General features: G+C 55.4%; 3 protein-coding genes across 7 annotated transcripts; 1 reads left to right on the forward strand and 2 right to left on the reverse strand.

The window, feature by feature from the left end:
- The first annotated feature begins 41,991 nt into the window (after positions 1 to 41,991).
- On the forward strand, positions 41,992 to 54,581 carry MED9 (mediator complex subunit 9). Its single transcript, XM_059668351.1, has 2 exons — positions 41,992 to 42,260; positions 53,875 to 54,581. Exons 1-2 carry the CDS (start codon positions 42,061 to 42,063, stop codon positions 54,089 to 54,091), a joined length of 417 nt encoding a protein of 138 aa, XP_059524334.1. The 5' UTR covers positions 41,992 to 42,060; the 3' UTR covers positions 54,092 to 54,581.
- A 2,174-nt stretch (positions 54,582 to 56,755) lies between these two features.
- On the reverse strand, positions 56,756 to 58,564 carry RASD1 (ras related dexamethasone induced 1). The gene is made up of 2 exons (XM_059668350.1): positions 58,161 to 58,564; positions 56,756 to 57,911 (listed from the first exon to the last, which is right to left on the reverse strand). Exons 1-2 carry the CDS (start codon positions 58,444 to 58,446, stop codon positions 57,379 to 57,381), a joined length of 819 nt encoding a protein of 272 aa, XP_059524333.1. The 5' UTR covers positions 58,447 to 58,564; the 3' UTR covers positions 56,756 to 57,378.
- Positions 58,565 to 63,058: 4,494 nt separating this feature from the next.
- PEMT (phosphatidylethanolamine N-methyltransferase) lies at positions 63,059 to 120,925 on the reverse strand. Of its 5 annotated transcripts, none has more exons than XM_059668360.1 (7): positions 120,734 to 120,925; positions 106,195 to 106,302; positions 73,480 to 73,595; positions 66,225 to 66,370; positions 64,740 to 64,851; positions 63,671 to 63,745; positions 63,059 to 63,325 (listed from the first exon to the last, which is right to left on the reverse strand). In XM_059668360.1, the coding sequence occupies exons 2-7, from the start codon at positions 106,285 to 106,287 to the stop codon at positions 63,268 to 63,270; spliced, it is 600 nt and encodes a 199-aa protein (XP_059524343.1). In that variant the 5' UTR covers positions 106,288 to 106,302; positions 120,734 to 120,925; the 3' UTR covers positions 63,059 to 63,267. The 5 variants fall into 5 exon arrangements, with proteins under 5 accessions (XP_059524343.1, XP_059524344.1, XP_059524342.1 ...); XM_059668361.1 differs by lacking the exon at positions 120,734 to 120,925 and adding an exon at positions 120,616 to 120,639; XM_059668359.1 differs by lacking the exon at positions 120,734 to 120,925 and adding an exon at positions 120,331 to 120,559.
- Positions 120,926 to 141,170: the final 20,245 nt, after the last annotated feature.

Genomic DNA, 141,170 nt, shown 5'->3' on the forward strand with positions numbered 1-141,170 from the left:
TATTTGAAGAAATAATGACAGAAAACTTTCCCTACCTGGTGAAAGAAATAGACTTACAGGTCCAGGAAGCGCAGAGAACCCCAAACAAAAGGAATCCAAAGAGGACCACACCAAGACACATCATAATTAAAATGCCAAGAGCAAAAGACAAAGAGAGAATCTTAAAAGCAGCAAGAGAAAGAAACTCAGTTACCTACAAGGGAATACCCATATGACTGTCAGCTGATTTCTCAACAGAAACTTTGCAGGCCAGAAGGGAATGGCAAGAAATATTCAAAGTGATGAATAGCAAGAACCTACAACCAAGATTACTTTATCCAGCAAAGATATCATTCAGAACTGAAGGTCAGATAAAGAGCTTCACAGATAAGGAAAAGCTAAAGGAGTTCATCACCACCAAACAAGTATTATATGAAATGCTGAAAGGTATCCTTTAAGAAGAGGAAGAAGAAGAAAAAGGTAAAGATACAAATTATGAACAACAAACATGCATCTATCAACAAGTGAATCTAAGAATCAAGTGAATAAATAATCTGGTGATCATAATAGAATCAGGGACATGGAAAGGGAATGGACTGACTATTCTTGGGGGGGAAAGGGGTGTGGGAGATGCGGGAAGAGACTGTACAAAAATCGTGCACCTATGGATGAGGACAGTGGGTGGGGAGTGAGGGCGGAGGGTGGGGCGGGAACTGGGAGGAGGGGAGATATGGGGGGAAAAAGAGGAACAAATGTAATAATCTGAACAATAAAGATTTAATTAAAAAAAGAAAAAAAAAGAAATCAGTTGCATTTTTGTTGTTGTTGCTAATCCTCACCTGAGTATATTTTCCCATCAATTTTTAGAGAGAGTAGAATGGAGGGGGAGAGACAGAGAGAGAGAAACATCCATGTGAGAGAGACATGTTGATTGGTTGCCTTCTGCATGTCCCCGGACCAGGACTGGAGCTTGAGCCTGCAACCGAGGTATGTGCCCTTGGCTGGAGTTGAAACTGTGCCCTTCAGTCTGGGTGCTGATGCTATAGCCACTGAGCCAAACCAGCTAGGACTCGGTTGCATTTTTTACACCAACTAGAGGCCCGGTGCACGAATTTGTGCGTGGGTGGGGTCCCTCGGGGTGGCCTGCGGGGATCGGGCTGAAACCCGCAGTCCAACACCGCCTGCTGCTCCTTCCTGCTGCTAGGGACACGATCGGCTGCGGTGCCCAAGGCCAATTTCCAGGAGGCTGGCGGAGCTGTCGGGATCGTGCAGGTGGCACTGGTCCTTCAGTGCCTGGCCCGTTCTCCAGAGATTGGACCTGCAGGACTACAGAGGGAGGGAGTGGCTGCTGCCCGGCTAGTGAGCCACCATGATGGAGAAATCACCTGTGGGTAGGCTGCATCAAGCCTTAATTACTCTAAATTTTTTCACTTGTGATGCTGATGGAAAGACACCTATGGAGCTACATTGGTGTCAGAATAAAACAAAAGAAAATGGAGAGAACCAAGATGGCGGCATAGGTTAACACCGGAGTTTGCTGCTTTGAACAACTACTTCAAAAGTGAAACCAAAAAACGGAAGGGACATCACCCAGAACCACAGGAACGCTGGCTGAGTGGAAGTCCTACAACTAGGAGGAAAGAGAAACGCATACGGACACTCAGAGGAGGCGCAGTGCTGAAGTCAAATTCTGAGGTGCGGAGTGCGTGGAGCGGGCTGGCGACGGAGGGCGCGGTTGTTGTTTTCAATCGGGAGGGAGTCGCAGACTCTGAGCACCAGATCCGGGCGAGTCTTTAGGGACCCAGACTCAAACGGGAGAAGCGGGACTGTCTGGCTTCGGTCAGAGCGAGTGCAGCTTTCTCTCCCAGCTTTGCAGCGGGTGCTGGGACTCAGAGAGGCAGAGCCCCTTGGGACAGGACTGAGAGCCGCCATAACTGCTCTCTCCGGCCCACCCTGTTGATCCTGTGCCACCCGCCCTACCCAAGCCCTGCACAGAGGCATTTGCCGGATAGCCTCAGGCAAAGGCATTTGCCGGATAGCCTCAGGCAAAGGCTAGATTAGCACCTCCCTAGAGGACAGAAGTTCTCTCACTGCTGACACAGCTGATTCTCATAGCCACTTGGCCTGGAGGTCAAACCCTCCCTGGAATTAGCTACAACAATCAAGATTTATCTATAAGACTGCGAACAAAGACCACTAGGGGGTGCACCAAGGAAGCATAAAAAATGCGGAGACAAAGAAACAGGACAAAATTGTCAATGGAAGATATAGAGTTCAGAACCACACTTTTAAGGTCTCTCAAGAACTGTTTAGAAGCTGCCGATAAACTTAATGAGATCTACACGAAAACTAATAAGACCTTCGATCTTATATTGGGGAACCAACTAGAAATTAAGCACACACAGACTGAAATAACGAATATTATACAGACTCCCGACAGCAGACCAGAGGAGCGCAAGAATCAAGTCAATGATTTGAAATGCGAGGAAGCAAAAAACATCCAACCGGAAAAGCAAAATGAAAAAAGAATCCAAAAATGCGAGGATAGTGTAAGGAGCCTCTGGGACAGCGTCAAGCGTACCAACATCCGAATTATAGGGGTGCCAGAAGATGAGAGAGACCAAGATATTGAAAACCTATTTGAAGAAATAATGACAGAAAACTTCCCCCACCTGGTGAAAGAAATGGACTTACAGGTCCAAGAAGCTCGGAGAACCCCAAACAAAAGGAATCCAAAGAGGACCACACCAAGACACATCATCATTAAAATGCCAAGAGCAAAAGATAAAGAGAGAATCTTAAAAGCAGCAAGAGAAAGAAACTCAGTTACCTACAAGGGAATACCCATACGACTGTCAGCTGACTTCTCAACAGAAACTTTGCAGGCCAGAAGGGAGTGGCAAGAAATATTCAAAGTGATGAATGCCAAGAACCTACAACCAAGATTACTTTATCCAGCAAAGCTATCATTCAGAATTGAAGATCAGATAAAGAGCTTCACAGATAAGGAAAAGCTAAAGGAGTTCATCACCACCAAACCAGGATTATATGAAATGCTGAAAGGTATCCTTTAAGAAGAGGAAGAGGAAGAAAAAGGTAAAGATACAAATTATGAACAACAAATATGCATCTATCAACAAGTGAATCTAAGAATCAAGTGAATAAATAATCTGATGAACAGAATGAACTGGTGATTATAATAGAATCAGGGACATAGAAAGGGAATGGACTGACTATTCTTGGGGGGGAAAGGGGTGTGGGAGATGTGGGAAGAGACTGGACAAAAATCGTGCACCTATGGATGAGGACAGTGGGTGGGGAGTGAGGGCGGAGGGTGGGGCGGGAACTGGGAGGAGGGGAGTTATGGGGGGGGAAAAAAAAGGAACAAATGTAATAATCTGAACAATAAAGATTTAATTTAAAAAAAAAATAAATAAAACAAAAGAAAATGGTCTAGTTAAATGGAAGGATCCCGAATCTGGTTTATGGAAGGGACCTGACCCATTATTAACCTTTGGCAGAGTGTACACTTGTATATTCCCAGAGTATTTTTCCAAACCCGTATGGATTCCTGCTAGAAATATTAAACTGCATCAGGAATCTAGCCAGGCTGAAGATCTTGGGCCTGGAGCCATAACATGTAGCTGTAAACAATCAACTACCTCAGCCACAGAGAGCAGCGACTCCAAGCAGTCCACTGAAGATGAGGAACAGGAGGAAGACAAACCAGACAACCAACAGCCCAGAGACCACCTGGGGCACGGTAAAGTGAAGTATGGTAACAATTAATTCAGGTAAAAACTATAAGTTTCATATGTCTTAGAAGGCACATTTTTCCTTTACCTGGGAAGGAAAGCATAGCTATTCCAAAGTCATAAGGATCCAGTTAGCATGTCAACTCAGTGCTCTGGAGACCCAGAACTGTAATTTGGATAGCCTACTGTCTCTGCTTCTGTAAATTTCTCTTTTTTTTTGAAAACTAGGTTCCTCATTCCAAACCTTGAGTTTAAAATTAAGTTGTCATGACCTAGAACAAAGAATATTCTTACATGGTATTATTCTACAAGTTTTATTAATAATTTTTGATGCTTTACAACAGTATATTGTGCATTTATCCCAAACAAATTTACAAATGAATTTGAATGCTTTACATGAAGGGATTTATCCCTTTCCACTGTGTGGAGGGCCTCCTGGGGAAGGCACTTAAGCATTCTGTATTGACCTATCTTGACTTTTTTTGCCAAGAGGAAGTCCTTCGGGACTTGCCGCCTGGTCCCCCAATATTGTAAAATTATCTCGTGTCTTTTTCTCTCATTTGTTGTGCGGCTCCTCTTTCAGATACTGAACCCTACTCCACGCGAGTCGTGGAAGGAAACACTCAACACCACCAGAACGGGTCGGTCAGCTGAGCAGCACTCCCACTGGGGGGAGTGCACTGACCACGAGGGGGCAGCTCCTGCACTGAGCATCTGCCCCCTGGTGGTCAGTGCATGTCATAGTGACTGGTCATTCAGTTGTCTAGGTAGATATATATATATATATATATATATATATAGAGAGAGAGAGAGAGAGAGAGAGAGAGAGAGAGAGAGAGAAAGAGAGAGAGAGAGAGAGAGAGAGAGAGAGCCTGGTGTACGAAATTCATGCACATTAAAAGGGAATTAATTGCCCTAACCAGTTTGGCTCAGTAGATAGAGCATCGGCCTGCGGACTCAAGGGTCCCAGGTTCAATTCTGGTCAAGGGCATGTACCTTGGTTGCGGGCACATCCCCAGTGGGGAGTGTGTAGGAGGCAGCTGATCGATGTTTCTCTCTCGATGTTTCTAACTCTCTATCCCTCTCCCTTCCTCTCTGTAAAAAATCAATATAATATATTTTTTTAAAAAGGGAATTAATTAGCAGAGATATTTTAATATTGCTAATTGCCCTTTCTCTATAATAGAAGTGTGAGAGATGAAAGGAAATTAGTAAAACGCATATGAAAATCATATATAAATTTATTAATAAATAAACAATAACAAAAGGATATAACAACAATAGAGGCATGATATAAAAATGACAAAAACATAATATGAAAACAACAAAAACATGATATGAAAACAACAAAAACATGATGTGAAAACAACAAAAACATGATATACAAACAACAATGATGCAAACAATGACTGATAAAGTGATTAAACTTATTCTAACATCTCCCTGTACACTACATTAAGAGTGAAAACACTTTCAGAGTACTTGTCCCTTGTGATGAAGTATTTACAACTTTAACTGTAACATCACATGCTCTTCTAACTCAAGAGAAAGCAACATATAACTGACCATGTGCCAAAACGGGTTCAGGTAGGAATATTCCTACTCTGTCTAGAGTTTGTCCTTGTGATTTATTAATAGTCATCACAAATGCTGGCATCATGGGAAACTGTTGTTGAATGAATTTAAATGGGAGGCCAGTGTCAGATGGGGACAAATTAATTCTTGGAATCAGAACAGCCTCTCCCTCTGAAGATCCTGTTAATACTTCAGCTTCAGTAATGTTAGGTTGTAATCTTTTGATAATAAATCTGGTACCATTACAAAGACCCCATTTACTATTGAGATTTCTCAATAGCATGATGATTGCACCCACTTTCAATTTTAATTTATGACATGGAATTCCCGAAGGAGTAATACTATTAATAAATTCGATGGGAAAATTTTCCTTTTCAGCATCATCTGTGGGATCAATGGAATCATCACTCAAATATGTGTGAAAGTCTCCATTGAGTATATCCAAATTTTCTTCATTTAATTTTTGAACATGCTCATTTTTTTGAAGAATTGCACGTTTAGATATATTTTTAATATTATCTATAGCAGTGGTTCTCAACCTTGGCTGCACATTAGAATCACCTGGGAATCTTTTTAAAATCCTGATTCCTGGGCCTCATCCTCCGGAAATTGTTTCTTTGTTATGGGGTGGGGCCACAACATTAGTAACAAAGAAACAGAATTAAAACTTTATTGTGGGGAGCCGCTACAGTGTTTTGGACAGGTTCAAGACTTGGACTGATGAGAGGTCACAGTCCTCTCATTGCCACGTGCAAGTCCCAGCTTGGAGGGCAGGGCCCTCCCAGCACAATTATAGCCAACAGCTGTAGTTGTAAGCTTGAACCTATGGTCCGAACACGTGGCCCCACGTGCCTGAGTGATGTAGGCTTGATAGAGTTCAGGTGCATGTAGTTGAGTAGGATTGAAACCCAGGAGAATGCTGTAAACATCTTGGTCACGCCCTTACTTTGCCTCGTGGCATCTGCTATAAAATAAAGGCATGGCAGTGGGCGTGGTCACTGTCTCTCAGAGAAGCAGCATCCCACCGAGACCCAGCTTTCATTCTCTTGTCTGTCTTTTCTAAGTTTTTCAGCCGCCCCACTCAGGTTCACCCCATGCTGGCGCGGCACACTTTAGAAAGATCTGCCTCCACGCTCCCAGGGCGGGTTCCTGCCTCAAACCCCATCCTTACAGGAAACAGCTTGGGGGAGGGTGCAGCCGTTGCCAAGACAACCCCTGCAGGACTGACTTCCTCCTGCTTGGTCATGGCGGTTCTTCTGGATGTGATGAACACCACCCATGGTTTTTATATAAGTAGATATCTCCAACTATCAGATGAGAAATTAAGAAAAAAATCCCATTTACAATTGCATTTTTAAAATACCCATGAATAAATTTAACCAAGGAGATAAAAGACCTCTACTCAAGAAAATATAAGATACTGAAGAAGATACATATAAATGGAAGTTTATACTGTGTTCATGGGTAGGAAGAATTAACATATTTAAATGTCCATACTACCCAAAGCAATCTATAGATTCAATACAATCCCTATCAAAATACCATGATAGTTGTCACAGAACTAGAACAAAAAATTTAAAATTTATATGGAACCACAAGAGCCCTCCAAAAGCAGGTACCACTGGTATAAACACAGATCAGAGGGACAGGATAGAGCCCAGAAATAAATCCATACCTCTACAGTCAATTAAGCTATGACAAAGGAGGCAGGAATATACAAGGAGGTAAAGACAGTCTCTTCAATAAATGGCTCTGGGAATACTAGATAGGTACATGCAAAAAGTGAAACTAGACCACTTTCTTACACCATATACAAGAATAAACTCAAATGGATTAAAGACTTAACTATAAGACTCAAAACCATAAAATTCCTGGGAGAAAACATAAGTAGTAAATTCTTTGGCATTTCTCTTAATAGCATTTTTTGGGATATGTCTTCTCAGGCAGAAGAAACAAAAGAAAAAATAAACAAATGGGACTACATCAAACTAAAAAGCTTTTTTTTTTTTTTAAATATATTTTATTGATTTTTTACAGAGAGGAAGGGAGAGAGATAGAGAGTTAGAAACATCGATGAGAGAGAAACATCGATCAGCTGCCTCCTGCACATCTCCCACCGGGGATGTGCCCACAACCCAGGTACATGCCCTTGGCCGGAATTGAACCTGGGACCCTTCAGTCTGCAGGCCGACGCTCTATGCACTGAGCCAAACCGGTTTCGGCCAAACTAAAAAGCTTTTGCACAGTAAATGAAACCATCAACAAAATTAAAAGGGAGCCCACTGAATGGAGAACATATTCACCAATGATAAATCTGATAAGATGTTAATATCCAAAAATACATAAAGAATTTATACAACCAACACCCCCCAAAAAAATCCAATTAAAAAATAGGCAAAGGATCAGAATAGACACTTCTCCAAAGAGGACACACACATGCCAAGAGACATATAAAAAGATGCTTAATGCCTCTAATGATCAGAGAAATTAAAATTAAAACAACATTGAGCCCTGGCCAGGTGGCTCAGTTGTTTGGAGCACTCTCCCGTACACCAATAGTTTGCTGGTTTGGTTCCCTGTTAGGGTATATAAGGGAGGCAACTGATCAATGTCTCTCTCTCTCTCTCTCTCTCTCTCTCTCTCTCTCTCTCTCTCTCTCTCTCTCTCTCTCTCTCCCCCTCTTCCTCTTTCCCTAAAATCAGTTAAAAACCATATCCTCAGATGAGGATTAAAAAGAAAAAAACTACACTGACATATCACCTTACACCAGTCAGAATGGCTATCATTAAATCAAGACACAAGTGTTGACAAGATAGTGGAGAAAAGGGAATCCTTCATATATAAGTGAGATCATATAATATTTGTCTTTGTCGGTCTGACTTATTTCACTGAGCATAATGCCCTCCAGGTCTATCCATGCTGTTGCTAATGGTAAGATATCATTCTTTTTTAAGGCTGAGTAATATTTCATTGTATATATGTAGCACAACTTTTTTATCCACTTGTCTATTTTCTTCAGATAAACACCCCAGAATTTGAATTGCTGGGTCATAAGGTAGTTCTATTTTTAATTTTCCACGTTGTTTTCTACAGTGGCTACACCAATTTGTAATTTCACATGCAATGCATAAGAGTCCCTTTCTCTTGTCTTTTTTTTTAAAAAAATTGACTTCATAGAGGAAGAGAGAGAGAGAGAGATCAATGTGAGAGAGAATCATAGACTGGCTGCCTCCTACATGCCCCACACTGGGGATTGAGCCTGCAACCTGGGCATGTGCCCTGACCAGGAACCGAACTGTGACCTCCTGTTTCATAGGTCTACGCTCCAGTGGGCCATGCCAGCTGGAGAGAGTCCCTTTTCTCGTGTGAAAAATGGCTTTGGGTTATTCCATTGGGTCCCTAGAATGCCTCAAAGATTTGTTCTCTCTCTCTCGCTCGCTCTCTCTAATAAATTTTAAACAAATTAGGCATATTTGGTATACTAAAATTATATGGGAAGCTTTGTCAAATGAAGAAATAATTTATTGTCCTAGCCCTGTGGTCGGCAAACTGCGGCTTGTGAGCCATATGCGGCTCTTTGGCCCCTTGAGTGTGGCTCTTCCACAAAATACCACGTGCAGGCGCGCATGTACAGTGCGATTGAAACTTCGTGGCCTAGGCGCAGAAGTAGGTATTCTGTGAAAGAGCCACACTCAAGGAGCCAAAGAGTCGCATGTGGCTCGCGAGCCGCAGTTTGCCGAGCCGCAGTTTGCCAACCACTGCCCTAGCCAATTTGGCTCAGTGGATAGAGCATGGGCCTGCTGACTGAAGGGTCCTGGGTTCAATTCCAGTTATGGCCACTTGCCCAGGTTGCAGGCTCAATCCCCAGTGTGGGGTGTGCAGGAGGCAGCTGATCAATGATTCTCTCTCATCATTGATGTTTCTATCTCTCTCTCCCTCTCCCTTCCTCTCTGAAATCAATAAAAATGTGTTTTTAAAAAAGAAATAATTTATTGTATTTGCTTGCATAAATTCTTATTACTAAATGAATGTTCTAAAGATTATAATCTTCAAAAGTATACAATGCCCTGATATAGTTATTCCACTTGCTATCTTAAAAGGTCATGTCAGAGATAAAAGCAAATCTCTTTTCAAGTGCGTTGTCGTCAGGTCTATAGTCGTGCCATCTGATGTGTTGGTCACTCACAGCAGTGCATGCGGCTCACTCCACACTGCTCATGCCTGTGCTCCCAGCAGGACGGCTGCCTGTGCTCCCAGCAGGACGGCTGCCTGTGCTTCCAGCAGGACGGCTGCCTGTGCTCCCACCGGGACGGCTGCCTGTGCTCCCAGCGGGAACGCTGCCTGTGCTCCCAGCGGGAACGCTGCCTGTGCTCCCAGCGGGACGGCTGCCTGTGCTCCCACCGGGACGGCTGCCTGTGCTCCCAGCGGGACGGCTGCCTGTGCTCCCAGCAGGACGGTGTGCCTGTGCTCCCAGCAGGACGGTGTGCCTGTGCTCCCACCGGGACGGCTGCCTGTGCTCCCAGCGGGACGGCTGCCTGTGGTCCCAGCAGGACGGTGTGCCTGTGCTCCCAGCAGGACGGCTGCCTGTGCTCCCAGCAGGACGGTGTGCCTGTGCTCCCAGCAGGACGGCTGCCTGTGCTCCCAGCGGGAACGCTGCCTGTGCTCCCACCAGGATGGCTGCCTGTGCTCCCACCAGGACGGCTGCCTGTGCTCCCAGCAGGACGGCTGCCTGTGCTCCCAGTGGGACGGCTGCCTGTGCTCCCAGCGGGACGGCTGCCTGTGCTCCCAGCAGGACAGCGTGCCTGTGCTCCCAGCAGGACGGCTGCCTGTGCTCCCAGTGGGACGGCTGCCTGTGCTCCCAGCGGGAACGCTGCCTGTGCTCCCACCAGGACGGCTGCCTGTGCTCCCACCGGGACGGCTGCCTGTGCTCCCAGCGGGACGGCTGCCTGTGCTCCCAGCAGGACAGCGTGCCTGTGCTCCCAGCGGGACGGCTGCCTGTGCTCCCACCGGGACGGCTGCCTGTGCTCCCAGCGGGACGGCTGCCTGTGCTCCCAGCAGGACGGTGTGCCTGTGCTCCCAGCAGGACGGCTGCCTGTGCTCCCAGCAGGACGGCTGCCTGTGCTCCCAGCAGGACGGCTGCCTGTGCTCCCACCAGGACGGCTGCCTGTGCTCCCAGCGGGACGGCTGCCTGTGCTCCCAGCGGGACGGCTGCCTGTGCTCCCAGCAGGACAGCGTGCCTGTGCTCCCAGCGGGACGGCTGCCTGTGCTCCCACCGGGACGGCTGCCTGTGCTCCCAGCGGGACGGCTGCCTGTGCTCCCAGCAGGACGGTGTGCCTGTGCTCCCAGCAGGACGGCTGCCTGTGCTCCCAGCAGGACGGCTGCCTGTGCTCCCACCAGGACGGCTGCCTGTGCTCCCAGCAGGACGGTGTGCCTGTGCTCCCAGCAGGACGGCTGCCTGTGCTCCCAGCAGGACGGCTGCCTGTGCTCCCAGCAGGACGGCTGCCTGTGCTCCCAGCAGGACAGCGTGCCTGCTGAGGGGCCTCTCCAAGCGGCAGGTATTATTAGAGATTTGGTTTTGCTAAAATCTTGGGGGAAAAAACACTGTGATGATCAGCTTGAGCTCAAATGGATGAAGCCCTACCAGGTTCTTTTAATAACCCATCCCTTTGTTAAATCGATCCAGTTCTTTGTGTGTGTTAATCCTCACTTGAGGATATCTCTTCCATTGATTTTGAGAGAGAGAGAGAGAGAGAGAGAGAGAGAAAGAGAAAGAGTGGAGGAGATAGAGAGAGACATTGATGTGAGAAACATCAATTGGTTGCCTACTGCACGTGCCCAGACCGGGCCAGGGATGGAGCCTGCAAACAAGGTACGTGGCCTTGTCCACAGAATCGAACCCGCAACCCTTCAGTCCACAGGCCGACGTTCTAACCATTGAGCATCACCAGCCAGGGGCTGATCCAGTTCTTCTTAAGAACTCCCAGGATGTTCTCACATTTCCGTTCCAGAAATCAAAAGGATGTTCCTGTTCTGGCCACAGACACGCCCCAGCAGTCACACTCATCAACCCCTCACAGATCTCGTTACAGTTTAGGCGACAAAGCATAAGCCACGCACAGCTCACCTCTGAGCGCCTTCCCTTTACCTGCCGCATTTCCAACACCGCACCTGCCTTCGACCACCTCCTCCGCACCTACACAATTCAATTCGCTTCCTCTGCGTTTATTTAACCAACCGAAGGGGTGTCCCCAGGATCGGCCTGGCTGCCTGGCTGTCAGGAAGAGGTTTGGCCAGTGTTTGTCTCCCTGGTGGGGAATGGGAGCCTCTACTTCGCACAGGTGGGCGGAGGCTCGTGCGAGGCAGTTAGAAAAGCACCCTGGCCAGGATCTCAGACCAAGAGCGCTAGCTAGGCGCTCCCGCAAGCCTTGCTCCCTCTGCACCCCCCCCCCACTCCGCCCCCGCAGCGGCACACGTGGGTGGGTAGGGAGAATGCCATTGCACTTGTAATTAGAGGAGAGACCCTCAAGAAGAGAGGAATTCACCCAAATCTGTCGGTATTGCAGCTAAATCTGATGGCGAATAGGTGGCTGGCTTCTTAGCCGTGAGAGGCTGTTTAAAGTTTAATCTGAAAATTCTTTAGGAGAACTCTAGCTAAGCAGATTTAAAGGGGCCTGTGTGTGTAATCACTGTTCTTGCTGGACTTATACATATAAGCCGGCCAAGCTATTGACACCAGATGCTGCAAATGAATTAGCTTTACTTTGGCCATCTTAGTACAGACGGGATGATTTTAGAGACACGACGACGTTTCAATAGGAGCTATAACACTCCGTTTGGAGAGTAGATTCTAGACTGCCCATTGTCTTTTGAGTTTTCTTTTATTTTCTGCTTGAAAACTGGACTGGATTCTGAATTCTTCTAGTGACTTGGAATCACTGAGAACTAAAAATTACCTTTTCCTGAACCTTGAAATTGCAAACTGCAGAGAGCTGACCTGATGCACATTTCAGAGAAATTGCCACAACGGCTCGTGCTTGAACAACCTGCGACTGAAGCTGCAAAGCCACAGCTCCGCTGAGCGCTGAGCACACACCGGGGACGTTTCAGGTTGCAAAGGGTGCTTCCGGTCTCCACACCCGGACACTGGCTCCTCGTTTTCTCTGATCATTAACTTCCTTTTCTTTCGTTGTCATAAATCTTTTCAAATATTGGTGGCATGGCATCTCACCGGCACAGACAGGTGTGTGGCCGTTCTGTGCTCACGCGCTCAGGCGGCAGCAGACCCCCGAGCGTCTGTGGCCTGGGGGTCCTTGGACGTAGGGCTGCTTCCCACCGCTTGTTAGCTGAGCAAGGAAATGGCTTGGGTCCTCGGGACATAACAAAGGCTCTTCATTCTCTGTCTCGTTTGAGCCACAGGTGCGCTGGCCTGCGGCTACCCCTCCTTGCAGACGTCTCTGCTGCAAAGTTCAACACCCAAAGTGCCCGCTCTGAGGCTCAGGGACCATCGTGAAGAGCCACATCAGAGGAGCACAAACACAAATCCAGCTCCATCTTAAAGCGAACCCTCCTCTTAATTGCACCTGGACCCGGTTGGCTATTTCCCTCAAGACTGAGGCGTGAACAACAAAAGGGGGAACTAGCAGCAGAATCAGCTCCATATGGGCCTGACCTGTTTGACCAGGTGCTGAGTGATTTCTCAGAGATGACAGACCACACCACAAGCCATGCAGCCGAAGGTTGAGCCAAAGGTTGCAGATGAGAGAATTCTGGCCACCAGCGGCCCCAGAGCCAAAGCTGCCCCCCTCCCCCGCCCCCCGCAGGTGCACACAGAACAAAGGGCCCCGCAGTTACACACACGGGACCCTGGAACCAGGAGCCGGGACCCTGGAACCCTTGCAGAAGCCAAGGGCCCGCTGTTCAGGAAGAGCTGGTGTTGGCACCCCTTCACCATCAGTGACCAAGCTCCGAGGGGCAATACCTCGCCAGCACTTCCGCATGACTGCTCCTTCCTGCCCCTCAAAACCCTCGGCCTGGCCCAGCCGGCAAGACAGGTTTGAGGCATCACCAGGTCTCCCTCCTGTTGGTTGTCACCGTTTTGGTTAATAAGCCTTTCCTTGCTCCACTCCCCGAGGCCGAGTTCTGGCCTTTGGAGGCGTCCGGCACGTGGCTCCGACCCAGCAACAGGAGGTCAGTGTGCCCCGCTGTGGGGTGCTGATCCGGCCACTTGGTTAGTGGGGTCTGTTCGGTTCCTTCATTGGACTTATTTTTTTTCCTTTATGATTAATAAACATTTGGGAGGAGATACTTTGCAACTGCACAAATCTTGTTTCTCCTTAAACACTGCCCCCGATAGATGGCGAGAGGGGCTGAGTGGCACATCCGTACAATGGAATGTCACCCCGTCTCACACAGGAAGGGAGTCCTGGCACATGCTCCCGCGGGGTGGGTCTTGAGGCCATCACAAGCGAAATGAGCCAGTCACGGAAGAACAAATACTGTGTGATTGCACCTAGATGAGGTGCTGACAGCGGTCAGTCACAGACAGCAGGGAGAATGGTGTTGCCGGGGCTGGGGGTGGGGAGAACGGGAGTTAGTGTTTCATAGAGTAGACTCTAAGTTCTGCCAGATGAACACTGTTCTAGGGGTGATGGCAGCATGACAATGTTCTATATTCAATGCCACTGAACTGTACACATAAAAATGGTTAAAAGGATAAATTTTGTTAGGCAAATTTTACCACAATCAAAAATTAAATCTGTTTCTAAAATTAGCCAGGTATTCTAACTGCCGCGTTGTTTTGGTGCTGCTTTATGGAGTGTTCAATGCGGGACCATCGTGACCAGACGATTAATCTCACTGGGTTTAAGGCAGAATCCTGGCCAGTTTCGTCTTGTCCACAGGCCTAGGTCCACCTGCTGGCAGGAGACCCTCATTGCAAGCCAAGTGCACGGCTTTCTTCTGCTCCGGGGGCCAGAGAGCGCTGGCCAGTGCCTCACCTAGGCGCTTGGCACACGCTGCCAGCTTCTTGGCAGGCACCACGGGGCCAGTGAGGTGAAGGCGGTCCTTTGCTTTGACGCAGCTCAATTCCACCTCTTCCTCCCCGCCCCCCCCGCAAAGGAACGGGACTGGAAGGGCCAGAGAGACGTGCTCCCCGTGCCCACCGCCAGCACGTCTCTCTCTGCCTCTGCCTGGGGGAACAGAGCAAACAGAGGTTCAGGGAGACACACAAAAGAGGAGGAGGCTGGTGGGTGCCAACCTGCTGCTCACCTCGCTGCTGGCAGGAGGCTGCTGGGAGCTGAAGTCCTCCCCGTGCAGCTGTGCGCAGCCCGGATCACAGGCGCCTGGGCCAGGCTCCCAGGAGGCTCCTGACGGCCCCCCAGCTTTTCGCACAGAAAACAGCTGGACCGCACCCGCGGCCCTCGGGCTTCCCGGGGCAACGCGCTCGGCTGGGCTCCGCTCGGCTCGGGAGGGCGTGAGGCTGGCGCTCCGACAACACTGCGACAACAGGGCGGCGGCCCCTGTCAGTGCTCAAGGCGAGGCCAGGGTGGGACCCGTGGTTTGGGGCCTCGGCCTTGCCTGTGAAATGAGGCTGACGATGGACACTCCCTCTTCCTGGGACGGACCAGAAGTCGCAGGTGCAGCCGGCCGGCTGGCCGGAGGCTCAGAGCTCAGCGGGGACTCACTGCTTTCAGGTGCTAATTTGTGCATGTCCCACGGAAGCAGCTGAGGAGGGACCAGCCCCCCCGCCCCCCCAGCCCTCCAGGCCGAGGCACTCAGGCAGCCAGGAGGACCAGGAGGCAGCGGGCCTCCCTGTCATGATGGGCGGTTTGAATCAAGGAAGTTGCATCAAGAGGTCAATCCTGCCCTGGCCGGTGTGGCACAGTGGATAGAGCGTTGACCCGAGGACTGAAGGGTCCCAGGTTTGATTCTGGTCAAGGGGCACGTACCTCCGTTGCAGGCTGGATCCCTGCCTCTGCTCAGGTGCCTGCAGGAGGCAACCAATCAATGTCACTCTCACATCCATGTTTCTCTCTGTGTCTCTTCCTCTCCCTTCCACTCTCTCTCTCTCAAAAAAAAAAACCACACAAAAAAAACCAAAAAAAAAAAAGATAGATAAATAAATAATGAAAAAAAATATCCTTGGGTGAGGATTAACAAAAAAAGGAAAGAGAGGCCGATCCTGAGCAGACTCTTCAAATGCCCCCTCCATGGAGATCACCTAAATCTCCGGGCACTGCCCACCTGTCTGCATCTGGCTCTCCACAGTCCCTGCTTTTCAGATGAGTTTCCCTAGCACCCCTACAAATCCTCAACCACTTTGAGTCCTCAGCTGGTGGGGGGGGGGGCGGGGGGGCGGTGAGGGCACGTAATAAGAACAGAGCCACAGCTGCTGTTAGAGAAGACCAGAGAAAACCCTAGCAACCTTAGAGAAATGGAGTTACACAGCTTTTTGACGCCAGCGGACTCAGGGAAGGTTGCCTCTCAAGTTCTGAGTAAACCAATATGGTGGAAGCCCCTCTTTTATCCTCTTTTGGTGTCTTTGTCCCCCAAATATGGGTTATACTTCCGGACCTTTCGCAGGCTTTGCAAAAAGCCCCAGGCGTTGGGGGTCTTGAGACCATACCTAAGGGCCTGGCCTGGCACCAGCGCCGATAACCCCTTGGGGGCCGTGTCATGGTTGATGGTCTCTGTGAAAGGTGAGCATTCAGGTTACAGGCCTTGCAAGACCAGTTTGTGGAGAAAGGGGCAGTGACTTAATTGTAGGTGACCAAGAATGTGCACTGGGCTTGCGGCACGGTTCAGATTGCTGCCCCCCAGGCATCAGGGTTACATTGGGATTAGCCTTTTAGCATTCTCACTGCTAACAGTTGAGCACCTCACTAACAATTACAGATGAGACGCTTCCCCACGGACCCTGGGCCCCGCGGCTGAGCGGCTGTCACAGATAAGACGCCTCGCTGGGTCCAGACTCAGGAAGGAAATGCATGTCGAGAACAGACCAGGGCAGGGCACGCTGTGACTCGGTGGCTGTGCCGGACCCTGGCCCCCTCGGAGTTTCTCTCAGGGACGCTGACCATCCTCCGGGCCCAGGCGGCTGAGCTGTGTGTCCCATCACAGGTCAGCCCCCTTGTTAGGGGCTCTGAGCTCCTGAAGGCCGGCCACAGACCCTCCCTCCCCTTTCCCTGTCACACTCGCAGCTGCATGTGGCTGTCTCTCCAGCGAGTCTGTAACCAGCCAGCTGTGAGGGGGTCAGAGCAGGACTCCCCATGCTGCCGGCAGGATTGGGATAAACGCTCAGATGGGATCCAACCCTGTCTCTGCTGAATTTGGCTCAAGCAGGGGCAGGCGACCTCGGACCCACCGTGTCTGCTTCACAACCATTTTCTGTCCAACGCCTGGGCCCTCCCCAGGGAGCCTCCTGCAGGCACATCTCCATCCTGGGCAGTCACGGCGTGTCCTTTCCACCCGAGGATCCGCCCCAGGATCCATCCAGTCGCCAGGCGCTCTTCCGGGAAGCTTCCCCAAGGACGCCATCTCCCCTCTCTCCCACGGCCCAGTCCAGTAACGGAGAGAAACGCTGTGCATGTCAGTGCTGGGCACACCAGCAGCACTCCGCACGTCTCAGGAAACCCCACGCACACAGGCTTTTGTGACTGGCTGGCTTGGGCTCAGCTCATGTCCTCAGGACTCCCTCCATCTTCTAGTCCTTCCGGCTGTTTGCCTGGGCCTGTGGAGCCCAGCCGTCCTGGGAGGTGCGGCAGGGCAACGTGACCATGTGGGCAGGAGAGCACATTCCTGAAAGGGGGTGCTAGGACGATGCGTGGAAACAGCAACAGTCCACTCCCATCACCTCACTGCCAGACCCACCTCTCCCTCCGGGGCAGTCCTGGACTCCTCAGGGTCAGGGTCCGCTTCTCTGCTCTGACAGCAGAGAGTAAGCAGAAATGATGGCCTCATCCTGCCTCTACTTGCATACCTTCTGTGACAAGGCGCTCATTACCCCCGGACATGATTCCTTCTGCGGACATGGTCTCCCTCTGACTGTCACTCACTGGGCCAGTCCTGCCTAATATCAAAGAACACTGATCACCCGTCGCCATGTTTCTCCTCCCTCCCTCCCTCCCTCCCTTTGGCCCCCAGTCAGCACCGGCCAGGGCTGGCTGTGCAGGGCCATGGCCCAGGGGAGTGCTGGGTCCCGTCTTTTGGCCTGAGAACCTTAACCAGACGCGCTGCCTTTGCAGACGGCCTCTGTTTTCCCTTGCCTAAAATAGCACTTCCTTCTGGGGGCGCAGGGTGGTGAGAAGCCAAGAAAGGGGTGTGGCCAGACACCCAGAGGCAGCCTGGCTTGGAAACATTCCCGGAGGGTCAGTGCTGACGTCAGCCACACCTCAGGCAAGGAAGGCCCTTCCCGCCACTGACCCAGCACGAGCAGAGCGGTGAGGAGAGCCAGACGGGTGGGCGGGCGGGCGGACTGGAACAAGGCCCGGAGAATGAATGCCTGCGGACCCGGCTTTCTTCTCAAAGAATTTGTTGTTGTTTTGCAGATAAGGCTGATGCCTGCTATCCCTTTTCACGTCAGAATGAGGTGGCAGACAGCAGGCACTGTTGGGTCATATTAAATGAGATACATAGCTCTTGTAAGATGATAAATTGTTTCCTCTCACAGTTGCATGAGCAATCTCAAACTTCAAAGACAAGTTTGGAGGTGTCCACCCTCGCTTTCAGTTCTGGCCCTGGTCTCCTGGCCAGGCTAGCTCCTGTCTGGGGAGTCATCTTCCAGGCGCCCCTCCCCCGTCCTCCCCTGCATCTGTGGGAGCCGGCCTTGCCTTTTCCATAAACAAGGGTTTCATTGCATCCAGAGTTGCATTCAGATCAGCCCCTCCCAGGCGCTCCCTACCCGCCCGCCCCCCCCCCCCCCCCCCGCAGGGTTGACGCAGCACGGGAGCCCCTCTCCCAGGCTCTGCTGTGCTCTTCAGGGGCTGTCCACCAAGAAGGACAATTGCACAGCTGAGGAAATTACATGGGGCTCCAGGAGCAGACAGTCCCTTCCCAGTTCTCGATGGTCTCACCCCCTGCGCTGGTCACTGGTCGCCTTGCTGTTCCCAGACTGGAGGGAGCTGTGCTCTGGGCCCTCACCCGGCCTGGCCCACCGTGTGGGGGAAGAGGCAGCATGGGCTGGGCAGGGTGCGGGAAGGGGGTGTGGGCTCCTCTGAATAGGGGAGTGTGAACTTCATCCCAGAGAGGGGCTTGGGGGCAGGGTTGGAGGAGGAAGGGTGCAGGGAAGGTCATTGGCTCTATTGGAATTCTTTTTCTTTAAATTAAATCTTGATTGCTGAAAGTATTACATATGTCCCCTTCCCCCCCCTGCCCCTCCCATGGACCCCTTCTAGCCCCCCCTACCCCTCAATCGGAATTCTTTTTTTTTTTTAATTAAATCTTTATTGTTCAGATTATTACATTTGTTCCTTTTTTCCCCCCCATAACTCCCCTCCTCCCAGTTCCCGCCCCACCCTCCGCCCTCACTCCCCACCCACTGTCCTCATCCATAGGTGCACGATTTTTGTCCAGTCTCTTCCCACATCTCCCACATCCCTTTCCCCCCCAAGAATAGTCAGTCCATTCCCTTTCTATGTCCCTGATTCTATTATAATCACCAGTTCATTCTGTTCATCAGATTATTTATTCACTTGATTCTTAGATTCACTTGTTGATAGATGCATATTTGTTGTTCATAATTTGTATCTTTACCTTTTTCTTCCTCTTCCTCTTCTTAAAGGATACCTTTCAGCATTTCATATAATCCTGGTTTGGTGGTGATGAACTCCTTTAGCTTTTCCTTATCTGTGAAGCTCTTTATCTGACCTTCAATTCTGAATGATAGCTTTGCTGGATAAAGTAATCTTGGTTGTAGGTTCTTGGTATTCATCACTTTGAATATTTCTTGCCACTCCCTTCTGGCCTGCAAAGTTTCTGTTGAGAAATCAGCTGACAGTCGTATGGGTATTCCCTTGTAGGTAACTGAGTTTCTTTCTCTTGCTGTTTTTAAGATTCTCTCTTTATCTTTTGCTCTTGGCATTTTAATGATGATGTGTCTTGGTGTGGTCCTCTTTGGATTCCTTTTGTTTGGGGTTCTCCGAGCTTCTTGGACCTGTAAGTCCATTTCTTTCACCAGGTGGGGGAAGTTTTCTGTCATTATTTCTTCAAATAGGTTTTCAATATCTTGGTCTCTCTCATCTTCTGGCACCCCTATAATTCGGATGTTGGTACGCTTGACGCTGTCCCAGAGGCTCCTTACACTATCCTCGCATTTTTGGATTCTTTTTTCATTTTGCTTTTCCGATTGGATGTTTTTTGCTTCCTCGCATTTCAAATCATTGACTTGATTCTTGCGCTCCTCTGGTCTGCTGTCGGGAGTCTGTATAATATTCGTTATTTCAGTCTGTGTGTGCTTAATTTCTAGTTGGTTCCCCAATATAAGATCGAGGGTCTTATTAGTTTTCGTGTAGATCTCATTAAGTTTATCGGCAGCTTCTAAACAGTTCTTGAGAGACCTTAAAAGTGTGGTTCTGAACTCTATTTCTTCCATTGACAATTTTGTCCTGTTTCTTTGTCTCCGCATTTTGTTATGCTTCCTTGGTGCACCCCCTAGTGGTCTTTGTTCGCAGTCTTATAGATAAATCTTGATTGTTGTAGCTAATTCCAGGGAGGGTTTGACCTCCAGGCCAAGTGGCTATGAGAATCAGCTGTGTCAGCAGTGAGAGAACTTCTGTCCTCTAGGGAGGTGCTAATCTAGCCTTTGCCTGAGGCTATCCGGCAAATGCCTCTGTGCAGGGCTTGGGCGGGGCAGGGCAGGTCGCACAGGATCAACAGGGTGGGCCGGAGAGAGCAGTTATGGCGGCTCTCAGTCCTGTCCCAAGGGGCTCTGCCTCTCTGAGTCCCAGCACCCGCTGCAAAGCTCGGAGAGAAAGCTGCACTCGCTCTGACCGAAGCCAGACAGTCCCGCCTCTCCGGTCTGAGTCTGGGTCCCTAAAGACTCACCCGGATCTGGAGCTCAGAGTCTGCGACTCCCTCCCGATTGAAAACGCCAACCGCGTCCTCTGCCGCCAGCCCGCTCCACGCACTCCGCACCTCAGAATTTGATTTCAGCACTGCGCCTCCTCTGAGTGTCCGTATGCGTTTCTCTTTCCTCCTAGTTGTAGGACTTCCACTCAGCCAGCGTTCCTGTGGTTCTGGGTGATGTCCCTTCCGTTTTTTGGTTTCACTTTTGAAGTAGTTGTTCAAAGCAGCAAACTCCAGCGTTAACCTATGCCGCCATCTTGGTTCTCCTCTCAATCGGAATTCTTAACAAAGCAGGAGTGCCCTTCAGCCCCAGGACTCCAGTGGCGCTCCTGCAGGAGCCGCCTGGGCCCAGCGCTGGTCTCAGTCCGGGCCTTGCTCCTGAGCACGGAGGAGGGGCTGCCCGGGTTCTGAGACCCGCCCCGAGGCTGCCTGCTTCGCCCGCCCAGGAGAGATAGGGTCTCCGGACCAGGACTGCTGGGGTGGGCCGGGTGTTTCTCATGCTCACTAGAGCCCTGGTGCTGAGTGTGGGCCTGGGCCAGCGTGTGGCCGCGTGTGGCCACCACCTGAGACTTGCTAGAAATGCAAACTGTCAGGCCCCACTAAACCTACTCAACTGGAATCTGCATATTAATGTCCCCTGACCCCTCTCCAACCCAGGAGAGGCAGAGCTCAGGAGCACCGGAGACCATCCCGAGAACCCCGGGGGCAATGAACATGCTCAGCTATTAGATCATGGAGTCTGGAGATATAGGCAGAGGCTTTATTTATTATTTTTTAGAGAGAGATAGAGAGAGCGCTGTTGCTCTATTTATTCATGCATCCATTGGTTGATTCTTATATGTGCGCTGATTAGAGATTGAACCCACAACCTTGACGTATCAGGAGAACACTCTAACCAACTGAGCTCTCTGGCCAGGGCTGGCACACCAGGCTTTAGTTAAACGTTTCCATGGCTTCGGTGTTCATGTAGCTGATCGTCAGAGATTTCAAAAGCCTGTGAGTCATGTTCCAAAGGCCTGCGGGTAAAGCAAGTTCCGGGAGAAGCCCTGTGAGCACACTTTGCTTGAGAAATAGAAAAGTATTGCTAGTCAAGTGCCAAGCAACAGCTTAAACAATAACAGAGGTCGCAAGAGGCCTCATTTCTGCTTTGCTTTAAAGATAACGTCACTAACACACAATTATGAGATCTTTTACAGAATCTTCAACCCAGCACCCCTCGTTTTCACAATTCAGTTATGAGTTGTCAACGTGGTGGCTCTGTGAAGCGGGGGGAGGTCACTTCAGGGTCTCGAGAATTTATGAGTTTGTTTTGCAGAAGGAAAGATGTCTCCAAGGCCAGCTGCTGACGCCCAGGAGCCTGTGACTGAAGAATCGCAGGCTCCTCGCTCAGTTCTCCTCGCTCAGTTCTCCTCGCTCAGTTCTCTGAAGCCCCCACCCCGCTCTCGGCTGCATGAAACTCCCGGCTTCTGCTTCAGGGGGAAGATGGCCTGGAGGCACCATCGGGTCTCCCGCCTTCTTGGTTTGCACCTTCTCAACCAATAAACCTCTCCTTATGCTCCCAACGGTGACGTCTAGCCTCTGGAAGCAGCAGGCACAGAGCTTTGGTGGCGCCTGGAAGCTGCTATGCTGGAATCCAGGCTCGGGCAAAGCTACTGTTCTATTCAGAACCCTGAACCCAGCCAGGTCCCCTGTGCACCTGAGCTAGGATGGTGTCGTGGGCAGAACTGTCCGGGCATCTGTGCCGCCCCAGAGCCTGGGAGATGACCTTCTTAGGAAATAGGGTTTTTGCAGATGTAATGACCACCTTTGGGGTGAGATCTTCATGGGTGGTCTGGGGGGCCCTCCCTCCACCGGCAGCGCCCTCACAAGAGACAGAAGAGGAGACCCCGACATCGAGGAAGGCGCATGGAGACCAGGCAGGGGTCAGAGTGATGAGCCACAAACCAAGGGCCGCCCGGAGTCCCTGGAGCTGGAGGAGGTGAGGGAGGGCCCTCCCCCAGAGCTCAGAGCCCCCGCGGCCCTGCCCACACCTTGACCTCTGACTCTGGCCTCCAGGGCTGTGAGAGAACAAATCTGTGTCATTGTCAGTCACCCAGTTTGTGACAATTTGTTACGATGGCCTTTTCCAACCATGAAAGAGAAGGGTGGCCGAAGGAACTCAGGAAAGAAGCCATGGCCTGGTCAAACCCAAGTTACAGCAATCTTAGCTTTGTTCCCAGGATGAACCGCCTTTCCCCCTCAGTTCCTTATTTCCTTTTAATGCTCCATGAAACCCACGTACAGCTGAGAGCAGGGTGCGTGGGCTCGCGTGGCTGGCTGGTCAGCAGACCATCGAGGCCTCCAGGAGAGCTCCTTCCGCTTCCAGGCAGAGCCATTTTATCTGTACTAACTCCTTGTTGGAAATTACTGCTTAAAGCAGCTGAGACAATGGAATGGAGTCATACATTAACTGCTTTTTAAAAAATATATATATTTTATTGATTTTTTACAGAGAGGAAGGGAGAGGGATAGAGAGTTAGAAACATCGATGAGAGAGAAACATCAACCAGCTCCCAAGGTACATGCCCTTGACCGGAACCGAACCTGGGACCTTTCAGTCCACAGGCCGACGCTCTATCCACTGAGCCAAACCGGTCAGGGCAATGCATTAACTGCTTAAGTGCCACTTAAAAACAGGCTTTATTTAGCAAGCAACCCCATCAGGACTGAGTTTGCTGAGCTTAGATGACATGCATTAGATTAATATAAAGCAGCTATCTTAGTACTAGATTTGAAGGGACAGAAACTCTAACGCAGGGGTCCTCAAACTTTTTAAACAGGGGGCCAGTTCACTGTCCCTCAGACCGTTGGAGGGCCGGACTATAGTTTAAAAAAAAAACTATGAACAAATTCCTATGCACACTGCACAGATCTTATTTTGAAGTAAAAAAACAAAACGGGAACAAATACGATATTTGTATTTGCATGTGGCCCGCGGGCCGTAGTTTGAGGACCCCTGCACTAACAGCTTTGGAGCGTCTGGATAATTTCATTGTTTCTTTTTAAAAGGTTTTCAGGATTCAAAGACAAAGATTCAGGGCAGCAGTTATCAGCTCGGGCTCACTGGGGATCACTAGGGGGAGCTGAGAAATAGCGCAGTGTTCCAGCCTCTACCAGAGGAACCAGAATTTCCCGGAGCCTCTAGGAAATACCCACCTTGTCTGGCAGAGCCTACGCCCTGTGCCCGACCCTGCTCCCAGCCGCCCATGTAGCCAGGGCGCAGGCGTGGGCCCAGGGCTGGCCAAGCAGGCACACCTGGCCTCTGTGTCGGGCCTGTGAGGCAGGGAGGGCACCAGGGTCCGTCCTGCGGTGAGGACGCATGTCGGGTGCATCCAGCGTTGCCTTGGTGGTTGCACCGCTGAGAGCAGAGGCTCGGGAGGTCTAGGGACTGGTCTAGGGTCCCAGGACTAAAGACCAGCAGAGGGACTCACCAGGCCTCCAGCTCGGGGCGCCACACGCCCTCCCTGGACCTGCTCGGAGCCGAGTTCCACACAGTGTTCTGGACGATACGGCTCCCAGACCCAGCCTCTGACCTTCTTTAGTGCCCCTTCCCACTCTTTTTATTTTATTTATTTTTTTAAAAGATATATTTTTATTGATTTCAGAGAGGGAGAGGGAAAAGGAGAGAGCTAGAAACATCCATGATGAGAGAGAATTATTGATCGGCTGCCTCCTGCATGCCCCCCACTGGGGATGGAGCCGCAACCTGGGCATGTGCCCTGACCAGGAATCAAACTGTGACCTGGTTCACAGGTCGCCGCTCAACCACTGAGCCACGCCGGCCAGGCTGTCATTTTCCATTTCTGGCCTCGTTGATGATGCAGAATTCCACTGAAGAGGGGAGGGAGGCAGAGTCACGGAGGCACATTCGTGGCTCATAGATGGTGGTGCTGCTCGGGCGCGAAGGCCACAGGAATCCCCTCTTCTGGCTCCTGCCGCCCCACCCCAGCCCTCCCAAGAGAAGGCCTTGTGTGTGTGTGTGGCGGGGTGGGGGGGGGGGCAGTTTGATGGCGCAGCTGATCAGAGTCCAGGGCGCACCTGGCGGTCATCGACCCTCCTGTTCTCAGTAGAGTCTTTCTGACCCGCAATACCCTCCCGCCCTGGGCGATTATTGTAGCTGTCCTTTCAAAGGCTCTCTTCTCCTCTCCTCTGCTCCTCCTGCATGAACCTCAGGGAAGGTTGTGCTGATGGGATTAAGGCCAAGGTGAATGATCACTGAGAGAGAATAGATTCTGGTTTTGGAGGGAGTTTAAAAAACAAGCCTCCCAATTCCTGTTGGACCCTCACAGATGGAGTGCAGGCTGCGCTGGGCCTGAGCAGCCTGTCCTCCCAAAACAATCGCAGAACTAGGCACGGTGGACACCGCTCCCTGTGCAAGAAGTTGTCCTCAGTGTTAAAATCCTAAATTTTTTTCTCATAAAAGAGCTTTGAAAAGACGATGGGCCTCAACGTGAGTCCGTTTGAATCCACTTCAGACACGGCCTGCGGGTGCTTTCCATTCGCTGCTCAGAGCTTCCTTGGAACACGTCCGTCTGTCCGTCCGCCCGTCAGGGCAGCTCAGGCTTTCTTAGCCGGACTGGCATCCCTAAAGTGGTTTCCTGGGGGCTATTGGGAGGGTTAGGTTGGTGAGAATGAGATAGAGAAAACCCAAAGGAAAAATTTTAAACTCGTTTTAAAGTCATAAAATGAAGGCACCACCCAAGTCCTGCTTCCCCTGGTCAGGAGCGGGTCTGCTGGGCTGCGCAGAGCACGTGTCTGCGTGTCCAGCTCCACAGGCGGGCCAGGCTGGTAGCAGGGCAGGCCCTCCACACGGCACAGAGCTGGGGGCGGTCGGCAGAGGGGCCGCGGGAGCCAGGCCCACCCGGTGGAAGGGCGGGAGTGGACTTGATGGGGCTAGAAAGGGCAGATCTGTGTCCCCCAGAGGTGACAGGAAGCTGCTGAGCCGGGTGCCGCCGTGCCTGCTCCCAGGGAGAGGCTGGAGAGCGGCGCCTCCACCATGCATGTCCCTCTTCGCTTCTCTGAGCCCCAGCCGCTGCCATGTGACGCCTCACACGTTAATGGCAATCACCTGACTGTGGCCACGTCGTCGGTCCTCCTACCAGTATGAAGCTCCCTGGGCTTCCAAGGGCCTCACAACTTCTGGTGTGGGTGCTCAGGGACGCCAGGTGACCCAGGGACTGTGCCACAGCACCTGCTCCAGCTACTTAGGCAACGCTGCGCGCACTCATCTGTCAGCCAATCACTTTCTTCCTTGCTCCCCAACTGGACTCCCCAGTGACCATTCATTCAACATATTGTTCTGAGGTGGGTCTCTTGTAGACAGCATACAGTTGGGTCATGTTTTTTAATCCATTCAGCTACCCTATGTCAGAGCACTTAATCCATTTACATTTAAGATTATTATTGATAGGTACTTATTTATTGCCATTTTAATTCTGTATGGCTAGGTTTCTCTCTCTATTTCTTCTTCTCATTACAGCTGTCCCTTTAGCATTTCTTGTAATGCGGGTTTGGTGGTGATAAATCCCTTTAGCCTTTTTCTGTCTGGGAAGCTCTTCGGCCTTGCTGGATATAGTAATCTTGGTTTCAGATTCTTGCTTTTTAGTACTTTGAATACTTTATGCCATTCCCTTCTGGCCTGAAAAATCAGTGACAGCCTTATGGGAGCTCCTTTATAGGTAACAAATTGCCTTTCTCTTGCTGCCTTTAAGATTCTCTCTTTGTCTTTAATTTTTGGCATTTTAATGATGATGTGTCTGGGTATAGGCCTGTTTGGGTTCTTCTTGCTTGGGACTCTCTGTGCCTCCTGAACTTGTGTGACTTTTTCCTTCACCAGATTAGGGGAGTTTTCTGCCATTATTTCTTCAAACACATTCTCTAGCCCTTGCTCACTTTCTTCTCCTTCTGGCAGTCCAATTATGTGAATATTGTTACATTTCATGTTGTCCCACAGCTCCCTTAAACTGTCCTGTTTTTAATTGTTTTTTCTTTCTGGTTCTCTGATTGAACGCATTTTTCTACCCTGTCTTCTAATTCACTGTTCTGATCCCCAGCTTCCCCTAATTTGCTGTGTATTCCTTCCAATGTGGTCTTTATTTGTGCTGTGTCATTCTTTATTTCCGACTGTCTTTTTCATGTTTATCAGGGTCTCTCCAGCTAGTCTTCAATTGGTTTTTCAGGGTTGGTTCTTCTGTATTTCCAGTTTGGTCCTTGGAGAATGTCAGTGTAGCTTCCACTTACTCTGCCACCGTTTTTTCAACATATGGTTTTTAATCCCTCATTCTCACAGTCAAGTCAGTGAAAAAGGATTGAGGACTCCTGTGCAAGCTTCCTGCTAAAAACACAAAATTGTGATTCTGGGTTACAGGTTTGATTCCCTGATCCTGGTTGGATATGTGGGAGGTAATCAATCGATGTGTCTCTCATATTGATGTTTCTCTCTCTCTCCCTTACACTTCCTCTAAAAATCAGTGCAAAAAATATTCTCAGGTGAAGATTAACAAAAAAACAAAAGTGAATCATACTCGAAAAAAATTTTCTCAAGTAGATATGTTTTTGGCCCTGGCAGGTGTGTGGCTCAGGTAGTTGAGCATCATCCCATGCACCAAGAAGTCACCATTTGATTCCAGTCAGGGCAGGCTTGATCCCCAGTAGGGGGCAGGCATGCAGGAGGCAGCCGATTAATGTTCTGCTCTCATTGATGTTTCTAGCTCTCTCTCCCTCTCCCTTCCTCTCTAAAATCAGTAAAAACAGTTTTTAAATAAAATATGTGTTTTTGTTAATATATTTAAAATGAATTAATATTATTTTTATGTTAAAAACTATGTAAGGAAATTATCATTAAGAATGTACTTGAGGGCTAGTAACAGAACTTCTTTTTCCCACCTAATAAGAAGCCTGGAGGTTGGCCTGTGCAACTGATTAATAAACCATCAGAGACCCAAGCTCCTTCTCTATTTGTGTTCTGCCATTTTTTCACATTAAGGCCTCATGATCTCAATATGGCCACAATCTCCAGGCAAGCCAACAATGGTTGCCAGATGCACAATACCGCCTACTCTGGAGCTGGGCTCAAACCCTCTCCTGTTACCAGCCCCGACTACTTCCGAGGCTGGGAAAACCTCAACAATGTGCATTTTCTGTGAATTTAAAACCAATTAAGGTTCTGGGGAGGCAGCATAAATAAGCTGGAAACTCCTGATCACTGGGAGCTAGCTCCTCTTTGGCTCCTGATTTCTTCCTGCTGTCAATTTCAGTTCTCCTTTTCCCAAGGCCCAGTTCTCCCAACGGTGCACGACCTTAAGCACGTCATTCAGCCTCCCTGGGCGCCAGCATCTCATCTGCAAAATGAGGGAGTCATACGAGGCAGTCAGTTGGAGCACCAGGGCGTCTCTCCCATTGGCCAGGGTGGGACCAGGGAGGTTCTTACACTGAAGGGCCGAAAGGTAGGAAGATGAGTGGATAGAGAAAAAGGCCTCGCCTCCCTCCCCTGATAGGGACGGTGGGCTTGAGCAGGAAGAGAGATGGCCTTTGACCTTGGACTCTGCCATTCTCAGTCTCCCAGGCTGTGTGGCTCCTAAATCAAACCTCTTTCCTTTTGCACCAGCACCTGCCTCACGAGTTCGGCTTTCGTGACAGCAGGCAGCTGAATCTCGGTTTTTTGTTTGGTTACAGGTTTTTTGTTTGTTGGTTTAGTTGAATTTTGTGTGTGTGTGTTTTTCAAAATATATATACTTTTTATTGATTTCAGAGAGGAAGGGAGAGATAGAAACATCAATGATGAGAGAATCATTGGCTGGCTGTCTCCTGGGATACCCCCTACTGGGGATTGAGCCCGCAACCTGGACATGTGCCCTGACCAGGAATCAAACCATGACCTCCTGGTTCATAGGTCGATGCTCAACCACTGACCCACACTGGCCAGGCCCGTTACAGTTTTTGGCAATTCCACCAGGACAGCATGGAGCTCAGCAAGTCCTGGAGGGCTCTGATGGGTCCCAGCGGCCTGGGGCAGGCTGGCCCAGGGGCAGTGGGGACTTCCCGGCAGCTGCCAAGAGCTTGTCCTGGGGAATTTGCCTGCACTCCTTCTCTAGGTGTCAGCCACCTGAAATGCTTGGCTGGTGAAAGGAAACGGCCTATGTACACTTTATACTATGAGGGAAAAATAGGTTCCCTAAATTACTACTCCTTCATACAGTTGGAATTGTTTTGCCAATGGTCAGGGAAATAGGATGAAATCCCTTATGTCCAGGTGTCCATGTTTTTATAGGATACGGATTGGGCAAAGAAAGGGAACAACTTAATGATCCAGAGAAGGGAACTGGCTCCAAAACCCCCTCCAATGGAAAGACACAGAAGAAAAGGAGAATGAGGAAATGAGTCTCTAACGCCCAGCCACCGAGGGACCCAGGGTTAGCAGCAGGAGGACTCCCCCACCATCACCCCGCTGCTGATGCCCCTGAGACAGGGCCAGAGGGGGGGCAGCCCCACCCCGTATGATGAAGGAATGGTCTCCCCTCAATGACCTGGCAGGGCACCCAATTTGGCCCGAGAGCATCCCTACCCGGAGCAGGACAATTCCCTTTGAGGCAACACCATATAAGCAGAATAAACCAGAAAGGCCCGTCTGCTGGCTTCCTTTAGGCCCACACTCCATTTCTACCTCAGATTTGCTGAATTGGGAGAATTCCAACCCCTCATCTAGGGAGAATCTGATAGTGGGGAAGGGCATGTAATGAGAAGAGAGCCCAGGTCTTTAATGATCACGCACCTCACTAACTACAGATGAGAAGCTTCCCCACAGACCCTGGGCCCCGGCGGCTGAGTGGCTGTAACAGGTAAGACGCCTCGCTGGGTCCAGACTCAGGAAGGAAATGCATGTCGAGAACAGACCAGGGCAGGGCACGCTGTGACTCGGTGGCTGTGCCGGACCCTGGCCCCCTCGGAGTTTCTCTCAGGGACGCTGACCATCCTCCGGGCCCAGGCGGCTGAGCTGTGTGTCCCATCACAGGTCAGCCCCCTTGTTCGGGGCTCTGAGCTCCTGAAGGCCGGCCGCAGACCCTCCCTCCCCTTTCCCTGTCACACTCGCAGCTGCATGTGGCTGTCTCTCCCGCGTGTGTGTAACCAGCCAGCTGTGAGGGGGTCAGAGCAGGACTTCAGGGTGACTGCCTGCTCCCCATGCTGCTGGCAGGATTGGGATAAACGCTCAGATGGGATCCAACCCTGTCTCTGCTGAATTTGGCTCAAGCAGGGGCAGGCGACCTCGGACCCACCGTGTCTGGTTTCAAATCCTCAGAAAATGGCAGATCTTATCTCCTCCATTTCTGCCACTCACATCTGACCTGGGCAGAGGGACAGGCTCTCCTGGACACACCGCTAACAGCAGATGAATAGCAGCTACTTCCGTGACTCAGCACAGGACCCTGCAGCTGTCCACACAGTCCTCTCCCTAGAGCCCCCAACCCCATGCAGCTCTCGTCCACTCTGCCCTCCCTCTGCCAGAGCCCGAGGTGAGTGGCCACAAATGAAATTTTGTGCATTGGCCCTTTAAGAGGGTGCCTGTGTTTCTAGCCATCTCCCCCGAGTGGGCAGAAACCACGCGGCTCTTCACAGCCAGATGCTTGTGGGCACCTTTCCCCGTTCTGGTGCTCTGGGCCAGGAGCCTGGCTTGGGCGTTAGACCCCAGACTTCTCAGGGGAACCCCCACAGTGAAGATGGAATATGAAAGGAGAGGGGAATATGAAAGGAGCGGGGCGCCAATCAATGTGCCTGTTGCAAAGAGGAAGGCCACTGGAGAAAGGACTGCCCAGAACTAAAAAAGAAAAAGGATAGAAACACTCACCAAGAAATGGGCTCCCCTAGACACCTCCTGCTATCAAACAGGCAAAAGAGGTTTTAAAATTGCTCGAGGCAGGGAATCTACCGCACCAGGTTGCATATGCCCTGCCCAGGACACCGAGGGCAGTTCTGGGAACCCAACCTGTTGGGACTTAAACCCCATTTCACAGAAGGAGATGAGGAAGGGGCCATGAGTGGAGATTCTCTGACACGGACCAGATTCCATGGAAGATCAGCCCTCAGGGTACGATCTGACTCCCAGAAGCTCCAGTTTATCCCATCCCAGACACCAACATGCAGGGGCGCACTACGGAAAAGATGCTTTAGTGGCCTCACTGGGCCACATTTGTACAACATCCAGGGCAAACACTAACAACTTTGCACAAGTTGGCTCAGTGCGGGTCTATCTACCCATATGGCGAGCCCTTATACCCATTCCAGCGGGGAGTCTTACTAAAAACCTGAAAGACTCGTCCTGAACAGCAGTTAGCAGAGCAATGGGCCAGTCCCTGTGATAATCCTGCTGACAACACACTCTTCCCTAAAGCTCCCGGGAATCAAGCCTTGGATCCACCCCTCACGGGTAAAGCAGGTGCTGCCTGGAGAGGACTCAGATGTGGCTGCTGCTGCTGATACTGCAAGGGAAAGCTGGGCCTGCAATCCTGAAAGAGATTTAAAATTCCGCTTTCAGGGAGGAACAGCGCCTCCCAAAGCTAAGTGACAATATTACTTTTCCTTTTACTATTTTTTTTACAATTGCTCTACTCTATGCCCAGGCTTAGACTGATGACACCTTTGCATTTCCCAGAAAGTGGCTTCCTTGGCAAACCTACCCTGCTGTTGGGTGTGCCACCCAAAGCCCCACTCCGGATTAGATCATGCCGACCCCTTAGTCTCGCCAGTCTCTGATTTCACAACAATTCCCCTGCACGACTAGGCATACCCCTCACTGAGCACTTGATCGTTTGTCTGCCCAACAGGTCTCACTTTGGAAGCCCATCGGCAACACTGGCTCTTGAAACATAGAGCAGAAAACCAGCTTCTTGTGCACGGTGCCGTCCTCTGCACTGTGCATACTGCCTTCAGACAGCAATCTCCCTCAAGTACAGGCTTCCCTCCACTCTCGACTCTCCCTTCCTTAGTAGATAGTAAGAACCTCTGGACAGGAGGATAGTGAGGCTACCCCTTTGAGAGCAGGAAGAAACTACAGAAGAGGAGGTCTTCATCCATTTACTCCTGTAAGATTACAAGGATCCAGAGTGTTGAAGGGGAATTATTACCTTAGACCAGTGGTCGGCAAACTGCGGCTCGCGAGCCACATGCGGCTCTTTGGCTCCTTGAGTGTGGCTCTTCCACAAAATACCACGTGCGGGCACGCACATACAGTGTGATTGAAACTTCGTGGCCCATGCGCAGAAGTCAGTATTTTGTGGAAGAGCCACACTCAAGGGGCCAAAGAGCCGCATGTGGCTCACGAGCCACAGTTTGCCAACCACTGCCTTAGACAGACAGACGGAGCACTGAGGAGCCTCTCCCATTGACCAAGACGGTGCAGGGGGAGTTCTTGCATGGAGCACACCAAAAGCTACAGGACGAATGGATAGGGCTCTGAGCACGACAAAAGAGAGCCAGGTAATTGAGTAGAAAATAGTCTTCCCTATCCCTCTAAGAAAGGAAGAGAGATTATCTTTGAGATGGGAGTCATGTGGCACCTGAATAAGACTTCTTTCCTTTTGCACCAGCGCCTGCTTCACCTCTGTTTTTCATTGGGTTACAGTAAGAGACAAGCACCAGGACCTCTGGTTCGCAAACAACGCTATTCTCCTGTGGTTTGGCCGAGAGCTCCCCTCCTCTCCCCCTGGGACAGCTCTAGACACAAAGCTGGTGCCCAAAGCATGGTGTGTGGACCGGCCAGGGAATCTCCTCATAGCTCTTAGGGTCACATAGTTTGTTTGAGCCAAAGAATTGCCAGGAAACAGTAAGGCTCACAGAACCACATGTTCAAAGCCAGGCGATAAGGAGAAGATGCAGGACAGTGGGACAGAGGCCACCGTCCCCTCCATGCCTCTTCCGCGTTTCAGCGGGAGCTTGGCTTCCACAGCTTTGGACGTGGGTGTCCGTGTTACAGGCTGTCTCCTCCCCTCCCCAGAGGTCTGAACACCCAGCCTTGGACCCAGCACACCGTTCGCAGCAGCATGTGTCCTGCCCTCTTTAGCACTCCAGCTGTACAATCATCCTATCTAATAATAGACAAAGATGCAAATTGACTGTACCCCCGCTACACCCACCATTGGCTAATCAGAGTGATATGCAAATTAATCACCAGCAAATATGGTAGCTAATTTGCATATACAAGCTGGGAGCAAAGACTGAAGACACCGTAGAAGGAAGCCAAGCAACAGAGCTGAGGTAGCGGAGACGGGTGGGTAGGGGTGGCAGAGGAGGGCGGGGTAGGAGGGGCAGAGACAAGATATATTTTATTGATTTTTTACAGAGAGCAAGAGAGAGGGATAGAGAGTTAGAAACATCGATGAGAGAGAAATATCGATCAGCTGCCTCCTGCACACTCTCCACTGGGGAAGTGCCCGCAACCCAGGTACATGCCCTTGACCGGAATCGAACCTGGGACCTTTCAGTCCGCAGGCTGATGCTCTATCCACTGAGCCAAACTGGTTTCGGCGAAGCCCTATTCTTGCAGGAATCTTCCTGCAACGGGCTTCTCATTTTTAACTATAACTTCACAACTGGAGTTGGTAGTCAAGAGTCAGAAGTCTTACAATAAATCCAATAAGGGGAACAGAGTAACATCTGGAAAGGGGAAGAATGAAGAATGAGGAAACCAAAAAGGCCATCATGAAAAAAAGGGTTTTTTGTTTGTTTGTTTGTTTGTTTGTTTGTTTAAGGATTAGCAGAAGGTGTTAAAGTTCAGGCTACTAGACAGAAAAAATCCTGGCTAAATTATAATTTGAATGAAAATGACTCAGTAAAGAGATCAGAAAGAATATGGTATCAGAACAATAATGAACCCATTTTAGACAAAAACTAGGTCCTAGAATGTAGTGCTTCCACTGTAACAAAAGCTGGTGGAGGTCTGGTTAAAAAAAATAATAATAATGGGAGAACCTAAGGGGAAAATTCTGAGCCTGAAAGAAATATAGGCCAATCTGTATGCTGAAATGCTGCAAAATGAGTGCTTCTGAGAAATAAAACCACTAAAAGCATTGAGAAATTTGGCATAATGGGCTCTCTTAGAGTAAGGAGAGCATAGTTGAAAGGAATAAAAAGAAAAAAAATCAAAGTTCAGCAAGGGAGGGCGATGCACGGGTGGGGCTGAGGAGAAAGAAGGCTTTTGTCTCGAGGTGTAACAGTGAATTGCAGCTGGAGTGAGCCCGCTCCTGCTGTGGCTGGGACTGCATTTGGCCTCACAGATTGCAGCCTACGTGTTTTTTTTAGCTCACAAGGATCAAAGAAGCATGTGGCTTTTCCATCCTGCCTGAAGCTCCAGGCAATCAAAGAAAAGGATGAATCCTAGTAAAACTATAGCTTTGATGAAAACGCCCCGATCATCCAATGACATGATCAGTAACAGTTCTCATGATGACTGCAATAGCAATGACGTTTTGGACTCCGCATCGTAGCAGAAATGTGTCACAAGCATATGCACAGGTCTTTGCAGCAGCACCACTCAGCGTATCTGCAAGTTCAACTCTCGGATGCAGGCTGGGCTTTGTATTTGTTCTTGTAACGGTTTCTTTCATAAGGAATAATTATGAGGGGTTTTTGAGAAATTAAAAAATCCAGCAGTAGGAGCTGAAGTTCAAATAGTGCTTACTCTACGGCAGGTATGGTTTGAAGCCATGAACTCCTGTAACCGTTACAGCTTCCTTAGTAGGTTCCACCTTGCAGATGAGGAAACTGAGGCAGGAAGGTTAAATGACTTGTTCACGGTTACACGGCCAGGGAGGAGCACAGCCTGGATGCGGAGGTACCCAGCTCTCATGTGCTCATTTACTGGCAATTGTCCACATTTTTTCTATTTGCTTTTTAAGTCCACGTACCTATAATATATAAGAACTAGAGGCCTGGTGCATGAAATTCATGCATGGATGCGGTACCTAGGCCTGGCCAGCGATCAGAGTACAAGTGTCTGGCATGGAAGGGCAGGTGACTGCTGGGCCCTGGGCAGCACCTGGGCCCCTGGGCCCCTGCACACCCCTCTCCGCCTGAGTCATGGTGCCCAAGTCCCCATGTGGAGATGTGGTGAGTGCAGCCAGCTGCCCTGCGGGCTGGGGTGCAGCGTGGGCCTCTGGGCTGCCCAGCAGCGCCATACGGAAGCTGGGCAGGCAGCACACTCTCTCTCAGCTGGCCTCACAGACCGGCTCCTGAGCTAACCCATGGGGAGCCCGCAGGGTAGCAGGGGAGTGAGAGCAAGCTTAGTGGACCTCGCACCTCCATCCCCATCACCCCCCCCCCCCGGGTACCAGCGAGAGGTCACAGTGCCCGGGAGGTTGGTTGTCCTGGAGGTTGGTCGCTGCCACCCACCCCCAGTACCCAGTCCCAGCTCGGGGGCTGGCTAGTTTGGGCGATCAGGGCCTGTGGGCTGCCCTCTGTGGGGTGATCGGTCATGCCTCAGTGCCTGGGAGCTAGGCGATGGCCCCACTCCACGCCGCCACCACTGATCATTGTCTGTGGGATGTTCAGTGGGGCGCGATTGGGACCTGCCTGCACCCCCCTTAGCCTGGCGCTGCCTGCTCACCTGCTCCACCATCCTGCCGTGGTCCTGCTCTTGTCAGGGCTCATTGGGGCCAGCAGCACCTCCACTGCCAGCGCTGCATCGCTGATGCCTGCCATGTTCCACGTTGCCCCCTGGCAGTCAGTGCATGTCATAGAGAACGGTGGAACTCCCGGTTAACAATTTGCATATTAGTCTTTTATTATATATTTTAAAATATAACACTACACGGAAAGTTGCAATGCCTGTTATAGTCTCATCACCTGTCCATGAATGTGTTTTGTATCTGTCTCAGCTTATTGATAGTGACGTATCGCTATCGCTGGGAAGGCCTGGGGCACTCACCTGGGCCCATGCCTCTGGGGCAGTCTCCACAGAACCTATGCGGCTGGACTTCCTTTGTAATTCTTGAAACCAAGGGTCTTTGTGATGTTGATTAATTTAGTTTTAAGTCCTAGCTCTAGAAATAGATATATTTCCCTCATAGACCTAGCTTTCCCCCCAATAATCAGTGACAATGAGGCAGCAGAAGACAACAGCCGGAGACCTCTGAGGCTGCACCACCGTCCTGTGGCCGCAGCCACGTCTGGTCCTGAGCACTAGAACATGGCTGTCTGAATCGATATGTGCTGTAAGTATAAAACACACGCTGGACTTCTAAGACAGTATGAAAAACAGTAAAACGCCTCGAATAATTGATTAGGTTGTAGTGGATTAAATATATATTAAAATCAATTGTGCCTGTGTGTGCTCTTCATGTAGCTACTAGAAAATCGAAACCAACATATGTGGTGATGTGTGGCTTCCACGATCTGTCCGCCAGAGAGCTCTGATCTAGACCCTTCCTTTAACTGCTGGCAGCTGGGTTTTGCTAATTGGTGAAGGAGCAAGCCCTAAATCTGAAACATCAGAACACTTACTGTTCACAGATACTTCCTAAGGGGTTTGTGTGGAACCACCCGTTCAGCCTCAGGGAGGTTGCAGGGCTGCACTGGAGGCTGAGGTCGCGCTCCTTCCAGCAGGATGAGCTGGGCCCCCGGCCTGACCTTGGAACTGCCTACTGCACTGGAAGGGCGCTTTGAGAATCTGCCTCAGACAGCAACGGCCAAGTAGCTTCATGTGGTGGCGTCTCTAGCGACGTACAGCCCTTACGTGTCAACAGGGTATCTGTTTTCTTAACTTCTAATGGAAGTTATGAACAGACACATTTGTTGTGGCAAGTTTAGCTTGAATGAAACCAGTAGGTTTGACACCCACTTACGATGTTATGAAGCCAGCTTTACTCTTTGCCACTAATTAATTATATTAACTACTTTTAGGGCAAATTGTCAATGCAACATACTCTTTCATGTTTCCTATGTTTTCAATTTGTTTTCTTTAGTCGTGTCTATTTATACCGAAATCATTTTTCCGCTGTTATATAAAAGAGAGGTCCTCATTATTCTGCCAACATTAAAATTGAGGCTTGTGATTAAGTTATAAAACACACTGGGCCCTGGCCAGGTAGCTCAGGTGGTTGGAGCATGCTCCGTGCACCAAAAAGGTTTCCAGTTAGATTCTCAGTCAGGACACATACCTGGGTTGTGGTTCAATCCCCAGATCAGTGTTTCTCTCTCACATCAATGTTTCTCTCTCACTCAAAAAAAAAAAAAATCAATAAACATATCCTCAGATGAGGATTAACAAAAAACATACAAAATACAAATAAAATATAAAAAAACCAAAAAAAAAAAAAAAACAAAGAAAAAAAGAAAAAACACACACACACACACACAATGGGGGTGGGGGTGGGGGTGGGGTAGGAAGAGATTAACCAAAGAACTTGTATGCGTAGTAGAGGCCCGGTGCACTGGGGACCCTCGGCCTGGCCTGCGGGGATCGGGCTGAAACTGGTCTCTGATGCCCCCCGAGGGGTCCCGGATTGCGAGAGGGCCTTCTCGGGTGACGCATCGGAATCAGGCTCCCTCCTCTCTTCTTCCAATATTATGTCACTCTGTCTTGCTTCATTCATCTCACTTTACCCTAAGTTTGGCAGTAACGACTTGTGGGCATTTAGCTGCAAAATGTAATTATTTAGCAAACAGGGTTTACTTAGCCTGGAATCTAATGGGCCCAGGACAGGACCCTGCTCAGTGCCAGGCTCCCGTCCAGAGAGTCCTGTGGTGCTGGAGCCTCTCCTTCCCACCTGAGCTGGTCCTTGCCTCCTCCCCTTCCAGAGGTTGCCCGCAGGCACTACTGTCCGCCTGGGAGGAGGGAAGCCACTGCCGGTTTCCCAGCTGAGTGTGGTGGGAAAATTGGCTGCCTCCACTGGAAATCAATTTTAAGCGGATAGGCCGGCGCAGGCGCTGGACAGTATAGGTCCTGCATGTCTCATCATTTTGCTAATTGAGTGGAAGTTTCTGTAAGGGCCAGACCCACAACCTCTGCAATGGGCTAGAGGCCTGGTGGGGAGCCAGACCCGAAGTGGGGAGCCAATGGGCTAGAGGCCCGGTGCACGGATTCATGCACCGGTGGGGTCCCTCGGCCTGGCCTACGGGGATCAGGCCCAAACCAGCTCTCCAACATCCCCCGAAGGGTCCTGGATTGCGAGAGGGCAGTTCTCAGGTGATGCACCCCAGAATCAGGCTTCGTCCTCTCTGGTTCCAGGTGTGTCACCTGAGAACTGCAGCTGCCAAGTCACCCCAGCTTGGCAGCTCCTGCATTGAGCGTCTGCCCCCTGGTGGTCAGTGTACGTTATAGCTACTGGTTGGATGGTTGCTAAGCTTTTATATATATATAGATAAGCATAAACCATGGACGTAGAAAATAGTACGGTGAAGGCCTGGGCGGGGGGCAGGAGTGAGGTGGAGGAGGTTAGTGGGGTTAAAAAAAGAGAGGACATCTATAATACTTTCAACAATAAAGATAAACACACACACACACACACACACACACGAGGAGAGAAAAGATGGTGCACGATTGCCATGGGGATATTATTGATGAACTAGAGGCCTGGTGCACGAAATTCTTGCACTGGGGGCGGGGGAAGGGGTCCCTCAGCCCAGCCTGTGCTCTCTCACAGTCCAGGAGCCCTGCCATTGATCACCCCAAAGAGGTAGGCCTTGCCCACACAGCTAGGGCTCCGTGATGGATCGCCCCCACAGAAGCCCCACCCACTCGCCGCAGCACTGCTGCTGGTAGCCTGGACCTCCCTCTTTGGGGCAAATTTGGAGCCCCTCAATTGATCGATCACCCTGCTGGCCGATGGCCTGGGCCTCCCTCTGAAGGGTGATCATGGGGTGATGGCCAGCCCCCGACCAATTGCATCGCACCCGCCTTGGCTGGCCTGGCACCAGTGGGTGTCAGTGTGGTCTGGAAGGTCATCCAGAAGGACGTCTGGAAGGTCGTCTGGTTGTCTGGTCTAATTAGCATATTACACTTTTATTATTATAGATGTTAGATTGCTTTTTGAACTCTGAATAAAGCTTTCACTTTAACATTTCAAATCATAAAGTTACAGAACTGGTAGGGATCTAAGGTCTCCTATGTGTTGGTTAAGACCATAAGCTTGGTGTCAGGCAAAAGCTGTGTGACCCTGGGCCAATATCTCAACCATTGTAAACCTCCCTTTCCTCACCTATAAATGGGGAAACTGACATCCACCTTCTAGAGCTCTTTTGTGGATTAAATGCGATAATGATTGTGACTCTGTTCCTTATACCTACTTTTATTCCATGGTAGTTGTGATCATGACTATTATTATTAATACTACTAGAGGCCCGGTGCACAAAAATTTGTGCACTTGGGGGGGAGAGGGGGTCCCTCAGCCCAGCCTGTGCCCTCTCACAGTCTGGGACCCCTCGGGAGATAACGACCTGCTGGCTTAGGCCTGCTCCCAGGTGGCAGAGGGCAGGCCCAATCCCTAGATGCAGCCCCTGGTCGGGCTCAGAGCAGGGCCAATTGGGGAGTTGGGGCGCCACCCCCTGTCATGCACAGAGCGGGGCGGATCTGGTGGTTGCGATGCCACCCCTAGTCACGCTCAGGGTACGGCCGATTGGGGGGTTGGGGCACTGCCCCCTGTCACACTCAAGGCAGGGTAGATAGGGAAGTTGCGGCGCCACCCCTTGTCACGCACAGAGCAGGGCAGATCAGGGGGTTGGGGCGCTGCCCCCTGTCATGCACAGAGCAGGGCCCATCAGGGGGGTTGGGGCTCCATACCATGTCACACACAGAGCAGGGTTGATCAGGGGGTTGGGGAGCTCCCCCTGTCATGCACAGAGCAGGGCCGATCAGGGGGTTGAGGAGCTCCCCCCTGTCATGCACAGAGTAGGGCCAATAGGGGAGTTGGGGCACCGCCCCCTGTCACACACAGAGCAGGGCGGATCAGGGGGTTGGGGCGCCACCTTCTATCACCCATAGAGCAGGGCCGATCAGGGGGTTGGGGCGCCGCCACTGTCACACTCAGGGCAGGGCCGATGGAGAGGTTATGGCTCTACCCCATCACACACAGAGCAGGGCCCATGGGGGGGGGGGGTTGGGGCGCCACCCTCTATTACCCACAGAGCAGGGCCGATCAGGGGGTTGGGCCGCTGCCCCCTGTCACGCTGATCCCGGTGCCGGTAGGCCTTGTGGCTCCGCTGATCCCGGTGCCGGGAGGTGTATTACCCTTTTACTATATAGAATAGAGGCCTGGTGCACAGGTGGGGGCTGGCTGGTTTGCCCTGAAGGGTGTCCTGGATCAGGGTGGTAGTCCCCACTGGGGTGCCTGGCCAGCCTGGGTGAGGGGATGATGGCTGTTTGCAGCTGGTCACACACCCTTCAGGGTGGGGGTCCCCACTGGGGTGCCTGGCCAGTCTGGGTGAGGGGCTGAGGGCCGTTTTCAGGTTGACGGGTGACTGAAGCTCCCAACTGCTCCTTTTTTTCTTTTTTATTCTGGGTCAGCTTTAGCTCTGAGGCCTCGGCTGCTGAAAACAGGTTTCTGGCCTTTGTTTACTGTCTGTATTTGATACAATGTTGCAGTCAGGCTGGCTGAAGCCCGGCTGAGTAAAGCAGGTTTCTGGGGTTTTTTTAGCTTCTATATTTGCAACATAGTTGCTTAGAGTTGCAGCTGAGAGGCCAGCAAGTCAGGCGGGGAACGCTGGAGTCCTCCATCACTGAAGCAAGCAAGCCTCCCTGTTCGCATCAGCTGCCTGGCTGCCGGCCGCCATCTTGGCTGGCAGTTAATTTGCATATTTCCCTGATTAGCCAATGGGAAGGGTAGCGGTCGTACGCCAATTACCATCTTTCTCTTTTATTAGATAGGATTGTACTAGCATTGCTTCCCCAGATGACTCGGCAGGTATACAGTCTCTTCAGCAACCTGGTCCGACCCCAACAGCACTTTCTCCTCCCTCTGGACCAGACTCTCGAACTCTTCCCTTAGTGGAGAGGCCCCTGGTTAGCGGGAAGGAGGCCTCAGCCTCAGCTCTGCGAGCTCCCCAACTGGTACCTGAGCAGTGGCAGCTGACAGCTGCGCTGAGGGCATTGCTGGTGAGCCTCCAGCACAGCCTCCAGCATCTCTAGTTCCTTCTGCAAACTCAAGTCCCAGGATCTGCCTCCATCAACTGCTCCTGATGTGCCTGAAAATGTTAGCATTAATGCTTGCCTTGGGGTCGGCCGCGGGCTCTGGAGCGTCCCTGCCCGTGTTGCTGCCTGAATGTGGACTCCTGGCTGTTATGCCCAGAATTCAAGATCCCCAAGATACCACGCCAGGGAGCCAGTCCGATGCAAAAGCAGAAGGTCCTTTATTGAGTTAGCTAACCCGACCCGGGCCTCCAGTCGACGCAGCGACCGGAAAACCGAGTGATATCCATGGGAAAATCAGGGCTTTAATAGTGAGGGGAGGGGGCTAGCTGTGGGCCCTTCGGATTGGCCAGGCGCCAAGTCGGGTCTTGTTGCACAGGATGTGGTCATCTCTATGGCGCGAACATCCCTTGCTTGTCATTGGCTAGTTCAAAGAAATCCCGGGCGTGGCCAGCAGGGGCCTGGGCTTCCGGGAAGAAGGCACTCTTCTGAGCACATGGTCTCTGTCCCAACATGGAGGATCCAGGGTAGGATGGAGGGCATAGCCCTCGCCCTTTCACTGGCCTCTCTTTAGGGCCCAGGATGGCCACCTGAGGAAGGACGAGCTGCCTGGCTCCTATCTTCTCCCCCCAGCGGCCAGGCTTAGGATGGCTGACCCACTGCCTAGAAATTATTTTTATTTTGAGGAACAGAACCCCAAACCACCAGAAGCCCCCCACCTTGGCCTAGGGCCCTATGATGTCCTTAAACCAAACCTCTGGAGGTTAATCATGTATCTGCGGAAGTTAGAAGGCAGTGCAGGCTCTGCTATGACCCTGAACTAAAGATTTCAGAGGAGAGGAAATGGCCCACAGGGACGGAGGATTGGCTCCTAGGAGCTCGTGTTTATTCCTGACACTGACCCTTCTGTGGGACGCCTTCCCACCGCCCCCACGTCTCGCACAGCATCCAGAAGCGCACGAAATGTCGAATTCTCAGTTCTTCCCCATCCAGCGGGCGGGCGTGGCGGCCTCTGCGCCCGGTCCTGGGGCTGCGCAGGGTCAGCTTCGTCCTCTCCGCCTGGAGGCCTCTGGGGGTGCGGGCTGGTCTTCCATAACAATTCTCAGGGCCGTAGGCCGGCCTCAAGCCCAGGTGAGGGGTGTCCCCTCCGCTCGCAGTGCAGCCGGCCCTGCGGGAGCCCCCCTCCGCCCCCCCCCGCTCCCGCCACCCCCCAGCCCAGGCCGGGCCGTGCTGACCGTCCATCCAGGGCTCCCTCTACTCCTGCTTGTGGACCCTCTTCGTCCACTGAGGAGGAATAAGATGTTTTTCTGAAATAAATCTCCGACTTCTGAAGGTTCCAGGAGTTGGCTGTCTCCACAATCTTCACCCGCCAACCGCCCGTTGCCTAGTAACGGCGGCGCCTTTGCCCCGCCCCGCGCCCTAGTGCGCACGCGCACAGCCTCCAGGCCCCGCCCCCACGCCCGCGGCCCAGCGGAAGTGACGCGTGGCCGGCCGCGCCGTCCCGTTCCCTGACTGGGAGGGTGCTGGCGGGTTCCGAGCGCCATGGCCTCCGCCGGGTTGGCGGCCGGACGACCGGCCGAAGATGCGATACCCCCGCCGGCCGAGCCGCCGCTGGCCGAGCCGAAGCCGCCGCCGCCACCCGTCGCTGCGCCCCCGCAGCCGGCGCCGAGGCCCCCGTCCCCGGCGGGCGCGAAGGAGGACAGCTACTCGTTCCTGCCTTTGGTCCACAACATCATCAAATGGTGAGGCCGCGGCGCCGCCGCTGATAAACGGGGCACGGACCCCGGGGGAGGCGCCCTTCCTTGCGCTCAGCAGGTGCTCCGAGCCCAGAGCTGCCGGCGCGGTGGGCCCGGCGGCACGTCCGGAAGGAAGCGGCTCCGGGGCCACGCTCAGGCTGGCGCCCCGAGACCCGGCGCGAGGCGGCTCCGGCCGCGGGTGGTTCGCGGTGCGGGAGGGGTCGCCCCCCTCGCCCTCCTTTTCCTGTGCCTCCCGCAGGCGTGGCCCCCTCCCTCGTACGCGTCCCCAATAGGGGGTCCGTCCCCAACAGGGGGCTCCGTCCCCAACAGGGGGGCTCCTTCCCCAACAGGGGGCTCCATCCCCAACAGGGGGTTCCGTCCCCAACAGGGGGTTCCATCCCCAACAGGGGGCTCCATCCCCAACAGGGGGTTCCGTCCCCAACAGGGGGCTCCGTCCCCTATAGGGGCTCATCCCCAACGGGGCGTGCAGGAGGCAGCCAGTCCATGATTCCCCCTCCCTCGCGGCGCGCAGGTGCGTGCAGTCCGGGGGCCGCTCTCTCCCCGCTGCTCGCCAGCTCCGAGGGAAGATCCCCGTCCACAGAGTTGGAGGGTTGGAGGGTGCGGTGGGAGACGAGGAGACAGGCCCGGAGGCTGCCCGCAGCTGGTCCCTGTCGCGCCGGGCCTGGCCGGGTCAGCAGGTGCTTGCGTGCTGTCGGCCCGTGGTCAGGGTCGCCCGTTTTCAGACGGACCCTGCAAGGAAGCTGAAGTGCACAGCCAAGCAGCCTCCCGGCCCCATGTTGCCGAGCCATTTTTACTGTTATTTATACCCACATGAGACAGGATGTAAGCCCTCAGCTCATAGCTCTTACTTACCCATCGAAAACCAAAACAAGAAGCTAAGACGAATGGCTGTTACAGTGAGGCTCCAGGGAGCGTTTGGTGCTCTTGGAGCTGTTGCTGACATGCCAGGCTACTCGCAATGAAGTGGTGGCTGTTGCTGGCCCCGCGCCCTTCGAGGGCGGCTAGAGGAGGTTCACTTGATGGGGCGACCTGACGCGTCCCCCATGTTCTCAGGTCAGAGCCTGGCTCCACGTGGCTGCCCGGGGTGTGACCAGGCTCCCTTCTCCTTGGCCTCCGCTCACCGAGCAGCACTCCTGGCAGCAGGAGCTCACAAACACAAATCAGGTGCAGACCCTGCCGTCCCAGCAGAGCCGGGTTACACTCGCTGGTTTTAAGAAAAATGGAAACACAAAATGTATACATTCTCAGGGCAGTCCTTGGACCCAGAGCATGTTCTGGAGCCCTGGTGGGCGGCCCTTACGGTGGGCAGTGCGGTGCCCTAGAGAGAAATGGGCTTTGAAGTCACGTCGTCGGATTCACATCGCATGCTGCCTGCTTGCCTTGCCATCTTGGTGAACACATAACTCTTCTAGGCCTTAATTTTCTAAATCTCTAATACGTGAGTAATAGTAATGGGCCTCAGACTTAAACTACAGCTCTGTAGTGTGCTGACTGGATGGCCTTGGTCAAGCAGCTTAGCTTCTCTGGGCCTCTCTTTCCCGTGTGAAATAGGACTAAAACTATTTAAATCATAAGATTGTGTGCGGTGTACTCAAGAGTCATGTCCGGCGAAAGATAGTGGGTTGAGTACATGTGTTTGTCTGTTTCCTCTAAAATGACAGCGAGGCCCTAACTGGCTTGTCTCAGTGGATAGAGTGTGGGTCTGCGGACTGAAGGGTCCTGGGTTCGATTCCAGTCAAGGGCACATGCCCAGGTTGCAGGCTCCATCCCCAATAGGGGGCGTGCAGGAGGCAGCCGGTCAATGATTTCCTCTCATCATTGATGTTTCTCTCTCTCCTTCTCCCTTCCTCTCTGAAATGAATAAAAATATATTAAAAATAAATAAAACAACAGTGAAAACTTTTTTTTTTTTAACACAAAACTAAAAAGAACATGAGAGGAGATAGTTGACACACAGCAGATGGCCAAGGGCTAAGCCACCTGCCAGCCCCAAAAAGCAGCCAGACCATGGCCTCCCCAAGTCTCAGGAATTGGCAGTGCCAGGGACTTTGGAAGTGGAGGTGAAGGGGGACCGAGAACAGGAGGATTACTTCAAAGTCTATTTAAGAAGGAGATCCCCATAATCCCCCCCACCCCCATGTCCAAGCCGACAGCGAACTACCCTTCTTCCATGTTGGAAGACAAAGCATTGCTCTTTCCCAGGATTTACTCTTAGGAAAGAACAGCTCAGAGAGTGTGTGTGGGGGGGACACCAGGCTGCTGCAGGAGTTTGAGGGAGGGACGACACTGAACACAGTGTGAGAGCAAGTTCACACACTGAGCACTACTGGGGCCACGCCTCACCTTCCCACCTGGCTTCTCGACTGGCAGCTGAAGGAAGTACCTTCTCCTGAGTGTCTGACAGCCCAAGAGGAAAGTTTGGAGGCTCCCCAAGCAAGAACCTGGCTAGTTCACATGGCTGGGTAGCCAGTGTCACTAGGCATGTGAAGAAAACCCCTTGTGAGGCAGCACAAAACAAGAGCAAAAGAAGCCACTCGGACGAGACCATATGCACAGAGAGGAGGAGCGGTATTGTAGCCACGAGAAAAGGTTAGGGTGCAGCCCTGACCGGGGCTCAGTGGTTAGTGTCAGCCCACAGACCGGAGGGTCTCGGGTTCCGTTCCCAGTCAAGGGCATGTACCTCGGTTGCAGGTTCGAGCCTCAGCCCCAGTCCCAGTCCGATATGTCTCTCTCCCCTCCTCCTCCCTCCCACTCTCTAAAAATCAATTAAAAAATATTCTCTGATGAGAATTTTTTTTTTTTTAAAGGTTAGGATATGATTTCACACTATGTCTAAGTATGTATTTGAGTTTATAGGCTAATGAGGGAAGGAGGCAGACTGGTCAAGACTTGGTGGGAGAGGAGACTCATGAAGCCTGGAGGAGTCAGAGCTTGATAAGGGGTGATGCCAACGATATGTCTTCAATTATGAAATGGAGGTGGGAGGGAGGGGCTATAGGAAAAGCACGTGTGAGGATGGGGCGCCAAGAAATAGCATAAAGCGTCGCCTGCGGGCTGAAGGGCCCTGGGTTCGATTCCGCTCAAGGGCACATGTCCAGGTTTTGGGCTCATCCCCAGTAGGGGCTGTGTAGGAGGCAGCCAAATCAATGATTCTCATTATTGATGTTTCTATCCCTCCCCCTTCCTCTCTGAAATCAATAAAAAAATATATATATATTAAAAAAAAGAAATAGCATAAACTCAGGAGGGTCCACTCAGTTTGATGGGCTGGAACACAGATCCAGGGTAGGAAGGGAGAGCTGGGAAGGTGGGGAAACCAGGATTCTGGGGGCAGGGCATCCCCTGAGGGAGCCAAGGAAGCGTTCGGTCCGATTGGTGCTGGGGATGGACGTGGCGTCTCCGCTGCCAGTGGGGAAGCTAGGGAGGAGGACGGCGCCTGGCAGGCCTGGCGAGGGCAGGGCCAGGGCCAGCTCAGTCACAAGCCCTTGCTCTCTTCCTCTTCTCTAGCCGCTCAGGTGGCCCTTTCATTACATGTTTACTCCTGGCCTAGGGGGTGAATAAGGAAGTAAAAGATGAAGTAAATTTAACCTTCCTTGTTCTCGGCAGAATCCAGAGTACTGCATCATTAGGTTTTTAAAAACATTTTATTTTTTAAAAGTTAAAATTGCAAATTCAGAAACATGTCAAATGAAAAAGGATTCCTTCCCCTGTTTCCTCACCACTATTAACTGTGTTAATGCAGTAAGTGTCCTTCCAGGAATTATATGTGCATGTCTTTTCAGAAATGTTTGCAAAGTAAGATCATATTGTACTTTGCTTTTTTCACTTAATAGTCTGCTTTGGACACTTCTGTACTCACACATGAAAGTCTGCCTCAATAAGGTGCCATATCATAAATTATGTAATGTCTTCTGTTTGTGGACTTTTTGTTGTTGTTAATCCTTACCTGAGGATATTTTTTCCATTGACTTTTTAGAGAGAGAGATACATCAATGTGAGAGAGACATCTGATAGTTGCCTCCCACATGTGCCCTGACCCGGCGGGGCGGGGCGGGGTGGGGAGGTGGGTGGATCTAACCTGTAATCCAGGTACATTCCCTTGACCAGGAATCGAACCTGCAATCGTTTGGTGCAAGGGCCACGCTCTGACTACTGAGCCACTGGCCAGGGCTATCACCATTAACTTCTATATATTTTTTTATTGATTTCAAAGAGGAAGGAAGAGGGAGAGAAAGATAGAAACATCAATGATGAGAGAGAATCATTGATCGGTTGCCTCCAGCACACCCCTCAGCAGAGATCAAGCCTGCAACCTGGGCATGTGCCCTGACCGGGAATTGAACCATGACCTCCTGGTTCTTAGGTCCATGCTCAACCACTGAGCCACGCCATTACATTTTTTTAAATACACACACACACACAGTGGGGCCTTGACTTACGAGTGTCCCGACCAACGAGTTTTTTGAGATACAAGCTGTCTCTCGGCTGATTTTTTGCATTGAGTTGACAGAGTAATTTGAGTTAACGAGCTCGGTCTCCGAACGAGTTAAACTCGTAAGTCAAGGCCCCAGTGTGTGTGTGTGTGTGTGTGTGTGTGTGTGTATTTTAGAGAGGAAGGGAGAGGGAGAGGGAGAGAGAGATAGAACCATCAATGATGAGAGAGAATCATCGATTGACTGCCTCCTGCACGGCCTTCACTGGGGATCAAGCCCGCAACCCGGGCATGTGCCCTTGACCTGGGACACCTCAGTCTGCAGGCCAACGCTCCATCCACTGAGCCAAACCAGCCAGGGCTACATTTTAATTTTGGCTAATCTGATTGGTCAGAAATGATACATTATATCAATCTGTCTTTTATGATATGAGGTAAAGCATCTTTTCATATGCAACTTTATATGTCATTTCTCATTTTTTCCCTATAAACTTCCCATTTTTCTATTAGGTCATTTCTCTTTTATGGGCTCTTTGTATATTAAGGAAAGTATGTCCTTTGTCAAGTGTAGTTTAAATCTTTTCTTCTGACTTGGGGGTTTGTTTGTTGTTCGGAAGCTTCTTGATTTATATAGGACAGGTTTGTTAAGAATTTCCTTTATGGCTTCTGAGTTTTGGTCTAGATCTTCTAACCTTAGTTTCGGATCTGTAATCGCCTCTTAATTCGTCTCTTTGCCTTTATGCTCTCCTCTTTCCAGTTTATCCTGTGTGAGTTAACAGGAAGAACTAGGGCTCTTTCCAAATTGTTTTTGCCACCTTTTAGCCTTCCATCCAGAGAGCTCTGCATACCATCATCAAGTCTTCTGCCTGAACTGCAACAAAGCCCAGATGTGGGTGGTGGAGTCTCCCCGGCTTGTGCGCACTCCAGACCCTCCGTGGGTGTGCCTTCCTGCCCTCCGTGTGCCCAGAGAAATGCCACATATTTTCAAGGACTGGCTCAGAGGCCACCTCTTCCCGCTGCGTAAGCTTCTGGCTCCTCATGCTCCTGGCGGAGGTGCACCCTGCCTAGTGTTAGCAGTCCCACAGCCACAACTTCCATCCTTCCTAGCATCTTCCCTAGTTAAATGAGCAGCCAAAACTACGCATTTGTGTTATTTTCAAAGATTGAGCAAAAGGAAAAGGAAAATCTCATTTTTATGCCTGTAGAAAATTTATAGGTCTCAGGTATTTGAGACTATTTCTGGTATGCACAGAAGCCACATTACAGAAGTACATCTATCAACACTAATAAAAGAGAAAAATGGTAATTGGCATACGAGCTACCCTTTTCATTGGCTAATCAGGGCTATATGCAAATTAACTGCCAACTAAGGTTGGCAGTTAACTGCCAACAAGACGGCGGTTAATTTGCATATGTAGGCACAATGCAGGGAGGCGAAAGGGAAAGCAGGAAGAAGCCCCCTGCCACTGACAGTGATTGGAAACCCAGGGGGGAGCTAAGAGCTGGGGAGCAGGGCAAAGGCGGCCCTGGGGCCGCCTTTGCCCTGCCTCCCAGCCATGATCAGAGAATCAGGCGCCTTTTCCGCCCTGGCCAGTGATAGGAGGAACTAGGGGTGTGGAGCCAGCGATGGGAGCTGGGCACGGTCGAAGCTGGCAGTCCCAGGAGCTAGGGGTCCCTTGCCTGGGCCTAAAGCGAAGCCCACGATCGTGGGGCCACTGCAGCTGCGGGTCCCCGCTGCCCGGGCCGGACGCCTCAGCCAGAGGCGTCAGGCCTGGGCAAGGGGCCGATCCTGCAATTGGAGGGTGATGGGGATCAACGCCTGAGGGCTCCCAGTATGTGAGAGGGGGCAGGCTGGGCTGAGGGACACTCCCCCCCCCCCGCCACCCAGTGCACGAATTTCGTGCACCGGGCCCCTAGTATGTGTATATATATATATATAAAAGCCTAAGCGACTGAACGACCAGTTGACTGGTCACCATGATGCGCCCTGACCACCAGAGGGCAGACGCTGAATGCAGGAGCTGCCCCCTGTTGGTCAGTGCACTCGCGCAGCAGGAGCACTGCTCAGCTGACCACCAGGCGCCAGATGCCGCTGGGCTCACGCCTGGCAAGCACAGCTGCAGTGGCATGAGCCTCTCCCGCCTCCGCGGCAGCGCTACCGCGCGGCAGTATTAACAGCAGGTGCCGTGGGCCAGGTTGAGCGGGAGTGGCGCAGTACCTGGCCCGGGCCCGGGCTCCTCCCTGGCCGCCTGCCGCTCCACACTGCTACATCCCCTGAGGGGTCCCAGTTTGCAAGAGGGCACGGGTCAGGCTGAGGGACCCCACTGGTGCATGAATCCATGCACCGGGCCTCTAGTATATAATAAAAGGAGGAATGAAAGAGACCTGTGGACCAGGGAAAGTTATAACTTTTGTTTCCTTCAAACGTGCCAAATCTAATCTAGTCTGGAATGAAGTGTCCCTGCCTCGGAATTCTGAATTGCAGTTGTCACTGCCTTGCGTGATGGTTTTGGTCACCTAGTAAATGTATTCTGTCAATGCGGGTACTTAAACATTTTTCAATTTGAGTTTTTAGTTGTTGAATGTTTTTAGGTTGCTGTGGCCCGGTGCACGAATTTGTGCACATTGAAAGAAAATTAATTAGAAGAAATATTTTAATATCGCTGTTTGCCCTTCTCTATAATAGAAATGTTAACCAAATTCACACTCGACAATGACAGATCGAAACACATGCATGTGAAATCAATAAAAATATATGTAAAAAAAAGTAATAATAATAATAATAATAAACCCTAACCGGTTTGGCTCAGTAGATAGAGTGTCGGCCTGCGGACTGAAGGGTCCTGGGTTCGATTCCAGTCAAGGGCATGTACCTTGGTTGCGGGCACATCCCCAGTAGGGGGTGTGCCGGAGGCAGCTGATTGATGTTTCTCTCTCATCGATGTTTCTAATTCTCTATCCCTCTCCCTTCCTCTCTGTAAAGAATCAATAAAAAATATATTTAAAAAAAAAAGAATAAGACCATGTGTGTAGTATGGTCAAAACAAATAAAAAATTAAGTGTGTATTTGTATGTTGCTATATATTTTGACGCAATCTGAAACAGCATATGCCAGTTAACAGACATGATCTCCGGGACATGGTATTAGGGACTTTTCTAAGCCTGGGTGCCTGTCGTTTTAACTTTCCCCTTCAAACACCTATTACTGTCATAAACAGCAACAACAAAAGCAAACACTGGTTTAGAAAGATGTTAGTGTGGGAGGAGGAGAGGGTGAGAAGGACTGGTCCCAGGATGGGGCAGCGAGGCCACTGGGGCACGAGGCTGAAGGGGATGAGATTTTGAGGAGAAAGAAATGGAAAGCAGTCAGATGCCACCTAGAGGTCGCAAGAAGTGGTGCTAGGTTTGTGAGGAGGTTGCTTTCCTGATCTGGGTTCCTTGAACTTCTAAGCTGCCAGTGGGCACACTATTGCTCAGTTTGTATTTTCAAGCCCCAAAGCACCTCTACTAAAAGCCAGAGCTGTGCCCTACTTACTGGCACCTGTACTCACCACCGTGCTAACTCACCACCTGCACTGTGATGCTTGCCCCATGTCTGGTGACACAACACAATGTCTGTGTCCACTGCTGGAATCATGCTAAGCATCACCCAGATGTGCACAAAAGACTGTCAGGAAGTGGCCTGTCTGTTAAGGTAGAGAAGTAATGTTTTTGTCCATTTTAAAAAAAATTTTTTAAGAGAGGGAGAAACATCGATCGGCTGCCTCCTGCATGCCCCCTACTGGGGATCGAGCCCGCAACCCAGGCCTGTGCCCTGACTGGGAATTGAACCGTGACCTCTTGGTGCATGGGACGACTCTCAACCACTGAGCCACGCCATCCAGGGCATTTGTCCACCTGAAAACTACAGTGGGTGGGACCAAAGTGCCTAACCTTGCTCTTTGTAGGATTTGTGTGTTTCTCAGCCTGGCCCAGTCTCCTTCTTTCTTCCTAAAGTTAGATGATGACTCACGCTGTACACAAAGGCAGGCCGTGTGGGGCGTTCTGCTTCTGTTCACGCAGTGTTCGGGCCTGATGCTGTTCTTTCGGCTTGAGTCTTTCACAGTCACCCTGGCCTAGCAGGTTCCCTCTTGGTTGAGCCAGTTCCTGAATAGAGTGTTTTTCTCACCCCAGGAGTTCCATGCTGTTTACTCCACAACTAGGGCAGGCCCAGGCGCTTGCAGAGGGCCTCGCTGTGGTCTGGGTGGTCCTCTGCTCAGCTCCCCCAGGTCGGCTTTTGTTGTTGACTTAAGCAGCAGAAATTTCTCACGGTTGTGGAGGCCAGAAACCTGAAGTCGAGGTGTGGGTAGGCAGGTTGCTTCTTCTGAGACCTCTGCTTGGCTTGCAGGTGCCGGTCCTCTCCCTGTCCTCACGTGGTCTTTCCTCTGTGCGTCCAGGTGGCTTTTCATGTGGCTCCTCCTTTGCTGTCTAAAGCAGTGGTTGCAACCGGTGGTCCCCGGACCCCTGGTGATCTGTGAGGTCCGAAAGGTTGGCGACTGCTGATGTAAAGGGTGTCTCCTTTACTGAAAGTTCACCAGGTAAAGAATGGGCAACCCTGGAGATTTGGGGTTTTTTCAGAAATGAGCATCTTAAACGTGGTCTGCTTTTTATTTTCAGAATTAAAAATTCTTTGGGGCCAGGTAATGTTTGCTTCCAGAACTGGATTGTCATAACTTCCTTCCAAATTTTTATTTTATGTATTTTTGTTCGTTTTTACTATGTCCTTTCAGATTCATGTGAGGTTAATCAGTTTTCTTAAAACTATAATTTCAAAACTCACTTGGAACTTAAATCCATAACAATGTGTTAACACATATGCCATTCAAGTATCATGAGTTCAGAAGTCCAGATGCTTTCTGTCCAGATTGTGGATCTGAGCTGAGACCTGTCTTGATGAAAGTCAGACCTGCTCAGTGGTTCTTTCCAGATGACTTACAGCCTTACAGGTTCCCCTCCCAGAAACAGAGAGGAGGGAGGCACACCGCTAACTGAGCACAGCTATATCGAGGGCCTCAGCTGAGAAGAAGGGGGTGGCCCTTCATTTCTTAGGATAAATGATTGATTCTCCACATCTGGTCTCTGAGTTAGAGCTACTGATCCATTTGCCAGGTGTGAGCTGTGCCTGATGGATCACCGGGAAAGGTGGATATTGTGTCTGCATAAGCAGAGAAACGAGTAGTAAATATGAATTAGCACCATCTGGGTTGAAATTTCCCACTAGGGTTGAACATTTATTTTTATTTTTAAAACAGATCATTGGCTCAGCTTTTTTTTTTTTTTTTTAAGATGTGGCTCAGTGGTTGAGCATCGACCTGTGAACCAGGAAGTCTCGGTTCGATTCCTAATCAGGGCACATGCCTGGGTTGCAGGCTCAATGCCCAGTAGGGGATGTGTAGGAGGCAGCCAATCAATGATTCTCTCATCATTGATGTTTCTACCCCCCTTCCTCTCCCTTCTGCTCTGAAATCAATAAAAATATTTTTAAAAACTCATTGACAGTTTTCCCCTCTTATGCCTCAATGGAGGATGATGTTTAGAACCACCTACTGAATTGGATTTTAGTTTTTAGTTTCAACTGCTTGTTTTCAAAAGCTTATCCAGTGCACCAAAGGGTCACTGGTTCAGTTCTTGTCAGAGCACAGACCCAGGTTGCAGTTTGATCCTTGGTCAGGATGTGTATGGAGACAGCTGATTGGTGTTTCTCTCTCTCTCTCTCTCTCTCTCTCTCTCTCTCTCTCTCTCTCTCTCTCTCTCCCTCTCCCCCTCTCTCCCCCTCTCCCTCTCCCCCTCTCTCCCCCTCTCCCTCTCCCTCTCCCTCTCCCCTTCTCCCTCTCCCTTTGTCTCTCAAATCAATAAAAAATAAACACATTAAGAAAATAATAATAAAGCCTGGCTAGCATGGCTCAGTGGTTGAGCACTGACCTATGAACCAGGAGATCATGGTTCAATTCCCAGTCAGGGCACAGAGAGGAAGAGAGAGATAGAAACATCAATGATGAGAGAGAATCATTGATTGGCTGCCTCCTGCACGCTCCCTACTGGGGATCGAGCCCACAACCCGGGCACGTGCCCTTGACCAGAATCGAAACCGGGACCCTTCAGTCAGCATGCCAACGACGCTCTATCCACTGAGCCAAACCAGTTAGGGCAAAAAAAAAAAAAAAAAAAATATATATATATATATATATATATATATATATATATATATATACACACACACACACACACACACACACACACACACACACACATACACACACACATATACACACATGTATGTATATATGGTGTATATATGGTATATATATGGTGTATAGGAGCAACTGTTAGGCTGTCTCTTTGATCTTAGGTAAAGGTTTTTGTTCTTGTTTGTTTTGAAGTTAGTGGAGAAAGGGGGGCCTGGATTTCTGGGCAGCTGCTAAGAGCTGTGAGATGAAGTGGAGGCTCCTGCCTTTAAAATGAGCTGGACCTGAAGGCACGGAGTTTATATAACTGGTAGAGAGCTGTACCTTCTGAAACATTTCCAATAGTTTCTAACTAATTTAAATACTATTAATAACTCTGTGGGAATTAGTCTTTATCTTAATAGATTCAAGTATCCAACCGTCTGCTAAAAGTGGCTGACAGTCTCCCGATTGGCCTGGAAATGGCTGAAATGAGAAGAAATGTAACATTTCAGCAAATTTTTCTTGCAGTGTATCACCTGATATTGGTCATGGTTTGTTCATTTGTTCAGCAGACACTTACGAACTTATTTTCCAAGCATTTGTTCTTTGAACAGATGTTACTTGAGTGCCCAAGTGCTCAGGGACTGGCCCTGGCACGGGATGCAGCTGGGAATGAGGTGGACAGTCCTCCCTCGTAGCTAACAGACATTAGGCATCTAATTTTGCGCACGTGCTATGGGAGGGGCTGCACAGGCGCTGCTCGGCGCTGGGGCTTTTCCGGAGCAGCGGTCACAGGCCCCCTTGAGGCTGCATGAGAGAGCCAGGCCCTGCCCTCTGGTGCACAGCCCAGGAGGGGGACAGGCAGAAACCAGGCGTCTACAAGGCCTGTGGGGTGCAGAGGAGGGGGCCGGGTGTCTCAGCCTTAGCTGCGAGTGTTAATATCTACCCTCTGACCCTGCAGCATGGACAAGGACAGCCCGGACATCCACCATGACCTCAACGCCCTCAAGACCAAGTTCCAGGAGACGCGCAAGGTCATCAGCACCATGCCCGGCGTCCACCTGAGCCCTGAGCAGCAGCAGCAGCAGCTGCACAGCCTCCGGGAGCAGGTCAGGACCAAGAACGAACTTCTGCGGAAGTACAAGAGCCTCTGCATGTTTGAGATCCCCAAGGAGTAGTGAGGCGCCGCGCTCAGGATGCCCGAGAAAGCACGGGGAGCGAGTGGCCGCATTGGTTCCTTATGAAGTGTGGCTCTTTGGACCCCAGCTCTGAGCGTGACAGCCCAGTGGCGGGAAGGCTACCGTGCTGCTTCCTCAGCTGAACTTGACGTCGACTGTGGGAGGGGTGGCCTGGAGCTGGAGTGGCTGGGGCTTCCTTCCATGTGCCTGCGTGTCTGGATGCGTAAGAGCTGGAGTGCCTGCCGGTGGGAAGAAGAGGGTCCTGCCCTGCCTCTGGGGAGGGGCCATCTCCGCTTTGCTTCCTGCCCCCCCCCCCCCCCCCAGACACGATCAGTGTGTGCCAGGGCCACAGCATTCTGTTAACAACAGTGCTGTGTAGCCTTTGCACAAAGTTCACTGGACAGATGAGGCCTGGGCTCGTGTGGCGTGGGCTTAACATGGTGAAGGAAGGCTGGGAGAAAGCAGTTTTAAAAGACGTTTCCTCCTGAAACTCTTTCCTTTTATGTTTGAGCCAGTGAGTGTAACTGTCTGTGGGGGGTCAGCCAGCTGCCTGCCGGTGGCCCCTTGTCAGGTTCTCCGCCACCTACATGCTCTTTTCACTTTCAGCTCTTGCTCCCTTTGTCTCCTGTCACCTGCGGGCATCTCGTTTAGCCATTTAATGCCCAAGAGTGGCCAAACCACTTCAGACCTCCTGGGGCTGGGGGGAGTGTCGCTTCTACGCAGGCACAGGCGGGCTTCCGGCAAACAGCCGGCCTCTTCCAGCGTCTCAGATTCCGTGGTCTTGGTTTAAAAGTTTATTTCTCTGGCCTCGCTAAAGAGCCAGCACGAACATTACTGCGCTGCAGGCAGGTCATGATGGACTTTTTGTTCAGAAGGGCGGCTCGGTGACAGCTGTGACCGTCCCTGGGCCAGGTACAGTTCTGAAGGGTGGGGCGCGCTAAACCCAAAGTTCAGCAGCCAAGTTCTGGTTCATGAAATGTTTACAAACACCCCTAATTTCCTGCAGGTGGGACGTTTTATTTTCATGCGCGTCCCTGGCCTCTTAAAGGATAAGGTGAGACTAGTAACCAAATATTATTTGAATCTAGAAATGAGTGCGTAACCTATGCTGACAATTCTGGGGCTTAGCAGCTGCCTGCTGCTGGCCTGGCCGGCAGGTGCTGACGGTGGAGATATTTTTAGCAGGGCTTCGCCGGGTGGCCCTGCAGCCACCTGCCAGAAGAGGGCGGGGCGGGAGCTGGGTCTGTGGGGGGATCCGGTTTCTGTGCCTTTGGACAGAGGAGCCGGCTCTGCACTGAGGTGGGAAGTACCTGTTAGACTTCTACGTTGGGACTGTGCTTTAACTGAATCAGTTATTTTCTTGGACTTTCAGAGTAGTGTGGGGCCAGTTTTAAGGCTCTGACCAAATACCATGAAGCACGAAGCACATGGGATGCAGCGTCCCGGGCGTCGTGGTTTTCAGGAGCGTCATTAAAAGCGCTTTGCTCTGCTCTCAGGACATCTTGGTTTTTGTACTGAGACGTTCATAACAGGATGTCTCCTGGGCACTGGATATGTTCCCTTTGCTTAGAGAAGACACAGGGGCAACCTCCACTCCGCACCCCTCCCCCAGCACACACGTTACAGCGTGGAAGCGGCAACTCCTGCTGCCTGAGGGTCACCCTGCCTGCCCATGATGGGCCCAAGGCCACCCCTCATTCCGTAAGGGGTTTAGTCCCGGCAGGGAGCAGCCCTCACCAGAGCGAGGTGGCAGTCCCTCCCCCGGGACAGTATTGAATGCCCCTGACCGGCCGAACACCCCCGGAAGCCGATGATTTGGATTTTTGGGTGGCAGGCACTTTTTATTTCTTTAAAGATTTTTAAAAATTAATTTGAGAGAGAGGGAGAAACATCGATGTTCTGCTCTCAGCTCTCACATGGATGGGCCACCTCCCGCGGGCCCTCCCCCCCACCGGGGATCAAGCCCGCAACCTGGGCATGTGCCCTGACCGCAGATTGCAGCAGCGACCTTTTGGTGCACAGGATGGGACGACATCCAACCAACAGCCACAGCGGCTTAGACATCACACTTAATTCTCACAGCAACTCCACGCAAAGGGCGTTCTCTGTGTTTTCCTGGCACAGAATTCGGGGCTTGGCAGGTGCCGCTGCCCCAGGCTCGAACAGTTAAGAGGGGTCCTGAGCCGAGAGTGGCTGCCTCTCTCCTGAGGAAAGGAGCCAGCAGAGAAGCGCGCCGGACCCCTACCCAGGGCAGACACGGGCCAGGCTCCACCTCCTCACCTGTGAACGCTGGGCCAGTGACACCTCCAGACCCCTGTCACCCGGGGCCTGCACTGAGTATTGGACAGACAGTTGGGCACAGCCCCTTTGTGGCTGGGTCTCGGGGAAGCTAAGCAGGTAAATGGCTGGAAAGATGCATCTCAAGAGAGGACTTTGAAATCCTTTCTTGGCCTCGATTTCAAAGGACCCATTCCCCAAATAGAACGCCTTCCGCCCAGCCACCCGGAACTTTCCTAGAGCCTCTTCCCCCAGGAGAGCTGAAGCTGCTCAGAGCGCTGGTGCGCTTTCCAGGGCTGGGAAGGGGAGCCTAAGCCACCACGTAGAAGCCCACTCCTCCCTCTCACCCTGCCCCTCGGCCCATTTATAAAAGTAAAGAAAGCATGGTTTTCATTTTAAATTATTTTATAGTAAAATAACCAGTAACAATAACAGACGGTCTCACACAGTATAAACACTGGATAAGGTTTTGTTCATGTTCACGAAGTTTTTTCCTTGTGCAGTTTCACACACACATGTAAACAAGTCACTTGGCTGATCTGACCCCTTAGTTTCAGGGCAAAAGCTTTTTCCAGCTGCCACGGCAGCCCCATCGCAGACAGGTGAATGCCCTGGCCTCCCTTTACCCTGCCGCGGGCAGGACGGCTTCTGGGAGCCCAGCGGGGGCTGATTCGCTTCCACACACACCTTCCCAACTATTGGGTCTCTGAGAAACCGGGCAAGTTCACCCTCTGTTGGACCTGTGCCCACCAAGTCAGGGCGCAGGGGCTGGTGGCGCCTGCCAGTGGGCGCTCAGACGGGGGGGGGGGGGGGGGGGGCGGTCCCACCTCTGACCCAGTTCGCTTTCCTTCCAAAGCAGATGACCAGCCCTCCTCCGTTTTCACCTCCCAGTGGGTGGGCCGGACTCTGGGGAGGGAAGACGCCGGGACACTTGGAGCTCAGGGCCGGCCCAGACCTGGCTTTGACTTTTAAACGACAGGGCCTTCCTCGGGGAGCGGGGAGCGGGAGCCCTAGCTGATCACGCAGCGCTCCCTGTCCTTGGCCTGGCCGCCCGCCTTCTCGCGCACGCACAGGAGGTCGCTGTGCACGCTGGGCCGGCGCGCGAAGGGCGCCACGATGCCCAGGGCGCCCCCCGGGCCGCCGGCGCGCAGCGGCTTCCCGCCTCGCAGCGCCTGGTGCAGCGCCTCGCAGTGCTGCGCGGACACGCGGCGGTGCAGGCCCGGGCTCATCTCCCCGGGCAGCCCGGCCATGGCGAAGAGCGCCCGGAACATGGGGTCCAGGCTGCTGTTCTTTTTGGCCGAGACCTCGAAGTAGGCGCAGCGCTGGGGGCCGTCGCCCAGCAGCTGCCGGACCTCGGCCGGCTCCACCTCGCGGTGGAGGTCCCGGTCGCCCTTGTTGCCGCACAGCACCAGGGGCACGTCCACCCGCCCCTTGGGTTTGTTCTTGAGGCAGGACTTGGTGTCCAGGATCTGCTGCTTGAGCCTCTGCGCCTCCTCGAAGGATTCGCGGTTGTCCAAGCTGAACACCAGCATGAAAACGTCTCCTGCGGGGGCAGAGCAGGAGGTGAGGGGCTGCCAAGGGGCCCTTAAAGTGGGCTTGGCTTTGGGGTCGCCCAGCCGCCAGGAGCCGGGCGCCAGGCGCTCAGACCTCTCCACGCGCAAACTTGCAAACTGGGCACCCCGGCCCTCGCCAGTGCTCTCGGACGAGGGGTCTCCAACCCTCCCTCCCGGGGGCACAGCTGCATCAACACCCCCCACCCCCCTCCCGCTGCCCGGCCCGGGCCCCCGCTCACCGGTGAGGATGGAGAGGCGCCGCGTGGCGGGGAACGGGTGGTGGCCGGAGGTGTCGAGGATGTCGAGCTGGTAGAGCTCGCCGCGGATGGCGTAGAACTTGCGGTGGAAGTCCTCCACGGTGGGCGTGTAGGCGTCCTCGAAGCGGCCCGTGAGGAAGCGCGACACGATGGCCGTCTTGCCCACCTTGGACGAGCCGAGGATGACCAGGCGGGAGCAATTCCTGGCCGGTATGCTCAGCTCCGAGTTGCTCGGGCACATCTTCTTGATCATCGCGGTCAGTTTCATTGGGCGGAGGGGCTGCAGGGCGAGAGTAGCGCCGAGTGGCTGGGGTTCCGCTTGGGCTCCGGGCTGGGCTCGCAGCCTTAGCCTCTCGGGCAGAGTCGCTCTGGCTCTCCGCGCCCGACCCGCCTTTAAGTGCAGCCTGGCGGCCGCCCCGCCCCGCCTCCGTGCGTCACGCCCCGCGCCTCCCCCCCCCACCCTCCCTCCGGTGACCTCCCCGCCGCAGCCCGCTCCTCCCGCTCTGGGGGCGGTGAGAAGCGGAGCCCAGAACCCTGCTCGGCTAGGGACGCGCTTTGATCGGGTTTGCGGTCGGCTGTGCCCTAACCCCCTGTGACTTGGGGAAGGGACCCATCCACACACGCACACACGTTCTTTGGGCCTCAGTTTTCCCCGAGAACAATAGCGCTCCCGGAATCGCAGCCGCGCCATGGCGGGTACTTACCAGGTGCCCGGCTACGGCCACCTCACCTGTCAGACCTGAAAGCAGCCACAGCTCCGGCCCCTTCCCGGCCCCGGGCTGGTGCTTGGCCACCAGAGGGCAGCAGAGGGCACCGCGCGGCTGGAGTGGGGACGGAGCTGCGAGATTGGGGTCTGGGGAGAATAGGTCACTGCCCTGGGGATGTCAGGGCGCCCCACGCCGCGCCTGCTGCAGACCTCGGCCGCTTCTTTCTTCGGAGGAGAGATCTCTGGGGCCTGGCGTTTTCAGCTGGGGTTGTCCCCATCCTCCTGTCTGCAGCCCAAAAAGGACCAGAAACATGCCCTTCCTTGGTCAACACCCTCTCCCTCCCCTGCAGCATCGCGCCTCTCCAGTCCCCTGGGCGAGCATTTCCATGTTATGGTTGGAGCGGGGTCTCCACGCCAGAGTGAGCCAAGGGGGGTCCTTGCCCACAGCACAGCCTCTGGCCGTCTCTGGGCCTGGGGTTCCTCATCTGGAAGATGGTGGTTCCTGTTGTGATTGTGGATGAGCAAGTGCAAAAAGCTTAGAAGGCAGGGCTGGTCATTACAACAGCGCCAAGTGGCCCAGGAGGCTGCAGGGCCGGGGGGGGGGGGGGGGAGCAGGTGAGGGGACGCAGGTTGATGAGTAGCCAGGGGTGGCCCATGCTGCTCACAGGCCTGGCGCAGGCCGTCTGCCGTGCTCAGCTGAGTGCAGGCAAAGCCCGCGCTGCTCCGGCGCCAGGGCCGTCTGCTGCTTTGCTTCGGCCTCGTCGGACTTGGAAGAATCTAAGGAGGGAGCCATTAGCTGGTGCCACCCCATCCACGTGGCTCAGGGTGCCATGGGCAGTCCTGGGGGTGCCACCCACACCCCTCAGCTGTTTGCAGGCCTGGCGAACCTCAGCTGCCTGGGAAGGGGCGCTCAATGGTCATCTCTTCAAGACCTTTGACAAGGGTTCCGGCGAAATCCCACCCTCCACGGGGTGCCAGTCCTGGGAGGCACAGGGTGGCGGGTCCAGGGCTTGAGCCCAGCTCTCCCTCAGAGATGCAGTGGGCTGGGACCCAGCTGGGCTTCTCAGATGAGGACTCCTGGTCCCTTCTGGGCATGTCACCCTGCCCCACAGAGGCCAGGCTGTAAGGCTCGTTCTCCCAAGGCTGCTGAGCTCATTAAGCCCCGTTAATGCCCAAGGCCCGTGAGCCTGACCACCTGCATGTCTGGCTGGGGTCCTCGTGCCCGCAGGGAGAAAGCAGAGGGGACACTTGTTAGCTTGGGGGACACTGCTTCATTCCTGCCTCTCTTTATTTAAAAAGTAATACCTGTTCATGTTTCTAAAATATCTAAAGCTTCAGAAAGGAATGCAGCGAAGGGAATCGGCAGCGAGAGCCCTCCTGCCCCAGCCCTTGGGAGTGAGGCGAACTCCCTCGCGGCTGCCCGCCTCACAGCTGCTAAGGGAGCACTGCGCTGGGCGGGACAGTCCGAGTGTGGAGTGTCTTCCACACTGAGCCCCGCGGCCAGCCCAGCGGGGCCGCCGCCCACCCACAGGGCCCGCCGCCCCACGTCCTGCCGCAGAGCACTGGGCTACGTTGTCAGGTGCATAATGGTTACAGGCGGTTTTGTTTTCTGTGTGTGTAGCAACCAACAGCATTTGAGGCTGAACCTGCCTGTAAATGTAATTTATTTGCAATCTAGCAATTTTCCTGCTAAGAGTGGAATGGGAACTTTTAAAAATATTTGACCAGATCTAGCTGGTTTGGCTCAGTGGATAGAGCGCTGACCTGTGGACTGAAGGGTCCCAGGTTTGATTCCGGCCAAGAGCACCTGCCCGGGTTGCAGGCTTGATCCCCAGTAGGGGGTGTGCAGGAGGCAGATGATTGGTGATTCTCTCTCATCATTGATGTTTCTGTCTCTCTCTCCCTCTCCCTTCCTCTCTGAAATCAATAAAAACATATTAAAAAGATAAATAAAAATATTTGACCAAATGTTGGGGGCGGGGGGGACGGGGCACAGCTGGCCTCCAAGGTAGGCCATGTCTGCCACTGCCTGTGGATGGCCTAGAGGTTGTAGAAGGTTCTTGAAAGCTGTGTGTGAGCAGCCTGTCAGGCAGGGCCCCTGGGCGGGGGGCGGCGTGCGGAAACCTCCGGCGAGCACACGTGTCTGTGCACCGTCAGTGCGAGCCTGAGCCCGAGCCCGTCCTTAGCCTCACAGAGGGCTCTGAGCTGCCTGGCTCCCGGGCCATGGCTGCTGCCTGAAGCAGAGGAAAAGGACCCAACTGCCCGTCCCGAGGAAAGCACCCGAGAGGACCCGACGGTGACCGGCGGCTGGCAGCCGGGCTCGCAGAGGCCTCCACAGACCGCACCTCGGGCTCCTGCACGCCCGCCCTGGCCAGCGGCCTGGGTGACACCGTCCCTGGATGGAAGCTGTGCAGCTTTCTCCTCGTTTGCTTCTTTAGTGACCAATCAGACCAGCTCCATGACAACCAGTCATAACAGTGCAACTCGGACCCATCAAACTGTGCATTGGGATCACCTGCATGAAATTAGACCTAACAGCAGGAGGACGGGCTCCTGTGGCTCGCGGTTTCATGTGGCTGTTTCACCCGAGCAAGTTTCCCCCTTCAAGCACTGGCTTGGTCTCCGTGACCTTTGTTGACAAACAGGCTGGTTTCCCGCCCGACGGGCTCCCTCCGTCCAGCAGAGTCCGGCAGTCTCCTCCTCCGCCCCGCTCGTCCCTGTCCCCGGGCCCTTCCAGCAGAGCCAGCCGGGCCCCAGCCTGGGCCCGGGGGTCAGGCTGCCTGGAGCTGCTCCTGCGCTGGCAAAGGAAGGGCTCAGCTGTCAGGGCCAGGTCCTCCTCCAAGGCTGTGTGTGCAGAGCGGCTTGTGGGAGTGAGCGCCCTGTTCGGAGGGGGTGCCAACAGGCGGGATGGGGGCACAGGGGATCCGACCAGATGCCTCCGTGGCCTCTCAGGCCGAGAGAGAAACCAGAGAGGAGCCCGGAGAGGGCCGAGGGCGACAGGCCCGAGCACCGCGGAGCACCCGCTGACGCCAGCCCTGTGGCCGTGTCCTTTCGCACCTGGGCTGCCGTCGGGGGGGGGGGGGGGGTAAGACCAGGCCTGGCCCTTGGAGGGGCTGCCGATCTTCAGGGCTGTGCCAGGCTCCCTCAGCAGGCCCCAGGTGAGTGTGCGGCCCACTCCTGGTGGCTGCGTGAGGTCTGCGAGGGACTAGAAGTGTTGGCAGGAACTGGAGATGCCAACTCCTGCCGAGGCGGGGGCAGTGGGGAGCTGCTAGAAGTCCTCCCTGACACCACTGAGAGCTCCCATTTCTCTCCAGCTCCTCACCTCAGGGAGAGAGAGGCGTGGGCTCAGGGTGGGACAGACCTGAGTTCCAGCCGGGCCACATGCTAACACTCACATGTCCCCAGGGACAAGTCACCCAGCCTCTCTGAGCCCCGTATCCTCGGCTGCTAAACGGGGTGACCTCAGCCTGTGTGGGCTTCACGAGAGCGCCCGTGCAGGGCAGGCCAGAGCAGGGCACGCCACGTGCCTGTGGGCCCCCACCGCCCCTCCAGCATTGCCTGTGCGTTCGGAGAAGTTAGCCTGGACAGAAGTGGGCCAGTGGCTTCCCCTGGCCTGCCACCTGCCACCTCCAGGCGCACGCGCATTTCCACCGGAGACAGCCCTCCAGCGAGAGGGTCAGGCAGCCGGCCGGTGGGGGAGGTGGCCGCACATTTGAACTTTCCTGATACCTTCGCATCACCCCACGAAGGTCATCTGTTTCTAGGGCTAGCTTGGTCCGGCTGGACCTGGCAGCCTGGGGTACAGAGAAAATAAGCATCATGGCCCCGCCAGCCCCTGGCCTGACCCTAGGGGCCAGGTGCCTGAGGCTGAGGCCCTCACTAGCTGGTCCGTCCTCATCTCAGGGCCCTGGCACCTGCCACACCCACTGCTTGCAGCATTCTCCCTCCAGTTCGCATCTCCTCTCACATGCGCCCGAGGCCTGGCCCTGACCATCACGGCTGACGCGGCTCCCACTTCCACCGGGCGCTTTCTTGTCACTTAGTTCAGCATGTTTTCTCTCTGACCATTTCCCCTGGATGGCAGCTCACAGGGGCACTGGGGGTGGGGGGTCGGGCCGCTGGCCGGTGTGATCACCTCCACCCGAGGGAAGGAGCAGAAGAGGAGGCGCTGGGCTGGGGTCAGGGGCCTTTATTGGGGAGTTAAACACGGTGGGCAGTAGGAAGGGCTCAGTGGCCACGTGGTAGCAGGTCCGAGGTCCCACGGCAGCGGTTTCCAAGGCACTGGAGGGGCCCACGCCAGCGGGCACGAGCAGCAGCGGGCACGTTCGCTGTCTCGACGTGGCCCCGGGGAGGCCGGAGGGCGGTGAGATGCCGGGCAGCCCGTCAGTGGCTCTTGCGGGACTGGGAGGCTTTCTGCCGGTAGATCTCAGCAGTGAAGGGCCTGCAGGGGCAGGAGGACAGGCTCTGGTCAGCTGGTCTTGGGGCTGATGCCGACACCCAGCCCTGCCCCCCTGGAGCAGGGACAGTGAAGGTGCCCTGTAGGACTAGGAGGGCCAGCGGCTGCCTGTCCGGGCCCAGCCCCCACGGTGACTTCTCTGAGCTTCCCATCTGCCACTGTGTCAGTGCCGGCCGTGGCCAGCTGACCTGGCCTGTCCTGGGCATGGGAACGGTGGCCATGGGAACGGTGGCCATGGGAACAGCCCTGAAGGGGAGGCAAGGCCGCCTCCTCCCTCGCGGGCTGATGGCAGACAGCAGCCCGGCCCACAGACTGGCGGCGCCTACTCACTCCTCGTACAGGGTGGCTGCCGTGTAGACGAGGGCCACCACCCCAGTCAGCAGCAGGCCGGCGGGGCTGGCGTGCCTGTGGACAAGATACAGGCAATCAGTGGGCAGCCTGGCACTGGGTGCCCCTCCCCCAGGCTGGGTCCTGCGGCCAATGCGTGGAGCCGTGGCCTCTTTCCAGTGTCTGGCTTTCTCTCTCGGACCAGGCACCCGCCGTCCAGGTCCTGACCCGTTGGCCAGTGTGCTGCCGTCCAGGCTGGCTCGGGTCCAAGTCGGGCAAGAGGGGCCGGGGCTGTCTGGTCTGGAAGTAAAGCTGGGGTGGGCGTGGGGGGCCCCGGCCAGAAGCCCCCTGGCTCCTGTCCCTCAAAGCCCAGTGCTCTGGGGCGGGGCATAGCAAGGACATCGCAATCCTGACATTTCACCCTTTGTTTCTCCGGGAGCACAAGGCAAGCCGTCTTCACTGGTTACATAAAAGCAGGGCACTTCCTACAGACAATGGACAAACTACTTCGGAGGGCGGGGCCCGAGCCCAGAGCCTGCAGCCGTCCCTGCCCAGCTCCGGCTCCTTGACCTTGGCTGGCTGAGGCAGGCGGCAGAAGGCCAGTGGCACTCCCTCCCCAGGCATGGGACTCCCCCCAGGGGGCAGAGTTCTGTGTGCTGGGCACGGGCACAGACCAGCTCCCAGACGGGCCCTGGAAGCCCTGCCGCCCGCCCGCCCGCGTGGACTGACTGCACGGGGCTGGTGGGCTGGCGTCCATGGGCAAGGCTGGCTGTACATCCTTAAGTGGTTAAAAAAGCATCAAAAGAATAATATTTCATGACGCCTGGACAGTGTATGACATTCAAACGTCAGCGTCCATGCTGACCCCGTCACACGGCTCCGCGCCGGCAGGGCTGGCTCCACGGGCAGCCCTCTCACGCTTGGGCCCACCCGCCTCACTCTGGCCCGTGAGGGAAGCTGGCCGGCCGGCCCTCTTCTAGTCTAGATGCTGTGTCCCAGACAAGTGATCCCAAGGCACACATCTGCCTGGTGCCCGGCCTTCCGTGGAGACAGCCGGCAGGGACCCACTCACATGACGGCCCAGCCCAGGTAGTTGGCTGTGCTGCCCCAGTACATGGGGTTGTCCAGGATGTTAAACGGGAACGTGGTCACTCTGGCCTCCTTGAGGATCCCGAAGTAATCACCTGTGGACAAGGTGGGGCAGGACAAAGGCTCACCTCCTGGCCAGACCATCACCAAGAGGGGCCAGCACGGCCCGGCCGCCCTCCCCCTCCGGGAGTCCCAGGCTGGCGTGCAGCAGGCCTGACCTGCGACCCTCGAGGGCATGGGCTCTGCCCGGAGCCATGGCCTCCTCCCCACAGAATCCCTTGGCCCTTCATCCAGGCAGAAGCAGGGCAGGAACCGGCAGGAGTGGGTCCCCCACTGTCTGGGGACCAAGGAGCGGGCAGGGAGGGCGGGGGCCTTTCTTTCCGGGAGCAGGAGCGGGCGGTGGCCTGAGGCAGTGGCGCAGCATCCGGTGCTGGGGCTGAGGGCAGGGAGCACGTGTCCCACGTCCCAAGCAATTCCAGTCCGTTCCTCCTGGGGTCGCGCAGCCGCTGGGTCCCCCTCCCACCCTGACGATGAGCCAGCCAGCACGGTGCCCTCCTGTGGCCTCACCCTGGCCCTGCCGGGGTGTCAGCCCCACCAGTCCGACCTTCTCATTTCTGAGACAGGACCTTCCCTGCCCCTCGCACATCCCCTGCCCCCCGGGATTGGAGCTCAGCGTCTGCGTGGCATTCGTGGACGGAGAGATGTGGCCCCGCCCAGCCTCCAGCCCTGGCCCCACTGGCCCCTGCATACCAGCCACCTGCCTGCCTCCCGCTGGCTCGCGCCTTCCCACCAGCATCTGCCAGACCAGGCTCCTGACCCTCCCCCCGGCTCCCTGCTGCACACCCTCTTCTAGTCCCAGGCTCCCTACAGCTCCTGCCGAGGCAGGAGGCACCGCCTGGCCACAGTCCCAGCCAGGCCGGGCTGCGGGCAGGAGGGCTGCTCCATGTGGGCCGAGAACACGCCCCCGAGTGCTGGGGCCCTGCTGCGCCCTGCAGAGCCCAGGCCAGCACCGCACAGAGATGCCCAGACAGCGAGGGGCACCAGAGCCACCCAGGCCTGGACGACACAGGCCTAGTCCCAGCTGGCCAGGGCTGGGGGCGGGGGGAGGGCCCCAGAACCTCTGACCCAGCCCATCAGGGTGCCGGGCAGCTCTGGGTGCCACGTGCTGGCTGGGCGGGCTCCCCGAGGGCAGCCGCCGCCTCCTCTTTCCCTGTCCCCAAGGTCCCCGTGGCCCTGCAGCCACCCCTGTGGCTTCCCTTCCAAGTTGCTGGAAGTCACTGACGTCATGAGGCCTCCCGGCCGGAGCCCCCGGAGCTGCAGGCAGAAAGGGACGGGCCCACCCTCCACTCCAGCCCGCGCACGGTGCAGCGCAGCAGGCCAGCGCCCTGCCTGGCCCGCAGCCACGCAGCTGGACGAGACCCGAGGGGAAGGTGCCCCCGGCTCCTCTCCTGGGCCCTCGCGGTCTTACCCAGGAAGGTCCCGGTGAAGCCCAGGGCACAGAAGCTGGACAGCACCAGCACGCCGCCGGCGCCCAGCAGCGCGAGGCCGGCCCGGTAGGCCGTGGGGGTGTCCAGGCCGTCCATCCGGGGCTGGTTCCGCATGGCCTGAGTGAACCTGCGGGAGGGGCAGGGGACAAGCGTGAAGACGAGGCTGCCACGCCCTCCCGCCCGCCCCCAAGAGGCCCCCAGAGGAGCCAGTCCCAGGGTCTCCGACTCAGTGCTGCTGGGGCGGGCAGGTGCGGCGGCCGCAGGTGGGGTGCGGGCACCGGGACGGGGCAGGGGGCGGGGGCCGCCCTGAAGCCTCACCCCCAGGCTGCCTCGAGAAGCGCGGTGCAGTGGGGCCCAGGCCTGCAGGAGTGCTTGGTTTTTCAGGAGTCAGAAATCCTGACTGGATACGAAGTAGCCTCATTTTTAAAAACTTGAAAACAGGCGATGAATGAAAACTATTTCGGATTCTGTGCGCGTCAGCAGGCCAGATGCAGCCCGAAGACCAGCGGTTTGCACACTCTGACCTTGTCCAGCAGCACTGGTGCGTGGGGAGAGGGAGCCGGGAAATGAAAGATGCGCGCCCCAGGCTGTGTGCGGGCATCCCCTCCCCTCGGGCACTCTGCCCGCTCCAGCCTCCCGGGCCCTGCCCAGCGCTGGCCGCAGCCCTGGCGGCACCTGTGCACCGTCCTTCCACACCTGCAACGCCCAGCAGCTTCCCTCTGGGCGGAGCCGTGGGAGGCCTCGCCAAAGGCAAGGGGGCTGCGCAGAGGGGTGATGTGCTAGTGGTTCTGAGTCGGGTTCTCCCGCGGGCTCCGAAGCTGGAAGGGCCTGGGCTCGTGGTCACGCACAGGAGCAGGGCGCCGGGTCTGCCTCCTCAGGGAGAGCAGCGACTGGGGAGAGGGACACTCCCCACGGAGAGGTGTGTGTGGGAGCAAGAGCAGGCACACACATCCATCCACCTATCCTCCATCCATCCTCCATCCATCCATACATCCATCCATCCATCCTCCATCCATCCTCCATCCATCCATCCATCCTCCATCCATCCATCCATCCTCCATCCTCCATCCTCCATCCATCCATCCATCCTCCATCCATCCTCCATCCTCCATCCATCCATCCATCCTCCATCCATCCATCCATCCTCCATCCTCCATCCTCCATCCATCCATCCATCCTCCATCCATCCTCCATCCTCCATCCATCCATCCATCCTCCATCCATCCATCTATCCTCCATCCATCCTCCATCCATCCATACATCCATCCATCCATCCTCCATCCATCCTCCATCCATCCATCTATCCTCCATCCATCCTCCATCCATCCATACATCCATCCATCCATCCTCCATCCATCCATCCATCCTCCATCCATCCTCCATCCATCCTCCATCCATCCATCCATCCTCCATCCATCCATCCATCCTCCATCCATCCTCCATCCATCCATCCATCCATCCATCCTCCATCCATCCATCTATCCTCCATCCATCCTCCATCCTCCATCCATCCTCCATCCATCCATCCATCCATCCATCCATCCTCCATCCATCCTCCATCCATCCATCCATCCTCCATCCATCCATCCATCCTCCATCCATCCATCCATCCTCCATCCATCCTCCATCCATCCATCCATCCATCCATCCATCCTCCATCCATCCATCCATCCTCCATCCATCCTCCATCCATCCTCCATCCATCCATCCATCCTCCATCCATCCATCCATCCTCCATCCATCCTCCATCCATCCATCCATCCATCCATCCTCCATCCATCCATCTATCCTCCATCCATCCTCCATCCTCCATCCATCCTCCATCCATCCATCCATCCATCCATCCATCCTCCATCCATCCTCCATCCATCCATCCATCCTCCATCCATCCATCCATCCTCCATCCATCCATCCATCCTCCATCCATCCTCCATCCATCCATCCATCCATCCATCCATCCTCCATCCATCCATCCATCCTCCATCCATCCTCCATCCATCCATCCATCCATCCTCCATCCTCCATCCATCCTCCATCCATCCATCCATCCTCCATCCTCCATCCATCCTCCATCCATCCATCCATCCATCCATCCTCCATCCATCCTCCATCCATCCATCCTCCATCCATCCTCCATCCATCCATCCATCCATCCATCCATCCATCCTCCATCCATCCTCCATCCATCCATCCATCCTCCATCCATCCTCCATCCATCCATCCTCCATCCATCCTCCATCCTCCATCCATCCTCCATCCATCCATCCATCCATCCATCCATCCTCCATCCATCCTCCATCCATCCTCCATTCATCCATCCATCCTCCATCCATCCATCCATCCATCCATCCATCTATCCTCCATCCACCCATCCATCCATCCATCCATCCTCCATCCACCCATCCATCCATCCATCCTCTATCCATGCATCCATCCTCCATCCATCCATCCATCCTCCATCCACCCATCCATCCATCCATCCTCTATCCATCCATCCATCCATCCATCCATCCTCCATCCTCCATCCATCCTCCATCCACCCACCCATCCATCCATCCATCCTCCATCCATCCTCCATCCACCCATCCATCCATCCATCCATCCTCCATCCTCCATCCTCCATCCATCCATCCATCCTCCATCCATCTATCCATCATCCATCCATCCATCACAAAGTCCCTCTGTTGGCCAGGCTTTTGCAAGCAGAACAAACATCATTTTCATTCATCCCACTTGTAAGTTCTCACTGTCATACTTATGCTCAGCTAAAAGCTGCCTTCCTGGAACTCTTCCCTGCGACTACTCTCAGCTGAGAGAACAGAGGCTGCTTGTCCTTCCCTGAGCATCTCCTGGCACCTGGGACACTCCAGGCAGAGGGGTTAGGGCACCTGCCTGGACAGGAGGACAAGCAACACCCTCACCCTTCTCCCCCCACTCCCTCCAGAGCGGAGAAAGGTCTGCGAACAAACAGCAAACAGGACGCCATGCACAGAAGCCTGCATGATGACCTGTCAAACAAAGGCCCACGTGTCAGGGCACACCTGGTCACTGGTCACGCTGCCCACACCCCCAGCTCTCCGCCCACCACTGCCCTCGCTCAGCTCCAGCTGCCAGGGCTCAGGGTCACCCGCAGTTACAGGTTGATCTCCGCGACTGCTCAGGGTCACACACACCTGGTGGTGTGCCAGGTCACCACGCCTGCCCTGCCCCTCTGTGCCTGCACTTGACCTTCCGATAAACCTGCAGCCAAGCGCACCTTCTCCCCTGCCGACAGCAGCGGAGGCCGTGGAGCAGGCAGCGTGGGCACCAGCCTCAGCAGCCTCCCCGCCTCTCCTGTCTGCACATGGTGGAGTGGGGCATGGAGAGGGTGTGGCCCTGAAGGCGGACTGCCTGACTCGGGGCTGGCTCACCTACCGCCCCTGGATCCTTGGCTAAGTCCTTCATGAAGGACCGTGCCGCAGAGAGAGAGAGAGGCAACACTCGCCTCCAAGATCGCAAGGGCCGGGGTGAACCCGCCCCAACCCCCCCTGCCCCTGGCTAGCGCCCACTGGCACCCACTCCTCCCTGCCTGGGCTAAGTCCCGGCCGCCAGGCCAGGGTGATGAGGCTGCTGGGCTAGCAGCCCCGCACAGCCATCTGCCTCAAGTCCTCCGGGTACCCACAGCCACTGATACGGGGCGGCGGGCTCCTGGCACACGGCAGGAGGGGCTTCCAGCAGAGCTGGGCACCCTGGCCTCAGTGCCTGCCTCTGTATGATGGTGACAGTCACCCCTCCCGTGTCCACATGCAAAGGTGCTGCCAGGCAGCTGCGCACACGCTGGTGAGCACGGGGCTGTGGACGGTGGGAAGGACAGTGAGCCAAGGTGACACACTGGGATAGATGCCACGCTGGTGCAGGACGGGCACCAGACAGGGTCTAGAGACCACAGTGAGGCTTAGCTGAGATGTGACAGAAGAATTTCACCAGGGGGAGGGATGGGCGGGGAGAACATTCCAGAAAAAAACCCAGCCAGGCCAGTGGGGAAGCCTCCTGCATGGGAGGGAAGAGTGGGAGGCCAGCTACAGTCCAGCGTGGACCAGATCCGGGGCCCAGGGCACAGCCTGCTCCTGCTCCTGCCCCTCTGACAGGGCTCATCCGCACCACCAGGCAGCGGGCACACTCCTGCCAGTGCGGGCACACTCCTGCCAGTGTGGGCAGCGGGCACACTCCTGCCAGTGCGGGCACACTTCCTGCCAGTGCGGGCAGCGGGCACACTCCTGCCAGTGCGGGCACACTTCCTGCCAGTGCGGGCAGCGGGCACACTCCTGCCAGTGCGGGCACACTCCTGCCAGTGCGGGCAGCGGGCACACTCCTGCCAGTGCGGGCACACTCCTGCCAGTGCGGGCAGCGGGCACACTCCTGCCAGTGCGGGCACACTTCCTGCCAGTGCGGGCAGCGGGCACACTACTGCCAGTGCGGGCAGGGGGCACACTCCTGCCAGTGCAGGCACACTCCTGCCAGTGCGGGCAGCGGGCACATTTCCTGCCAGTGCGGGCAGCGGGCACACTCCTGCCAGTGCGGACAGCAGGCCCGAGGGGGCCTCTCAGGGGCACGGCACTGAAGCAGCTGACCTGGGGGAAAGCCACGCTGGAGTAGGAAGAGGTTCCTGACCAAGGGCAGGTCCGGCCGTGAGGGGGGAAGGGGTCCCAAAGCAGCCGCAGGGCTGCCCCAGACTTGGCCCGGGGCCTCGGACCACCTGCGCGCCCCCATCCATGGCCAGTGGGGTCCGGAGCCCTCTGCCCCTCCCTCCGCACATGGGCGTGGCCGCCACCCAGTGCCCCCGGCTCACTCGCTTCTCAGCGAGAAGCCCTCGAGCCAGGCCCTGGAGGCCGGGGTGCGGTCCCTCCGCCCACTGCACACGGAGAACTCGCCGAGGGGGGCTGTGCGCCGCCCGCTGGGCCCGGACTCACGTGGAGGCGCTTTTACAGCGGTTCCCAGCCTTCTGGCCCTTTAAATACAGCTCCTCATGTGGTGACCCAACCATAAAATTGTTTCCGTTGCTACTTCATCACTGTCATGTTGCTACCGTTATGAATCGTCATGTAAATATCTGATCTGCAGGATGGTCTTAGGTGACCCCTGTGAAAGGGTTGTTCGACCGCCAAAGGGGTCGCGACCCACAGGTTGAGAACCGCTGCTTTAGAATGTCCTCCAGGGGGAGGCGTGCAGTCTCATTCATTTGTCTCCAGTTCCATTTTCAAAACTTAAATTGAGCCCCAGCCGGTTTGGCGCAGTGCCGACTGAAAGGTCCCAGGTTCGATTCCGGTCAAGGGCATGTACCTTGGTTGCAGGCACATTGCCAGTAGGGGGTGTGCAGGAGGCGGCTGATCGATGTTTCTCTCTCATCGATGTTTCTAACTCTCCCTCTCCCTTCCTCTTTGTAAAAAAATCAATAAAATATTTAATTTAAAAAACCTTAAATTGAGCTTTGGTCACCAACGTGACTTCGGGCTGTCTGCGCTCTGCGCCCCTGAGATCCCGGAACAGGGTGGAGGCAGGAAGAGAGGTACCGGCTCCAGCCTCCCTGCAGCACCTCCCTTCCCGCTGCCAGCGCCCCCTGCAGACCCTACCGCCAGGCCTCTCACATGGCAAAGTCCCCAGGGCCCCGCCTGCGGGCTGACTGAGCGCACAGGCCTCCCGCGCCTGGGCCCAGAGCGCCTTCCTCGTCGCCCCCGAGGCCTCAGCTCCCAGCTCAGGCCGGAGCGGCCGTGCAATCCCCGAGAGCGGGGGCGGGGCGGGCAGGGTCCGGGCGGCTCAGAGACGCAATGAAGGTTCCCGTCAGCTGGCCCAAGTACATTGAAAAGAAAGTACATGGGGGAGGGGCCGCTCTCAGAGGGTCAGCAGGTCAGAGAGAGGAGTCCCATGTCCCACGGCATCGGCCAGCAGCAGGCAGACGGGGGTGGGGGGAGGCTCGGGGCTTAGCCACCAGGACTGGGCCCCACAGCCCATGCTCTGGGCACGCTCAGTCCTGCGGGGAACCTGCGGGGAACCGCGCCCTCCGCCAGCTCGCTTCCTGGTGACCACCTCCCGGGAGCAGTCAGTCCGGCCCTGCATGAGGCAGTGACTGCACACAGGCCCCCGGGGAGCCGGCCAGCCTAGGCACAGGGCACGTGCTCCCAAGCCCCTGCACACGGAGGGGTGCAGGGCTGCTCCCCAACCCCCACATCCCCACTCCTCCTGAACACTGTGCAGCCCACAGCTGGGAGCTGCCTGCCCTGGTCCCCCCCACCACCACTTGCAGGCCCATTTCCACAGCAACAACAGGAACTGTGCGTGCAGAGGTGAGGGCATACCCCCCTCAAAGCTCCCCCCCACCCCTGGTGGCCCCCCCCCCCCTTGCTCACAGCAGCAGGACTCAATTAGGCAAAAGGTGGCAGCCGCCAAGTCCACACAGGCAGCCGGGCAAACAGCATGTGGCTCCACACACAGTGGAATCTTTTTCGGCCTTAAAAAGGACGCAAGTGCTATCTTTTTTTTTTTTTTTTTTTTAGCAAGTTCTATTTTTAATACTTTTCAAAGTGCGCTTAGTTTATTTCCCCAGCTTTGCGGAGCTGTCACTGCCCTGCACTGAGGGTAGGTGCACCACGTGATGCTCTGATACACGCGTGTCCTGTGAAATGACCGCCCGACCACCTCGCGCTACCCTCTGCCACTCCCACGGGCGCGCTGCTCGATGCCCTGCCCTCCGTGCCCGCAGGGCCGGCGGGCCCAGCACAGCCTGGCCCCAGGTGGGGGCTGGGGCTCTCAGGCGCCAGTTCTCACTTCTTCGAGCACTGCCCGGGCCACGTTCACGCCACTTGCGAGCCCAGGAGGCGAGAACCAGGCTCACGGACAGGCCGGCTGGCCGTGGCCACATCTGACCACTTGCTCCCACGCCGGCCTCCACGGCCCGCCCACCCGAGGCGCCCGCCGTGCATCTGGGCAGAGTGTCCACTCCCACCTCCCGGCGGCGCCTCATCGTGCAGAACAAGTTCACCCGCCCCGGCCTCCTCGACGCCAGGAGGTAACACCTCCGGTGCCTACAGGGCTCTGCGCACAGAGGCCGGGTGCGAGCCTGAGTCCCGGGCAGGTCCCAAGGACCCCCCAGGGGACAGGAGTCCAATGGCCCGATGGGGGGTGGCTGCTGGGCACGAGGCCTGAGAGAGCAGCCCCTCCCGGCGGCCCCGCACCCCCCCCCCCGCCCCCCCGCGGGCTTACCAGTGTGAGCGCAGGGCGTTCAGGGCCAGGATGACCCCGCCCAGCGCGTAGCAGGCCACGTAGGGGGAGCCCAGGGCTCTGCTCAGCTTCCGGGTCCTCTGCTCCCACCTCGCCACCTGAATGGGGAGAGAGAAGCGTGAGAGGTGCTGGGAGGGCCGGGGGCGGGAGGAGGCGGGGTGCCCGCACGTCCTTAGTCCTGTCTGGGGGGGCCCACCGTCTGCTGGAAGCAGCCTCTGCCACGGACACCCGGCTCCTGCAGAAGCAGAGGGACCTCCTCCAGGCCAGCGCCAGGCCCAGCCCCCGCGCGGTGGGCGAGGGGCAGGAGAGGAGCTGCTGAGAACAGATGAGGGTCCCCAGAGGAAGCAGGCCCAGCCCCTCACCCCCCCTTCTCCCCGGGGCAGGGCCGAGAAGGGGCGACCCAAACCCCCACCCCTGCTTCCCCAGCACCTCCAGGCACAGACTTTCAAGCTTTCAATTTTGCGGGGGCAATCCTCACCCAAGGATATTTTCTGCGTTGATTTTGTTTTAGAGAGCGGAAGGGATGGGAGGAGGAGAAAGAGAAGCATCGATGTGAGAGAGACACATCCATTGGTTACCTCCCAAACTTGCCCGACTGTAGCTGGGGATCCAACCCGCAACCCAAGTACATGCCTTTGACAAGGAATCGAACCCAAGACCCTTTGGTGCGTGACTGGCACTCTAACCATTGAGCCACCATTTTTATTTTATTTTTTGAACCAATCACATCTACAGTCAACCTTCAACAGTGAGCAGGGGAGCAGGGGGAGTGGGCAGCTCTGCAGCGCCCTGCTGCCTCTGTGGTCGCCAGGCCCTAGCGCGCACCCAGCACCGCCACGCCAGAGGCACCCTGGGCTCGGGCAGGGAGCGCGGGCAGTGCCAGCAGGAACTGCGGGAGGAGCGGCTGAGAGAGGACAGGGAGACGAGGCTGCACTCTAATGACGGGGCCAGTCACCTGGGTGAGGTAACGTCGTCACACACGGAGAGTCTCGAAGGCCGGCAGGGCTCCTGGCTCCTGGGACGCTGCAGGGCAGACCCCGGGCTCGCTCTCCACTGTGGCCTCAGCACCCATTCTGCCGGCTGCCTGCTCCGGGCTGGGCTGGGCTGCCCCAGTGGACCTACCCTTCTGGGCAACTAGTCAGCGGGGAAGTGACTGGCGGCTCCAGGCCCACAGTGATTTGGCCCCAGCGGCGGCTCCAGGCCTGTCCTCGGAGGGTTAGCCAGCGCAGAGGGGCCTTTAGGCTGCAGTCTGCGGGAGAAGTGGGTGAGGGGCTCCGGGCTTCCCCTCCACACGCCTCTGCTGTTGACACTGCTGCCCAGTCTCCCTGTGGACCAGCCTCTGCCCTGGGAGCTCCGTTCTCGGGGGAGGGGAGGGCTCGAGAGCCACGGCCCTGCACGTGGGCCACGGGGTCCAGGCCCACAGACTTCACATTATGGCCTTTACACGTTTTTTGAAATAAAATTTCAGAGTGGTGTTTAGTTGTGCAAGCATCACTACGGTCTAACTCCGGACATTCCATCAGCCCACACACGCTCGTGCCGTGAGCCGTCCCCTGCTCCTCCCGCCTCTCTTCTCCTCCCGCCTATTCTGGAAGCTTCGTATAAACAGAATCACACAAGATGTAACTTCTGACCCTGGCTTCTTCTACTAACGCTTTTGGTTTGGGTTCATCAACGCTGCGCATTGCCAGCACTCCATTCCTTCTGATGACTGAGTCCCCTTCCATGGTGTGAGCGCTACCTTTTCCTAGCAGTGCCCATTCGGCAGTGCGCAGGCACGGGGTGTCCTTTCGGCTCCGACCGACAGTGCTGCCGTGAACACCCAGGTGCAACGTTTTGTGCGGATATTCGTTTTCATTTCTCTTGGGTGCACATCTCAGAGTGGATTGCGGGGTCACATGGTACATCTATTTCTAACTTATTGCAGCACTGCCAGGCTGGCTCCTCCCTCGGCCGCACCATTTTGCATTCCCACCAGCGCCGTGCGAGCATTCCCATTTCCCGTGTCCTTGCCGACACTTGTTATTTCCATTTTTAACTGTAACCATTCCAGGGGCGTAAAGTGGCAAGCACCGTGGCTGGGCTTTGCATTTCCCTGTTGACTAAGATGACACTGAACATCTTTTCATACACCTATTGGCCATTTACCGATCTTCTTTGGAGAAAAGTCTATTCAAGTTCTTTGCCGTTTTTTAAATTGGGTTGTCTTTTTGTTCTTGAGTTGAACAAGTTATGGGGCAGATAGTAGATCTTTATCAGATTCACGTATCATTCACAGATATTCCCTCCTCTTCGGCGGGAGTCTTGGCCTTTTCTTTTTATTTTGATGGGCCAATCTGTTCCACCCAACTCAGCAGGTCTTCTCCAGGCCTGCTGGCGTGTGCTTGCCCTGTGGCTAAGAACATTCCCATCAGCTGCGCAGAAGCTCCACGCCCACTGCCACCATGCTCCACCTCCCACCTCTAGTCTACTTCTGCTCCTCCGTGAGGACACGGCCAGGGCTGCCTTCCGGGGCCGAGCGCGCCAGGATGATGCACGGAGCGGAGCGTCCATCTGTGTGCCTGTCCCCGTGGCACAGGCCTGGCCCAGTGGGTTTGCATTAGATCAGGAGGTATCTGGGGTGGTCAAATGCAAGACAGTTTGTGCGGCCTCTGAAGGTCCCTGGAAGACAGCCACCCTCCGGGGCGCTGGCCCAAGAAGTGGAGGCCCTTTCAGAGCGACTGCCCATCAGAAAAGACAAGCAAGAACACCAATGGGAAGAAATAAAATAACATCTTGAGACAAAGGACAATGGGAATAAGACATACCAACATTTATGGGCCACAGCAAAAGCAGTTATAGAGGGAAGTTCAGCCTTGGCCGGTGTGGCTCAGTGGTAGAGCGTCTGGCCCGAAGGGTCACGGGTTTGATTCACAGTCAAGGCATGTGCTTGGGTTGCAGGTTCATCCCCCTCCCTGGTTGGGGTGTGTGCTGGAGGCAACCAATGCATGTATCTCTCTCACATGATGTTTCTCTCTCTCTCCCTCTCCTTCCCTTTCACGCTCTTTAAAACTCAATGGAAAAAATATCCTCAGGTGAGGATTAACAAAAAGAAAGAAGAAAAATCTGAAATAAACAACCTAACTTTTACCTCAAGGAACTAGAAAAAGAAGAACAAATAAAGTCCAAAGTTAGTAAGAAGGAAGGAAATAACAAAGGTCAGAGCAAAAATAAATTTAATATTGTTTCATAATGATATATAATCTTTTGGGACAAGTATGTTTGACAACTTAAAAAAAAAGACTTTTTAAAACCTGGGAATGGCTTTGGGTTGTTCCAATGGGCCCCTGGGAGACCTCAGAGGGTTTGTTCCCTCTCCTTGCAAAGAGAAATTTTAAACGAATTAGACCCATCTGATATGCTTAGTGACACAGGGCCCAGCAAGTGCGGCTCAGCAGGTGAGCGCAGGCTTGTGCACCAGGAGATCCCCAGCTCTATTCCTGGTTGGGGCATGTTCACCCAACTAGCCCTCGTTCCTCATCCATCCATCCATCCATCCATCCATCCATCCATCCATCCATCCTCACATCCATCCGTCCATCCATCCATCCATCCATCCATCCATCCATCCTCACATCCATCCACCCATCCATCCTCACATCCATCCATCCATCCATCCTCACATCCATCCATCCATCCATCCATCCATCCATCCTCACATCCATCCATCCATCCATCCATCCTCACATCCATCCACCCATCCATCCTCACATCCATCCATCCATCCTCACATCCATCCATCCATCCATCCACCCATCCATCCTCACATCCATCCATCCATCCTTCCATCCATCCATCCATCCATCCATCCATCCATCCATCCATCCTCACATCCATCCTCACACCCATCCATCTATCCATCCTCACACCCATCCATCCATCCTCACATCCATCCATCTATCCATCCATCCTCACACCCATCCATCCATCCTCACATCCATCCATCCATCCACCCATCCATCCTCACATCCACCCATCCATCCATCCATCCATCCATCCATCCATCCATCCTCACACCCACCCATCTATCCATCCATCCTCATACCCATCCATCCATCCATCCATCCATCCATCCATCCATCCATCATCCTCACACCCACCCATCCATCCATCCTCACACACACACATCCATCCATCCTCACACACACACACCCATCCATCCATCCTCACATCCACCCAACCAACCACTCATTCACCCAACATTTACTGAGGAATCTACACAGGCCAGATATTGTGCTAGACAGTAGAATATTTTGAAAAGAAAATGGAGGAGGGCAGAAGCCATAGGAAGCCATTCATGACAATGGTGCTTGTTTTTATGTAAAATAGGCAATTTCCTGGTGCTAGTTAAAGCCCAGGATGCCCTCCTCCCTCTGGATGACCACAGGACAACAGCCTGGAAGCACCTCTCCAAGCTGTGAAGTTCTTTTCTGGAAACATCTTCCTCTTTGCCACTCAAATCTCCAATATATCCTGGAAGTGACAGCTGTGAGGGCGGGCTCTTTAATATACCACGGGGAGGGGACAGCGGCTGCTTCCTCTCATTGTATTGCATGACTAATTGCCGGGCATCTGCCCTGGCACCGCAGGTCCTCGGCTCAGCACCAGCTCCTCTACCTACCGGCTCTGTGACCCTGAGTGGATCACTTCGTCTCTCTGTGCCTCAGTTTTCTGACCTGTAAACTGGAGCTAACAATGCCCCTCCCACAGGGTTGCTGGAAGCATTGGTGAGTTAACGCAGGGAAAGGGCTCAGAGCCCGTCCGGAGCGGCACTCAGGTGCTGGGGCGCTGTGTGCTTCCTCTCTGGTGTAGACAAGCGGGTGCAAGTTGAGAGGCATAAAGCAGCCCTGGCTGCTGGCCTGAGAGAAGGTCTGGTGTGGACCAGCGTCCCAGGAGAGGACAGACACCTGGGTTACGGGGTAACCCACTGTCTGCACTGCCAGCCTCACCCTGGCAGCCCTCTCGCTCCCATGGTCACCCCGCTCAGCGCCAGCGGTCCCACAGCCAAGCCCTTCCCATGGCCCACAGCATCCTCACTCAGGGCCGATCCTTGCCACCTCCCACCGCTGGGCAAGCAGATGATCAGTTCAGAGGGGCGCCCAAGGCCGCCCCTGCAGTGAACTCACGGCTGGACTTGATTGCCTGGGAGCGGGTCCCCAGAAAGAAGCCAGGGCCCCAACCTCCTGGAGACCTGCACCAGCTGCCCATCCCCGACCATCGGAGGCCCCGGCACTGCACAACCTATGACCCCAGGTCAGGCACATCACAGTCGCTAATCAGTGCTGAGGTGGCATGTCCATCACTCACACCTGCTGCATTAGGAAAGGAAGGAAGGTCTCAGATCTGCCTCAGCTCCCACCTAGACTAAAGAAGAGAAATGACACCCACATAAGTACCATAAAGTTTGGAGTGGACTCAATGAAGTAGAAAATATAAAAACAAGCCGAAACCAGTTTGGCTCAGTGGATAGAGCGTCGGCCTGCGGACTGAAAGGTCCCAGGTTCGATTCCGGTCAAGGGCATGTACCTTGGTTGCGGGCACATCCCCAGTAGAAGATGTGCAGGAGGCAGCTGATTGATGTTTCTCTCCCATCGATGTTTCTAACTATCTCCCTTCCTCTCTGTAAAAAAATCAATAAAATATATTTTAAAAAAATAAAAATAAAAACAATAGGGCAAAATCAATGAAACCAAAAACTATTTCTCTGAGAAGATGAATAAAATCTCTAAAAATACTGATCAAGAGAAAGACACAAATTCTCAGTATCAAGAATGAAAGACGCCACTACAAAGTTACTGAGAGAGTAACCAGGGCACATGCGTGAGCCCGACACTCAGTCCGGCCGAGCTCACTGGCCCTCATCCAACATGTCAGGGAGAAACAATACCAATTAGGGACCGCTTCGCCCCAAACCGAAACCGAGGGAACACTTCCCAATGCACCTAGTGAAGCAAGATTAACTGATACCAAAACCAAAGGCCTCACATGAAAACTAGAGACAAATATTCCTTCTGAACGTAAACGCCAAAATTCTAGACAAAACATTAGCAAAATAGATAATGGAATCCAACAATCCTATCTAATAATAGACAAACATGGTAAGTGACCATACCTCCGCTACGCTTCCCATTGGCTAATCAGCAGGATATGCAAATTAACTGCCAACCAAGATGGCGGCCGGCAGCCATGCAGCTGAAGGGAACATGAGGCTTGGTTGCCCCGGCGATGGAGGAAGCCAAGGTTCCCCGCCTGCCACGGCCCACCTCTGAGCTCCGGATGCAACAATGTTGCAATTATAGAAGCTAAACAAACCCCAGAAACCTGCTTTTAGCCGCCAACAGGCTCAGAGCTTAGAGCGCCAGTGATGGCAACAGAGTTTCAATTATAGAAGCTAAACAAACCCAGATACTTGCTTTCAGCCAGCCACGGCCTCAGAGCTGGAGCCAGCTCTCAGCTCCAGTGACAGCTATAGAAGGTAAATAAATCCCAGAATAAAAGAAAAAGAGAAGAAAAAAAGAGGCTGGGCGCTTCAGTCACCTGCCAGCTTGAAAATGGCCCTCAGTCCCTCACCCAGAATGGCCAGGCACCCCAGTGGGGACCCCCACACTGAAGGGGGTGTGACCAGCTGCAAACAGCCATCAGCTCCTCATCCAGGCTGGCCAAGCACCCCAGTGGGGACCCCCACACTGAAGGGGGTGTGACCAGCTGCAAACAGCCATCAGCCCGTCATCCAGGCTGGCCAAGCACCCCAGTGGGGACCCCCACACTGAAGGGGGTGTGACCAGCTGCAAACAGCCATCAGCCCGTCATCCAGGCTGGCCAAGCACCCCAGTGGGGACCCCCACACTGAAGGGGGTGTGACCAGCTGCAAACAGCCATCAGCCCGTCATCCAGGCTGGCCAAGCACCCCAGTGGGGACCCCCACACTGAAGGGGGTGTGACCAGCTGCAAACAGCCATCAGCCCGTCATCCAGGCTGGCCAGGAAACCCAGTGGGGACCCCTATCTTAAAGGGGGTGCAGGCAGCCTGAAAACAGCCATCAGCCCCTCATCCAGGCTGGCCAGCTGGCCCCCACCCATGCACCAGGCCTCTATCTTATATAGCAGGGGTCCTCAAACTATGGCCCGCGGGCCACATGCAAATACAAATATTGTATTTGTTCCCGTTTTGTTTTTTTACTTCAAAATAAGATATGTGCCGTGTGCATAGGAATTTGTTCATAGTTTAAAAAAAAAAAAAAAAACTCCAACGGTCTGAGGGACAGTGAACTGGCCCCCTGTTTAAAAAGTTTGAGGACCTCTGCTATATAGTAAAAGGGTAATATGCAAACTGACCCTAACAGCAGAAAGACTGGGAATGACTGGTCACTATGACACACACTGACCACCAGGGTGTATATGCTCAATGCAGGAGCTGCCCTCTGGTAGTCAGTGCACTCCCACAGGGGGAGCTCTGCTCAGCCACAAGCCAGGCTGATGGCTGCCAGTACAGCAGTGGTGGTGGGAGCCTCTCCTGCCTCCTCAGCAGCGCTAAGGATGTCCGACTGCAGCTTAGGCCTGCTCCCCGCTGGCAAGTAGACATCCCCCGAGGGCTGCCGGGCTGCCAGAGGGATGTCTGATTGCCAGCTTAGGCCCAATCCCCTGGGGAGCGGGCTAAGCCAGCAGATGGTCATCCCCCAAGGGGTCCCAGACTGTGAGAGGGCACAGGCCGGGCTGAGGGACACCCCCTTCCCCGAGTGCACAAATTTTTGTGCACCGGGCCTCTAGTCCTATATAATAAAAGGCTAATATGCAAATTGTCCCCTTGACAGGGAGTTCAACCAGGAGTTGGACCAGGGGGCAGGGCCTGCTGGCCAACCACATGCATCCCCTCCCCCTGGCTGGCCCAGCCCAATTGGCCATGATTGGGGTGCGCCAGCTGGACCCCACCTGTGCATGAATTCGTGCACCTGGCCTCTAATATATTAAAAAAGGTGACACAGTATATCACGACCAAGTGTGTTTTATCCCAGGAGTGAAAGGGTGGTTTAACATTTAAACAATCAAGGTAATTCACCATATAAATAAACTAAATAAGAAAAACATTGCCATCATCTGAATAGACACAAAAGAGCAATTGACAAAATCCAACATACATTCCTGACAAACACACAGCACATCAGGAGCACAAGGGACCCTCCCACTGATGGGAAACCCTCCCCCCACAGGAAACCCTCCCCAGGCGCCTGTGGAAAGCCCCGCTCCTGGCACTGAGGTCCCAGCGAGCTCGCTAAGTGAGGAACGGAGGTGGAGAGATCACAGTGGAAGAAGTAAAATGTCTTTGATCACAGGCGCATGTTCTCCACGTGGAAAACCTGATGCCACCTACAAGCCACGTGAGGCGGTCCACGGAGCCCGGCGATGCGGAGACAACGTGGTCCCTAAATAAAGGCCCGGAGGCGTGTCATGGCTCTGAAGGCTCCGTGCAGACAGTCCTCAACCAGCAATGGTTCAGCTTCTGAGTTTCCAACTTTACGATGGCGAGAAGGTGGCTGCATTTAGTGAAACTGCGCCTGGACTTTTGCATTTTGGCTTGTTTGTGGGCTGGCGCTATGCTTCGATACCTCGATGCCACGGGCGCTGGGCCGCAGCTCCCGTCCACACGCAACCCTGCAGTGCAGCATCACGTTCATTTCCAACTTGGGATGTTTTCAACCTGCGACGGGTTCACTGAGATGCAGCCCAATCGTAGGTCATGGAGCATCTGTTTTACGAAGATGTCACGTCTCCCTGGTCGGCCTACGGATTTAACACAGTCCAGCGGAATCCCAGCGGGCTTCTGGTTGCAAATGAAACCTGATTCTAAAATCCATGTGGAAACGCACAGCACTCAGAATAAAACCGCTCTGAGAAAGAAACAACTGGGACTAAGGCAGCAGCCTTCACACTGTGCTCCAGGCAGCAGTAGCCCGGCAGGCAGAGTTGGTGGAGGGACAGACAGACGGATCATTGGACAGAGCAAGCCCAGAAGCAAACCCAGGTCAAATGTCAACTGATTTGTGACAAACTACAAAGGCAATCAGTGGAGAAAAGAGAGTTTTTAAACAAATGTCACTGGATATCATATGCAAAAAAAGTGAATTTCAATCCATAACTCAGACCATCTACAAAAATGAACTCAAATGGATTATAAATTTAAAAACAAAACCTAAAGCAATAAAACTCCTAGAGGGGAACATACTAGAAAACCTTCATAACCTTAAGTTATACAATGATTTTGTAGATGCAGCACAAAAAGCACGATTCACAAGAGGAAACAACTGATAAGTTGCACCCTGAGAGTCGGGTTGCTCATGCGAGCCTCACGCCCCCCTGTGGGTCCTGGCTGGCTCGCACCCCCCCCCATGGGTCCTGGCTGGTCACACACCGCCCTCCCCCGTGGGTCCTGGCTGGTCACACACCGCCCCCGCCCCCATGGGTTCTGGCTGGTCACACACCGCCCTCCCCCGTGGGTCCTGGCTGGTCACACACCGCCCTCCCCCGTGGGTCCTGGCTGGTCACACACTGCCCCACCCCCCCGTGGGTCCTGGCTGGTCACACACACACCCCCCGTGGGTCCTGGCTGGTCACACACCGCCCTCCCCCGTGGGTCCTGGCTGGTCACACACTGCCCCACCCTCCATGGGTCCTGGCTGGCTTACTGGAGTGGCTGTAGGCCCTGCCATTCACTCCCTCAGATGCCTGCGGCCCCTGGACACAGCTCCTCGCCTGGAGGGAGGAAGGGAGGCTCTGTGGAGAGCAGGCACACTGCTCCTGTTCCTGTCTCGGCACTGAGTCAGCATCCTCTGGGAGAGCAGTGTGTGCCCGCTGCACCGATGACTTACAGGGGGCACAGTGAGTAAACGGGCGTCTCCCCCGCAGAGGCTCTACACCGACCCCCCCACCTGACCCAGGAGCGCCTTCCCGACCTCTCTGCACCCACAGACCCCCCACAAGGGGCCTGGCGTTAGGCAGCCCATATCAGCCACACCTTTCCACGGCTTTGCTGGCCAGGGGGGTCCATCTCAGGAGCTGGGAGGCTAAGCAAGGATGGCAAACCCAAGACTCACCCTCCCACACCGTCTCCCCTACCCAGACCCTGAGCCTCTGTCCTTGGCTCCACCCAACCACCTAAGCCAAGTCCAAAGGCCTCCTCCACCCACCTGGGTTGGCTGCAGAGGATCCGTGTCTCGTGCCAAAACCACCAGCAGCCCCAGGGCCTTCCCCTCCGGGGGCAGGGGCCTGGAGCTTGCCCTCCGCTGGCACCCCTGCTCAAGGTGGGAAGTGGGGGGTGGGGGCCAGGGGGTTACAGGCTGGGAAGGCGAGTCTACTGCAGTGCGGCTCCTGCGGGCTGAGGCAGGGCCTGGCCTGGAGCGGCCCTGCCCGACAAGCCCCCACACGGGCGCCTGGCAGGCTGTCGGCACCCCCTGCCCGGCGGGCAGCACGGAGGGGTCTGCCAGGAGGGAGATGGGGCGCGTCAGGCAGGATCAGCTCTTCCCAGCTGCTCTGACCCCGGGTGCTGATGGTCCATCTGGGCCTGCACAGGAGGCACAGGTCCTCACCCCAACCCGTGGGGAACCTGCCCACAGCCAGGGCCAGGGGCCCGCAGGTCAGGGCTGACCAGAGTGGACAGAGAGGTTCAGGCTGGACAACGACCACACCTTTGGCGCCTTTCCCTGTATCCACCTGAGATGCAAACCTCGGTCGCTAACCCCGTACAAAGACGGCCACGCCTACGCGCTGGGCCAGCGCTGCCGGGGAAGAGGAAGGAACAGTAACAAAACTGACAACCGACTGCAGTGGGCAAGGACCCCGAGACACTCCTCCCGCGCAGACAGGGCCGCAGCGGACCTGAAGGGGTCAGCGTCACCAATCATTAAGGCAACGTAAGTCAAACCACAACAGGATTCCGCCTCACACCCGTGAGGACGGTAATTAGTAAAAACACCAGGAAGCAACAAGTGCTGGAGGGTGTGGAGAAATGGGAGCTGTGCCCTGTTGGTGGGACGGTGAAGCGGTGCAGCCACTGTGGAAACAGAAGTTAAAACTAGCCCGGCTGGTGTGGCTCAGTGGTTGAGCATCGGCCCATGAACCAGTTTGTTCGCTCTATGAGTGTTTCTGTTTGTTTACTTTGTTCTTCCGATTCCAGATATAAGTGAAATCCTATGGTATCTGCGTTTCTCTGTCTTACTTCACTTAGCAATGGTAAGATTTCATTTTTATGGCCGAGCACTATTCCATGGTGAATATGTACCACCTGCAGGTAGGCAGGCAGGGACCCTGGTGCACGGCTGGTGGGAATGCAGACTGGTGCAGCCACTGTGGAGAACAGTCTGGAGTTGCCCAAAAAGTTAAAAATGGAACTCCCATTTGACCCTGTGATCCCACTTCTAGGAATATATCCCAAGAAACTAGAAACACCAATCAGAAAGGATATATGCGCCCCTATGTTCATAGCAGCACAATTCACCATAGCTAGAATCTGGAAACAGCCTAAGTGCCCATCAGCAGATGAATGGATTAGAAAACTGTGGTACATCTACACCATGGAATACTATGCTGCCTTCCAAAAAGAAAGAATTCTTACCATTTGCAACAGCATGGATGCGCTTGGAGAGCATTATGCTAAATGAAATAAGCCAGTTGGAGAAAGGTAAATATCACATGATCTCACTCATTTGTGGAATATAATGAACAACATAAACTGATGAACAAAAACAGATCCAGAGAAGAGAAGCCTCGATCAGACTGTCAAACCTCAGAGGGAAGGGAGGGGAGGGGGGTAAGAGATCAACAAAGGACTTGTGTGCATGCATATAAGCATAACCAATGGACACAGACACTGGTGGGGTGGGGGGGCGGTGAGGGCATGAGTGGGGGGAGGGGGGGCAATGGGAGGATAAGGACACATATGTAATACCTTAGTCAATAAAGATAAAAAAATAGAACTACCTTAGGACCCAGCGATTCCACTTCTGGATGTTTATCCACGGAAGCCCTATGTTCATGGCAGCACCAGTTACAACAGCCACGATTTGGAAGCAGCCCAGGTGCCCACCCGTAGACGAGTGGATACAGAAGATGTGGTGCGCCTACTTTTAAATTTTACTTACGGCGCTGCTTCAGGGGAAGCTCTGAGCCGCATGGAGCACAGCGCGCGTCCTGCTGCACCTGCGATGCCGGCCTCGCACGGCTTTCCCAGAGCTGTTGATGAGGCAGGCCCACCCGGCCAGGCTGCTGGGAGAGCAGCGGCGTGCGTGGCTCTGCAACTCCGAACCAAAGACAGTGCGAACCCAGGCCCTGCTGCAAGGGCCTCTGGGCGGTGGCTGTCTGCGTACACAGGGCTCCTAAGCAGCTGCACCAGCCGGCGGTGCCGGGTGCCGCGCCAGCACCAGCACCAGCATGGCGGCACCAGCACGGCGGCACCAGCACGGCGGCACCAGCACCAGCACGGCGGCACCAGCACCAGCACGGCGGCACCAGCACGGCGGCCAGCCAGCTCTTTTCCGTTTCTCTGAGAACAGGTTTGTTTTAGGAGGGGAGACTTACAATACCTTCTGGGTCAGAGTTTTCCAGATGGGAGACATGTCCGTTTCCCTGAAAAGCACCATGCCCTTGGCAGCCAGGCCCGCCCCGCCGACCCTGACCTGTGCCCTGCCCGCGGCGAGCTCTCCCAGCATGCCTGGGGTCAAGTGTGGTCTGAGCCGCCCTCCCCCGGGCCTGCCCCACCTCTCCAGGCTGTGGGCACCCGCAGTGTGGGTGGCCCCTTCCCGTGGCCGAGGGAAGCGTCTGAGGTTGGGTGGATGACCCTGGTCTGTCCTCTCCCAGCTGAGGGCCGCTTGGCTGTCACAAGACTGCCACTGTGAGTGCAGCCACAGAGGACGGCTGCCCACAGTCTGCGCCACCGTCTCAGAGGCCTCAGGCCTCACACTGGCCTGCTGGCTCCCAAGGGTCCTCTGGTGACTTCCTCCCAGAGCTGCCTGCCCCTGCCCCACCGTGTGAGTCCCAGAAGCGGGGCGGGAGAGACTGACCAGGCAGCGGGGCCACCAGCCGGAGGACGGGGAGCGGGTGAAGGCAGACACCCCCCTTCCTGGGAAAGAGAATCTGAGCCGAGGCTGGAAAGCACAGAGGCGCCCAGTGCGGAGGCACAGGCAGCAGAGAACAGTGAGGATGCAGAGGGGCCGGGGAGGTGGGGAGGGCGCTGGGGAAGGGGCTCGCAGGGGTGGGGAGGGCGCTGGGGAAGGGGCTCACAGGGGTGGGGAGGACAGGGGTGGGCCTCAGCCCCCCTCGGCGAAACGCCTTTCCGCCCCCAGGGCCACGCCCCACCTTGGCCCAGGCTGCCTGCTGCCTGGGAGCAGGGACAGCACAGAGCTCCCAGGGCCTGGGGCCGCGCTCCCCCCCATCCGGCAGTGAGGGGCCTGGTCGAGGCTGTGGCATCTGCCAGGAAGCAGTCGGGAGCCTTGAGAAGCAGAAGCGAGCCCCATTTCTGAACGGTCCAGAAGCGAATACTTCCACGCCAGGTTCCCAGGCTCCAGCTCAGAGAGGGAACTTGACCTGCCCCAGGGCCTCCAGCTCCGTCTTCCACTGCCGAGACGTTGCCTCTGAGCCCTGCCCCGGAAAGAAGGCTGCGGGCCGGCACAGCACTCGGCCCTCCGCTGCCCCGTCGCAGCAGGAGCTCCAGGGCCAGTGAGCCCCCAGGGAGAGGGAGAGAAACATCCATGATGACAGAGAAGCATTGATCGGCTGCCTCCTACACGCCCCACACTGGGGGTCGAGCCCACAACCCAGGCCTGTGTCCTGCTGCCGGAGGGGCTTGGGCGCAGCTCTGCTCTTCTCCGCAGCGTGGCCGGCTCCGTGCTGTGGGAAGTGCAGACTCAGCCTGCGCGGCCTGACAAGGCAGCTCCCAGGGGCTGTCCAAGGCCTCGCCCGGCTCCGTCACCAACGCCATCCCTGCAGGCAGCCCCCCAGGGGCACCGCGTGGCTCTCCCGTGAGCCCCGCATCCCCCACCATCTCTCCCTCGCTAGCTTTCCCGAGGTGCCGGGGTTGGGATCATCACTGCCGCTGTACACACGAGCCCCCCGCGAGTCATGTGGGTCAGGGCCAGGACCGCCGTGGCCCGTGGCCCCGCCAGGCCATGGCTCTGCAGACTCTGCCTCTGGGTGCCACCCTTGAAGCGGTCACGGAGGGCAGCCCCCTCTCGGTCGGCCGGGCCCTGCTCAGAACAAGCTGCAGGGAGCAGACCCAGCCATGCCTTCTCCAAAGAGGCGTGACCGTGCACGTGATTCGCTAGACGTGACCCTTGACTGTGGGTTATTTATAACATGAAGCTTTGCCACCAGGAGGAGAGCTGGGAGCTGGAGCCCTGCCCCGGGGCATCTCAGTGCCAGCCGCCAGGAGAAGGCCCCGCCCGGCCTGGTCAGAGGCCAGTGTGGCGGGGGGAGACCTGGACTGGCAGGGACTGTCGAGTCCTCACTCCCACCCAGGAGGGAGGTACTTCGTTTCACACACGAGGGCACAGAGAGGTTGAGTGGCTTGCCCAAAGCCACACAGCTGAGAAGTAGGAAAGTCAGCTTGTTTCTAAGCACTGAGCACCGGGCCCACCCTCCCACTGGCTGATTGGCTGGGACAGACACCGGGTGCAGAGGGAATGCTCTGAGCATCCCCCCTCCAGCATCCTGCAGCGCCAGGACTGCAGCAAATGGCGCCTGTCCCCACGCCCTGCGAGACCTGGGCCCAGGGCCCTTTCCCACCAGACTCGGCCTTTCCCAGGTGACCCGGGCAGAAGCACAGGCAGTCTGCGCCACCACTGCAGCCCAGCTCCCACCAGGGATCTAGACGTGAGCTTTGGGGGAAGGACAGGCCGATCCAGGCGACGGTGGACGCCCCTCGCTTCCTCCTGAGTGCACCGCCTTGGCTAGGCCCTCGTCAACGTCACAGGGCACATCCCATTCCCAGTGCCACCGGGCATCCTCAACCCCCACAGAGAGCCACAGTGGGACCATCTGCCTGCGAGTCCCAGTTCCTCACCAGGACACCCCCCTTTAAAGCCCAACCTCTCTGGGGGAGTGGGGCGGGCTGGCGGGACCCTCCGAGAGCTGAGAGCCATCTGTGATGTCGCAGTGCAGGCCAGAGCTGCCATCTTTCTGCGGCGCTCTGAGGGGCTCACCCACAGCAGTGGCCCCAAGAGGTCCAGCACACGCAGGCCACCCCCACCAAGCCTCACACTGCCCGGCTCACCTCACCCCGGTCCGCCCAGGCACCCCCCCCCCAGAGGCACGGCCCCTCCCACCCCAGCACATTGTGCCTGCCGCCTGGAGAAGCTGCCCCTGCCTTCTGTCCTCACCCTGTGCGGGCAGGCTGCCTGCGCACCCTCCTCACGGGCGCCCACTCCCAGGGCCGGCCCGAGCCGTGTCCACGGGCTGAAGCGGCAGCCTCATTCGTCCTGCGACCCAGGTCTTGGCCTCTCCTGACAACAGGACACGGACCACCTGCCTGACGCTCCCCCCCCGGGCTGCACGCCTCTGCTGACTCGTTCCCGCCATCTCAGAACAAGCCCTGCTCTGCCTGCTTCCAAACTTTTGCTCAGAATGTTCCTCTTGGAATAATGAAGTTGTGCTGAGGCAGGCAGTGTTCTTAGTGCTAGAAACGCTCCAGTGAAGGACTGAAGGGGTACACGCCATGGCATTTGTGACTCCAGCAAATATGGCAAGACGTTCCGGAATCTATCGACAGTGTGGGTTCACTCTCTGCTTTTCTGTGTGCTTGAAATTTGTCAATTAAAAAAGGTCCTCTGCCTGAGAAACCCATTCCTCCCCGGCCAGCCTCCTGCTGAAGCCCGTCTCCTCCGGGGTCCGCGCTGAAGCCTCCTCTGCCCCATCCGCTCTCTAAGCCCGGGCCACCTTGCCCATGCCGTGCTCGCAGCAAGCCAAGCTCTGTGCCCACCGTCCTCCTCACGCAGCCTCGGCACCTCCCAGGCGCCCCGCACTCGGGCACACTGGCTCCACCAGCAACAGGCTCAGCGAGCGCGCCCAGTGTCACCTCTGCGTTCACAGTGGCCCAGGCACAGCCACGGGGGAGAAAGGAAACGACAGCGTCCGGGAGAACAGCAGGTGCCACCATGTAGGCCAGATCCTGCTGGACCCACGGCCGCCCTGCCTGGCCAACCCACACCGCGCCTGGTCCAGGGCCGGCCCAGCAGTCCTGAGCCCACGAGAGGCACAGCCTGGGCTCCCCCAGGAAGCAGCTAGGCATCGTGTCTGGGACACGGCAGGAGCAGGCTGGGGGCCAGGTCGGGGTGGGGGCACGATGGGGTGTAAACAACCGGGAGCATTTCTGACATTTGCTAAATCTGCTAAGAACACAGAGAGACGAGGAGAGGCGTCTGCAGGTCTGTGAGCAGCATGAGGAGGCCTCATGCACACCCCACCAGGCCTCTCCCTCCCGAGGGCAACACGAAGATGCTCCAGCCCCAGGAGGAGGGGAAGGAGGAGCAGGAGGAGGAGGAGGAGGAGGAGGAGCAGGAGGAGGAACAGGAGGAGGAGGAGGAGGGGGAGCAGGAGGAGGAACAGGAGGAGGAGGAGGAGGAGGAGCAGGAGGAGGAACAGGAGGAGGAGGAGGAGGGGGGGAGGAGGGGGAGGAGGAGGAGCAGGAGGAGGAACAGGAGCAGGAGGAGGAGGAGAAGGAGGAGGAGGAGGAGGAGGGGGGAGGAGGAGGAGGAGGAGGAGCAGGAGGAGGAGGAGGGGGGGAGGAGGAGGAGGAGGAGGAGGAGAAGGAGGAGGGGGAGCAGGAGGGGGAACAGGAGCAGGAGCAGGAGGAGGAGGAGGAGGAGGAGGAGGAGGAGGGGGAGCAGGATGGGGAACAGGAGCAGGAGCAGGAGGAGGAGGAGGAGGAGGAGGAGGAGGAGGGGGAGCAGGATGGGGAACAGGAGCAGGAGCAGGAGGAGGAGGAGGAGGAGCAGGAAGAAGAGCTGGAGGAGGAGCAGGAGGAGCTGTGTCACAGTTGCAGAGTGAATATTTACAAACATGCTCAAACTCAATGCAAACAAAGGCTAGACTAGCTTCAGAGGCTGCAGGTCTGTCTTTGGGCAGCTATCGGGCATCTGCCGAATACCGGGCACTGGACACTGAGAACAGGCAAGACACCGCCTCTGCCCTCAGGAGGCTGCCTGGATGGGGCAGACATGCCAGAGATGTGATCGAAAGAACCAGAGCTTGGGGAAAGATTAATTTGAAGGGGGTGTGTGTCAGGGAGGCCTCTCTAAGGCCTGAGGGAAGAACGGGGGCACCAGAGCAAGCACAGAGGAAGGGTCCTCTGGCGGAACACCAGGCCTGCCAAAGCCCGTCTCCTGCCAGCCCGGCCTGCTGCCCACGTGGCCCCCACCTGTCGGTGTGTCTGTGCTGGGCGCGGCTCTACCTCTCATCAGATCCTGGGCAGCACCAGGGCCTGGGTCCCGGGGCCCCCATGCCAGGGTTTGGGAAGGAAGGGGCCTGAGCAGGCCTGAAGGCTATTTTTCATCCCAGGCTTGGTGGTCAGCAGGGTAGGGTGCTTTCCCAGGATGGAAGCCAGAGGCACCAGGGACAGGGAGAACCTAAACCACACGGCAGGTGGCAGGGAGCTCTAAGGGCAACAATCCCAAACCCCATGACAGGGAAATGGGATGTGGGGATGGAAAAGCAGAACCAAAGAGCTAAGGGCACGAAGGAAATCCGGAACTCCCAGCTATCAGATCAAGAGCACCAACACCGGGCCAAACCCACAGAAGCCCAGTGGGAGCCGGCACCACCATCATGAGCCCGAGCCCGGCACCGACCTCCCCAGGGGCGGGAGGCAGCTCAGGACCGGCAGGCCCCAGGCAGCGGCTCAGGACCCTGCGCTGCACACCAGCCCTTCCGCCAGGGCTGCGCATGCCTGGGGGTGCAGGCAGGAAGGCAGGAGCAGAGCAGAGGGCAGTGAGGAAGGGAGGTGAGGTTGAGGCATTGAGCAGGAGCAGAGCAGAGGGCAGTGAGGAAGAGAGGTGAGGTTGAGGCATTGAGCAGGACTGGGGATTATCTTGCCGGGCCCTCAAGGACCCAGAGGACCCACGGTCAGTGGTCAGATCTGCCCGAGTCCCGGAGGCCTCCTTGGACACAGGCCCGGAGGTGGGAGGGAGGCCCGTCAGGCAGGGGTGCAGGGTGGCACGGGCTATACACTGCCTTACTCAGTGGCATTTCTGGTCATCACTGCCCCGGCCCTGGGGTACAGCTCTGCGTGACAGGCAGCTGTGGCGTGTGAAGTAACCCTTCATCATGGCATGCTTTTACATTTCCAGAAACGTGGCAAAGACAGCACAGGGAGTCCTCATGTGCCTCCAGCCACCTCCCCTGAGGGTGACACCCCCAGGACCTGCAGGCCATTTGCTGCAACAGCAGGTGAATTTTCGTCCATTCCTTGGGCAAAAGCAATGCTTTCTGTGCCCCACACGGCCCCACGGTGAGCAGCAGAGCAGCAGAGCGGAGACAGTGCGGGGAGGCAGGGACCTGGCCAGCAGCAGGGAGCAGAGACAAGGCGGGGACCTGACTGAAACCCAGCTCTTCGCAGAGCGGTGTGACTGTTCTGAGGCTCCCGCAGGGGACTCTCCGCCCCGGGGACAGCCTGGGTCTGTGCTAATCCCCGCCGGCGGGCGTCCTCATGACCTCTGAGGACAGGGACACTTGCGGTCCTGTCCCCCAGGGAGGGACAAAGCAGAACAGCACGGCCCCTGCTGCCCCGGGCCCCTGGGAGGAGCCGGCACAGCCTCCCTGCCTCCCGCCGGGTCAGCAGGAGTCCCTGCTGGCTTTGCAGATGCCAGGCTGGGGCAGGGCTCCCTGTGGCACTCGGGGGTCACGTCTCATGCACAAGCCACGCGGGCAGCTCCCTTCCGGACATGGGTCCTGGGCCTCCCGGCCAATTTCCATCAGCCACACCACGATGCTCTGGCCGGAAGCCCAGGTGCACGCAGACCTGTGTGCATTTGCCATGTGTGCACCTAAGCAGTGCAAGGATGTCCATGTGGCGTTAGGGTGTCCAAATACACACAGGTCTTTGCTGTTCACGGAAGTGGAAGTCGGAAATAAACTAGACAAGCATCCGTGGGAGGACGGTGAGTTAGGGCCGGGCCGCAGCGGCTGAGGGAATGAAGGGGACCTCTGCCTGCAGAAGCCACTGGGCACTGCTGACCGTCAATTAGAACGGGCCTGGCGCCTCCTGCGGGGAAACGCTCTCCTCACGGCTCAGCAGGGTCGAGGCCAGGCTGCCGTCGCTCTTCCCTCCTGTCTAACATCCTGCTGCTGCTGTGACGCGGTGACCCGAGCTCTGCACTCAGGCCAGGCGGCACGGCAGGTATCGGGCGCTTTGTAAAGTACAGGGCTGTCTGGCCACCATGCGGTACATCTGAAACCAATACTAAATAATATTGAATGTAAACTGCAATTGAAAAAATATTTGGAAAAAGGGAAGTCTGCAATCCGTCCTTGGTACCTACATCTATAAAAATAAAGAATAAATAAGTAAGATATATCTTTAAAAATAGAATTAGGCCACTGGCTCTCACACCTGACTTGCCAAACTCCCAGGGAGGAAGTCTCCGCCCCGACCGGGGAAGGTGTCAAGTCCATGTCCAGGGAACAAGGGCTTCCGAACACACTGCTCCGCCCGCAGGAGCACCTGTCCTGCCCGCGGGGCTGGGGCACCATGGCTTGCACCTGGAGGCCGGGCCCAGCCCCCTCACCACTTCCAGAAACCACAGTCTTCCGGGTGAGGACACTCGGGGGCTGAGGGTTAGGAAGGCTGTGTTCTGGGGATCGAGCTTTCAGGGTCCCAGGAGCCACCCTCCGTGCAAGCCACAGGTCGCACCGGGGCCAACAGCCCCCCAAGAAGGGCACCCTGGAACTCCCTCTGCCCAGCCCTGGGAGTTGGTGGGGGACCCCCCTCGCTGTGTGAGCCAGAGCGCTGCCCAGGGCTTAGCTCTGACCTTCTGATGTCTCCTTTAACTAACTAACTAACTAACTAACTAACTGTCCTTGTTTCCAGGGGGGCTGCTGGGAGACCCCAGAGGGAGGGTAGGCTGATGCGCCACACACTGGGGTGGCTCTCCCGCCTGCCGCCAGGCTTTGCTTCAGGACCCCTGGAGCTCTGCGCCCGGCTTCCCCGCCCTCTGGAGCGCCCGGCCCTGTGTCCTGGGAGCCCAGGAAAAGCCTCCTGCCTTCTCACCCTCACGGGGCCTCCTCCTGGAAGAGCCGCTGCTGCCCGCCCCCCCAGCACCCTTCCCAGCCAGCAACCAGCACAGCCAGGCTCGCAGCGCCTTCCAGCTCTGCACCTCCACTTGGGAGTCGAGCAAAATCTAGAAACTTCTCGTATGCTTCCCTTGTTTTCTGTGCCTGTCTTGAGAGGTGCCATATTCCAGCCACAGCAGGTGATGGGCTGCACTGGGGGGGGCTGATTCTTCCTCTCTCCAGAGGCCCGACAGGCCCTGCCAGGCTCGGCTGCTCCAGCCTGGGAGTCGGAGTCTCCTGTGGGGGCTGAGCAGCAGGTGCAGGCCCAGAGCAGCCGCAGGCCCCTGCTCCACCTCCTCCTGTCACTCCTCTTGCAAACACAGCTTGTGCAGGCAGCACAGGAGACCTGTACCCTCCGCCTCCACCACCAGCCGTGGTGTGCAATCGGGACCCCTGCCCCCAGTGAATGGCGACGTGCTTGCGGTCAGTAAAGAGGCTGGAAGGTGCAAGCATCCCCATCTGTACCAGGACGGCTGGCCCTGGAGCTGGCTGCCGTCAGGCGCACACCGGCAGGTGCGGCCTCTGCGCAGGTGAGGGAGGGCGCTGGGCCCCAGCAAGTGGCCCTTCCAGGGCAGCTGCTCATCAGCACCGTCAGGACATCGCCGCAGACTTTTAAAGACGAGCTCACAGCACAGATGTGAAAGAAGGGGCATCGTATCTACTCATTTATGCAAATGACATTTGGCGTGTGCGCGCCCATGTGTGGGGGGGTGGGGCTCAGGTGTGGCCATGGCAGCATCTGTATGCGCGCTGACGGGCACTGCCTCAACCCTGTCCAGGGACTAAGCCGCTGAATTCTCACGAGGACCCGGTGCCCGTCTCAGACCCTGCCTGCCCAGCAGCAGGTGCAAACTCCTCAGAAGACCCACTGTCCCCGCCTCCAGGAGCCACCTGGAGCTAACTGGCCACTCCTCTGGGCCATGACTCCTGGGCCCAGTGGGCGCATGCCTGGGACCCAGAGGCCAGTGTGAAGGCCATAACATGGGGGCGCCCTCCCTCGCCTCTTCCCTTTTTCTACAACCTTCCCTGCCCCTTCCTCTAGACCACAGGGTCAAACTGTATGATCAGCAGGGCCAGCAGGCAGCCTGGGCCCTGACCAGGCAGGACAGGAGAAAAGGCTCTCTGAGCGGGCTCAGCCTTGCGCAGGCGCATTTCTTCATCACCCTCGCCACCCGCTGGGACGGACCCCACAGTATCTCACAGATGAGGGAATGACGCATGGAGCAGAGTGAGGAGCTTGGTCAGTAGCTACCCACAATGTGGGCCCAGGCGGTCAGACCCAAGCTGGGAGGCCAGGCCCTGCCCACGCCCACAGGAAGGACTACAGCCACAGGACAGCTCTCCGCAGAAGCCCCAAGGCAGCAGGCCTCAGGGAGCTGCCGGACATAAGCTGACAGTGCGCTGGGGATAGGGGGAGGGAGCGTGCCCACTGACCAGCTGGCTCCAGCGGCTCCACTCTGGCCCCATCCAACCTGCACACCGCAGGCCCGACTGCTGCGCTGAGGTTGCAGCTGAGAAAAGTGGCTCAGGAAAGTCACTGAGCTCCCCCAGGGACCTCAGCTGGGAGGCATCCTGGCGGGTCCGCTCGCATGCTCAGGGCCCGTGCCCATCCCCTGGCTGAGCCAGTTGGACAGGGAGGATTGGGGGGACGGGGGGCAGGGCAGCCCAACTACACTGGGCTCCTGGGCTGAAGAGGCCAAGGGCAGACCTGAGGACACCTGCACCCGCCCTGTCCCAGGAGAGGCGTCCCTGCTGGTGGCAGCCCTCGTGGCAGCCCCACGTGAGGCCCTGCCCACAGAAAGTCCACGTGCAGTCATAATATTGACACAGGAGGGCAAACACAGCCAGGAAGCCAGGCTGTCAGAAGCAGTGCCGGGCACACACATGCACCCAGGTGCCAGGGGGCAGGGCCACAAGGCCGGATCCCCAACAGGTGCTCCAAAGTCCTCTCCTGCCAGTAGGCCCTTGCCAGAAGCCGGTCCACCCTTGCTGCTCGACACAGTCGCTTCAGGGAAGAAACATCTGCACAGCATATGTTTCAAGGGACCTGGTGTATATGGCATATGTTTGCTCCCCCTCTTAGCGCTATGTGTTTTAACCAGGCCCACCTCCCCGAGAAAGGTTGTTTCCCCAGGTGAGGATTTTTCCCTGGAGTTAGGGATTAACAGGATTAAGGAAGGGAATAAATCAGTAAAACCCCTTAACTAAGTGCCAGGCAGGTAGTTAATCACCTTAACTATGAACAATCACGCTTAAGCTACATAATCTTTACTTAGGATAATCTCCTTCAGTTACTTCCTTGTAGCTTAACAGAACAGTAGAGTAGTGACCTTGGAATGGAGATAACAAACGCCCTAACCGCCCTAACCATTGGAATAGAATGGATAGGATTAAAATCAAATGGTATAAATACAGAGGTAACAGGAAAAAAAGAGAGAACCTGGCTAGAACACCTGGCTGGAGAAACCTGGCTAGAGAACACAACTATGCTGATCAACTGAACGCTGTCTCCGTGTCATTTCTTCTTCACCGACTCCGTCCACACCTTTGGGAACCCCTGGACCTGCTGGGGCTGGACCCCAACAGGCCCTGCATCCTGGCCGGGCCATGCTGCCAGTTAGGTCTGTGTTTGCACCAGGCCAGCCCTCCAGCGGGTGGTGGGGAGGGTGGGTAATGCACCAGTGGGAGCCCCAGTGCCAGGCCGACCTGTGAGTTCTGAGCTATGTGAACTGGGCAACCTCTTTGGTCCTCAGCTGCTATTTCTGAAGAATCTGGGGTTGACCCCGCAGGACCTCCAAATTGAGTCCATCCAGTGGTGGTGACATCACAGTCACTCCCACGGCAGGTTCTGCTCCTGCCCGGGCTCTCCTGGCCCTTCTCTATGGGCTGAAACCCTCAATGCCACTCTCAAAGCTGGTGGGGAGGCAGGCTGAGAACAGAGCAATGCCCCCCGTGCCTCCCCCCCACCCAACCCCCGTCTGAGACCTGCTGGACCAGGGACAGAGTCTACAGACAGAACAGGGGAGCCTGCAGAGGGCAACGCTCAGAGCAGCCTCTCCGAGCCCAGTGCAGAGGGAAGGAGGCCGCCACAGGGCGGGAACTGTGACACCGGTGAAAGGACAGCGGTCTGTCTCAGAGCCATGTGGGGGGGAGGGGGGCGGGTGGGGCACGGAGGACAGGCCAGTCAGCAGCAAGGCCGACCCAGCCCCTCCTGCCGGCACCCCACGGGAAGCGCACCCTCTCCCTGCAGATGGGCAGGTCCCAGAGGAGCACGGGGTGCACCTGGAGGAGAATTCAGGCCCAGCCTCTGCAGGTGGCTTCCCTGGCAGCACCTCCCTGGGCCCCTGGAGCGGCCCTCACAAATCCGCCCTGAGACACCACCGAGACCAGACAACTTCCCCAGCCTTGGGCAACCACCCAGGATTCTGCTAGCGACTGCACTGGGTCCCCCAGGTTAACGCTCAATGCCTCAAAACTGCTCCCCCAACTCCCACCTCAGGCGCCAGTCCCGGTCCAGGCAGTCACCTTGCTCTAGGCCACAGGCACGCGCTAGAGGTGGCTGGAGGTCCCTCCACCTCCGCAGGCGCAATTACCTTGCTGGAGGCCTCACTGTAGCTGGAGGAACGGGGCTCGGGGTTATGATGGAGGGTGTGGCTCAGGAGCAGCCCCTGGAGGCAACACGCAGGGCAGGAGGGGGAGGCCGGCAGCCTCCACGCACCACCTTCCAACCCCAGGCACCAGCCTAGGGACTCTCCCCCTCCCCCTCCTGGACCTCAGGGAGGCCCTTACAGCAGGTGTGACTCACTCTGAGCGCCCAGTGGCCTGGAGGTCCCAGGCGGGACTGAGGGTCCAGCCCGCGCACCACAGAGCTGGCTCACTGCATACAGCCCCGCCCCTGGGCGGCCAGGGCTTTCCAGGTGTTACGTCGCCTCCCTGACTTAACGAAGTCACTGCGATCCTCTCAGCACCTAGGAGCCTGCAAGGATCTTCTGAGCTCTGTGCCAGGAGCCGGGAGGAAGACCAAATATACCTTTCTTGTAAGTCACGTGTGGTGGGGCTTTACGACCCTCAAACGGAGCTCTATTGCTCACAGCCCCTTCACGCCCATTGTCCATCCGCTGGCAGGGCCGCTCCACCGCCGAGCTGGCCAGTGGATGGCGAGGAGCTGCGGCCCCCGGTGCCCGGAGCATGCCGCCCACTTCCACGCTGCGCTCCTTTTCTCAGCCAAGAAGCCCTGAGGAAGGACCCCCCGTCCAGCCCTGGGCCGAGGTGCCAGAGGCCCTTGCGGGCCACCCCGCCCACACCTGCTGCGTGTGCCCCTCGCAGCTAGCCAGGGTCCGTCCCAGTGTCACGCTGCCCTCCTCCCTGCCCCGCACCCAAGGCGGCTGCCTCCCTGCTGCACAATGGGCCCACCTCAGAGATCCCGGGGGAGGGGGAGGACAAAGCAAGAAGGCGCACAGGTGAGTGAGTGGCAGGAGACACTGGGCACGGGCACAGCCTCGAGGCGCCGGGTTGGAAACTGCGGCTGGGATCCTCGCAGGCTCTGCCTGTCGTCCTCACCCACTTCCCACTGTCCTGCAGGTCCCCGTCCCTCTGTGCTGGGTCATCTGGCCGGGCTGCTCAGCTCGGGGTCCAGTGCACACCTCAGCACCCCAGCTGAGCTCCCAGCCATCAAGCACCCCCTCTTCTGTGGTCTCAGGCCTGCACGGCACAAGCACGGAGCCAGCCCCGCGTTGGGACTCGGGACAGAGGGGGAAGGTCGGCTGCCTCCTGGGCCACCGTCAGAACTGGAACTCCAAGGCCTGGCTCCCCGGCACGCAGACCAGGCCCCCGCCACGTGCGGCCCGGCGCTGGCCAGCAGTGCACACAGCAGCCATCCCCTGAGTCTCGTCGTCTCGCCCCAGCTAATCCCTACTCCTGGCTCAAGGAAGGGGTCAGCAGCTACAGAAATACTCTTCAAGATACACTGCTATGGCCACAGACACTTTCTGGGAGATTCTGGGAGAACTGAAAGCACTTGGCCCAAAGCTGGGGCAGTCGCTAGGGCAGAAGTTTCCACTGACGCAAGCCCTTGTCCAGTGCTGCTCCTTCAAGCCAGATAGGACACTGGGCACTCCGTGCTCCAAGCCCTTTCGCACATCCCTCTCCCCCACCCCCTCGGCCTCGCCTCGCTTCTGGGCAGACCTGAGATGGGGCAATGGAGGCCCCGGGGAGGGGCGTTGTCAGGTCACGGAGCAAGTTTGAAACCCGAGCCTTGGAAATGGCCCGCAGCCTCTCCCCTGGACCCAAGACAACCTGCCGGCCTCCAGGGCCCCTTAACTTCTGAGGGTCCACCTGAGTAGGAGGGTCCCACCTGCTGGGACCCCGAGAACAGGTGAGGTCATGGGAATCTGCCCGCCCCTTGTGGGGGAAGGATCCTGAGACCACCCACAGTACACCATGCCCCCAGGAGCCGTCCCACTGCGCTCAACCCCGTGGACCCCACACCAGGGCGGCCGGCTGGCACTGCGGCAGGACCTGTGCTCGGGCCCCAGCCCCCAGCGACCTTCTAAGGAAGCGCACATACCAGCTCTAGACCATGAACCAGGGCCCTGGCTCCCATGGGGTGACAGCAGGGGGAGGCCCGGCTGAGGCAGGGGCCCCCGGAGCAGGGCATGGATGGGAGAGCCTGCTCCCTTTTGTCCGAGCTGACCCGATGGAGGTGCCACGGACACCGGGCACCACGCGCTCGGACACTGACTCCGCGGTTAGTCCTGGCCAATGGCAGGAGGCTCCCCGCCAGGCACAGCCAGCAGCCCCACAACTCGAAGAAGCTGCTGTCGGCGGCTCTCCACGCAGAGGCGGACAGACCGACGGGGCAGCCAGCTGCTTCCTGGCTCAGAAAAGAACACACGCACAGAGCCAACATCAAGGCCACGGTCCCTAACGACAAGGAGCAGACTGTCCCGGCCGGCAAGCCAAGGCCAGACACACCAGGAGTTCTGCAGGAGCCCAGCCCGAGCGGAGCCGGGGCAGGGAGACCCAGGAGGCCAGTGTGCTGAGTGGTCGCAGGGAAGGGACAAGAGCCGCCCGGTGGGAAGAGGCCTGTGCTCTCAGGGCCAAGGCCTCCGTCCCTGCCCGCTGCCAGGTTATGCCAGCAGCCCGCACGGCATCCCGCCAACGAAGCCTCGCCGACAGAGCAGCTCCTTCCTGACCCAGAAACTGCGGCCCAGGGCCCAGTGGGGTGTGGCCAGGCCCTGGGAGCCTGGCTTCGGAGCCAGATGGGAGCAAGGGCCTCAGACAGCCTGGTCCACACCCCCATCCATTCTCTGCCTGTCTGCATGGGACACGCATGCACGCTCACCGTGCACGCCCACACACTCACACACGCACTGGCAGACTCTAGCAGAGTCAGGGCTGCAGGCCAGCATTTGGGATCCTCCCTCAGGGGACCTGGGCCTGATGTATCCCTCCTTTGGTCTTCTGGACTCCTGCCCCCACCTCCCACCCCTCCGCCCCTCTGGAAAGCCCAGCGGTCCCCTCAGGACACTGTGCAGCCCCAAGCTCATGCCCCTCAATGCCTGTGCTCTGCACATGCCCTCTCATTGAGAGCCTTACTATTCATCAAGTCCCAGCTTACAGCCTGCACTTCCCAGAGCTCTCGCCTGCGGGCCGGAGGGCCAGCACAGGGCACCCGAGTGGGACCTGGACTTCAGGGTGTGGCGGGACCTCAGCTGACGCCCTCACTCGTGGATGGAGAAGTCGGGGCCAGAGGGCACGCGAACCCAGGGGTTGGGTGGCCCTCCCACCCGGTACCAGGCTGGTTCCCTCGCTTCAGCTTGAAGCATCTGCAGGGCCAGTTTCCCAGCACTGGTGGGGATCCCTCAGGACTCCCCTAAACGGGCACCTGAAAACAGAAACTGAGGCAGCACGGCCAGTGCAGGTGTGGCCAGTGCAGGTGTGGGCAGGGCGGGCTGGGAGCATTCATCTGCCGCTCAGCCACACCCGGCCCTGGGAGTGGAGGGGAAGGCCTCGCCTCGCCCACAGCGCCACCTACCGTCCTGCTGCCTGGCTCCTTGCAAAGCCTGCAGCCAGGAACTCAGTCCACAGCCTGGACCACAAGTGTCTGCAGGATAAGGGTCACTCTGCCTCGGACCCCTTACCCCCAGCCAGGCAGCGAGCGTCCTACTTCCTGGAGAGAAAGAGCCGCCTTCCCCCAATCTCACCCTCGGCGGGCCTCATCCCCCTGGCCACTCCCCAGGGGAACGAGCCGGGGCTGAGGTTGGTTGGGGAGGCCAACCCAATAACCACATGCCCTCGGGGAGCACATTGGGGACCCCCTCAGAGAGGGGCCTGAGGCTGGCTGCAGGGGGCTGCACTGCCCCTGGGTCTCCAGGAGAAGAGAGGGCAGAGGCATGGGCGCAAGCGAGTAGGCGCACTGGGGGTGGGGACAGAGTCGGCCAGACTGGGCCCGGAGAACAGCCTCAGAAGCACCCTCAACGCCAAGGAACCCACTGCCAGGCCTGTCCCCCACTTACACTATCCTGGGGGGTTGCTAGAACCCCTGCACTCTCCCCGGGTCCCATGTGGGAGATTAATGATAGGGTCACTGTCCGTCACCCCAACTGCAGCCGGCTCCAAACGTGCTGAACACCCCAACCAGCCTGGACGCGGTGACAAGCAATTGGCCTGCGATAGTAGTTCAGACACCGAAACGCGGTTTCTTTTGTTTGTTTGTTGTTGTTTTTTAAATTAAATCTTTATTGTTCAGATTATTACATTTGTTCCTCTTTTTCTCCCCCATAACTCCTCTCCTCCCAGTTCCCACCTCACCCTCAGCCCTCACTCCCCACCCACTGTCCTCATCCATAGGTGCATGATTTTTGTCCAGTCTCTTCCCACATCTCCCACACCCCTTTCCCACCCAAGAATAGTCAGTCCACTCCCTTTCTATGCCCCTGATTCTAATATAATCACCAGTTCATTCTGTTCATCAGATTATTTATTCACTTGATTTTCAGATTCACTTGTTGATAGATGCGTATTTGTTGTTCATAATTTGTATCTTTACCTTTTTCTTCCTCTTCCTCTTCTTAAAGAATACCTTTCAGCATTTCATATAATCCTGGTTTGGTGGTGATGAACTCCTTTAGCTTTTTCTTATCTGTGAAGCTCTTTATCTGACCTTCAGTTCTGAATGATAGCTTTGCTGGATAAAGTAATCTTGGTTGTAGGTTCTTGCTATTCATCACTTTGAATATTTCTTGCCACTCCCTTCTGGCCTGCAAAGTTTCTGTTGAGAAATCAGCTGACAGTCGTATGGGTACTCCCTTGTAGGTAACTGAGTTTCTTTCTCTTGCTGCTTTTAAGATTCTCTCTTTGTCTTTTGCTCTTGGCATTTTAATGGTGATGTGTCTTGGTGTGGTCCTCTTTGGATTCCTTTTGTTTGGGGTTCTCTGTGCTTCCTGGACCTGTAAGTCTATTTCTTTCACCAGGTAGGGAAAGTTTTCTGTCATTATTTCTTCAAATAGGTCTTCAATATCTTGCTCTCTCTCATCTTCTGGCACTCCTATAATTCTGATGTTGGTACGCTTGAAGCTGTCCCAGAGGCTCCTTACACTATCTTCGTATTTTCAGATTCTTTTTTCATTTTGCTTTTCTGGTTGGGTGTTTTTTGCTTCTTCGCTTTTCAAATCTTTGACTTGATTCTTGCGCTCCTCTGGTCTGCTGTTGGATGTCTGTATAATATTCTTTATTTCAGTCAGTGTATGCTTAATTTCTAGTTGGTTCTTTATCACAACATTGAGGGTCTCATTAGATTTCTTGTAGATCTCATTAAGTTTATGGGCAGTTTCTAGAAAATTATTGAAAGACCTTAAAAGTGCGGTTTTGAGCTCTATATCCTCCATTTCTGTCATGTTTCTTTGTCTCCGCATTTTTTATGCTTTCTTGGTGCACCCCGTAGTGGTCTTTGTGTGCAGTCCTGTTGTAGTTAAGCCTTGATTGTTGTCGGTAATACTGGGGGTGATTTGACCTCCAGGCCAACTGGCTATGAGAATCAGCTGTGTCTGCAGTGGGAGAGCTTCTGTGCTGGATCTCTAGGGTGGTGCTAATCTAGCCTTTGCCTAAGGCTATCCCGCAAATGCCTCTGTGCAGGGCTTGGGCGGGGCGGGTCCCAGGGGATCTTAGTATTTTACTTTAGCACTGCGCCTCCTCTGAGTCTTGGTATGCTATTCTCTTTCCTTCTAGTTGTAGAACTTCCACTCAGCCAGCCTTCCTGTGGTTCTGGATGATGTCCGTTCTGTCTTTTAGTTGTATTTTTGAAGTGGTTGTTCGAGGCAGCAAACTCCGGCGTTGACCTATGCCGCCATCTTGGTTTCTTCGAGAAGCCAATCGCAGTTTCTTTTGTGAACAATAGGAGAGTTCAGGCTGTGGGCCACATCTGCTCGCTGTGACAGAGGGCGCTCCAGGGCACCACCAGGTCATGGGTGGGGGGGCGCAGAGCGGGAGCACCCCAGGGCACGGGGCCACCACTTATCTCTGCTGAAGGCGTGAGGAGCGCCGGGTGCTTCAGGCCCACGGCCCCCTCCCTCTGCATCAGGTGTGAGAGCGAACGCTACAAGGGGAGCCTCATACACACGGCCCCCAGACTCCCAGGTGCCGGGTGCGAGCCCACGGGGAGCAGGGCCCAGCCTCCATGCACACAGCTGGGGGCGGAGGGCCAAGAGTAGAGGCACACGGCTGCCTCACTCACACCACCAGGGCGACTGCATCCCTCAGGACCTGGTAATGTCTGGAGACATTTGAGACTGTCGGGACTTGGGGCACTACTGACCCCTAGTGGGAGCATGGGGTGTGCTCACACCCTGCGTGCACAGGACAGCCCAACATGTCAACGCCAGCCTGGGCAGCCCTGACCAGAGGTAGGGCTGGAGGGGTGGGAGCAGGATGGCGGCCTGAAACAGGCAGCAGGAGTTCGGGGAGCCCTGGGGGAGAGGGTGGGTCACCCAGGGGTGTCGCAGAGGGGCCTCCCGGCAGGCCAGAGCGTACACTTCCCCTAGACAAGTGTGCGGGGTCGATGCTGCCCGGGTTCACGATGTGCAGCTGGGCAAGAGGGTGGCGGGGGTGGCCCAGGTGGAGCAGGGGGCCCTGTGAGGGCGATGTGCGGGGCGGACAAGCTGACGTGAGTCTGGAGCTCCACGCCGGCCCCACACCGCTGCTGGAAGGCGGAATGCAGCAGCCGGGGCACAGGAAAGCAGGGGGTGCAGCGAGGGCAGGTCAGCAACGCTCACGTTGCCCCGGAGAACGAAGGAGAAGGGAGAAAGCCTCCGTGGCCTGAGCCACACAGGGCTGAGGCCTTGGGAACAGGGTGCTAACGTGGGGGTGGGAGGAGGAGAGAGATGGCTGGGTGCTGGCGGGCGGGTGGCAACATGTGGGCAGACAGCCCAGCTACCATCCTGGGAACCTCTCCAAGAGCCAAGTCCCAGGGAGGCAGACCGTGGCCCTGAGCGGAGAGTCTGGGGCCAAGGTCAGAGCCAGCCCCGCGCGGGCTTCACCTCACTCCGAGTCCCAGGCGCCCAGGCTAGAGTCCACAGTCCGGCAAGGCCCAGGGAGAGCCCAGTCCTTACCTCCCCCAGCGCTGAGGGCTCTGGCGCACCCCTGCTCTTCAAGGCCAGCACTCCACTGCCCCTCTGTCTCCGCTCACAGGGTACACCTGACTGCAGGTAGGACCACCCCAAAGTCCAGGACTCTCCCATCGCAAGAACCATCACTCAGTCACACCCACAGAGCCACCTACCTATCTGCTCACAGCAACCGTCACAGGTTCCCAGGGTGAGGCTGGACAGCTGGGGGGCTTTGGTCAGCGTGCCATAGCCGCCTCCCCTCCCCACCTGCTGCCACAGAGCCGAAGAGTGAGGGGGGGGGGGGGCGTGTGGGCAGAGGGAGCACAGGGAGCAGAGGGAGGAGGCCTGGGGCTCCGTGGGGCCTGGGGCACCACAGGCGCTGCCCACTGTGACAGCTCCTGTCGGGGAGCCCAGCAGGTCAGGGCCAGGGCAGGCCGGTGGGGAAGATGCCTCCCAGGAGGCCTCTGTCCCTCCCCTCAATTCCCCTCCCGCTGAGGCAGCGACCCTCAGGCAGGCCCAGCGTGTTCAGGACAGAGGAACAGGGCATTCCCAAGGCCGCCTCTTCAAGGTGAGCAGCCTCGCCCCACCCCGGTGTCTCCGAAGGATAAAGGACTAATTCAGATGAGGAACATGTCCTGCTCTACCCCTGGGACCGGGTGGTCACCTGAAATGAAAACTGTCGGGAACAGGGTGTTGCTAACACTGAGCTACACGCAAGGGAGACACAGCTGCTTAGGCTCTGCGCCAGCAAACCCAGCACCCAGCCCCGGGCACCCACAGCACTGGGACCCCACAGCCCCGGGCACCCACAGCACTGGGACCCCACAGCCCAGGAACCCCACAGCCCAGGAACCCGCAGCCCAGGAACCTGCAGCCCAGGAACCCGCAGCCCAGGAACCTGCAGCCCAGGAACCCCACACACAGCCCAGGAACCCCACACACAGCCCAGGAACCCCACACACAGCCCAGGAACCCCACACACAGCCCAGGGACCCCACAGCCCTGGGACCCCACACACAGCCCAGGAACCCCACAGCCCTGGGACCCCACAGCCCAGGGACTCCACAGCCCAGGAACCCACAGCTCAGGACCCCCACACACAGCCCTGGGACCCCACAGCCCCAGGACCCCAGCGTAGCTTCCAGCCCCAAACGTTGCCCTTTTCCATCTCTCCGGGGATGGTGCCCTAGGAGAGCCTGACCACAAGCTCCAAACGCTGCCCCCACACCTTGGTCCAGGGAAAGGCTACGGCAGAGGGCCTCCCTCCAAGGCCGGGGCCACCTCCCCCGCCACTGCCCAGCCCTCTCCCACCCTCCCCGCGTCCCTGCCCCTCAGATGAGTGGCGCCGTCTCTCACCTCACTCCTCAGAGGCTCCTTCTTGCTACCCGGCTACCTCAAGCCAGTGGTGTGCGAGCCACTCTGCAGGAAGCCTCATTTAGGAAAGCTAACCCTGTGTGCGGAGCGCGTGTGAGATTCGGAGAGGGAAGGAACCCTAAACCGAGTCGGTCCACTCCACCCCCTGGAGGACCTCGTGACGCCACCAGGCACAGTGGGCAGCGCCATGGGCAGCCTGCTGCCCAGCCTTTCCCAGCAGCCGCCCGGGGCCATCTGGCAATGCCAAGGCACGGTGGGATGCCCAAGGTGAGGGGCTTCCCTGGTCCGTGTCCCCTAACTGGATGCCCCCTCAACAGGAAGCAGGAAGACTGATTCCCACGGGCCCAGACCCAGGCAGGCAGAGCAGCGCTTACCACATTCCAGAAGAGCGGGTTGAAAACGATGGCGAGGACGGCGGCCACAAAGCAGGGCTCGGAGGGGTCCACGTAGCCCAGCAGGCGGGTCATCACGCAGAGGTCTGCCTGCAGGGACAGAGCCGGCGTCAGCTGAGGCCCCCGCCCGCCGCCCGCCTGCCCACACGGGAGAGTCACCCTCTGGGGCACACTGGGCGGCTCGGCACATGGAGTCCTGCAGAGGCTGCTGCAGCGCGAGCTCATCAACTGGAGATAAAGAGCCGAAACCCAATCAGCTGTGCCGAACTCGGCTCTGGCGAGCCACAGGGGAGTGTGCAGGTGCTGGGCCGGGAGGGGAGTGACCCGCTGGGGCTGGGGCGGGGCCTGCAGAGCACCCGAGGGGCTGAGGGCCGCCGTGGGGAGAGACAGACGCAAAGCCTTGCCGCAGTCAGGCAGACGCACACTCCACAACCCGTGGGCCTCTTCTCAACGGACTGAGCGACAGTCCTGAGTGTCGATGAGGCTGTGAGCTGAACAGGTGGGCTCCCACGCGACGCTAGAGAAACTCACACGGGCGAGCCCAGTGCGTGAGCAAAGATCTTCCCGTCCGCACACTTGCAATGAAATGTGTCCATCTACTGACGAATGGATAAATAAAACGTGGCCCATTCCTCACACAGCTCAGCTACAGAATTGAGCAGAAACTAGATAGACACGTGTATCAACATGTGATATTCTGAAAAGCACACCACGGACCAGGGCGAGCTGCAGGTTCCAGAGCAAACGCTCCACCTTCAGAGCACAGCCCAACCCACCGAGCTCCGGCGCTGCCCGGGGCCCGGCGGCCGCGGGTGGTGGCCTCTGCAGCGGGCAGCTCGGCCTCCACACGCCCTGCCGCTCGGTCACTCGGGGAGGGCCATCCCTGACAGCGGGTGTCAGCAGCACCCCTGGCCTCCACCCCTAAATGCTGGTAGCGCTCCCCAGTCGTAACAACCAAAAATGCCTCCAGACATGCCCAAATGTCGCCCAGGGACAGAACTGCCCACGGCTGAGATCCCCATCTCTAGGCACAAGCTGGACACTTTCAACATGGATTTTTTTAAAATTTTTAAAATATTTTTTATTGATTTAAGAGAGGAAGGAAGAGGGAGAGGCAGCGACAGAAACACCAATGATGCGAGAGAATCACTGATCAGCTGCCTCCTGCACTGCCCCTACTGGGGACTGAGTCTGCAACCTGGGCATGTGCCCTGACCAGGATCGAATTGTGATTTCCAGTTCATGGGTCAAACGAAGCTCAACCTCTGAGCCATACCCATCGGGCAACATTGATTTCTTTCCATAAAAGATGAGACAGCCTAACCGGTTTGGCTCAGTGGATAGAGCATCGGCCTGCGGACTGAAGGGTCCCGGGTTCGATTCTGGTGAAGGGCATGTACCTTGGTTGCGGGCACGTCCCCAGTGGGGAGTGTGCAGGAGGCAGCCGATCAATGTTTCTCTCTCATCGATGTTTCTGAATCTCTATCCCTCTCCCTCATTCTCTGTAAAAAAATCAATAAAATATATTAATAATAATAATAATAAAAAAGATGAGACACCCCCCTAGCCGGTTTGGCTCAGTGGATAAAGCGTCGGCCTGCGGCATGAAGGGTCCTAGGTTCAATTCCAGTCAAGGGCACATGCCAAGATTCCGGGCTCAATCCCCAGTGGGGGGCATGCAGGAGGCAGTCGATCAATGATTCTCTCTCATCATTTATGTGTCTATCTCTCTTTCCCTCTCCCTTCCTCTCTGAACTCAATAAAAATATATTAAAAAAAAAGAAAAAGATGAGACACAGCCAACATTCCGAGTGGCGAGTACTCACCGAGTCCCCGCCTCACTCTCTTTTTCATTTTAGAAGGGGCGTTAGAGGCCCAGAGCACTGCACATGTTCTGACTCACCACATGCATTTCAAAATAAAAGTAAGTCTAAACTGTAAAATAAGTCAAAGTCCATCAGAGTTCTGCTCTTTCCCATAAAGTCTGTTTTCATAGTGTTTTTTGGTTTGGTTTTGTTGCTTTGAGGATATAGAACATTCTTTTATATATATACTAGGGGCCCGGTGCACGAAATTCGTGCACTGGGTGTGTGTGGGGGGGGGGGGGAGTGTTCCTCAGCCCAGCCTGCCCCCTCTCACATACTGGGAGCCCTCAGGCATTGACCCCCATCACCCTCCAATCGCAGGATCGGCCCCTTGCCCAGGCCTGACGCCTCTGGCTGAGGCGTCTGGCTCGGGCAGCGGGGACCCACAGCTGCAGCGGCCCCGCGATCATGGGCTTCACTTTAGGCCCAGGCAAGGGACCCCTAGCTCCTGGGACTGCCAGCTTAGACCGTGCCCAGCTCCCATCGCTGGCTCCACCCCTACTTCCTGCTATCACTGGCCAGGGCGGAAAAAGCACCTGATTCTCCAATCATGGCCCCCAGCTCTTAGCTCCCCCCTGGGTTTCCGATCACTGTCAGTGGCAGGGGGCTTCTTCCTGCTTTCCCTTTCGCCTCCCTGCATTGTGCCTACATATGCAAATTAACCGCCATCTTGTTGGCAGTTAACTGCCAATCTTTGTTGGCAGTTAACTGCCAATCTTAGTTGGCAGTTAATTTGCATATAGCCCTGATTAGCCAATGAAAAGGGTATCGTCATACGCCAATTACCATTTTTCTCTTTTATTAGTGTAGATATATATATCCTATATAATAAAAGCCTAATATGCAAATGGTCCCTTTGGGCGGTCTTTCAACTGCTCACTATGACGTGTGCTGACCAGCAGGGGTTGGCGTGGATCATGGCAGGCGTCGCCAGCTCTGGCAGTGGGCCGCTGCCAGCCCTAATGGGCCCCGATGAGAACGGGACCACGGCGAGATGGTGGAGCAGGTGAGCAGGCAGTACCAGGCCAAGGCGGGTGTGAGCGGGGGCCCAATTGCCCCGCTTATCACCCCAAAGACAGCGACCAGCGGCAGCGGTCAGGGGTGGGGCCACTGCCCGGCTCCCAGATGCTGAGGGAGCCAGGTGGGGGGCCTGGCCCCGTTCGATTGTCCCGCAGGTGGGATGGTAAAGCAAGTGAGGGAATGGTGCCAGGCCAAGGTGGGGTGCCAGGCAGGGCTGCGAGGCTGCGAGGCTGGGGGCGCGAGCTGGGGCCCAATCCCCACAGGCCACTCCGAGGGACCCCACCCATGCACAAATTTGTGCACCGGGCCTATATATATATATATATACATATATATATATATATACATATATATATATATATATATATATATATATATATATACATGTATATATATATATATATATACATATATATATTATTGATTTTTTACAGAGAGGAAGGAAGAGGGATAGAGAGTTAGAAACATCGATGAGAGAGAAACATTGATCAGCCACCTCCTGCACACTCCCCACTGGGGATGTGCCCGCAACCAAGGTACATGCCCTTGACCGGAATCGAACCTGGGACCTTTCAGTCCGCAGGTTTATCCACTGAGCCATACTGGTTAGGGCTAGAACATTCTTTTAAGTATTTGTCTCCCGCGTCTGGGGGCCAGGGAGCAGAGGCTGCCCCAGTTTTGTTTTCTTAATCCTCAGCCCAGGACTGCTTACTGCTTCTAGAGAGAGGGGAAGGGAGACAGAGAGACCTGGGTGTGAGAGTGAAGCATCGACCAGTGCCTTCCCCTACAGGCCCCCAGCGGGGGTCGAACCCATAACCTAGGTATATGCCTGAGAGGAATTGAACCTGCAGCTCTGCGTGTGGGCCTGCGGGGAGCGGGCTGAGGGTCCGAAGCAGCACCGCCCCAGCCAGCCCGGTGTGCTCAGCTCTGTGCGCCCAGCCGAGGAGAGGCTCGAGGGCCAGGCAGACGGTCCTGCCGGCTGGGAGCCTGCAGATGGTGGCGGAGGCTACAGGCCAGCCAGCAGCCCAGCCCTGGGGATGGAAGCAGAAGGAGGGAGCTGGGCCAACAGGGCAGGGGTCCCGGAGGGCATAGGGACACCCTGGGTGATGGAGCCGGGGGTGGGAGTCACAGGCCGCCTCACCGATGGGAACAATACACCACTTGGGAAAGGAACGCAGCACTGGGAACTGGGAAAGTGTCACTATTTTGCCACCGGGGCCATTGGGGTAAAATGTCCTCTCAAATGCTTGAGAAAGTTCTAAGAATTCAGCCCATGTTGCTCACCAGACTGGGGGCGGGGGGAGGGGGCGAGACAAACAGCCCGAGGCACCGGCTGGGCCCTGGGAACCTCACAGGCCAGTCCCCAGGTCCTTGAGCTCGCAGCACGGGCAGCCCTCATGCAGAGCCACCTTTGTGCCCCTCTACAGGCAAGGAAGCCAGAGGCCAGAGAAGCCCCGACGGAGCGAGCGGAGCGGAGAGCCTGCCTTCGCCGGCCCAGGCCCTGCCGACCGGCTGCATGTGGGCGGGCGCTGCAGGGGGCAGGGGTACAGGCCCAAGCGGCCAGGTCTAGAAGGAAGAAGCAGCTTCTTTCATCTTCTGTGGAGCAGAGGGAGGAGGGCAGCTGAGGCACTGAGAGGCTCACCCAGCGCTGGCTGCAGCGGCAGCAACGGGCAGCCAGGCCTCCGGGTTAGGGGTGGACTGGTCAAAGCGGACACCTCGACCCGCTCTGGGTCCCAGTGCCTGGGTCAGCCGGTCTTGCGGGAGGAACGTGTCAGGTCCCGGCACCTTGGAGAGGGCCAGGGACTTTGTGTTGCCTGGAGAAGGGCCTGCTCAGCAGGAAGGAATGAACAGCGGCTCCCAATGGCCTTCCCGGCTGCAGAGGGGCGCGCTGGGGGGCCCCCACTCCAGACAAACCCACTGAGAGGGCACACCTCCCTCCTCTGACTGGACAGACAGAAAAGAACCAAAAACAGGGTCAGACGTGAGCAGAGTACAAGTCCCTCAGCTACCCCTGCACCCCCGTCAGCTGCCTTGACTAAGGGAAGTGCCCCCTCCCCCCATCTCCCTCCCACCCAGCCTTATCACAGCCGCGGAAGCCCTGGCCTTCTGAGCAGGGACCCCCTGCAGTCACGGGCTGCAGAGTTCACGATGGTGCATGCAGGAGCGCTACCTACCGCAGCCAGACGTTCCCTGGGCCAGCGCAGGCTCGGCTCCTGCAACCCCCAGGTCTGGCAAGGAAGGGCCCTGGCCAGTGGCTCCACGTAGGGGCTGAGAACACTGCAGGGAACGGCCCGCCACGGTCACACTGTGGCATCCAAACAAACAGCGGGGCCCAGAGAGTCAGTCACATCGATCACAGTGAGAACACAGCAGGGCGGGCGGCCCGGGGTGGGCAGGGGCAGCGGTGAGCCCCAGCAGGACCCGCCACCCCTGCAGAATGTATCCCTGGAGCCACAGCCCCTCCTGCCCCTCCCCGGGGAGCCCACATGCCCCCGGCATGCTCCGTGGATTCGGGCAGCATTTGGTTAGAGGCCCTGTGCCTGGCACAGACTAGGAACAGATGCTTATGCCCTTGCACCTTGCAGATGTGCACCAACGCAGCATCGCGGCCTCATTTCCTACCCTCTACCCGGCTCAGAGGGTCTCTCTGGTCAGCCCACAGTACGGGCTGGAATCAGGGTGCTTCCCACACACACACACACAAACAAACACACAAATAAAAAGCAGGGCTCCGAGACCAGTCTCAGCCTGGGGTTCCCTTTGGTGAAATGGGTGATGAGACTGTCCCCCCAAGTCTGCGCAGAGGGGGAAGAGGTGTGGAAGTACAGGTTCGAGGGCGCTTCTAGGGCCCAGGCGCTCTGCCCCTCCCTCTGTCTGCTTGATGCTAACACAGACCCCTCGCAAGGGGCTCCCTGAGCACACCTGCAACCCCAGGGAAAGCGGGGGGGGGGGGGGGGGGGCGGGGAGCCTGGAGGTCAGGCAAGCCCTGGACCCCTCGGAAGGCGGAGCCTGTTGAAATGTCACACTGTGACAGTGGTCAGCTGCGGACACTTTCTGGAAAAACACTACTTTGAAGTGTCCCTAAATCCCACGATAAAAGGAGGCGGCCAGCAGCTGCCCCAGTCCCCTGAGTCTGTAACTCTCTCAGGACAGGGAAGGAGATCTCCTTCTGCATTCAACAGCGGGGTCTAGGGCTATGGGAACAAGGCTCTGATGGCTCCCATGCTCCCGGTCAGCTGGGGAAAAGGGAGCGCTTCCTGGGAGTGGAGTCTGTGGAGGGGCCTGTGTTCCCCACAATCCCCATCTCCTGCCCTGGGCCCCTCTCCCTTCTCCTCCACGTAACCGAACTGCTGACCCCTTGCCGGACAGGCACCAAGGGCCCTGGCAGACGCCACTAGGTTGGTGCCGCTGAGCACATGTATTCAGATACACTATGTGTTAAAGGCCATAATAGCAACAGCCGGCTGACCTGGCCAGTGACTGGGTGCCAAGCCCTGCAAAGGGCTTCAGTGAGGCAGGGCAGAGAACGGTCCTGAAACAAGGTTTGCCCCAGACTGGCCAAGCTGGACACTCTCTGTAAGCTTAGGCATGCCTCGTGCCCTCCGTAGGCTCTGGCCCACGGCGGCCCCTCCCCCATGGGCCGTCAGGGGGGTCCGTGAGGCGGTGCGAGGGAGGCTCAGCAGCAGCTGGCACTAGCGGAGCTTGACAGGCGTTAGCTGTTAGACGGTGTCATTCAGTCCATGCAGCAACCCTGGGAGGCATGCCCATTTTTCAGATTAAAAAACTCACACATGAGGCATACGCTGACAGAGCTGAAAGGTGAACAGACAAATCCACAATCGCAGCTGGAGACCTCACCTCTCCTCTCAGGGACAGAGTGAACAGGCACAGAGCGGGGTGGCCATGAGACCACCACCAGCACCTGGACCGCTGGTGCCCACAGAACCCCCACGTGGCAGGAGCAGCACATTCCCTCGGGGCACATGAAACACGTACCGAGCACGCATTCTGGGCCATACGGCAGATATTAAACTTAAAAGAATAAGAAAGCATAAAAGTATGTTATTAAACTGTAACAGAATTACACTAGAAATCAATAACAGAAAGATACTTGTTAAAGTATAATAATCCATGGGTTAAGGGGAAATTTAAGATGTTTTGAACTGAACAAAAACACAACATATCAGAAATTGTGGGATACAGGGTTAAGATGGAAATTTATAACTTACTAGAGGCCCGGTGCACGAAATTTATACACTGGGGGGGGGGGGCGTCCCTCAGCCCAGCCCAGCCCTCTCACAGTCCGGGAGCCCTCGGGGATGTCCGACTGACAGCTTAGGCGGGGAGTAGGCCTAAGCCGGCAGTGGGACATCCTTAGAGGCCCCCCCCCACCACTGCTGCACTCGCCAGCTGTGAGCCCGGCTCAGGGCTTCTGGCTGAGCGGCACTCCCCCTGTGGGAATGCACTGGCCACCAGGGGGCAGCTCCTCGTTGAGCGTCTGCCCCCATGGTGAGTGCATGTCATAGCGACTGGTCGTTCTGCCATTTGGTCAATTTGCATATTAGCCTTTTATTATTTAGGATATTAATAAAAAAGTCTCAAGTCAGCAACATAAGCTTTATCCTTAAAAAGTTAGAGGTAGAGGAGTAAATTAAACTCAAAGGAAGCAGAAAGAAAAAGTAAAAGACCCCAAATCTATCAAATTGAAAACTGAAAAATAGAGGTGGGGGGAATCAAACCCAAAACTTGTTCTTTGGGAAAAACTAAAATCAATAAACCTCTAGCCATACTGACCAAGGGTGAAAAGGCCCAAATGACCAACACCAGGAATGGAAGTGGAGCCTCCCACAGACCTCGCAACATCGCAGGGTAACAGGGACACCGAGAACACGCTCACACCACAATCCAACAACTCGGGTGAAACGGCCAATCCTGGAAGACACAGCCACCGACATCCATTCCAGAAGACACAGCCCCACGTCTATGAAAGGAATTGAACTCACAGTTTGAAACCTTCCAAAAAGGAAAGTTCCAGACCCTGCAGGTTTCACTGGACGAACCCTACCTAACACTTAAGGAAGGAATACGGAACGGAACCGCCCCTCTTACATGAAGAGGCCAGCATTACCTTCATACGGAAGCCAGACGAAGACACTACAAGAAAACTTCAAGCACTGGCCGGTTTGGCTCAGTGGATAGAGCGTCAGCCTGTGGACTGAAGGGTCCCAGGCTCGATTCCGGTCAAGGGCACATGCCCAGGTTGTGGGCTCAATCCCCAGTAGGGGATGTGCAAGAGGCAGCTGATTGATGATTCTCTCATCATTGATGTTTCTATTTCTCTTTCTCTCTCCCTCTCCCTTCCTCTATGAAATCGGTAAAAATATATTTAAAAAAAAGAAAAAGAAAACTTCAAACCATATTTCTCATGAACATACCCACCAAAGCCAGCAGGACACACACAGGACAGCGTGTCAGGACCAAGTGGGAGTCACCCCGGGAATGCAGAGCTGGTCTGACCATCAGAACATCGATGTAATTCCCCATCTCAGCAGAAGAGCGAGGAAAAGCCGGGTCGACTCCATGGAGGCAGAAGAAGCAGGCCCCCTCAGTGGAAGTGACTCCCCAAGATCAGGCCAAGGAGCCCCAGCTGGCTGCTTTGACTCTGATCCAAAGAATACTTAAGACACAAACCACGTCCTGAGCGCCTCGCAAATCAAGTCTCCCACTGAAAAGGCCTGGCACTTACTCTACTAGTAAAGTGATGACAACAAAAGGTTTTTAAAAGCACTTGTATCGCAGGCAGGCATCTGGCACCAAAAGACAATCAACATGTTCCGAACCCGCCGCTGGTGCTTTCCTCAGCCCCCAGTCACAAGCAGCCTCCGCGCCCTGAACCCAGGGGCTCTGCCTTCTGAAGACTGCCTCGGCGGCGCCGTATAAAGCTCCTCTGCATCCTGATCCCACTGTGGTCCTCGCCGGAGTCCCATTACTATCCCCATTTTACAGATCAGGAAACTGAAGTGCACCTCGGGACACCTACACCGAGCGGCACCACCATCTGCTCTCGGGAGCAGGGGAGCTCACAGGGAAAAGGGACCCGACGCATGGGCATAAAGGGTCCACCGCGACTATGCCCAGCCCGCCGGGGCCCTGCAAGAAGCCAGCACCCCTAGGCCCCACTGGAGACATCTTCTGATCCTGGGGGTGCTCTTGCCTAAGGACAGCAGGTTGGCAGTCCCTGCTCCCCTCTGCCCACCAGTCAGCTTGCTGCACGCTGCTGCCAAGCGGAGAAGCAAGGCTCTGCAATCCCAGGGTGGGGAGGGAAAGGGAGCCTTGGTCCATGAGGCTACAGCAGGTACACGCCACAACCCTGCAGGTGCCAAGACTGTGCACCCACTGGAACAAGCCCAGAAGAGAGCTGGTTACGGGCACTGTCCCCAACAGCCACTGGCCACATGTGGTTACTGAGCACTTACAGTGCTACATGATAGTCATATTTTTTACATCCCAGGTCAAATAAAATGTAATTTCATCGAGAGAATCATTGATCGACTGCCTTCTGCATGCCCCACATTGGGGATCAAGCCCACAAACTGGGCGTGCACCCTGACCAGAGATCAAACCGAGACGTCTTGGTTTATAGGTTGATGCTCAACCACGCTGGCCAGGTTCACGGGGTTTGATCTGTTTCCCTAATGATTAGTGATGCTGCGCATCTTCTCATGTCTTTGGTGGCCATTTGTATGTCTTTCAAGAGGTGTCTATTCAAGTCCTTTGCCCATTTTTGAATTTGGTTTTTTGTTGTTGAAAGAAACATTGATGTAAGAGAGAAACATTGATCGGTCGTCTCCGATACCTGCCTATACTGGGGATCTAACTTGCAACCTGGGTATGTCCCCTGATCAGGAATTGAACATGACCTTTCAGTGTATGGGGTGACGCTTCAACCAACCAGCCAGGACTAGGAGTTCTTTATATGTCCCTGAATATTAACCTTCCATGAGATGTGACATACAAACATGTTCTTCCATTCTGTAGGTTGCCTTCTCACTCTGTTGTGTCCCTTAATGCAGAGATGTTTTTGATTTTGATATAGTCTGATTTATCTAATTTTATTTTTGTTCAACATCAAAGAAATCATTGCCAAATCCAGTGTCATGAAGCATTCTCCCTGTTTTAAGAGTTTTATATTTTTAGTTGTTATGTTTAGGTTTTCTATTCATTTTTTAATGTTTTTATTGATTTCAGAAAGGAAGGAAAAGGGAGAGATAGAAACATCAATGATGAGAATCATTGATCGGCTGCCTCCTGCATGCCCCATACTGGGGACCGAGCCTGTAACCCTGGCATGTTACCTGACCGGAATCGAACCATGACCTTCTGTTCATGGGTTGAGGCTCAACCACTGAGTCACACAGGCCGGGCATTTTGAGTTAATGTTTTTATGTTGTAAGGTGAAGGTTCAACTTCATTATTTTGCATATATTCTGTTTCCCCAGCACCATTTGTTGAAAGTTTGTATTCTGTCTTTTTTAAATCTGTAATTATGCCCTGGCCAGTTTACTCAGTGAATAGGGCATCAGTTTGTGGACTGAAGGGTCCCGAGTTCAATTCCAGTCAAGGGCACATGCTCAGGTTGCGGGCTCAATCCCCAGTAGGAGGCGTGTAGGAGGCAGCCAGTCAATGATTCTCTCTCATCACTGATGCTTCTCTCTCCCTTTCTCTCTGAAATCAATTTTAAAAAAATGTTTTTTAATCTGTAATTATGTTGAGATTCATGCAAGATGTATTGATAGTTTGTTCCTTTTTTAAAAAAAAATATATATTTCTTTATTGATTTCAGAGAGGAAGGGAGAGGGAAAGAGATAGAAACATCAGTGATGAGAGAGAATAAATGATTGGCTGCCTCCTGCACATCCACCACTGGGGATCGAGCCTGCAACCCAGGCATGTGCCCTTGACCGGAATCGAACCTGGGGCCCTTCAGTCCACAGGCCGACTCTCTATCCACTGAGCCAAGCCGGCCAGGGCAGTTTGTTCCTTCTTATTGCTGCATAGTATTTCATAGTATGGAATGTACCATACTTTAAAAAAATTTTTTTTTATTGACTTGAGAGGGAGGGGGAAAAATAGAAACATCGATGATGAGAATCATTGATTGGCTGCCTCCTGCACACCCCCACAGGGGACTGAGCCCACAACCCAGGCATATGCCCTGACTGGGAATCGAACTGTGACCTCCTCGTTCAAAGGTCGATGCTCAACTACTGAGCCACACTGGCCAGGGGGATGTACCATATTTTTGTTTAATAATCCATGGAAGGACATTTTGGTTGTTTCCAGTTTGGGGCTATTATGAATAAAGCTGCTGTGATATTCATGTATTTTTTTAAAAGGAATCTCATCAATTTCTTTTTACTTGTTAAAATGCGGCTACTAGAGAAGTTTACATTAGAAATATGGCACGTATTCCTTCTAGACAGCCCCTTCTAGCGCTCCGACCCTGCAGCCGCGGCCCTGGGCGAGGAGGAGCCTTGAAAGCTCCCTCGGGCCAGGGACCGGCAGCTTTTAAAACCAGAGATTTTGATGGAGGAGGGAGGAGAGCTACCACATAAAATACATGTTACATGTTGTTGTTTATTTTTTTGAAGGAAAATCCCTTGGCAACAGGAAGCTTAACTGTACAATAAGGGCAGGAGTGAAAAAAATTGAACATCAGTCAAAGAGGGTCACTGTGGCTGGGCCCAGTTCCGGCCAGCTGCACAGACCCACCGGCTCTGGGGAAAAGGCCTGCCCAGGGCTGACCCTCACTTCCGGCTCTTTTTTAATGTATGTGTGTGTATGTATTTTGTTAATCCTCATTGAAGGATATTTTTCCATTGATTTTTAGAGAGAGTGGGAGAGACAGGTGGGAGGGAGGCAGGAGTGGAGGAAAGACAATTAGTTGCCTCCCACATGCACCCCAATCAGGCCGGGGATCCAACCTGCAACCCAGGTACACACCCTTGACTGGGAATTGAACTCATGACCCTTGGACGTGCAGGCTGATGCTCTACCCACTGAGCCCACTGGCCAGGGCCACCTCCTGCTTCTAAGTCTAGAAAAGAGGCTTCACTCAGACACCCGAGGACAGGACCCTGGCCCTCCCCCGGGCCTCCCTGCCCCCCGCCCCCCATTCTGCCCTATGGCTCGAAGCTCCCCGCCTGCAGTTGGTGGTGGGCCACCATCCGGGGCCAGGCAATGCTGAGGTCCCTCTCCGGCGCTCCGAGGGCCCTTCCAGCTGAGATGTGCTGTGGCAGGAAGCATGGATCCCAGGCCCACCACTGACCACTGACCACTGCGTCCGAAGACGCTCAAAGGCCATTTACAAAGTAAGATTCTAAGAATTCCATCTGTGGGCGCATCCTCCGCGGGCGGCTCCCTGGTTGGCGATGCCCGTGATCTGGTTGCTCCTTCCACGGGTGTTCACGCCGTGACTGCCTAGCTGTACCCACGTGGCCTATCATCCACCCAACTGTATGCTATTCCTTTCTCCCTTTTTTTAATATATTTTATTGATTTTTTAAAGAGAGGAAGGGAGAGGGATAGTTAGAAACGTCGATGCGAGAGAAACACTGATCAGCTGCTTCCTGCACACCCTCTACTGGGGACGTGCCTGCAACCCAGGTACATGCCCCTGACCGGAATCGAACCCGGGACCCTTCAGTCTGCAGGCCAAGTTCTATCCACTGAGCCAAACCGGCTAGGGCTATTCCTTTCTTAAAAAATATATTGTACGGATTTCTGGGAGGAAGGGAGAGGGAGACAGAGATAGAAACATCAGTGATGAGGATCACTGACTGGCAGCCTCCTGCAGGCCCGACCCTGGGAATCGAACTGGGACTCCTTGAGCTGCACGTTACTCTTAGGGAAGAGTTTACTCAACAAAACAACAGGCACCGCCCTCTGCTGCCCCCCAGCACCCGCTGCACGGCCGCCCCGTCTCTGCGCCGGGGCCAGCCCCCGCCTCCGCCGGCCCTCCACCAACAGCACCTCCGCCGGCAGGACGCCAGCTCCTGGGGCGCAACCCTCCTCCCCTGAGGCACGGACCCGTTTTCTCCTTCAGGAAATGGTCTGTTTCCAGGTTTACTGTCTCCCTCGCTAGGACGAAGGCGGTGCGAGCAGGGTCCCCCAGCACCAGGCTCCCAGTGAAGACGCGCGGTCTGCGCGGAGGGCGAAGGGCGTGAGTGAGCTAAGGCGCCGCAGGCAGAGGGGCCCGGTGGCGCGTGGAGAGCGGTGGACGGAGAGGGGAGGGAAGGGAAAATCTCAGCGGCAGCTTTGACAGGAGGGAGGACGCAGGGCAGAGGAAAAGCCACGGGACCGGGAGCCTAGGGAGACGCCCTGGAAGGCGCGCTCTCGCCGCGGCTGCAAAGGACGCCGCCCAGCGAGAGTCGGACACCGGCCGCCACCCCAGGGGCCAGCGCGGCCCTCCCGGCCCGCAGCCCCGCGCCGCCCGGTGCCCGCATGCCCACCCCCGCCCCCGCACAGGCCTCCTTCACGCTCACGCTCACGCTCACTCTGACTCAACCTCAGAGGCTCCCCCCTCACCCAGACCACAGACCCGGCCACGCGGCCGGGGCGCTCGGGCACACGCGCGACCCAGGAGCCCCTCCTCCCACACGCACACCCGCCCTCGCCCGCCACGCCACGCCCCCGTTGCCTGGTGACGGTGGGCCCGCCCACCAAGCGTCGGAGGCGGTGCCCGTGGGTCGCGGGCTCGGTCGGCCCGGTCCCGCTCCGGTTCCCCGCTGGCCTCCCGGACAGTACCTGCCCGAAGTCGATGTTGCCCAGGCCTCCGCAGCAGTCGGGCCCCGCCACCGAGCTGCTCATGGGCTCTGCTCCCGGCCCCCGATCCTCTCCCCGGGGGACGCCTCTAGAGGGACCGCTCGGGACCTCGCCACCACCTGCCCCAGGACCGGCCCCATTGCGCCCTGGAAGCGCCGCCTGCCGGGCGCTTTCCCGGTGACCCCAACCTCTCCGGGGTCCCTGGGAAATGTAGTTTCTCGTCCCCGCGACGCGCTACTTTCCTGGAGCTCGCGAGCCGGCCTCTCGGGAAACGAGAACTACAAGTCCCAGGATTGTACGCTGCAGGGACCGCCGCTTCCGAGGCGGAATCGCGGCCGTGTCCGCGGGGGTTCGGCCTCCCGTCTCGCCCCCTCGGCCCCCGGCTCCCGCTCCCGGCCCGCCCGCCTACCTGGGCTCCCGTCCTGGGCTGGCGGCGGCGAGGCCAGAGGCCAGCGGCGGCGGGTCGCAGGTATAAGTAGCTTCCCGCGCCGCCCCCGCGGCCTTGGCCCTGGCCCAGGCCCGGCCCCCGCCCCCTTCTGAGATCTGCGTTTGCCCAGAGGCGGTGCAGGCGGCGCAGCCCCGAAGCCGGCGGCCCAGGCTACTGCTCGGCCCACGGGCCTCCGCCCCCGCGGCCTCCATGCCCTTCGTCCCCGCCAGAGACTCCTCCACTCCGTTCCTCCACGCATTCTCTCACCCACTGGCCAACAACACAAAGTTCACGCCCACGCTGGCTCCTCACGGAAATAGGAGACAAAACATGAGCGAGGATCGTAACTTGGACAAGTCCTCGTGGAAAAGCGGGCTAAGGGTACCGGGGACAGATGCCGCAGCGAGGCGCGGTGGAGGCGGACCGGCCGGGGGAAGGGGCACTTCCGGAGTCCAGACGCGGGCGGAGGGAAGAGCCGAGGAAGTGATTCTGGACGGCGGGCCCCAGGAGAGCCGCCTGTGCACCGGGCGTTACCGTGTACGTGCGGAAAGACGAGAGACTCCCACCGTTTGCCCAGTCACCAGTCCCTGGGGGGTCGGGCCCAGACAGCCGCTTCCTGATGGAGGCTGCCCCCCCCCAGGCACCCACCCGCCCCGAGCAGGCCACGCCCCTGTGCGACTGCCCGGCAGACGGGCCCACCTTCACCACCAGGCTGTGCAGCTTGAGGGCTGCGCTCACAGCCCTGGGACTTTGCAACAGGTGCCGGGGCTGGCGGCCTGCCGACCACCCTGCGGCAACCAGAGCCCATTCTGAGGAGCCCCCAAGGGGAGGGCTCTTAGGGAGCGTTGCCCTCCCCCGGCACGGCTACTTCACAGAAGCCCGTTTTCCCCTCACCTACCTGGCCACCCCTGTTGTTTTTTAAGCCAGGAAATGAGTTTTTGTGTGTTTCGCTGATCTGAGAACAAAGAAGGTAAACATCAGAGGTCACACCAGAGCTGATGCAACCGGAGGAACCCACTCCACCTCAGCCTGTGCCCTGGCTCTGTCTGAAAAGGAAACACCCAGACGTGTGGAAGCCAGCCTGCAGCTCCACGTGCGACGGATTGTTCGGATCAAAAGCCTCCTGCTGAAGAGAGTTCCGGAGAAGCCTTTGCCTGGCCTGAGAGCTTGTGGGGAAACCATCCAGGCCAGCCTGTGCCTGGACTGTTCCGTTGGGGGCACCCCTGGCAAATAGGGAAGTCCCTGGCTCACACACCTCAGGCGGCGGAAGGCTCGCCCCTCCAAGGCGCCCTGCTCCACGTTTATTCATGGCACAGCCCCCGAAGCTTCAACAAACGGAAGCTCCTGCCCTGTGGACCAAAGGGCCACATGCTGACCCGACCAGCTCGGGGAAGGCCTGCGTGGCGGTCTTGCAAACGTAAAGACCTCAAGTCACCACAAAGGATGTCTGAAATCAAAACTTCACCTAAAAGCAGCGTGGTGGGTCGTCGTGTTCTAGGCGGGTATCTTCCCTGACAAGGCCAACCTTTAGCTTAACTGAGCCTGCTGTCCGTCTGCATCTCTGATAACATATCCTTGAAATGTCTGGGTAACTTGTAACTTCCCTTTTTCCAGACCCCTCAGGGCACAGCCAAATGCCCTGGGCGCCAGGACAGAGACCACAGGGTCCTTCACTGTTAAAAGCATGTGTCGATCATTTTACTTTTTATCCAACCTAGAGGTTCCCCTCCTCCTCACCCCCCCCACTCTCTCTGCTTTGCTTTCTCCCGCCTCCCTAACCTGTCACCAGTGGATTTCATGTGACCCACCTTCGTCTCCTCCTCGGATGGTCAAGTATTAAACAGGGTGAAGAACCACCATTCTCTGGAGCACCATCTCAATACGTTGAGGTTCTGCTTCCTGGCAACTGTCGACAGTTTGGCTCAAATAAACACAAAAATTATTTACAGGTTTGAATTTTTTTTTTTTTTTTTTACATTAACACCTTCAAAGTTATCTCTCTTTGCCCCTTGATAAATCTTCAGATATGGAAGGCAATTGATCTCAACTCACAGTCGCTCTGAGGCAGACATCTGCAGATGGCCTCTCTGGCCAGGACTTTGACCCTTGCTATGAGGGGATCAAAACTAACAGCTATTTCTTCATAGCTTTCCTCCTCCCCTTCTTGGCACTGGATCTGGCTGCATGGCTCCCAGCAATCACTAAAATGGGCTTTTATTACTAAAATTAACATTAGCTTATTGGGTGGCTTTGAATAGAACTTAAACCTTTCCCGACTCTGAATCTATTTTCTGTTCATAAAATAGGTGTAATAATATCTTGAGCACAGCCATGGTGAGGAGTAGAGGTAATGATGCGCACGAAAGTGCTCAGTACACAGTTTTCTCCGTGTCTGCCTTCCTTCCTGTGTAACTGCGTTTGCATGCATGACACTCCTGGGCACACTGGGCTGAAGGATCAGCCCAGCAAGGGGCCCAGGAGAGCCGGGTGACAGTGACTGTGTAATTAGCTAGTTATTAATAACAGGAAAGGAGCGAAGGGGGGACCGAGACATGGGCGTGTCATCTTGTTGTGGCAGAATGCACGGGAGAACGGCCAGCCAGCTCTGAGGAGGGAAGTTTAACCTTTATTTCGCAGATCTGCTGGTCCAGGGGATTCCGGATCCAAAGCCTGAACTGAACTCGTGGGGAGGTTCTGACCTATATGTCTCCTCCCATGACGGCCCCTGAGGGCCCCCGCAGCTCCGCCCTAGTCAGCTGTGGGGGGGGGCCCTGGGGTTAGGCTCTGCGGCTCCGCCCAAGCCAGTCAGAGTGGGGAAGGAAGACCACAGTTTCAACCAGACACTGAGCTAGGTTGCAAGGCCCCCTCCCCCGCCCCCGCCCCCATTTCCCTTTTCAATCTGGCAGCTTCCCCAGGAAGCTGCAACTTCACACTCCTCAGGGGACCAAAGGGGAGAGGGACACATGGGCGGTGAAGTTGGGGTGACTAGAGAAGGTGCCTGTCAGTCACACCCGGGAACAGGTCTTTGGCCAGAACCGGCGTAGCCACAGCAAGCCCACAAGATTTGGGGATGCCTAATCCCCTGAACAAGAGTCCCCTCTCTTGTTGCTCTAGCTCAGTGGTCGGCAAACTACGGCTCACGAGCCACATGCGGCTCTTTGGCCCTTGAGTGTGGCTCTTCCTAAGCCTTCGGAGGACCCTAATTAAGTTAATAACAATGCACCTGCCTGTATAGTTTAAAAAATTTGGCTCTCAGAAGAAATTCCAATCGTCGTCCTGTTGACATTTGGCTGTGCTGACCGGTGAGTGTGCCGGCCGCTGCAGCCGAGCTGCTCTTGTTGCTCTGAGTGCTCTTGGCTCTTGGTTCTCTTGCACTTGCCTGTGTGGCGCACGGTCATGTGGACCCACACACAGAGGACTAACGGACAACTGGGAACACATAGGCCAAGCCAGCCCGAGGCTGGACTGGACTCGGCTTCCACGTGGAAGGGAACCTCTGGGCCCTGGCTCTGGCTCCAGCTCTGCTGAGCCCCGGCTACACTGCTTCCTCGCGGGGCTGAGGGAGATGAGACCTTGGAAACGGGTTTAATGCCACAGAAATAACGCTTCCCACAGTGCCGTGTCCTCGCGTGCGAGTCTCAGAAAATTCCTCTTATCGGGATGTTGCAACTGTGGACGAAAGGGGCCACGTGCTGACCTGACAGCTCAGGGGAGGCCCGCGTGGCGGTCTTGCAAACTCAGACCTAAAGTCACCACAGAGGATGGTCTGAAGTTAAACTTTAACTAAAAGCAGTGATGGTGGGCAGTTACGTCCTAGGCCGGAATCTTCCCTGAAAAGGTCAGCCTTTACCTTAACTGAGCATGTCTGTCTTTTTGCATCTATGATTACATACCCTTGAAATGTCTGGGTAACGTGTAACTTCTTTCTCTGGACCCCTTGGGGCACAACCTAATGTGCCTGGGTTCCAGGACAGAGACCACAAATTCCTTCATTGTTATGTTAATTGATCCTGCACCCACCTAAGTATGTGTCTATCATTTTACTTTGTATCCAATCCCAGAGGTTTCCCTGCTTTGCTTCCTCCCGCCTCTCTAGTCTATCACCAATGGATTTCATGTAACCTACCTAAGTCCCTCCTTTGATTGCAAAGTATAAATACAGATGTAACCCGCCATTCTCCGGAGCATTATCTCAACCCATTGAGGTTCTGCTTCCCAGCAATTGTCGACAGTTTGGCTCAAATAAACTCAAAAGTTCTTTACAGGTTTCAATGGTTTTTTACGTTAACACAAGAAATCCACTCCCCCCACAGGTGTGGGTGAGGACTCTCTCCAGGACATCCGTGACAGCACAAATGTCTTGTAGGGGTTAAGATATTAATCTTGGTAACAGAGGGAGGCAGGTAGCAGCAGCTCAGGGGTCCTGCCAAGTCCCAGAAGGACCTGGGGTGAGGAGCCAGGATGGGGAGTCAGAGCTGCTCTCCAGACAGCCTCCCCAAGCCAACCAAAGCCACAGCATCAGGAGGGTCAGTAATCAGTGGTTCTCCCATTGATGTTTCTCTCTCTCCCTCTCCTTTCCTCTCTGAAATCAATAAAAATATATTGGGGAAAAAACCAAAAAGAATTAGAAGCAAAGCCTGGCTGATGTGGCTCAGTGATTGAGCGTCAACCTGTGAACCAGGAGGTCATGGTTTGATTCCTGGTCAGGGGGAATGCAGGAGGCAGCTAATTGATGACTCTCTCTCATCATTGATGTTTCCATCTTTCTCTCTCTTCCTTCCTCTTTCTGAAATCAATAACAATCTATATTTTTAAAAAGAATCACCTTCCCATTGTGCTGAGATGTCGGATTCCCCTATGATCCATCCGCTGCCCAACTTGACTTCTCTCTACAGCAGTGGTTCTCAACCTTCCTAATGCCGAGACCCTTTAATACAGTTCCTCATGTTGTGGTGACCCCCAACCATAAAATTATTTTCGTTGCTGCTTCATCACTGTCATTTTGCTACTGTTATGAATCATCATGTAAATATCTGACATGCAGGATGTCTTTTCATTGTTACAAATTGAACATAATTAAAGCATAGTGATGAATCACAAAAACAATATGTAATTATATATGTGTTTTCCGAAGGTCTTAGGCGACCCCTGTGAAAGGGTCGTTTGACCCCCAAAGGGGTCGCGACCCACAGGTTGAGAACCGCTGCTCTACAGCCTTTGTTGCCATCTAACAGCTTTTTTAAGCTCACTTATGTATAGTGTCTGTCTCCCCAGAGAATGGAGCTGCATGAGGGCAGAGATTTTATCTGTTTATACATGACTCTTTCCCTGGCACCTGGGTTGTGCCTGGCTGCCTGGCACAAAGCAGGTGCTCAAGAATGAATGAATGAATGAATGAATGAATGAATGAAGAGTTCCATCATTCCCAAATTTGGGGATTCCACGGACAAAACACTTCTCAGTGACCCTGTCTATGAAATGGGGAGGGTGATCGGATCTGTGGATAGGAAATCAAGTCAACCAGTGAGACTTAAAGTCTCCCCCCACTTCTTGGCTGTGTGGCCTGAGGCAAGTGACTTACCCTCTCTGACTCTCATAGAAGAGGAAACCCTAACCATAGAAAAGAGAGCCAGGATGTTCGAGCTCTTAAAAACCTGCAGCCTCAGCGTTTCCCTCAGGCCTCCTACCGCCCTGTGAGGTAAGGTCTGCGATTCTGACTTCTCATTCGAGGGAGCCGACTCAGTGGCAGGGAGCGCCCACCGGGAGTCACACGGCTGCCTGCCAGCCGCCAGCCGAGCCGCCTTCCCCACCACCCAGCCCTGCCTCCCAGGACTGAGGACAGGGACCCAGTGAGGCCAGCACTCACTCAGAAACCAGCTCTCAGAACCCGCCTTCTCCGCGGCCTTCGCTGCGTCTCCATCACATTCACCTCCAAAGTCCAGTTCAAGCTTCCTCCCTGGGCAGCCTGGTCCTCACCATGGCAAGCGCCGCTGGGCTGCCTCTCCCGCCTGCTTTCTGGCCCCCGCCCGCAGTCTCTTCTCGGGGCTCCAGCCACAGGGCCCACAGCGCCTTTCCGCCTTTCCGGCGTCCAGGCCCCTGTCCTCTCCGCTCGGAGAGCGAGGGCGTCTCCTGCTGCTGCCCTCAGCACCACCAGGCACCCCCGGAATATCCTCGCAGACACAGGAATCCATGGACCATGCAGGGCAGCTGGGCTTACCCATGGAGTTATCCCTCAGAAATGGAGACAAAGTCAAGATATCTCCAGACGAAGGCTAGGAGAGCCCCAGCCAGCCCAGGCCCCGGGGAGGACACAGGGCGAGGAGATGGGGCGTCTAAACGAATGCTAGATGTCTGTGACAATGCAGATGCCTTGTAGGAGGTAAATATCCATCTTGGTAACTGAGAGGAAGGCAGGCAGCCCCGCAGGCCACGGATCTGAGCAACAGGAGGAACCAGCGCTAGGCCTCGGCCTTCACAACTGCCCTCCCAGCTGCAGGCCCACACGCTCTCCGAGTGGCAGCACGTGCCCGGGCGCTGAGGCGCCAAGCAAGTCTCGGCAGATTCCAAGGGCCTGAAGCCCATCGTTTGTTCACACTGGAGTGCAGTTCTGTTCACACCCCAGAGCTGGTTCCACCCTGAACCGAGAAGGGCAGCTGAGGGCGTGGGTGCGAGGCCTGCCGCAGTGGGTCAGGTGAGCAATCCTAGTCAAGCAACAGTGCGGGGAGGGGCAGACGCTAGGTAGGAGAAGATGGCATTTCCCACTTCCCCATTCAAGGAGTGGAGTCGTGGGGGGACGGGTGGAGCGTTCAGAGCGCCTGAGAGCTGCAGGGACCGGCAGTGCAGAGGTGCGATACCAAGCGGGCCTGCCCGACAGCCACAGGTGCCTCGAGAACAGCATGTGATGTGAGAAACGATGGGTCAGGCGCAGGACGGGCGGGGAGGCCATCGTGATTAGAGTTCAGGGTTGGGGTGGGCCTCAGCAAAGACATTCCCTCTGTGGCAGATGGGTCCGCTTCATGGTGGACCGCACCTGGACCATCTGCACGGCTGGTCCCCGGCCCCCACCCTTTCCCGGAAGCATCCTCTGTCCCACAGCACGTGACACCCTCGCTCAGAACTGCAGTGGCTCCCTGGTGCCCAGACCGCGTCCAGTCTGCCCAAGCTGGCGTGGGAGACCCTCCACGAATCAGTCCCTTCACGTACGATCCCCTCACTCAGGTTTCTGAGTACTTCTATGTGCAAGGGACTGGGATACAGGAGGACAAAAGGCGGGGACTCGAGGGGACGTGAGCCATTACAGGCTGCCCAGTGGTCCAATGGTCCGATAGGGGGACCGAGAGGAGGGGACCGAACCCAGCCTGAAGCGGGGCTCCTGGAAGAGGCTACGCATTACCCACACGCACTGCGGCCACATCAAATGTTGTCTCGGCAAACCCACTGCAGACCCTCGCTGCTCACCCTTTAGGCCCGGCTGCCGTGTCGCCTCTGTGCTGACCCTCCGTGCAGAGCTGACCCCTTGGTCCTGCCTTTGAGATCCCCCCAGACCCACAGGAGCCTCATTACAATGCTGATCGCATCCAGCTGTTACTTTAACTGTCATTTTCTGGGAAATGAATTGCCATCTTGTTTCCCTTTTCTTCTGCTATAGACACACCAGGACACCGTGAGCGCCCCACTCCCCACCCCCACCTCAGACCCCCAAGAAGGCGGCCTTTCCTACATAAAGTCCCGGCATCTGCTAATCCAGAGGGGATGTTGCCACACGCAGGCCCTCCGGGACCTTGGGCCATGCCCGTTAGCATGTTTGGTTGTCACAGCTGCAGGTAGAGGCCAGGGATGCAGCGCAACACCCTACAATGTGCAGGATGCCCCACACCCAAGCGTTACCCAGCCCCACACGTCACAGTGCTGGGCTGAGCGCGCCCTCTCCGGGTGGACACGCAGGGTGTGTTTCAGGGCAGGAGGGCACTGCCTGGGGAGGTGGGCTTCCTGGAGGGACCCAAGTCCAGGTTTCTATGCCGTGAGGCCATGGGCCAGCTGGTCTACGAGGAAGGGCAGCTGGACTAGGTCGTGAAGAGACGAGGAAGGGAGCCTGCTGTCAACACCTCTGAAGGCCACTGGTGTCCACAAAATCTATGCCCTTTTCTCTTTCTGGGTACCACGGGACCCCTTGAAGTGAGGTGTGGCCACGTGAGAGGAAGTGATGTCACCACATTCAAGACTGGCCCACCTCTTCCTCCCCATCTTCCCCATCTTGCCCATCTCTCCACTGAATCAGAGGACCCTGAAGTCCTGAAGTAAGGCAGAGCCACGCGACGGAAGGGGCTAGGTCCTTGCATGACTGCACAAAGCAGACCCCGGCTACTGGCCACCACAAGCCCCATCAGACTGTGACTGAACAAGGTGTGAATTTTTGTTGGACTGGCCGGGCTCAGTGCTTGAGGGTTGACCTATGAAGCAGGAAGTCACTGTTCAATTCCCAGTCAGGGCACATGCCCAGGTTGTGGGCTTGATCCCCAGTGTGGGGCCTACAGGAGGCAGCTGATCAATGATTCTTTCTCATCACTGATGTTTCTATCTCTCCCTCTTTCTTCCTCTCTGTAAAAAGTCAATGAAATATATATTTTTTAAAAAATATATTTTTAAAAGATAACTACTCACTTGGCTGGCATGACTCAGTGATGGAGCATTGACCTAGGAACCAGGAGGTCAGGGTTCGATTCCCGGTCAGGACACATGCCCGGTTGCCAGCTCGATCCCTAGTGTGGAACATGCAGAAGGCAGCCTGCCAATGATTCTCTCTCATTGATGTTTCTATCTCTCTCCCTCTCTCTTCCTCTCTGAAATCAATAAAAATATATATTTTTTAAAAAGATAGCTACTATAACTTAAAAAAAGAAAGAATTTTCATTGTGTTGCACCCTGAGATTTTGGGGTTTACTCATTATAGCAGTTAATCTTATTTAACTAAAACCAGACTGGGCCAGCAGAAATACCGAAGGTGGGAGACAAGGCCCGTTCGGTTTCTCAGAGCTGGCCGAGCCCCGAGGCCCGGCTGACCCTGAGCAATCCCACCCCTGCCCCTTACACTCTTCTGCAGGTTTTGCCAACCTTGGCAAATGGGCCCTCAATCAGGGTTTCAATTTTTAAAAGCAAAGGGATTCTTTGCACCCTGAGTTGTGCCACAGTCCTTACCAGTTACACAATCCGTGTCCTCTTTTCTGATGGACTGTGACCCCTGAGGGGCGGGCCTGGGCCCGACTTGCTGGGTGTCGCTGAGGTCCAGCAGAGCCCCCGGCGCCCAGCGTCCCGAGGGACATGCGTGGGTGTCTCTGAGGGCGCAGCGTCCCTCCCGGATGGCCCAGCCACCCTCTGCCTCACGTCTCCTGCGAGAGACAAAATCCAACCGACAGAGGCTTAGACAGGTAGACAGGAGGTTCTGCTTCCACACAACACAACTAGGGGCAGGCAGCTGCTCGCGCAGAGACCCCAAGGCCAGCACCCCTGAAACAGTTGACCTTTATCCTCATGCTGTGGCCTCATGGTCACAAGGTGGCTGCCGCAGCTCTAGTCATCACACTTGGGTTCAAGAAAGGCCAAAGGTGAGGGAAAGGTCAAGGGCCATACTAGCTTCACATGTCTCATGTCTCCTTTTTTTTTTTTTTTCCTGTTTGCTGAATTCTTTTTTTTTTTAATTAAATCTTTATTGTTCAGATTATTACATTTGTTCCTCTTTTTTCCCCCCATAACTCCCCTCCTCCCAGTTCCCACCCCACCCTCCTACCTCACTCCCCACCCACTGTCCTCATCCATAGGTGCACGATTTTTGTCCAGTCTCTTCCCGCATCTCCCACACCCCTTTCCCCCCCAAGAATAGTCAGTCCATTCCCTTTCTATGTCCCTGATTCTATTATGATCACCAGATTATTTATTCACTTGATTCTTAGATTCAGTTGTTGATAGATGCATGTTTGTTGTTCATAATTTGTATCTTTACCTTTTTCTTCTTCTTCCTCTTCTTAAAGGATACCTTTCAGCATTTCATATAATCCTGGTTTGGTGGTGATGAACTCCTTTAGCTTTTCCTTATCTGTGAAGCTCTTTATCTGACCTTCAGTTCTGAATGATAGCTTTGCTGGATAAAGTAATCTTGGTTGTAGGTTCTTGGTATTCATCACTTTGAATATTTCTTGCCACTCCCTTCTGGCCTGCAAAGTTTCTGTTGAGAAATCAGCTGACAGTCGTATGGGTATTCCCTTGTAGGTAACTGAGTTTCTTTCTCTTGCTGCTTTTAAGATTCTCTCTTTGTCTTTTGCTCTTGGCATTTTAATGATGATGTGTCTTGGTGTGGTCCTCTTTGGATTCCTTTTGTTTGGGGTTCTCTGCGCTTCCTGGACCTGTAAGTCTATTTCTCTCACCAGGTGGGGGAAGTTTTCTGTCATTATTTCTTCAAATAGGTTTTCAATATCTTGCTCTCTCTCATCTTCTGGCACCCCTATAATTCTGATGTTGGTACACTTGAAGCTGTCCCAGAGGCTCCTTACACTATCTTCGTATTTTCAGATTCTTTTTTCATTTTGCTTTTCTGGTTGGGTGTTTTTTGCTTCTTCGCTTTTCAAATCTTTGACTTGATTCTTGCGCTCCTCTGGTCTGCTGTTGGGTGTCTGTATAATATTCTTTATTTCAGTCAGTGTATGCTTAATTTCTAGTTGGTTCTTTATCACAACATCGAGGGTCTCATTAGATTTCTTGTAGATCTCATTAAGTTTATGGGCAGTTTCTAGAAAATTATTGAAAGACCTTAAAAGTGTGGTTTTGAGCTCTATATCCTCCATTTCTGTCATGTTTTTTTGTCTCCGCATTTTTTATGCTTTCTTGGTGCACCCCCTAGTGGTCTTTGTGCGCAGTCTTATAGTTAAGCCTTGATTGTTGTTGGTAATACTGGGGGTGATTTGACCTCCAGGCCAACTGGCTATGAGAATCAGCTGTGTCTGCAGTGGGAGAGCTTCTGTGCTGGATCTCTAGGGCGGTGCTAATCTAGCCTTTGCCTAAGGCTATCCCGCAAATGCCTCTGTGCAGGGCTTGGGTGGGGCGGGTCCCCGGGGATCTACAGGGCGGGCCGGAGTGAGCAGTTATGGCTGCTCTCAGTTCCGTCCCCAGGGGCTCTGCCTCTCAGAGTACCAACAACCGCTGCAAACCTCGGAGAGAAAGCTGCCTTTGAGTTCCGACCGAAGCCAGACAGTCCCGCTTCTCCCGTTTGAGTCTGGGTCCCTAGAGACTCGCCCAGATCTGGAGCTCAGAGTCTGTGACTCCCTCCGGATTGAAAACAACAACCGCACCCTGTGCCTCCAGCCCGCTCCGCGTGCACTCCGCACCTGAGTATTTCACTTCAGCACTGCGCCTCCTCTGAGTCTGGGTATGATATTCTCTTTCCTCCTAGTTGTAGAATTTCCACTCAGCCAGCGTTCCTGTAGTTCTGGATGAGGTCCGTTCCGTCTTTTAGTTACATTTTTTTTTTTTAAATATATATTTTATTGATTTTTCACAGAGAGGAAGGGAGAGAGATAGAGAGTTAGAAACATCAATGAGAGAGAAACATCGATCAGCCGCCTCCTGCACACCCCCCACTAGGGATGTGCCCGCAACCAAGGCACATGCCCCCGACCGGAATCGAACCCGGGACCCCTGAGTCCGCAGGCCGACGCTCTATCCACTGAGCCAAACCGGTTTCGGCTTAGTTACATTTTTGATTGGTTGTTCGAGGCAGCAATCTCCGGCATTAACCTACGCCGCCATCTTGGTTTCTCCTCATGTCTCCTTTTTTAAAAAATATATATACTAGTGGCCCGGTGCACGAAATTCGTGCATGGGGGAGGGGGTGTTCCTCAGCCTGGCCTGCACCCTCTCCAATCTGGGACCCCTCGAAAAATGTCCTACTGCCGGTTTACAGGGTTCAGGCCTAAACTGGCAGTCGGACATCCCTCTCACAATCCGGGACTGCTGGCTCCTAACCACTCACCTACCTGCCTGCCTGCCTGATTGCCCCTAACCACTCTGCCTGCCAACCTACTCGCCCCCAACTGCCCCCCGCCGCTGGCCTGCTTGCCCCCAAATGCCCCCCCGCCAGCCTGATCACCCCCAACTGCCCCCCCTCGCTGTCCTGATCACCTCCAACTGACCCTCACTTGTTGAGTAAGACTCCCTCCACGTTCTGCGTGGAGTAGGGTTTGGTATCTGAAAGAGGAGCCGCACAACAAATGAGAGAAAAAGACACGAGATAATTTTGCAATATTGGGGGACCAGGCGGCAATTCCCGAAGGACTTCCTCCGTGCTCAGGCCTCACCAAGCTTTTATTGATCTGGGATGCACCCATACCATAGCCCTATTCAGGTGACCCCCTGCAACAGGCAGACTAGCCCTTCAGCAAGGATTTACATAATAATAAATGGGGGAGTAGTTTCAGCTACCACTGTCTGGACAAACAGAGGTGGCGCCTAGCTCTGACCTTTGCTAGGGCTTCAAAGGCACCCAGCCTTGGGGGGGTTCTCTGTCTACGCTTATCAGATAGTGAAGGCAATAAACAGTTTCCCACACTCACTGATGGCCTGCTTTCCCCCAATTGGTCCCCCTGCTGGTCTGCTTACCCCCACCAGCCCTGCCCCCCACCAGCCTGATCACCCACAACTGTCCTCCCCTCTTGGCCTCTAACCGCCTGTACCTCGGCCCCACCACCATGGCTTTGTCCAGAAGAACGTCCGGAAGGTCTCCTGGAAGGTCTCCCAGTCTAATTAGCATATTACCCTTTTACTAGTACAGATACTAGAGAACTGATGCACGAAATTGGTACAAGGGGCTCGGCCCTTGGAGCTGCGGCAGCTGCCTCAGCCCTTGCAGCCCCAGCTTCGTCCAGAAGGTCATCTGGAAGGACGTCCAGAAGGACGTCCAGAAGGTCGTTCGGCTGTCCAATCTAATTAGCATATTACGCTTTTATTATTACAGATATTTTTTTATTGATTTCAGAGAGGAAGAAAGAGGGAGAGAGAGAATCATTGATCCCAGCTGCCTCCTATATGTCCCCTAGTGGGAATCAAGCCCGAAAACCAGGCCTGTGCCCTGACCAGGGATTGAACCATGACCTCCTGGTTCATAGGTAGAGGCTCAACTGCTGAGCCGCACAGGCCAGGCAGGTCTTTTTTCATCAGGAGAGCAAAAGCTTTCCCAGAAATGCCCCCAGCAGACTTCCACGTTAGCACTGATTGGCCAGAGCTGGGTCACATGACAGGCACCAGAAGCTGCAAAATTTGGTAACAAAATGGTTATGACTGCCTTAGAGCAGCACTTCAAACTCGCGGCCCACGGGCCACAGGTGACCCACAGTGAATATTTTTGTGGCCCAGCCAATGTAACGGCATGTAAGAAATGTTTTAATAAAAATTTCATAACTTAATTTTTACAATATCCTGTTATACATAATTATTAATAATGAACTACAACGTTCGCTAATGACTGATTACTAGAATTGTGTTGCATTCATTTTCTTTATGTGTCTTATGCGCAGGCGCACCATTTCTCTCCACTGATACTAGCGGCGAATATTTTAGCAGCTGATCCCCACGTCATTAGTCTCAGACTGACTTGTTTGGTGTGTGCAATAGGAAATATTTTGCTTTCGGAGAACAAGAAAAATAGGTTTATTTGTGTTACGCTTACTAATTTGTGCAGTTGTTCAGTGTCTGGTAAGTTCATATTCAAGAAAAATATTAATTTTTATTAAAATGTTCTATTATTTTATGTTAACGATGACTCATTTATTTCAGCCCTTTGTATTCAGCATGTCTCTATCGAAATAAACCTGTTTCTAGGAAAATTGAAGCTTTTGTTTGTTTGCGGCCGCATACACTTACACCTTGTCTATTTGGCCTGTGTTAGCCTTTGAGTTGGACATGCTTGCCTTAGAACATTGGTTTGAAAACTAACCTGTGTTTTGTTAGCACAAAGCAAATAGGTATTAGGAAATAGGCCTCTGGTGTCTGTCTCAACTTTCAGTCCTCATTCCTGGGGCTGTTGCCAGGAAGTCCCGCCTCCTAGGACCAAGAGGCCCATCGGCCCGGTCTCCCTCGGTCACTTTGGCAGCGCTGAGCTCTGTCCCCAGGAGGTGGGAGCAGCGCGTTCTGAAGAACAAGCACGGCACTCACAGGGCCTCCATCCGAGCGGCTATCACAGCTCCCCGAGCCCTGGTCTTCTCAGGTGGGCAGCAAACACCCACTCGGGCTCACGCATAGAGCCCGTATTTCTAAGGGACCGGGACTGAAATTAGCCAGAAGGAGGATGTGCTCTCAGGCAGGCATTTAGCCAAACGCGGGAAACAGCAGGAGAAGCCCAGGGACTGGGAACAGGGCAATAATCGCCGACACATGCCAAGCCCATCACAGGCATCGTGTCTTCCTGGACCCTCAAGTCAGCCCGAGGAAGTCCTGCAAGCACACCCGTTCTACAGGTAGTAAAACTGAGGCTCACAAAGGCAATACCTGAGCAGTGTTCAGAATGTGGGCTCTGTGGTCAGATCAGGCTTATTCCCCAGCATGGTCATCCCCCAGCTGTGCTTAACCTCCTTGTGCTCAGTTGCTTCACCTATAAAACAGGAATGATGGTAGTACCTACCTCAAAGGCGCATTGGGAAAGCTCCATCTCGTAACATGTGTAAAGTACTCAGCGCAGACCGGCCCAAGATCAGCCCTTAATGTATGTGAGCAAGTATTTGATGCCCATTTTATCGACGAGGGGACAGGAATTTACAAATAATTTTGCATTTGCTCATGGTCATGCAACCAGTGACAGGGGGAGCCAGGGCTCAAAGCCAGGCGTCTCCAACCCCAGCCCCACAGTTTAAGCCGCTCATCAGTCGGCCTGGTGCCCATGAGCACGAGCCGCTGGCATAACAGACAGGAGAGCAGGTTATAAACACATCAGGCAACCGAGCTTAGGAGCCCACGGGCAGAGCCCACGTGGGGTGGCGGGACCATATGGGCTCATTCTGTGCACGTGTCCCACAAAGCCATCGGGAAGAGAGTGGCCGAGGGACTTTCAAGGCCTCCGGTCACTCCCACTGGTGGCCCTCTAACACGTCCCCCCGTCCTCCCTGCGGAGCAACATGCCCCACTGAAAGGGACCGTGTGTCCCGGCCTCCTGTGGGGGTGGCCCATGACCTGGAGCTGGAAGTCTCTGAGTCGGGCTAACAAAGACCTTCTTTAAAGGGGCAACTCAAGTGGGAGTCAAGTCGTTTGCTCCTTCTTTCTTCTTCTTTTTGCCGTAAAACAGATGAGAGAGAGCAGTTCCAGCGCCATCTGCCCAGGAGGTGACGTGAGGATGGAAGCCACACGCTGAGGGTGATTGTGTGGCGCTGCCAGCCTTAGTCCCTACCGCCCGCCATCTTTCATGTGAAAATAAACCCTGATCTGTTTAAGGAACTACAGTCAAATCTCTCTTACTAATTGCCAGTTACAATTTCTATTGTATGAGTACCACCCAGAACTGGGTTTGAGTCACGCCTCCAACACATGTGAGCCATGTGACTGCAGCAATCACCCCATCAGTCACTCTAGCCTCGTTTCCTGGCGTGGTCAGTGGTTGCGATGAGACAGGCCGTGTAAGCCCTCAGCACAGCACCCAGTTGCTGCTGGATGAGCCCTGACTTGCTGGTTCCCACCCACTTCTGTGCCTTGGCTTAGGCTGTCACCCACTCACCGTGGCCTTCCTCTTCCCCTTGACCCCTCCAAACCATCCCATAATGTTAAGTGCCAAGTCTAGGCCGACGTCTCTATTTCTGGCCCCAATGCCCATGGATCATGTGTCACACAGGGCACAGTTGGGCACTGGGGCGCCCAGCAGGCACACACAGGGCACAGTTGGGCACTGGGGCACCCAGCAGGGCACACACAGGGCACAGTTGGGCACTGGGGAGCCAACAGGCACACACAGGGCACAGTTGGGCACTGGGGAGCCAGCAGGCACACACAGGGCACAGTTGGGCACTGGGGCACCCAGCAGGGCACACACAGGGCACAGTTGGGCACTGGGGCACCCAGCAGGGCACACACAGGGCACAGTTGGGCACTGGGGGGCCCAGCAGGGCACACACAGGGCACAGTTGGGCACTGGGGAGCCAGCAGGCACACACAGGGCACAGTTGGGCACTGGGCCGCCCAGCAGGCACACACAGGGCACAGTTGGGCACTGGGGCGCCCAGCAGGGCACACACAGGGCACAGTTGGGCACTGGGGAGCCAGCAGGCACACACAGGGCACAGTTAGGCACTGGGCCGCCCAGCAGGCACACACAGGGCACAGTTGGGCACTGGGGGGCCCAGCAGGCACACACAGGGCACAGTTGGGCACTGGGGGGCCCAGCAGGCACACACAGGGCACAGTTGGGCACTGGGGGGCCCAGCAGGCACATCCACACAGACTTGGACATGCCTGGCACCCTCCCTGGACTTGGACCAGCAGGCTGTGTCCTGCAGGTCAGGGATCCGAGGCTCAAACAGCTCCTCCTGGAATCCGTGCAAACACAACCTGCCTCCAGCAGCTCACAGTGCCGTGAGGAGAGCCCCAGACCTGGGTTTGAACCCCAGCTGCGCGTGGGCTGGCTGTGGGAGCTCCAGCCAGTCACGTCACCTGTCTGAGCCTGCAGAGTGAGGCGAAGGGCCGGACCTGGTGGGGCTGCTGGAGGGGACGGGTTGGCGAGGCCTGGCGGGGCGGGGCTGACAGCCGCTCAGGACCCTGCTCCATCCTGGGGAGAGGAGGGAGCGCTGCTTCCACTCCCACACTCCCACGTGGCCCTCGCCGGCTCCCAGCCCTCCTCTCAGCACCCATCCCAAGCCAGCAAGTCTTGCCACCTCCTTTTGTTCTTCCTTTGAAGAAAAAGATCTCAAATACAGAGAAATGGAGAGAAGAGCGAACAGCCGTAGTTCCATCACGGGGAGCCCAGCTGTCAGGGGCAGCCCGTGGAGATGGAGGCGACACACCTGCCCGCCCTCTGCTCTCTCCACTCCTGCGGGTGCCTCTGGCCCGAGGGAGGCTTCAGGGGTCTGTGGGTGGCAGGAGGCGGAAGGGGGGCGACCTCGGACCGAAGGAGGGGAGCACAGGCTCCCAGGGTGCCCAGGGCGGTGCCCTGAGTCCTCACACCACCACCCCTTTCACCAAGCGCCTGCTGCCATGATGGGAGGGCTGTCCACCCACAGGCCCACAGGTGGCCTTGACCTGGGCCTGAACGCCCCCTGGCGCCCGGCATCCTCCCCAGACCAGGGAGAAGCGCACCCACTGCTGCAGGCGTGGCAGCGCCTGAGGCTGCACTCTCCTCTGGGCGCGGGGCCTCGCCAACACGCTCCATCCACTCCAGGGGTGGGCTGTGGTGTGGGACTGGGGGTCCGGGGGCCCCGGAGGTGGGATATCTGTGGGCATCCTATCTAATAAAAGCCTAATATGCAAATTTTCCCTTTGCGTGGTCGTTGGACCGGGAGTTCGACTGCTCGCTATGATGTGCACTGACCACCAGGGGGCAGCAGTGGAGGCGCTGCCGACCAATGGGCCCTGAGGAGAGGACCATGGTGGGATGGTGGAGCAGGTGAACGGGCGGCACCAAGTCAAGGTGGGTGTGAGTGGGGGCCCGATTGCCCTGCAGGCAGCACCCACCACCCGGCTCCCAGGCACTGAGGGAACTGGGCAGGGGACCCAGCCCCGATGGATCACCCCGCAGGCGGAATGGTGGAGCAGGTGAGGGGGCGGTGCCAGGCTAAGACAGGGTGCCAGCGGGGCTGCGAGGCTGGGGGCGCGAGCTGGGGCCCGATCTCCACAGGCCGCCCCGAGGGACCCCACCCGTGCACGAATTTGTGCACCGGGCCTCCATTTGGGGTATAAAGGGCCAAATGAGACCATGGCATTGAGCCTCACACCCTGGTTGCCCATCTGGGCCTCGGTCTCCCCATCGTAAAATGGGCCCCTTGTTCCAGGCAGCCTCTGGGGAGTCTTCTCCGGCACCAATTCACGGGGTCTCCGTGGTCCGTCTGAGGTTGGGAGCTGGGTTGGCATCAGGGAGCCAGGAGGGTGGGGGAAGCTCTGGAGCCAGTGCCACTCAAGAGGACAGAATCCTGCTGTGTCTGCGCCCCTCTGTCGGGAGGCAGAGCAAAGGGTGTGGGAACTGCCTACGGGGGCCGGGACCCCCGCTGCTGGCCAGGCCTTAAGGATCTGTAGCTCGCTCAGCTGGCAGAGTTGAAGTGTTTGCGTAGCAGCTGATGTGGTAATTTCACAGTAAACTGGGAAGTCCTCCACCTCACAGGCCCTATTTAAGAGTAATTACTCTCAACCACCATCTTGCCCTCATTTCTTTTGGTCAAAAAAGGGGTTTAAAAACTCTATGGAGTTAGAAGTATTTGTTTTATTTTTAGTAAAATATATATTCAGTATGTAAATGTTAAAAAGCCACCAGAAATAGAAATGTGCTTTAACTTCAATTAAAATCCAAATTTTTCTTACATTCTGGCGATTGTAGAATAAAAGGATAAAAGTGTCATATATGATTAAACCTATTATACTCATTTATATTAAATACATATTAAAATTAGTACAATAGAAAATTTACTTTTAACTATATAATTTGATAAATATTTACATGGCAAGTTTTATGCATAATTTCATATATTGGTAAAACTCAAAACTGCTTTTTGGAATTTTTCTATCTGAAGTGGGGGACTGGGGTTGGTGGGGCTGATTGAATAGAAAAGGTTTTGACCTGAACATTAAATTCATTGTTTTCTCACTCAGAGGCCTTAATATTTCATAAATAAATGGCAGTTTTTATTTTATTTTTTATCTGTTCTATTGTTTGGGGGAAAAGTATCCCTTAATTTGATGGCACATTCATTCATATTGTTTTTATCCCAAGTTGGAATTAATGAAAATAAGCTACAGAGTTGAGATTAAGCCTGAGGCGGTTCACTGAGGCAACTCTATTATAAAACACTACTTAATAAATAATGATTTTATAAACAAATAAGTTGAGTTAATTTATTCACAGTTTTTCACTTGGATATAATTTGAAGGTCTTGGTGCATTTAAAGGCATTTACTTTGTTAAATAGCAAGTTCTCCATCCCATACTTTTTAAAAAAAAAAAAAGTTTTATTGCACAGAGGAAGGGAGAGGGAGGAAGAGATAGAAACATCAATGATGAGAAGAAAAAAATCATTGATTGGCTGCCTCCTGCACTTTCCACACTGGGGATCAGGCATCGAACCATGACCTCCTGGTTCATAGGTCAGTGCTCAACCACTGAGCCATGCCAGTCAGGCCATTTTTTAAAGAAGAACCTTAAATTTCTGTGGAAGGTCTGTGTATACTGCATAGGAGTCTATTTTATCAATGAAGATGATGATTAAAGCATTTTTTTTTTCAAGACAGTACCAGCTCCTGATTTACGGGAGGAAGCTGGGAGGAGGCAGGGCAGAGACTGGCCTTTGGGTCGCTGAGACCTTCTCGCGAGGCCACACTCACATGGAGGCGCATGGCCGGTGTTCTGCGAGGATTTCCCAGACCTCGCCTGGCCGCTTTGGTTGTCACCCGTGCTTTATAAAAATGTGGAAAGGGGTTCCAATCTGCCCCAACACTGGGTGAACAGTGCCACCTCGTGTAAGACACAGGCACTACCCGCAACAGGGGACATGGTCCCAGGGCCATGAGACAGATTCCAGGCCAAAGGCAGAGCTGCTCTCCTGAATTCCTAACAGGGACGGGAGCCAGCACAGCTGAGCGCCAGGCGGCTGGCCCCACCCGGAGCTTCTCACAGTGAACCCGACTGGGGGCGTTCAAGCATCTGCTCCAGTCCGGACAGGCCTGTGGGCCCCATGGTGCCGCTGACCGGCCGCCCTCCTGGCGGCCTCTGCGCCACAGCAGCACGCCTGCCTTTCCCGGGACAGCCCCGCTTACGCTCAGCAGCTCGACCCCCTTGCACTCCAGCGTGTCCGTTCTATCAGAGGTCAGCGTGCTGCTGCAAGGGTCAGAGGGCAAACATTCCAGGCTCTGCAGGTCCCACGGAGCCTGCCTTCCTGCTGGGCCCGCCAGCAAGGCACGAAGGCCAGCAGAGCTGGCACATAACTGAATGGGTATAGCTGGTGCCAATACAACTGTTCGCAAAAACAGGTGGCAGGATGAGCCAGGATGCTGCACCCCAGTGTGAGGGCCCCTGAACTCAACGGTCACCTGACCAGCCCTCAGGGGCCGGGAAGGAAACATTCTGCTCCGTTACCACTTTCCCGGGCCCAGGAAGCCAGGGTTCTGGATGGCTTCCTCAGTTTCCCCTAAATTCTCACAAGCTGGCAGGTGGTCCCTGACCCCGTTGTGTCCCCGTCCCTCCCCATGATGGTGACCACAGCCCCTCCCCCTGTTACACACTCAGAACCCGTGCAGCCTTATCCTCCCGGCTCCGGGAGCCCGAGGAGGCATGGCTTGCCCACAGGCACACAGCCAGGTGGGACGTGCTGACGGGCATTGAGAGGCAGACTCCAGAGAAGGCAGAGGCTGGAGGCCCGGAGGCAGCCCTGCTCCCCTCCAGCTGCCCCCTGCCACCAGCAGGATGGCCCAGCCTCACACGCAAACCCCACCCCATTCCCCAGGGCCCAAGACCCCTGGCCCTGTCAGGGCTCTCTGCCCCGAGGCTGACGGGACATTCTTGGGCTCTGATGAGCCCCACAACCTCCCCTCGGGGGCCCTTCACATCCTCTTTCCCCCCCAGGCCAGCCAGGCCTGCTCCAGCGTGCCCTCCCGTATGCC

Source organism: Myotis daubentonii, chromosome 16, assembly GCF_963259705.1.
Source record: "Myotis daubentonii chromosome 16, mMyoDau2.1, whole genome shotgun sequence".
NCBI classification, from domain to species: Eukaryota; Metazoa; Chordata; class Mammalia; order Chiroptera; family Vespertilionidae; genus Myotis; species Myotis daubentonii.

Bases quoted from the DNA above. Each gene is read 5' to 3' on its own strand.
- PEMT (XM_059668362.1), bottom strand. From the start codon at position 119,966: ATGAGCAGCTCGGTGGCGGGGCCCGACTGCTGCGGAGGCCTGGGCAAC. The intron at 64,852-66,224 runs GTAAGACCGCGA...CCTTGTCCACAG, and splicing joins CTTCACCGGGACCTTCCTGG to GTGATTACTTCGGGATCCTC. The intron at 63,746-64,739 runs GTGAGTGGGTCC...TCTTGTCCACAG, and splicing joins TACCTGGGCTGGGCCGTCAT to GCACGCCAGCCCCGCCGGCC.
- RASD1 (XM_059668350.1), bottom strand. From the start codon at position 58,446: ATGAAACTGACCGCGATGATCAAGAAGATGTGCCCGAGCAACTCGGAG. The intron at 57,912-58,160 runs GTGAGCGGGGGC...CTGCCCCCGCAG, and splicing joins GCGCCTCTCCATCCTCACCG to GAGACGTTTTCATGCTGGTG.
- MED9 (XM_059668351.1), top strand. From the start codon at position 42,061: ATGGCCTCCGCCGGGTTGGCGGCCGGACGACCGGCCGAAGATGCGATA. The intron at 42,261-53,874 runs GTGAGGCCGCGG...CTGACCCTGCAG, and splicing joins GTCCACAACATCATCAAATG to CATGGACAAGGACAGCCCGG.